This window comes from Aulonocara stuartgranti (assembly GCF_965226115.1).
Source record: "Aulonocara stuartgranti genome assembly, chromosome: 3".
NCBI classification, from domain to species: domain Eukaryota; kingdom Metazoa; phylum Chordata; class Actinopteri; order Cichliformes; family Cichlidae; genus Aulonocara; species Aulonocara stuartgranti.
The window spans coordinates 42,232,620-42,345,904 of record NC_138941.1 but is presented as its reverse complement, the minus strand read 5'-3'; the positions used below and the strand labels follow the sequence as shown (position 1 = coordinate 42,345,904).

The 113,285-nt window shown below is 41.6% G+C and overlaps 2 protein-coding genes across 4 annotated transcripts; one reads left to right on the top strand and one right to left on the bottom strand.

Annotated features, from left to right (window-relative positions):
- Positions 1-284: 284 nt before the first annotated feature.
- ccs (copper chaperone for superoxide dismutase) lies at positions 285-10,577 on the bottom strand. Of its 3 annotated transcripts, none has more exons than XM_082528742.1 (8): positions 10,415-10,577; positions 10,154-10,226; positions 6,262-6,415; positions 5,179-5,355; positions 3,895-3,955; positions 3,452-3,529; positions 3,272-3,375; positions 285-703 (listed from the first exon to the last, which is right to left on the bottom strand). In XM_082528742.1, the coding sequence occupies exons 1-8, from the start codon at positions 10,541-10,543 to the stop codon at positions 544-546; spliced, it is 936 nt and encodes a 311-aa protein (XP_082384868.1). In that variant the 5' UTR covers positions 10,544-10,577; the 3' UTR covers positions 285-543. The 3 variants fall into 3 exon arrangements, with proteins under 3 accessions (XP_082384868.1, XP_082384870.1, XP_082384869.1); XM_082528744.1 differs by having other exon boundaries at positions 5,179-5,353; positions 6,272-6,415; XM_082528743.1 differs by having other exon boundaries at positions 5,179-5,353; positions 6,266-6,415; positions 10,415-10,576.
- A 10,644-nt stretch (positions 10,578-21,221) lies between these two features.
- On the top strand, positions 21,222-67,919 carry gal3st3 (galactose-3-O-sulfotransferase 3). The gene is given in 4 exon segments (XM_082525999.1): positions 21,222-22,212; positions 63,633-63,715; positions 65,837-67,106; positions 67,108-67,919. Coding segments are annotated over 3 exon segments (1,422 nt in total). The 5' UTR covers positions 21,222-22,212; the 3' UTR covers positions 67,177-67,919.
- Positions 67,920-113,285: the final 45,366 nt, after the last annotated feature.

Here is a 113,285-nt window from a genome sequence, read left to right as displayed (position 1 = left end):
ACACATCTCAGCGATCCTGGAATTTCAGGATTTGATTTGGTTTTCCAACAACTTTTTGTATATTCTACTTAAAACAAATATCATTACTCGTGACCCACCTATGAGCAATCATAATAATCTTCCGCATCACATCCTCTTTAATTTTTCTACTTAATAAAACTCAAATATGTGGAGATGACAAGTTTTTTAGAGAGGCTTATATAATTACTCACATGTTCCTGCAAGTGGACGGCAACACAGAGAAATTAAATCTGTAGCTGAGAAAACATTTACAGACATCCTGCTGATGAGTTGACATGTTTAAAATGCTCAGAAAAACATTAAACAGCAACTGCAGAGAGCGTTTGATTTGATCACAAAGAGCATTTTCACGAAATTAAGTCCATTCATTGCTGTTTGGTCATCAGTGCAGTAATCTTCAGGACTCTGTCTTCCTCGCGTCAGCACTCGCGCTCCGCCGAGAAACACAATCTGCATTTCTCTTCGAGACGCTTTTTGTCCCCCTTGTTCAAACTCTCATCAGTGTCCAGAGGTTTGAGAGGTTCACAGGTGTGCCGCCGGTGTCTCCAGGTTGTTCTTGCTCCGACCTTTCCCAGCTATTGGCCGGTCCCTCTCCTCCCACAGCGTGACGCCGTCGCAGGCACAAATCTGTTTGGGATTTTGGAAAAGTCCCGCCGATCGGGCGATGATCCCACAGGCCAGCCTGCACAGGGGAAAAAAACAACAAAACAAAAAAGAACAAAGAAATTTAAAATACCTAAAATACCTACACTTGACCAATTTAAAGTGCCTGAAATAATAATTTTGATACCAGCGTTACGTCACATTGCATTTTTCATTACTTAAGTTTTGAGATTTTAGTTAATTAATCACAAAAACACAGTGCTGTGGTCATGACTGATATCCAGGTGAAAGGATTACTGGCACAGAACTGGGCGATGCCAGCAATCAAACACTAGTCAGTCAGTGAAAACAAACATTTCCTGGTCTTGAACAAAGGTGCAGATGACTTCTGTAACACTGGCAGTCTACAGGAGTTACAGAGGAGTTACCCAGCTATTAAGAGTAGTTCAGAAGCTACAGCAGCCATCGACTAATTAGAAGGCAGGTGATTTGAGCCCAGGCTGCTCCTCTTTACATGCCAAAGTATCCTTGGGCAAAATACTGAAGATACTGACCCCCTAAGTTGCTCTCCGATGCATTCACTGAAGTGTGAATGTTAGATAGAAAGCACTCAGGCGAAAAAAAAGTGCTTGTATGGGTGTGAATGAGCGATGGGGGCACGTTGTATAAAGCTTCGAGTGCTGCAGCAGAGTAGAGCGTTTAACATTAGAGGGCTTTAATAAAACTAGCAGATAGTCTACAGGTGGCCAGGAAATTTACAGCAGTCTGACAAATCTGTTTCTCCTCCTCTCGTTACTAATAACAGAAATAACAGCTCTTATATACACACGTCATTTGGATATGCAAATATTATTTTAGGCACATTGTACGACTCAAAAACTCTATGACCAATGCAGGAGGGACAGGAACCATGTTTGTTGCCTGCCTCGGGTCCTGGAGGGATGCAGGGTCTTGAAGAGAAGGCTGTTTGCAGCGGATCGCCCTCTTGGTGGAACAGATGCCACGCTGCCGTCAGACTCTGTCCTTGAGCACCAGATGGTAATCATGGAGGTGAGGATGGACTCAGCACAGCAGTAATGGTCAAAGCTATGAAGCAGGCTGGCTCATGACGCGTCTCCACTGAGGTGCTGAAGGTGACTCTGGAGACAGGAGGATGTGGTGCTTCGGCGTGGATGGAGACAGGTGGTGTAGTCCAGCTGCTTTGTGGGGTTTCTCTCTCTCTCTCACAGGTATGTAGAGAGGTGTTGCAGTCATAGAGGAGTGGTTTGTGGGGGTGGGTGGAGTCTGAATGTTGATTTGTTGACAAGTGGGCCTGAACAGGGAATGAGGTGACAGTGGAGCTCACCAGGAGTGGGACAAGTGTGGAAAAACCCATCAAAGATACAAAAGTACAGCTTGAGCAGCACAGGGAGTGGCTGTAGTGAACGCTTTTCATTGTTCAGATGAAACAACAACAGACTGGCTGCACCACATATTTTTGATACTGCACCCATATGACAACAGACGCTCTCTGGAGGTAGACGGATAGCCTGGAGCTCTCCACAGACTACCAACGTACTCCTGCTTTGAACCAACACTTCCTCATTAGCTTAGCTTTGATCCAGAGCTTGTCAAAAATCTGTTTTTGTTAGAACGAATATTTGCTAAAAAAAAAAAAAGATTTGTATCATGACTTCATTCACTAATTTGTGTTTCAGCTCTGGCAGGCAGAGGATGGAAAACTATGTGAAGATGCTGGGATGAAAACGCGCAGCTCCCAGTCTGAGGCTGTGGTTCTCAGCCAGTGGAGTTAGGAGGGCCCGCTCTGAGTTGGGATGAGTTACTGTCAGCAGTGGAGAAGTTCCAAGTCACATCTGTAGGAACATGGATGCTCTACTGGTCTGCTGTGAGGAAGAGGGAGCCAAGCGTGAAAGCGAAGCTACTTTATTTACTTATCGCCGGATCTACATTCCTACCCTCACCTGAGGCTATGAGTTGTGATTAATCAACGGATATGAGATTCTTCCAAAGGATGTCAAGGATCTCCTTTAGAGACGGGTAGAGAGGCTGCGAGCCCACATTGAAAGGAGACAGCTGAGGTGGTTTGGTTTGACTAGGATGCCTCCTGGATGCTTCCTAGGTGAGGAGTTTTAGGCAATGTGGGAGAAAGCCCAGATCAAACTGAGAGATTATATCTCTCATTTGGCTTGGCGATGCCTCAGGGTCCTCCTAGTAGAGCTGGAGGGAGTTGCTGGGGAGATGGAGGTCTCGGAGCCATCTCTGCTTAGATAGTTTCCCCGTGACCAGAACACATAGGTGGTGGAAACAGGTTGGATGGATGATTCTGGAGATTTTTTGCTCAAACTGTCGTAAAATGTGAGCAAAGTTAGCACAAATCTTTTTAATGCTAACTGGTTACTTCGTTTTTCAGCAATAATGCTAATGTATTGCTGATGTTCCAACAGTATAGTGAGCACGAAATATTTATTTTCTTCACATTTTACAAAGTAAATAATTTACTTGTTGTCGAAGACAATTGGCTTCAATGGTGGGTGATGAAAACGGCCGATAACTGCTGTTTTGTGATGTAAAGCAAAGTGAATCCATGAATGAACTGGAAACCAGCCTGAAGCTACGCATGTTTAACACAAACCACCTTCACACCCACCTTTCTCCAGAGTTCCCAGTCTGTTTGGAGAGAGGGTGACCTCCTCGACCCAGGTCGTCCTCACCTGCGTCCACAACCAGTGATCGACCAATCACATCCCACACCTGGAGGCAAACAGACCAAGGCACGCTGTTCAGCTCCTGTGGCTAAGTACGAGTGCCAAATATAACTCTGTGTTACCTTAAGCTGACCGTCCTCCAGTCTAAATGAGGCTCTCCCGTCTGGTCCAGCGATGACATTTCCCAGATCGCCGACATGCTGTGTACAAAACAGTACCTGTGAAAACTTAACTGTACGTCAAGTGGTTCAGTGAAGTATAAAACTATTAAAAAATAAGGAGTTAACAGCAAGGCAGAGTTACAACTCTTTCACACACTTCATTTAAAATTTAGCACCTGGAGCAGAAGAGCCCAAAACGGCTCCTCTGGGACGTGTTTGGCAATCTGAGCGGGTTATCGCATCTCGCATTTGGCCTCCGCTGACATTTTAATACAAGCCAGAAGGAGGTACAGTCTGAATTTATGACACAAGGATCCTAGCACTGCTGATCGCTCTACTTATAAAAATGAATGACTTTATGGAGAGGTTATTTTAGAGCGAGCTAAAGAAGTAATTTATCGTACCCTGTCGGAGTCCTCTGGACCGCCGTGTTGTCTCCCAAAGGGGTTATAGTGCTCTCCACAACTGCAGAAAAAGGAGAGCTGTTGATTTCAGAGGTCAGACTGGTTCAAGTTGATAAGACGGCAACAGTTACTAAAATAGTAAAAGTAACAAAGAACGGGGGCCGAGGAGGAAAACAATGGCAACATTTTATTTGTTTCCATCGGTTAGCTTTACATTACACGAACACATGGCAATTAACATGTAACACACCAGCACAAGCATAAATGCCAGCATGTCCGCCACTTGTAACGCAGGTTACATCGTGGGCTCCATAAAGATCCTCTACAGAAGCCTAAATCAGGCCTGAGTCACTATAACTGGACGAGAGAAGATCAGAAGAACGTCGCCTGGTCTGATCGGCTCTGAAGGAAAAAGGGAGTCTAGGTGTACCTAATGAAATGTCTGGTGAGTGTATAAGGCAGAAAGTAATGAAAACAGGTAGAGGTGTGAGGGACTTGATGATGGATGGATCCCTCAGTTTTCTCATTTGTGAGTTTGATGACAAAGACTTCACACGAGCATATTTTACTCCCCCTGATGTCCGATACGTTTTACATCTCTGCAGGACGGCGTCAACAAAGAATAAAAATGCTAAAGCTACACGCCTGTGAGCAACAGTTAACGCCGCCCGTCAATATGCGCTCGGTTAATTGAATTACTGAGCCTAAACTGACAAGTGGAAGCTTAAAATGACACACTGTCCCATTAACACGCTAAATCAGCGGGATTTCAGATGAACTCCGCTAAAGCCCTGTTTTTAATTAAAACCATAATTACATTACACAATAATTTCATCTCTCGCTGCCGTCTTCTCCGAGGCAATAAGAGCTGAGGCTCATGGGTACAACAGTATACAATGTCTCTCAGAGACACAGATGAGATAATTAAAACTGACAGCTGTAACATAAGCCCGTACGTATGCGTGGGAGTTTTGAAGGTCATCGCTTGCCTCGGTACCACAAACCCCGTTTTTTGTTCTTTCACATCACAGGTCAGACCACACAGATTTTTCTTTGCGGGAAAAGAAACCAAACCGCAGAGAAAAGCTAAAAGTTTACAAACTCGTCAACCGATTCGGACCAGAGTAAACGAACTATGGGTGTGAAAAGGCCCGAGACTCATAACCATGACTCTTTCCAGGTTTGAGCTTAGGAAAAGTGTAAATCACCGATGACTCCCCATCTCCTTCACACTCTACACGATGCTGATGAGCTGATAAAACTGGTATGAAACACTGGTCTAACCTGAGGCAGTCCAGTGTGAGGTCTCCCAGCGTGTGAACGTGGAGACCGTGGGGTCCGGGCTCCAACCCGTCAATGGTCCCGTCAATCAGGCAGCGTTCCTCGGACAGCTGCAGGAAACGCACCACCCCCTGAATCGATCCGGCACCGGCTAACATGGCCACCGCTGCACCCAGATCTGCCACGGAAAAACAGAGAGGGTGAAGCACTTACTTGTGTTGGGGTAGGGCTGTGATCAGACTGCTTCACATTAGATTTCATCTGTAGGGAGCTGTGAGCTCAACATAAAATGAACCAGTTTAAAGCTACAGGGAGAGGCAGACTGTGGTAGGCTGTGGGGCTGAGTGCCTATCTTATAGTGCTGTGCTTCACAGATTAAGTAAGGATGGAAGACAAGGCTCGGAGGTCTCCGGTGTAGTCAGGATGATCTTTGTGTTCACACTTTAAAGCAGATCAGCTGATATTTAGTCCATGTTTAAATCATAAACTGCCCTCAGTGCATGCAATCACACGGTTACTGACCTGTGATTGGATCAGCAGACTGTATCTGACTGAGACTTGCTACCACAAACAGAGGTTCAACTAATGAAACTCCATTTTGGCTGTTTTATGAGGCATCTTTGTTTAGCAGGAAGTCCGATAAATCAACTCAAAGTTACCACACTGTACCGCGCTGAATATCTGCAAGGAATGGCCCAAATACGTGGCTAAATATTATCTGCATTCACTCGGTTTTTAATTCATCAAAATAAGTGGGAACTACAATTTTCAAATATTACATTTAATCAGCTGTATTTTGCCTGCACGGTCTACAGTTTGGTACATGGACTCTTGCACTCTTCCCAAGATTAAACAGGACTATAAATCCGACTCAGCTGTGGTACTGGAAAGCTTCTGATACCTCCAGCGCAGGCACGTGCAGCTCCTGCATTTTGGATTTATCTGAATTAGTTAGTATTGTTTCAATTCTTCTATTCTATTGTTTCTATTGTTATTATTGTATTACACTGTAGTTTTTAATTTTATTGTTATTGTTAAGCACTTTGTGCAGCATCGGCTGTTGGAAATGTGCTATATAAATAAATCTGACCTTGACCTTGACCTTGCTCTGATCCGCCGATGCCCTTCAGCACGGCCCTCCGTCCGGTGCTCTCTATCAGGGCCTGCAGTTCTGCACTGGTCAGAGCAGATTCCACCAGCACCTGCTCCTGACCGACATCAATACTGACCGAGTTCACGCCTGCAAACATACCAAAACCATCATCAGACAGACAGACGGAGAATAACACGAATGCAGACAGCTGAGGAGAACGTTCAGCGATGCGAATAATCTAAAAACAGAAACAGTTTGCCTAGGATTTATCTGATTTTCATTTTCTTAGATTTACTGCTTTACACTGATCTATATCAATGAAAATCTACCCTCATTAGGTACACTTATTCACAGTCACCAGCTCTCTGTCTAATCGAGCACCTTTGTGATGTGGTGGAGGAGGAGATTCAAATCGTGGATGTGTTGCTGTCATGTGGACCAAAATCTCTGAGGAATGTTTCTAGTACCTTGTTGTGTCACAAAGAATTAAAGCAGTTCTGGAAATAAATTGGTCCAACCTGGTACTAGCAAGGTTTTATTTTTTTATTGGGTTGTGTCTACATTTTCTTGTTTATATCTGTATAATATGTAGTCTATAGCTGGTTTGTTATTGTGAAAATGTTAAAGCTTTATTGTTTTCTAATAACATCCAACACTTGCTGGAGACAGAACCATGAATGTTATTTCCTGATAAGAGTTTTATTAGTTGTGGTGAGATTAGTGGCTGTTGTTTTTCTCTCTTCAAAGTTATGTTGTTGTTTCAGCGGCTCCCTTAAGGAGTCGCCACAGCAGACCATCTGCTTCCATCGCACCCAGCATTAACATCCACCTCTATCACACCAACACCTGCGTGTATCTTCACTGCATCCATGATCACCTCTGTGATCTTCCTCTTTTCCTTCAACATCCTTTGTCCATTATATCCACTATCCCTCCTCTGCACATAGGGCTGTTCGATATAACGATATATATCGGATGATGATATAAAACGTCTATGTTTCATTTTACGCTATCGTTTGTTTCGTGGTGTCGCAAAATAAACTGTTTACAACAATATTTTTTCATTGTTTTGATGGACACTGTAGTGGCTATATTAATTTCTTAAAGTTCCCTCTTTCTCTTATATTTAATATAACCACACTACAGACGGACAAGCACCTGGTTTTATGCATTGTGTTTAGGAAAAACAAGGTAACAGCATCGCGTGTCCGCTTGTTTATGTTCCACATAAACCTTTCACAATAAAGCTCAAGATCCTGTTGAGACTTTTCAGAATAAACTGAATCACGTGAAAGAGCAGATTATTTACGGATGAGAAGTAAAAAAGAGCCGCCAGGTGCTAAAAAATAAACCTTAGACTCAAACATTAGAACAGGCTTTCCCCCGCAGCACGCTGAGTAATGAATGCTCACAAAGAAAACTGCGGCATTTACAACTTATGTCTAAAAATGTAGAGTTTCATGCATTGGTTAGAACACTCGACTCCAGCTACGTGACGCGCAGCTGGAAACACTTCCCGCAAGTCGAGCTGCCCAGATTCACAGAATTTACAGAAAATGTTACATTTTTGTGATTTATATCGTTATCGGCCGATAGAATTCTTATATCGGGATATGAGAGTTTGGTCATATCGCACAGCCCTATCTGCACATGTCCAAACCATCTCAGCCTCGTCTTCCAGCCTTTGTCACCAAACTGCCAAACCTTCAGCTTTCCCTCTGATGTACTCATTACTAATTCTGTCCATTCTGGTCACTCAGTATGAAATACCATCATCTCCAAATCACAAATGAAATAATTTTTTCTTATAAGGTTGTGGATTGCCCGGTGCTCAATATGGTTTGACTCACTTAACAGGAAACAGGATGCTTCATATGTGTTGCACTACACACTCGCCTGCACTGATGGAAGTGCCTCAGCATTCAGTTAAGATGAAGCAGCTGAAATGACACCGTCTCTACTATATGACTAATGCTCCCTTAGAGTTCAGTGGGCGCTGCAGAAAAATGCAGGATCTTTCTGGAAACATCACTTGTTGCTTAGTGTAATGAGTTTACTTTAATATTGAAATGCAAAATCATGCTAACCAGCGTCTGTACTGCACTTTTAAGTGCGTATGCAGAAAACTTCAGCAGTCCCTGTTTGTAGGAAAGTAAACAATGCAGTGGGGGTAGGGTTGCCAACCGTCCCTTAAAATACGGAATCGTCCCGTATTTCGAAACAAAAGTACACGTCCCGTATTGAGCTAATAAGGGACGCACTTTGTCCCGTAATACAGGGAGAATCAAAAGTAGTCTATAAATGTTTATGGAATTAACGCTTTGTTTGAAAACATAATTCCCAGCCCCTCTCCTGCTTTGTGACCAATGAGCTGACAGCACACTTATGACAATTCGAGTATGACAATTCAGATTACCGCTCATCTCATTGGTCAAGGAAAGGTCGCTTACGGAGAAAATACCGGAAGACAACAGATGACCACAACAAGAAGCATGGCCAACAGGGAAACAAACGCCGACACTGCGGTGCAAGTCTCGGACGACAGTACACCTAAAGCTGGGCAGACACTGTGCGATTTTTTCAGTCACGTTATTCAGCTCCTGCTCAAACTGCACGATTGACTCGCAGGGGTTAGAAGTTGGTAGGTCACGATGCAGGTCTCACACTATACCGCCCGATGCTCTGATGCGACCTGAGTGCTCACACTGTGCGTCCATAAAATGAAGGTTATAACAGAAAATCTGTCGCGCTCTCTCTCTCCGTCTTTCACTCACACAGACACACCACCACCATCAACTTTGCTAAATTGCTAATGAAAAACATTGATCGGGCAGCTGTGATTGAGCAGAAATGTAAATCCAACTATTTTCACGGTTGTGTGCCTCCATTGCTTGTGTCCAGATCACACGCTGCACAGCCGTGCTGCGCCGTCTTTTTCACCAACGTTTACGTGTTTGCGCGCGAGCAGTGTGAGCGGCTGTGGTGACACCCTCACGAGCGATTGATGATCGGGAGCTGGTCGTGAGGTGTTAATCACTTCTCGTTACCCCACGTATACTACACGACGCACGATGAAGGCCAAAATCGGTCCGATCACTCAAAAATCGGCTCAAAATGGGCCTAAAACCGCACAGTGTAAGCCCAGCGTTAGAGCAGCAATGTTTGTTCAGAGAAAGGGAAAAATGGGAAAAGGAAAACACCTGGCTGGAAAAAGTTAATATGGGCATGTGCAGTGAATATCAGCGCTATGTGGCCAGAAGTGTGATAATATAACTTATTTTGTGTAATAAACAACTGCAAGGATAGATGATTACAACAAATTGATGACTAATACATAAAAGTAATACATAGATGAGTAATGATGATGAGTTATGATGCGTAATCATGGGAACAAGCGGGTTTACAAACAGGAGCAGCTGATTAGCATTAAGCCAATTGTACTAAATGCACTAAATGTGCACTGTTACAAGAATGTTTTTCTTTCTATTGTTTTCTATTATTTTAAGTTAAGCAGGACAGAGTTCTTTTAAAGAAAGATTTACTTATATTCTCAAAAGTTAAGCATGACAGGCTTCTGTTTAAGAAGGAGACCTGTTTTATTGTGTTAATGTTGTCATTTTGAGCTAAAAATAAATGGCTAAATGATCATTTGTTTCACATGTGTTCATATCACAAAGAATACACATCTACTTAAATCAAATTCAAGTCAAATGGTTAAAAAAATAATTTCACACACAAAAAAAGAGCTAGAAAATTCACCACACTGGGAAGGGTGAAGACAACTGGGTCGCCCGGCCCTGGCCACGAGGTGTCCCTTATTTATTTTTCAGGGAGTTGGCAACCCTAAGTGGGGGTCAGCAGCTCTTTCTACATGTGCTTGCTCACCTGGTTTGCCCTCCAGAGCTGCTCTGACTTTCTCCCCGCAGCTTTCACACGTCATCTGCACCGCAAACTCCAGCTGTGGAGGACAGAGCGGACATTAAAACAGCTGGAGCCACCTGACAAGTGCACAGCAAACTGCGTAGGACGGCGACGCCGCGGTAAAGCGGCTTCAGCTCGCAAACTCATGTTTAACGCAAAAACGTAAAATAACGTCACCACACAACAAAAAAACGGGTTCACAGAGGGTAAAATGTGCTGACAAACCTTTGTGGGCCTCTGACAGTCCATGTTGTTAGAGCAGTGCGCCGCCTGGGCAATGAACACTGAATTAAACAGAAAACTTCCCACTTTTCGAGAAACGGAAATACAATGTTTGCTAATGGGCGCCGCCATGTTTGTGAGGTCAGAGTGACGTTCCGCCCGTTGCCGCCGTCAAGTGTCCACCAGCTGGTACTGCAGCCTCCTGTTTTATACGAAGAACACTTCACAGGAGAAGTGTTTGGCTTTACTAAGAGAGCGCTAAGTGATGTTATTCTTTAATTAAATCCTCGGAAAATAAAATAAATATTTAGCGTAACAAAAAATGTTTTACTCAAATCTAGTTAAAATACGCTGCTTAAATATAAACAGTAAAAGCTACTTTTCAGAGTCTTACCCAAATTATATACATAGACATATTTTAATGTTGTAGTATATTAATGTAGAGCACATAATCAATCTAATCAAATCTATGTACACTGATAACATGCACATAATCCAATTATTGTCAATTAATTATCTGAAACTATTTAAAAACTGTACTTGTAATTATATCATTATATAACCACTTACTTTACACCAGTTAATTGGTATAATAATGTAATAATAAAACCAGCATCGGAATCTGAAACTTCTTAAAAGATTATATACAGGAAATGTCGGTTATCAAAACCGATTTATTTAGATTTTATAAGAGATGAAGCAGTGATGTCACTGCACGTAATACACAACTTAGCAAAAATATATATCTTTATATTCTATTTTAGCTTTAGACACTGTGTTTTTCACAAAACTTATTATTTGCTCCTAAACACAAAAATTGCTCGTCCCTGGGTGGGCTCGAACCACCAACCTTTCGGTTAACAGCCGAACGCGCTAACCGATTGCGCCACAGAGACTGTTGCAGCCAAAAAGAAGGGGGAAACCACATTTCTTGTCTTCTCATGGTTTCGATTATGTCACTGGTGTGTAGGGCTGGGTATCGTCGCTTATCAGCTGCTGGATGGTTGCTGAAATAGTTTTGTGAGCTGTAACCTGGGATTCTGGCGTTTTTGGCTAAATACATTTATATTGATACATTTATAAATGTATTTTTAAATTTATATATTTAATGAAACGATATCGCTAAGTCTAGCAAAAAAAAAGAAGCTTGTTGTTACTTTTAAGTAAGCAATGATGTCAAGGTTACCGCTGAGTATAAAGCAAAATTGACATTAGGCGTGTGTTCTGTGCTTTATGCTCAAAAGTACAAAAAGCGGTCGTCCCTGGGTGGGCTCGAACCACCAACCTTTCGGTTAACAGCCGAACGCGCTAACCGATTGCGCCACAGAGACTGACGGTGCACGACAGCCGGGGGTTTCTCCACCAGTGTTCTCGCGCTACGTTGCCGGTCAGTGTGCATTTGCAGACAAACGAACACCATGTTCAGGCCTCCAGAACAAAAGGCGGAAGCATATGAAGAAGAGCTTTGAATGTCCTTCAAGAAGCCTGGAGAACTATTCCCAAAGGCTACTTACAGAAATGACTACAAAGCTGCCTAAGAGAGTTCAGACTGAGTTGGAAAATACATGTGGACTTTCAAGGTTGTTAGAAGCTTGGTAAATAAACTGTCAATCAATGGACCTATGGCCAATTTCCCTATTAAAACATAAGGAAATGATGGGCGAACAGTACTGTATGCAAATGCTGTACTGTGCACCCCTGTTTATAGTGTGTTACACTGAAATGTTTACTAATTGTTAATATCAATAGACAGAATGGTGACATAAAAATGTTGAATGCTTGAAATTGATTTGAGCTACAATTACAGTTTAAATAACTACACAGGATTAACAAAGTCAAGATATCCTGTGGTGTTTATGCAAAAATTCAATACTGGCTTAAACTGCCGGCTCTCTGGATTGATCTGGCAGAACAACAGCAAAACGATTTTTAAAGGATGGCTTCTCCTGTGGGATTTGTCACATTTAAACCATTACATCCATCAAATTCATTTAAGCTGATTTTCATTCCTTACTGAACTAATAAAAAAAATCCTATAGCCACAGTGAGTCTGAATTATCAGACAATGTATTAATGTGGTAATGAGAGGAGAGCACACTGAAACAGTCAAGGAACATCATGAAGATATTCAGACTGTGGAAGGACAGGAACAGCTGGCAGCAGAAGATATACGATTAGAGTTACCCTCTGCTTACTGGTCCTCCAGTTCAGTTTTACAGGCTGTATCGATTATTGCGGATTAACCCTTTAAAGCCCGAACCATTAAATAGTTGAGAGTTTATTTAACCTTCTGACAATGAAAATCTATATTCTTTGTATCATATTTGCTCCTTTTTTGGAGCAAATATGTTTAAAATGTACTGTGCAATTTATTTTGGTTTTTAGTGGGGAAATAAAACCCACACGGATGATGTGTTCTCAAAAACTCACAGAAACTGTCAAATACGATACACTATGCATTAAAGCACTACATATGGCACAGGAGAGATCACCTCGAAACTATATGCCCTGTTCCCAGATTTTTGGAGGTTCATGAGGAGGCCATCGCCTGCTGGTGTTTCTGCTGTTTCAACCACTTCAGTGGTCACAGGTGTATAAAACCAAACACCGAGGCATGCAGACAAACATTAGAGAAAGAACAGCACGCTCAGGAGCTCAGTGTACTCCGTGAAATTTCCTTACTACTAAATATTCCACAGTCAGCTGTTTTGTGGTATATAACAAAGTGAAACTGGTGTAGAGCAGCGGAGACGACCAATCACGTTTCTACATCTGGTGATGTGATTGACGAGTCTGACAGTTGCCGGGGGAACAGTCCTTGTCTGACTGCATTGTGCCAAGTGTAATGTTTGGTGAACGGGTAATCGTCTTGCAGGGTTGATCAAAACTGGTCAAAAGTCCCCATAAACACCCCTAAACCTTGTAGAAAGACTTCCCAGAAGAGCTGAAGCTGTTATACCTGCAAACAGTGGGCTGACATTATATTAAACCCTACGGATTAAGAATGACAGGTCACTTTAATTGATATATGTGCGAATGCAGACGAGTGAATACTTTTGGCAATATAGTGCATGGCTCTCTGTAATACTTTTGATAGCATAGGCGAGCCATGGGGACATGGGATGATGTCAGAAAATCTGGGTCACAAGTCTAAAATAAAAGCTATGAAAATGAAACCTTCTCCAACTAAATTTGGGCGTGTAAGTATAGAGAGTGACACACATTCGCCACTGCGGACGTAGGCTCGTGCGCGCGGTGTGTCGATCCCAAAACAGGACGATCATTGTGTCAAAACAACACAGAGAGGCCGATGTCTTACACAGAAGAAAGCCGAGCGGCAGCTCAGCGAGAACACAGCGTCTTCTGTATCGGGTGCCTCGCTGGCTTTGACCTTTGACCCCGTGCCGAGTAATATGACCATATCCTTTAAGAGGGCCGAGCCAGTGTGCGCCAGGCAGAAAACACAACCGCAGCCATTTATGTGTGTGCCGAGCAACCTTTTTTCTCACACACACACACTGCCCACACAGCTAATTTATTCAGTAAATGGGAAACTGGTTACAACCTTTGCCCTCATGTTGAGCCGCAGCACTGAGCTCGCCGGTCAAAGGAGTGCCACCTGAGCCCAGGGGAGTGGGTGGTGGTGGTGGGGATTTCATTAACACACACATACAGAAACAGGCACAAGACAGCGAGGAAGCGGCAGGAAACCTAATAACTACTCGAACATCGTCCAGAGCAGATTTAGCGAGAGAGAACAAAGGAGCGAGGTAAGAGGACAGGAGATGGTGAAATTAGTTGGAGGAAAAAAATGTGTCTGCTGGAAGGAGCAAATGAGAAAAAGACAAGAGAGGAGAGAAGGCAAAGCAAATGTGAGAAGGCAGCAGTGGGAAAAATAAGAAAGATGACAAAGAGGAGTGTGGGAATGTGTGTGTGAGTGTGTTTGGACGGCAGTGCGAAGCAGTGCTGACAGGATGTGTTGACAGGCCCGTTTGGAACAGTAGAGGTTTTATCTGTGCTAATAAATGAGGCCCTATATCCCATCCTACACGGGCCTATTAAAAACTGACCTGGAGTCTGTTGTACTTTCTTATTAAATATTTCAAGTGGGTGAAGCAGCTCCCGTTTCATTGATTACCGCAAAGCAAGCAAATCTTTATTTTTAGAGCCAGGGAGAAACGGAGAGGTAGAGAGGACTCGCACACAGCAACGTTTAAATCTAAATCTAACAATGAGTACAAAGACAGAGGTAATCAAAGGCTGGGGAGAAAAGAAATGCTTCGGCCTCCGTGGCGAGCGGCACAGTTTTTACAGCTCACACCATTCGTCATAATAGGGCGTATTAAGGCACTCACAAGGATGTTGTTATTATGTTTTTTTAAGTACACAAATAAAATTAATGTGTAACGAATTCAGTTTGGTTTATTATAGTTTATATATAACTAATTGAGAACAAGCGTCATTGCAAAGTAATTTACCGACAAAGAACCCACTTTATTAAAGAGCTAGTTCCAATACTCTGGTTAATTGTTATCCAGTAGGGAGGTAGGAACAACTCCTGAAACCTCCAGCAGGAGCAGAAGCAGGGAGGTGCAGCTATCTGCTGGAACTGGATATTCTCATGTAACTCTCAGCTGGTTAAAGCCCATAGCATAGTTGCTCCACAGTGTGGTGGGTTACCCCACACAAGCAAAAATCCCTGCCTCGACTTTTCCCAGGAGGAGACACACGAGCGTGAACGTGCATCCAATTCTAAAAGTGTGCACGAGACACTAAGAGGCTTCACCATCAGTTTTGCTGGTTGGACAGACTTTAGTTCATTGCCACCAGGGCGGCGGGGTCCAGCTGTCACAGAGTGACAACACATACCCTGGACAGGTTGCCAGTTCACCACGGGGTGAGAAGAACTGGCAACGCATACGACACGCTTCCACAAGAGCTTCTTTCCAACAAAAGTCAGACTGTTGGTGAAAAAACCCCTAAAATACAGACAAAATCTACTTCATCCAGGAGTGCAATGCATATCTTTTCATACTTGTCCTTTAAGTGCAGTATGGGAATTAATGTTTCATAATTGAAATTACTTGAAATTGTGTCCCCTTACTTTACCTCACTGTGCACTTTGGTTTGTATTTGTATATAAATATAAATTTATTTGGCTTTGACTCTAAGCTCTGCGCATCAGATTTGCTTTGTATGCAGACCCAGTGCATGTGAACAAATGGCAGATAAGAGGCGTTATCACTATCTTATTTTTATCTTTTGAAACCACCAAAGAAAATCTACACTGCATAACATTTTGACAAGAACATGTCTCCTCAGTGCAGAAAGAATCCTCCAGGAAGCTCAGATATAATAGAATTGTTTATTATCTTAATACAAATAAGAACCAGGGGCTACATGTCTTTGCAGGTTTAGTTTAGACTGTGTACAGCAGGTGAACAGTATGTGAAAGTTACATCCTTAAGAAATAGGAGGAGAAACAAAATAGTCCAGCCAATCCATCGACTGTTCACTGAAGCCTCATCAGACATGGTCTCAGTGGAAGGGTGGCTGTCAAGAAGGTGTTCTTAAGGAAGGGAAACAGCGAGAACAGGCTGAGGTGTGCCAAATTACACAAGAACTGGATTGAAAATCAATGTCAGTAGTCTGGAGAACTATTCCTGAAGAGCACTTAGAGAAAAAGAGTTCACACTGCATTAAAGAATAAAGGTTTGCATTTCAAATATTGACTTTTAAGCTCACCAGAGTTGTACATTCTCCGTTTTCACCTACATATTTCCTGTATGTTTGCTCATGTTTTGTTTTAATAAACCACTTCACGAATTTCTTGGTGAAATATAAAGAAATGAGGGCTTGATACTTTTGCACAGTACTTTAAATATTCAGTTTATTCTTCCAGAGATAAGGTGCTTTCTAATCTTCCGCCAGCAGCTGAGCTTTCTGACCCTCCTGTGGCTGCAGACACAAGTAAACTTAATATATACAGATGCCGCAGAAACACTTGAAGGCCACCAACAGAATCCATTCATCATATTGCACAGTCGAACAGGCTCGACCCACTGGGACCCCTTTAAAAAAGTTCTTTTTTAAACATCCTTATTGGTGTACAGTGAGATTTTAGAGGTTTTGCGGAAAACAGCAGCTTCTGCCAAGGGAAAGAAAGCCGTTACAGTCAGCAACAAGCTGCAAGAGGAAAGCCAGTGAGAGGTCCAGGCCTTCTTTATTGCAGTCAAATAAATAGGATTCATTACCGTGTTGAAAACGATGCTAGGATACTGCCCGACATGCTTCAGTGTGCATGTTTCATGTTATTTGCAAATGTTTACATTTAATTTGTCAACCCTGGCTTCCTGTGTGCATGACATATCTTTAATGGCACAGAGAGCTGGGTTCACAGACACCGATTTCCAGAAGTGTCTGTGAGGCCATGCAGTGATTTGCATGAAAGAATCACGCCTGCTTTTAATATAGTGTGTTCTATGGGCATGAAGGTCACAGACATATAAAACATGTTACTGGAACATATAGCAGCCTCACTGACTGCTTTATGTTTTTACAAGAGTCAAAGAGTTCTTATGGAATAGGGGTTGTATTTGCATACTGGTCAATGTAATCAGTGTAGTAATAACAACAGATCTCACATTTCCAGTTCAGGTGGACTGGAAATTACATACTCATCGCTGTTTCATTTTCACTTAGTGTTGTTTACCAGGTGATATCTGTTTTGAGTGCTATCCAACACCCATATAGTTTTATGTCAGCTGCTTCAGAGCAATCATCTCAAGACTTGTGTTGAACCGCTGTAGGTGTACACTGCAAAAACTCAAACTCTTTACCAAGTATATTTGTCTTATTTCTAGTCAAAACATCTCATTACACTTAAAATAAGACAAAAGCAGCTACAAAGCAACATTTCAAGACAGTGAATCTTGAAACTACAGACAAACTAGATAATTTTCACTTGTTTCATTGGCAGATTTTTTTCACTTAATATTTTGACTTGAAATTAGACAAATACACTTGGTAAGATTTTGAGTTTTTGCAGTGTAGTTTTTATTCTTCTGAATCTAACCAAATCGTTTATTGCTGTAACCTGTCAAAAAGCTGAAATCATGGCTGGTAAGCACACCACAAACACATATTATATACCAGCAACATTGTCCACAACATCACAACCTTGACTTATTTAGCCCGACAGCAGGAGCGTGGTGGGTCTTGTTAGTAGCGTGAGGGACCCTGAACAGGTCAAAGTAACGTCACGCACCATCCAGAGCGCCCTCCATGTCTGCTGATTGCACCCTGACAGCTCGAATGGAAGATGAAGTGAGGCGTGTCCGGGGATCTCTGCAAGCGGGCAGAGATTGTAAATAATTTAAAAATAAAGTACATGGTGCATGACTCTGTCCTGCCTCAGTTCTTTTCAATCTTTTGTGCCATTCATGGTGTGGAACACGATGGACATTTGCTTTGGTTCTGAAGTACTAAATATTGATAAAGTCAGGTTTTTTTAAAGTTTTGTCAGTCCAGGCTGACCTGATTCTTGTCTACACAAATCAATAAAAGTAATTATACGAACAGATAAAATGTTGAATAATACTTTGCTGGTATCTCATTCTTAAGAAGCCTCTTTTGAAGCCTTTTGAATGTAAAAAGTCATTTAACCATTGCAAGTCTTTAATATTTTTAATGCTCAAAAACAACCAGTTGTATCAAAGAAGAAAAAGTCTGTAAAGTTTTAGAAACATCTGTCCCTGCTTCTGAAATCACATCAAGCACAAACCATAAAAAGCTGCAGAGGAACCACAAGAAAGCGTCCAATCAATCAGAAAGCAGCCCATTAAACAATATCCATTCAGCACAGCGGTGTCATGCATTACTGCCGGTCCACAAACAAGCTAAAAACAATGAATTTATAATGCCAGCGGGGTGTTTAACAAGCTTCGGCCAATCTCTGCAGCTCATCACAAACAGGATCAATAGGAAGAAGCGACAGCGTTCCCTAATCAAAGTCTGCACTGTTCCTCACAAGAATAATAACCCGTATGGAGGAGGGAATACGCTGCAAACACAATAACTCATTAATTTATTACACACCCGAGTCCAGATCGTTACTCAGTCTGTCCATCAGGATTCAGGAAGCATCCTTAACCTCGCCCCAAAAAATAGGAACGTAATACTAATAAAATCAAAGAGCGGTGGGATTTATTAGGAGGTAAAAGCCAGAAAGAGCCCAACTGTCCTTTAAATACACTACAGGTGACTCATTAGTGCACAGGAACACTGTAAGAACAGGATGGAAAATATGACGACTACTAAGTCTGAGACGTGTTTTTGAGTAACGGAGATAAAAAAACAAACGTGACTACAAAAGAAGGGAGTGGAAATAAGTTGCAATACACAGTACAGGCAAAATAAATACAAACGAGAATAATAACTCATAAAGAGCCAGTTTAAGGAGACGGTAATGAGCGTGAGAAAAGAGGATCTATGTTTCTTAGTAAAGAGCGTTTAAAAGTTGACTTCAAATGGCAGGGGAGAGAGAGGCAGGGCGATAAAAATCGACGTGGGTCAGATTGTGAGGGTGTTGTAAACCTCCAGGGCCAACCAGGAAAGAGACGATTAACGGGACTCTGGAGCCAATTAGCACTGCAAGACTCACACGCGACACCATTAAAAAATAAATAAATAAAAGATCTGCTATAAGTACGATGACAATTTTATACCCAATGATTGTATTGGGGTTTTTTTAAGAGAAGAGAGAAACAGCACCTCTAACAACAGTGATCCTTGATGCAGCATTAAAGCTTGTTTGGAACAGCACGGCCTGTTTTGTTTTCAAAAATGCTCGTACAGGCAGTTTCTACTATGTCATTTCGAGGTGGAATTAATGGTTCTTTATCTGTTTCTGCAGGTTTTTAGCCACGCACTGTAAAAGATTTTCGATTTGCGTCCAGTTCTCCAAAGCAACGTCTGCGCATAACCCAATCTCAATAAGTATGTAGAATAGAGTAGAATAGTAAAGGGAACCACAGTAGAGTTCACCACAAACAGGAAAAAACATGAAAGAAAACACCTAAGAGACAAGCACAAAGAATGGACTCCTAGCTGAGAGCTGTCATTGTTTCTAACACAACAAAGACGTTCTCTGTGTTACTTCTATGTTCCTGAAAGCAGAGGCTAAGCTGGAGGGCCGACAGCTCCATCCACATACTTTGACACTTCCTCCTGGATCACGGCACGCAGCTCTGTGCCGCTGCCTGTGTGACTGTGTTTTTCTCCCTCCCTGCCTAATGGTCGTGCTGTTAACAGTCTTCTAGCACTGCTTTATCTCAGTACGCTGACTTTCGGATTAGACAAGAACATCACATATTTTTCAAATCGCTCCCTGTTGTACCAAGATTTCTTATTTCATATTTTGGTCTGTTCATTTTATTTCTCTCTTAGGGGTGTGTATTTTTTTTTTGTCCTAGAACAGAAGCAGCATGTATGTTAGACAACCCTGATGAGGATGATTGGAAGAGAACGATTGGATAGATCAAGTTATTCACCCAGCATGGTCACAGAATACAATCAGAACAACGTGTGAAAGTGATAACTCGAGTTTATGTTGCAACTGAGTCATTCTGTAAAAGGACTAGATGTTATTTATTTTATTATTATTATTTTTTATTAACCTTTATTTAACCAGGAAGATCCCATTGAGGTTAAAAACCTCTTTTTCAAGGGAGACCTGGCCAAGATAGGCAGCAGCAGATGTCTCACAGTTACAGAAATTACTCAAACACAGGCAGCAACAACACACATGCAACAATAAGTGAAAGAATACAAATAAAATAAAAATAAAATTCAATAAAATTCAAATAAAATAAAAAGTCAGTTAAAATGACAATCAATCTAATTGAAACAGTTGCATGTTATGGACTTGGCCTCAAGGATTCGTAGTTTAGATTTAAAATCACTTAATGAAATGAATTCAGTCATTTTCCATTCCTTCTGCAGTTTGTTCCCTGATAATGCGCCTGATAAGATCAAGACAAAAACATGATACCATAGAGCACTCCATCCAGACATAGAAACAAAATAGCAAGAAATGTTTAATGTCAAGGGCCTCTTGGATCAGAAATGTTGGAGGACACTTAAACGTGACAGTGGTCCCACTGCAGCAAAGATTAGTGATTTCCATGACAACTTGATTATCAAGGCTGAGATGATTGGCTTGTTACTCATGATACCAGCAGAAAGTTGAGTCATGTAAACCTGTAAAAACACAAACAAACTTGTACCCATACCCATATTTATGGTGTTTTGGAATGTCTCCATTAGACATGCTAAAACAAAATATATGACTCAGCTCATTTTGAGAGGGTTGGATGGGAACGGTAATTCACCGAGGGGTGTGTGTGTGCGTGTGTGTGTGTGTGTGTGTGTGTGGGGGGGGGGATAAGTGTTGAAATAATGAAAAATAAATCTACTAAATGCTTGCATTCATTGCAATTAGTAACCTCAGTCATACTAAACACCCCTTTGTTATGAAAATGCTGTGAATAATAGATGAGGGAGGCCCCGTTCCTGGGGTTGCCTAAGGCCCGTGAATCACTAAATGCACCCCTGTTGACTGTAGATTTACATACGAGCTCTCTGTGAAGCCCCACTTCAAATTTAAATCAGCCTGCGTGGCATCACAAAAGCTTTTCACAGTGAACGGCAAGAAGCAACTTTACAACAGAGAGCGCGGGGTTAACGGAGCGCCCGGAGCTGGAGATACAATATTCGGGGAAACGTAACATAAGTATTACAATAATTTTCTCGTCACGGTCGAACGACTTTCCGTTAGGATTGTCCATGCGCGTTAATGTGCTCGTGGCGTGTGTGAAGACCATATGTGCTTGCTGTGAGCGCGCGAGCCGCCGCACAGCGTTCTCCGCGCGTCACGAACACACGCGCAGAGAGAGAGAGAGAGAGGGGAGAGAGAGAGAGGCAAACGCCTCTCGTTATGTAGCACGAGGAGTCGCTCGCGAGGACCATCCTCTTGACAGACAGCAGATCTGCAGCCTCACTGACTGCTTCACCTGAACAAGCCCCAAACAGTGCCGAAGAGAGCCAAGAGTGAAGGCGAGCAGGAGGAGCGGGAGGTCCTCCAATAAACCGAACAAATAAATTTAAAATAAAATAACGGAAAAAGAAGAAAGAAGGAGGAGAGGGGACAGGAGGCAGCCGGCTGGCCGGGACACGCAGTCCGCCTGAGGGGAGAAATCACCGCTACCACCGTCACATCACATCACAGCTCCGGAGATAACAAAGGTCGGTAACGGTGTAATAGCAGCATCCCTATCCTTACATGGCGGCGTTAATCCCCGTAGTAGCGCAGCAGTGGACGTGTCTGATGTGCTGTTTAAAAGGGAAAAAGGGGGGTCGATGTGTCACAAGCGGACATTTGTAGACGATCATGTTTGTTTCTATTGTGCCAATGTTCCGTTTTTCTCTCTCTGTGATCCTCACCGCTCCTCTGTGGGGACAATTACGCACCGATAGCTGCGCCAAAAGCGGATTTATGGCCACCCCCCCGCGCTGACACGTTTTCCTCAAAAAAAAAAAAAAAAAAAAAAAAAAAGGTGTTCAGAGCCAACATGTGTATCATTTGGAAATGAGCCGCGGAGTGATTTCACTCCGGCACGACCCCTCAAAGCTATCCAGGCGTGCTGGTGCTGTTGTCGATCCAGCGGCGGAGAAGAACGAAGTTCTCACATACAAAGAGCTGAAGTGAAGCTGAGTGTTAAAAGCAATGAAGAGTGGACACGGTAACCACCGTCCGTGCTTTTCATGCCGTTTTTAACCTTTTGAAGTTTTCTTTTCTTTTTTCCCTCCCGGTTATCGCGTTCCCGCTAAACTCAGTCGCTGCTCTAACCCGTTTTTCCAGGTTAACAGATTTTTTTTTTCAACTGGTTAGATTTGCTTACATTTTACTCTCTCCAGATGTTGCAGATTTGTCCATTTTTTGAATAGATTAGATCACAGACCTGGCGGAAAAAAGGAATTAACATCGTCTTAAGTGTATACATGTGCATATAGGTGCTGATAGTATCTTCAAATAGCAACGCGAACTATGTTGATGACAAATATTTTCACATTCAGCTTTTTGTTCGAGCAAATTAATGTGCCAGTTAAGCGGGAAGCTGTGTTAAACTGTGTAATAAACTGGTGACAGGTAGCAGGTGTTGATGTTTCCTGCTCATCTCAAGTCTGATGAGTTTCTTTGTGGTTTTAGGAGGAAAATATCAGCTTGTGATTTCATGTCAGTGGACACACAGGTGCCAGTATTTTGCATCGTCATATGAAGATAACTACAACATGTATTTGCATGAACTGGACATGGAAACCTTCTTTTTCCACAGAGGTCTTTATTTTAGTCAAATCATATGGAATACTTGCAAAAAGGCAAAAACCAAAGCTGTAAATGATTTGTATATATATTTGTATATATATATTTGTATAATACCCCTTTTCTCCTCGGCCGGCTGACAGACCAGGAAAAGCACAAGCACAGTAAAACAGACCTGTTGTACTGCATACTTTGTGCATTGCCTCCATCTGGCAACAGAGCTTACTGCACTCAGCGGTGCGAACAGCGCTAGCTGCGCTGGACCATAAACCCAGCTTTAACCTGGAAAACCGGTCTGCTTGTTGACTGGTCGACATTGGGCAGATGCTTTCGTCATCCGCTGCCAGCGACGTGCAGTCAGGATTTTGGAGAACTGCACGATAGCGCGTCCTGTCCGAGCTCAGACACTGTCGGACACATTAGCCTAAAACCAGCTATACACCGAGATGGAATCGGTGTATTTATCGCGATCTTCTCTGCCAGCGCCTCAAAGCTTGTCGGGATGATTGATTTCTCCTGTTCAGTCAGATTAAGAGAGTGTCAACACCTGTGCCGGGAAATTAATTAAACGTCACGCGGAGATTAACCGCGCGGGATTATCAGTGTGAACTCCTTCGTACACCCGGAGGAGAGGAGGGCAACTGTTAATGACAGACTATTTATACCTTTATTGAATCTAGCATGATGGCAGAATGATTCCAGCTGTTGCTGGAGCCTGTTCAATATTTTCCGTAACACAGATTTGCTTCTGTTCCATTAGTTGATTAGTTTGTTGTTGGCTGAAGTTTTTTCAGTCTGCTGCATCACTTACAGAGGTTTGTATTTGCCTTGTTGGAAGGAAATGCGCATTGTTGTCACTGTTGGTTCTTGAAGTGGCTCTTTACACACACACACACACACACACACACACACACACACAAAATGTACTTTGGTTACATGTTAATGGGGTACTTCATTAATCTGACAGCTGACAGAAAATTATGGGCCACACTCAAAGCAAGTCAGTCCCTGCAGAAATCATTTACTTGGGTGTGGGAATAGAATAAAAAAGATTTAAAATAAACATGAAGAGTATCAGAGGAGGTGTCCCTATTTCAGCTCAGTCACTCAGTGAAATAGCTGTCACATCTAATGAATAATTCAAGTCATTTAGTAAGCTTAAAATGGGAAAAAAAAAACATTTGCAGGCTCCAGCTTGTCAAAATAAGAATTTGCCCCCACACCATTTTTTTTATTTGGTGCTTGTTTCTGACTTTTGGTCAGACAAAACAAGACATTTTAAAGCCATCAAATACTCCAGGAAGCTAGAATGGTGTTTCCCCCCTTTTCCCCATCAAGTAAAGCAAATAACCATGGGACTCCTTTGTAAATGTCTCACAAAACAGAAATAATTCCCACATTTTCTGGGGTTTTGTGTCTTTTTAAGCGGCTTTGACAGCAGGTGGATGGACGGCCCACGTAAAATACTGAGAAATCTCATCAATCCTCATGCCGGTCCACTGCTGCTCCTTTTTGATCCGTGCGTCTACCTGCCTCCCCTCTGTCCGTCTGTCTCTCGCCTCCTCGTCTGTCTTTGGGAAGTAGGTTAGTGAGAAAGGAGGCGAGGTGACTTAATAAACCCCATCTCGCGGCAGGTCATTTACAAGCACGGACCTAAAAAGGTTCCTGACTTTCTTTCTTTCTTTTTTCTTCTCTCTGGTGTGCCCACAAGAAAGGCACAAGACCGAGTGATGAATGTGCACTCTGTTGGGAGAACAGCGATGCAGGGAATAACAATGGAGGTGAGGCGAGGTGGTGTTGATGGAGGGGGCAGGGAGGGATAGAACAGCGACACACTTATGAATAAACGCTCACACACTAACGCGCGGGCCACACCGGCCCTCTACAAAAAAACGCGAAGATAAAGTGCGCTGACTAAGATTCACTGCACGGCTGTGTTAAAGCTCATCACAAAAGTCTTTTTAGATGGAGGGTGCCCTTTAAAGGCTCTGAGAAAGGAGTTTATTTATACTGTAGCAGACTATGATATACTGCTCTGTGTCTGGCTGCTGCACAGTGTCCCTGAAAATGGTCGTTCTTAGGCCCCGAGCCAGAAAAGGAGAAGTCTTTGTTTACTGGTTCCCGGGAGGCGGAAAGAGTCAGACATGCTGGTATGTAGCATAAATTCCTCCATTTGTGTGAGATAGGAATTTCTAAAAGAAAGGGAGGAAAATAACCTGGAGAAGTAGGACGTGGAGTGTCTGCATACAGTATAATGCAGTTATTTTTTATTCAAATTTAACTCTGAGTGACAGAAATGCCTGCATGTACCCCGTCAAGCCAACAAAGATGACATTCTGGTGATGGGGAGAGGTGAAAAGGAGCCAGATGGTGATTTTAGGGTGAGTGGGGTTTTCAGAAAATGCAACAGTATCAGCAAAGCTTTGAAGGAAGGGGACAGTTAAGCATCGCAGAGCTCACACACTTGCACACACAGAGAAAAAAAAGGGGCAGAGAAAATCATACAGGAGGACAGATGGTGAGCGTTGTCTTTTTTTTCTTCTCTGTGCAGTTGGTATTGACAGGGAAGGGCTTTACGGGCACGCAGGTTTCAGGGGTGCAGGAGGATGCGGTGCTCACTCAGGTCTTCTTAATGTGCGTAAGCGGAGGTCATGACTGTGGTTTAAGACCGACTGTGAGCCTGAGTGATTAGAGCGCATGTGATTAAAAATTTACTTGTGGGCATCTCGGCTCACCGCGGAGAACTGAGGGAGTGTGTGTGCTTGCGCTGATTTAGCGATGTGTGGATGTTGGCCTGAGCGAGATTAATGCTCCATGTTAACAAACCTCTTGGTTTGACCCTGGCCAGCTGACACACACACACACACACACACACACACACACACACACACACAGACATGTATTCTCTCACGCAGACAGCATCCACTTGATCCCCTGTTAGGTTGATGCTGGCCTTGAGCAACCCTCCTTGCAGAAGCATGCATGCGCACACAGACACGCACAAACAAACATTGAAAACTGGCCAACTTTCAGCCACTTTGATGCATTAGTGCAAAGGTACATTTTCTCCTCATTGTGGCTCAGGAGCAAATAGATTTTGATGTGCAGGCATGCACCTTATTTCAGATTAGAGGCTTTACTGGATACAAAAATGGAGGGTGTAGAGTTGAAAATGCCCTCTTGTCACCCCCCCGTGGTGCCGCATATCATTGATATCCCTGGTTGTGATTGATTCCTTGGGGGAGCCTGCTAGATGAAGAAGAAGAGACATCAGTAATTTGTTGTATAATTGTTAGAGAGCAAAGACTTCACAATGAAAAATGAATGCTAGAGCGCTCTTTATTGCTTGTCACAAAACGAGACAGGCTTTTATCCCGGTTCCCTGTCATGTGTGGTTCTGGCTGCTGATGCCAGATGAAGACAGATGGGCGAGGGTTTTTGTCGGGGTTTGGGCCCGGCTCCAGGGAGCTGCCCTTGGTACGAACGCTTTCATCTACTTGTAGATGTCCGATAGCCAGATACCAGCAGACCCTGGATTAAAACGGTCTGGGCAGAAAGATTATGGGAGCAAAGTCCTGTATCTCGATGGCCCTGCTGTTCCGCACAACACGAAAATGCATTATTCATTATTAATACAGAGAGCATCTTGGTCTGGGTGCTGTTGTTATTGTCGGGCAAACTTCTACGTAGCAGAGTCCTCCCTTTTCCAAAGTCCTGACCTTGAATTTTTTTTCCATTCAGACACTCTCTGCTCTTTAGACTTTTGGAAAGTGTTTGAGTGAACCAGAGCCTGAGGTTGTTTTTTTCTCAGTACTATGAATAGCACCATGACTAATCTGACTGGGGTAATAACAACATTTAAGCTTTCTTTGTTGCGCTATTCAGTCAGAGCGTATACGGTGCAGGGGACACCATGAGGTTAACTTAGAAATATGCAGATTTTCATCAATTTACCCAAATAACACAAATATTTTAAATTTCAAAATACAGTGATGATCAGGCTTTCTTTCTGATCAAAGAGCCCTGTCCTATATTTTGACTGATATCTAATTGTGTTTATTACAGTTATCATTACAATGATTCTGTGTGAGAATATAAATGAAATCAATGTTATTATAATGACAACCATCCTCGAGTAGGAATAATTTGGGGTGGTTTCCAGTTTAACTACCCTGAGAGGCACAAACCCCTCATCTAGCAGCTGCTGATGCTCTCTCAGCTAATTGCAGTGATCACATGGTGCAACACCAATCAGCCACAACATTAAAACTTCTAATGTTGCATAGCGCTGTGTAGGTCTCCCTCATGCTACTGTAATCTCTGACTTGTCAGTGTGTTCAGTTCCTTTGGTGTCTGTTTTATTATTGTAATGAATAGTGACTGATGGTAATTGAGAGCTATCTGTTGTACGTGTTATTATCTGATAAGATTGATGAGTGCACAATGAAGCAAGAATCAAGGGTTTGTGAGGTAATCTGAGTTTAAAGTTTGTCGGCGTCATGAAGGTGGCTCTCATTTTATTTGGCTAACATCACCATGGTAACTTGTACTGAAAACATAACCTGGTCGGGAGGTTATGTGTCTTAAGATAAGATAGATAAGATAAGATAACTCTTTATTGTCATTGCACAGTCATACATAGTACAGTAGTACAATGAAATTGGAAAAACTGTCCTACGTCGGCACTACATATAACACAACACAACACGATATGACACATCACAACGTAACAAACAACACAACACAGTATATTAACTTAGTATAAAAAAGAAGAATAAGTGTATGTGTATTGCACACTGTTATTATTGCACATTAATTATTATTGCACCTTGTTATAAATATAAATATTATTGTTATTGTTTTAAACATTGTTACCTCCCCCCTAAAAAAGTCCAGGGAGGTATCCAGTCAGGTCAGCTATTTGCATTGATCAGGGCTATTGCCCTGTTGTAAAAGCTGTCCTTGAGTCTATTTGTTCGGGACCTCAGCAGCCTGAACCTCCTGCCAGATGGCAGCAGCTTAAACACCCGGTGTCCTGGGTGTGTGCAGTCCCGTAGGATGCTGCGTGCCCTCTTGAGACAGCGAGTGCTGTACAGGTCCTTCAGGGAGGGAAGAGGATGTCCAATGATTTTTTGGGCCATGTTGATGACCCTCTGGAGTGCCTTTCTGTGTGCTGTGGTGCAGCTGGAGAACCACACACCGATGCAATATGTCAGCACACTTTCAATGGAGCAGCGGTAAAGTGTGCTGACATATTGCATCGGTGTGTGGTTCTCCTGTGTGGTCTTGCTGCAAGACCCAATTTGAGTGAAGTTTAGCTGTAGGACAGATTCTCTAGAGCAGTGGTCTCCAACCTTTTTTGCGCCACGGACCGGTTTATGCCCGACAATTTTCTCGGACCGGCCTTTAAGGTGTCACAGATAAATACAACAAAATAAAACTAGTACCGATACCGAAATAAAGAAGATTTATTCATAACACACGTGAAAAGACCCAGGAAAACCGAGCTAACGATAAAAACGATAACAAAATAACGCTGAAAACCGATAAAAACCCTGAAAACCATACATTTCACACCTGAGCCTCAACTCTCGCGGCCCGGTACCAAACGACTCACGGACCGGTACCGGACCTCGGGGACCGCTGCTCTAGAATACTTTGGTATAGAGAGGAGTTCATGGTTCACTCAATGACTGCCGAAATCATCACCCCTCCACCACCGCACTGATAGTTGTTATGAGGTTTTTGTGCTGATATGCTGTGTTTGGTTTTCTCCAAATGTGGTGCAGTGCATCATGGTCCGACATCTCCACTTTGCGCCCTTGTCCAAAGGACATTGTTCCAGAGTTTTTCTGGTTTTGTTCAAATGCAACTTTGCAAACCTAATCTGAGCTGCTGGGATTTTCTTTGAGAGAAGAGGCTTTCTCCTGCAGTTCTTCCAAACAGCTGAGCCCTGTAGAGTTTGACATGCAGCTCTTGGGCTTTTAGCAGTTTCTTTGAGCATTGCACGAATCTGACCTCGGGGTCAATTTGCTGGGTCGTCCACTCTTGCGAAAAGTCTCCATATCAGCAATCTTTCCAAGAGTGGACTTCTTGCTTTTATAGAGGTGCTCACACTTATTGATGATCAGTCAATCAAGTGCATTTGATTCACAGCACATGGCTTCTACTTACCCTCTTTATTTCTATAGAAGCAGGGCAGCAAAGAGTCCTGAGAAAACGTCCTTTTTCACATCACTGTATTCATGGCTCTCATTCAACATTCATGCCACGTGATCGCAAAGGGCAGAAGCACAACTGTGGATTATGCAGTTATAAGTTCATCCTTAATCTTGGAAACACCATTGCACCTTTAGTAACTCTTCTTGACCTTTCATTTTTTACATTGCATAACCTTAATTAGCAACAAACAAACATGGATGTAACATCTGCTCAGTAAAAATGGATGTTTTAGCATACTTTCCAAAAATAAAGTGAGGTGCTCAGGTGATTGAAAAGCAAACGACGAGCTACTAAATAGTATATTTTTTCCCAACAAACCAACACCAAACATAGCTGTAACTGGTTGAATCTACCAGGTTATGATGAAACTTCTAATTCTAATCAAGATGATCAGATTAGAGGTTTTGCCATAATCAGATTATTTCTGCCAGTGGGATGAATGTGAGCTGCTGGCACAAACTCATAACAGGCTTTACCTTTATTTTGTTTTGAAATTGATTTCTGTGGAACTTCAGCCCACCTGAAGTGAAACAAGGTTAGATACAGTGGGTTTGGGTACTCTGGCCCTTGATGGCAATTCTGATTGAAAAAGCTGGGCGGTGTACTTACATCCTGTCGTTGCCCTCCAAATAGCTCGGTTCCCATGACCTTGGATGAAACGGGAAGCTTAAAGTGCCCATAAAGCCACATAAAACAGAGCATAAGAACAATGATAATGGCCGGTGAGAGCACACTGTGGTGGCTATTAACTCCGGCAGGCCATTCGATATGTTATCTATAGAATCACTGGCTCGACTTCAGCCAGAAAACAGATACTCGAAACTGAATATCGCTTTTCCACACTAGCGAAGAGCTTCATCACAGAGAACTCCCGATGCCACGAACTAAAGAAGTATCGCAGCGTGTGTTGAGGGACTTACAATATATTTCACTTTGGCTCAGTTTGAAAAAAAAAAAGAGAGCTTCTTTTCAATAGACTGGATCCTATTACCTCTTATTCATTAGGCTACAAGGAGCAAGATGAGGCACACGGATCAATAGAGGACACCTCCGAGGGCCGAGCAGTGCTGACAAACACACGGCTATTTATTGCTGAACACTGTAATAGTTTGATGATGATAATCCATTTTCAGCTGATGTCAGTGCAAACAATTATTTTTTTCAGCGGATTTATTTCTCACTGTGTTGTGCTGTTTATTTTACCCGAGGAAACTATTTTATTGTGCAGCTTGAATTATTGAAATTCGAATATTTGTTTAAATTTCTCGTTCTTTTTGATTAAGAACCACAGGGGGAATAAAGACAGTTTTTTTCTGTTTTCTTTAGACTATTCTCGTCTTATTTTTACCACCTGCCTTGCACCTCTTTCATCCTGAAACAATATGTTTGGTCTAATAAAGAGGAGGAACTTAATGAGTGTGCTGAGCTGCCCAGGCAGGCAAGTAAAAGCCTCCGTGAAGTGCTAACGATGTTTCTTCCGGAGGCTGCCGGTGTCAGGTTAGAGGCGGGCTCTTACACACTTTGACTCCTTTTACCTGTGTGTTTGGGTTTTTAATCATGAGGTCTGCTTACCTGTGTGTGTGCATGTGCCTTATTTATTCGCAGCAGCATCTGTGCGCTGGTGTGTGCATTACGTGGAGTTACAATGCACAGGGCTGCCCGCCCCTTGGGGATTCTGGTGTGGACCCTTAATTAATCCGTTTTCTGGCCGGAGGGCCTCTGTTATAATAATAATAATAATAATAATAATAATAATAATAATAATAATAATAATAATAATAATAATGGATACTTTATTGATCCCCATGGGGAAATTACTTGTCTTTCTCTGCATTTGACCCATTCACTCAGTGAAGCAGTGGGCAGCCCACTAAGCAGGCGCCCGGGGAGCAGTGTGTAGGGACGGTACCTTGCTCAGGGGTACCTCAGGGTAGCCGTTAAGTGGATTCGAACCATTATTAGGCTTTTACAGAGAAGCTGGCTGAGTCCTAACAGCACGATCTCCGAGAGCACAACACTCACACAGCTGTGCTTCCAGCAATGTGAGGACAGTTCACATAATGAAATGTTTTCCATAACTTCTAACAAATACCCTTAAAGAGTGATAAATCAGTTCAAGTTTAAACAAAGTGGATTAGCAGCAAAGCGTCAGCTGCCCATCCTTTCATATGATCAGCTTGCATATGTAACAAAACTTATGCTTAAACCTATGGCTGTAAAAATGTATATGGATGGACCTGCGGGCTGTCTTTCAACCTGGTGCCACCACCTTAGGTTATCACTCAACATAACATTTTGAAATCGCTGACTTTCAAGTTAGTTCATAATTAGAGATGGCACGATACCACTTTTTTTATGTCCGATACCGATATCATAAATTTGGATATCGGCCGATACCGATATGAATCCGATATAGTGTGTTTTTTAATTAAAACTGTTTTTTTAATATCTTGCTGCATTTTGTATAAGTTCAAATTCAAGTTTAAAAAAACAAACAAACACTAAAGCTATTCTGTTATACCTGTATGCAAAAATATACTGCACCCAAAATATTTCATAGTTCAGCAATACTGATCAATCTAATGAACTTAAACCTGCTCCATCCTTCTTATTCTGGTATTTTAAAGAGTAAGCAACCTAATTAATAGGGCTGCAAGCTCCCAGCCAAAAAAAAAAAAAAAAATAGGGAACCATCAGCCACCAGCACAGATGGTACCTTCACAAAGGAAAAAGTACTATAGCTTACTAGGGTATATTAGACTTAACAGTTACTATATACAGTAATGGACTTCTATACTTTTTACATCAGATTAAAATTTGGGTGTAAGATTCAGATAATTATTTATTAAAAGCTCGACATTTTAAATGAGAATAAGAAAGAAAAGTATGTCTTTGTGCCCTCTTTCCCTGTTCATGCCCTATCGGCCCCCCTGGCTAAACTTTGCTAGATCCGCCCCTGCACAGTTACCAGCCGTCAGCTACGCAGAAAATGATCCTGGTGTAGAAAGTAATATTAAATACATTCAAACAACAGCTTATCAAGCTTAAACGTGCTGCTGTTGTTCAGCTGCTGGTTTTCTCTTTCTGGCGCGAAGTGGGCCAAAAACAAACAAGAGAGACAGACTCGCGACAGAAAAGCCGATCAGCTGATCATTGATCAGTTTCATGATTGAAGTAGCAGCAGGAGAGGGAGAGAGAGAGAAGAGGCAGTCGCTCCATATATCGGTTGTTAAGCTTAACACGGGAATGCTTTACAAACATTCAGAGATGTACTTACACACCTGCTTTACTTCTCTGGGATAACTTTGTCGGAGATGAAATGACAGTTTGGTAGTGAGGCCACAAATGCTGAACCAGACAGCAGGTCTCACACGCCACAGCCGCTCTATCACGTGATGCATACTGCTCCGACGCGCTAGGGTTATGAGCCGAGTTACGCCATGTCGCAAGTTTTGTGAGGTGCTGTCGTGATATTTAATGGATCGGATTACATTTTTTATTTCTCTCCGATATCCGATCCAGTAATTTAGATCAGTATCTATGAGGCGCCTTGAGGCGCCTTTTATTGTGATTTGGCGCTATATAAATAAAATTGAATTGAATTGAGTATCGGACCGATACTTAATATCGGATCGGTCCATCTCTATTCATAATACCATATTTCAGTTAGCCCGATGACTGTTTACATGCTGAGTGATTTTTTTGATGACAGACTGCATATGTTGTGTTACTGGATCTCATCTTACCCAGTTTGTATAATAAGGAATTAACAAACAAAAATCACACTTGATGTTTGTCTTCTTTGACTTCTAAAACTCAACCTTTCCTCAAAAGTTAAGCTTTAGTCCTGCTTCAACTCTTTCCCCCATAAAGATAAGAAGATAAGAAGATCTGGCGACCTTTACACCTCAGTATATATCAATAATAGACGTCTAACTATTCGATCCGATCACCAACAGAAAAGTTTATTCATTTTTTCTGAGGGTAGCTGCTCAGGCTCTCTAACTTCTGTGGCACACCTGCTCATTTTATTTTGCAAGCAGGTTTCAATATGACCAAAGACAGCTTGAGTGTTTGCAGGCTGTCAGTCTGGGGCCACCCCCTACACCTGTGTTCTCACAAACAGTTCAAGTTAGAAAAACGAAAACTTTCCTTTAAGCGTCGCCATCAGCTGCACACCCCATATTTTACCACCTTGCCCCACTGAAAATATCAGCACTACATTACTGTGACACTATGTGATACACATACACTCAAAAAAATGAAACGTTGGCTTTAATTAAAATTATTTTGTCAACAGGTTCCATGAAATTGCATTATGTTAGTTTAAAGCAAAAATCTTTAGTTCATCTAATTAAAAAAAAACTACTTAAGATTAACAAGACATATTTAAGACTAACTAAATCAAGTTATGTTGTATGAACATAGATTATATATTTACAGGTTAGATAGTTTAGATTAGTTACTTCAACACATTTCTTATTTGTGGCAGTAAAATGTTAAATTTAAGTTAGATTAATTCAAATATTATATTTTCAGCCACCTTGTGCTTTACTAATTAGTTTTACATAAATCTATTTTGTCAACAGGTTTCACACAAATGAATTAAGTACATCCAACTTATTTTTTAAAATTTCTTTTATTGCCAACACATTCAGTGAGCATTTGTGTAAAACCGGTCCGAAACAAAACACGACAGCTCATTAGGGTTAGTAATTAACAGTATGTAGACAGATGCAACATCAAGACTTTAAATTAAATGTCTGTATCTGCCAGAAATAGAAGAAAAAACAAACAAACATTGAAGACCACATAACACATTGATAAGATGACACTTGAGTTATGCACATGTGATGCTAGTAAGGTCTGTGGAGTGTTTTTTCTTTTAGTGTCTAAAATGGATAGCAAAGTTGCTATTTGCAATGATTGCTTAGGGTCAGTCCAGTAACACAATGCCAATGAAGTGCTTTCCTTTAACAATGCAAAGTGAAGTGTCCACCTCAACAGCCACAATTTAAAAAAAAATTAATGTAATAATAATAATAATAATAATAATAATAATAATAAATAGTCCACTGATATTAGCAATCAAAGAAATTATATCACTATCCCAAATAAAACTTTAATAAAACATGCCAACATTATGGTCTAACAATAAAACAGCTTGTCAGTGTTCAGTTTTTTTGCAACAGCACAGCAGTAACCATTTAACACTTGCCACTGTCAACATTTATTTTACCAGTGTTTGGGCAAAAAAACTCGAGTTGTAAACATTTTAACATGGAAACAATTGTTTGCCTTTAAAAGTCCGCAAAATATACATTCATCCTGCATTCCTAACTTACCCTTATTCTTAGTATGTATTGCAATTACCTTTACAATGCACACAATGTAACACAAACTGAATATGAACATATTTCCACCTCATAACAATATGCCTTGAACGCTAATATACACACCACCCTTCAACATTTCTGGTGCAGTATCATCTCTCAATTAAATCTTTTAAATCTCAATACTTTTGATTGTCTCTTACTGACCCCCCACAAGAGTAAAATCTCTCAAATTGTAGTAGTTTACAAACTTTTCAAAATGTTCTAAATTTCTCTTAAATGTAATTTTCCCTTTATCTGTCATTTACAAATTACCATTTTATTCCCATTCAGCCTCCGAAAAACTTCTGTCCATCTGACAGAACATTCATCATCCAAATTAAGGGTTGGCTTATTCATTCAGTTTATTCTTGAGCAACTGTACCTTGGTCAAGAGTCTGCTGACATACAGATGAAGGAAGAGCTTCTGAAGTACTTCAAAGAAAGCTTTCAGTCTCGAGGTTAACTGAGATTCAGTGCATATATCCCACCCATTAAGAGTGCACATGCAGAGGCCAGGTCTTCCAGGTCATGCAGGACACATGGTAGATGGTTATACCCACATCGGCTGGAGGAGTGCTGGAATCAGCTCTTTCGATGGTAAAGATAGCATGGGTAATTTGTTCCAGCTCCCTCTGAACAGCTGTAGCTTAGACACAAAAACATAGAAAAATGGTGTCCAGTTTTTAAAAAAAAAAGAAAAAAGAAAAAAAAAAGGGCCAAAGCTACCCTTTAATGAAGTAAACACAATATTAGGAACATGCACCCCAGTGCGCCACTATTTTAGACTACAGATTCAACAATAAATATACATAGTTTGGGTATACAAGAAGATTCCCCAAAACATTTAAACAGGTTCCATGCAAATTACAACAACAACAACATTAGAACATGCAACAACATTAGTTATTCAAAATTTGGTTTAATACAGATAAAAAACTAAACTAAAATTACCAACCAATTATTCTTTGAAGAGGATGCTTGGGTCTTCATTCAGGTAAAAAGGTAGTGCCCTGAGGACACACTCCCTCCCCTTTTCAATAGTTTCCTTCTGTAGAGAGTGGCAGGGATACAGGAAGAGAAAAGAGAAGTACTTTAGGATGACACAAACTCACATTATACACAAAATGAATGACATATCCACTGCACAGATAGTAAGCATGGCACAGGAAGACTGTAAATAGAGGTGTGAAAGCAGTAAAATGGATATGCACACATGCATGCCTGCGAACACAAACTGTGCGCCTATAAGTAAAACAATGTGTGTTTGAACAGTTACACCTTACTGAGCTATCAGTTTGTATTTGTTTATAGTTATTTCTATAGATTAAAACAAAAACACTTGTCACCAAGTGTTTTTGTTTTAATCTATTAATGTCTACATACATACATAACAGGTCTCATATAGTTAAAAAAGAAGTTGACCAGCTGCAGGCTCAGCAGCACTTTCAGATAAGAAGAATATGAAAAATTGTTTGGTTCTTAAGGTTGACTGATCTTAATACCTTTAACCAGCTGGTTTGCCAACATCCAACTTTATTTTTCATTATTTTTTTTATCCTTCTGTAAATATTGAAGAGTTATCATGTCACTGCATTATGATTAGATTTGAATATATATATTTTTTAAATTCAGATGAATCACAAAAACAGCTGTTTTTTTTTTACAGATGTGTGCTCCTCACAGCGCAGCCACTACAAACGGGATTTATAGAATATGATTCTGGACATAAAACAGAACATAAAGCATTTAAAATGAGCTCAGTCTTTAACATTTGCAGCAGTAAAATTAATCGAGAAAGCATTTTTCTGCAGAATAATAATTTTTACTTTGGTTATTTTATGAACACAATTTTTCAGAAATCCAGTTTTATGTGTACTGAGGTGGGTTTATTGTTTAGTTTCATAAAGGAACAGTTTGAAAAATCCACCACTAATAATAATAACTAGTTTTTGTTAATATAGTTTTTAATTGACTAAAGAAGTAATACCATCTTATTATTCTTCAGCAGGAAGGAGTGCAGACATGCAGCACAAATAGTGTGTTTTATTGTGATTTTGTTTGGTGTATGTGTGTTTTGGGGGCAGTCATGCAATTCGATTAGGAGCATGGTATCAGATACCTGAACCGTTCATATGATCGAGCTTGCAAATACAGCTTAACTTATTTGAAAGCAAACATTAAAAAAATAAATGTATAGGACAGCCTGAGGGTTTACAGGCTGTCAGTCTGGGGCCACCCCTACACCTGTGCTATAGGTTCTCACAAACAGTTCAAGTTAGTTTCAGTCTGCCTGACAAGTTGCTTCGTTTATGCCCTGAGGCTCACGAGACTGCTTTTGTCATGTGAATGGATCTCGTGTGACACAATCTTTATAATAAGGTATAGAAAAACGAAAACCTTCCTTTAAGCAGCTGCACACATGTTTTACCACCTTGCCCCACTGAAAATGTCAGCACCACATTACTGTGACACTTCGTGTTCGTCTTCTCTGACTTCTGAAACTCAAACTCCAGTCAAAAGTCAGACTTTTGTCCTCAGCTTCTGAAAATATCCTCTGCAAGAGCACAGACACACAAATACAGGAAGACTGTAAATACAGGTGTGTAAGCAAAATGGATATGCACACATGCACAAACTGTGCACAGCTAATAACCTCAAAAACGAATGCAAACACACTTTGTCAGCAGCTTTCAGTGGAACGTTTTCTGTCCCTGGTCTGTACAAAAATATTAAAGTAAAAAACCCCAATATGTCATTCTAACAATAACACCTGTGTTACAGTAAAACAGTATCTTATCTGAGCAGTGAGCCCTTTTGCTTCATTTCTGTTCAAGTTTCATGTCTTTTTTGTGTATTTCCTGGTTTATGTGCTTGATCAGATCATTACTTCAGTTTTAAGGTTGAAACCTTTTGGAAGTAAACCTATGGTGGTTAGAGCTGCAGTGTATTTTTAGTTTCCTGTGTTTCAGTTTCGACTGCTTCCCTCGCGTTCCCTTGTATCTTGTCAGCGTTTGTCTCGTTAGGCGTGTTAGGCTCGATGTCATGCTATTTTGGCCACTTCCCTTGGACAAAGACACTTGGAAAAAGTCTCTGTTTGGGATCCCTGTGCTTCTGTTTAAGAGTTTGGATTTTGCCCCCTGTGTTTATGGACTTATTCACTCAACCTAATTCATTTTCCAGTTACTGGTTTGTCTGTGAGTCCTGGGTCCATTTTTTTTCATGACACTTGCTTCATGACAGTTATTGCTGTTAGCTTCCTTATGGCTAAGACCAGAGTCATTACTCAGTTGCTGCTGGTAACACTAGTGACGTTCATTTACAGTTCTTTTACATAAAAACTGAATATTTTACGCAAATCCTCACGTGCATCATTATAAATGGCAGGTACATTTACATTGAGTGCCATATATGTCCCCTGATGGTTCATTGAGTCGCTGGTGTTACCATGTGTTTGTTTTTTTGTTACATCAAATAAAGTGTGTCATTCGATAGTTATTTTACATACATTCAATTTTGTTACACCTAAAGGTGAAGGATTACATCGCTAAACTTCTTTCAATTTTCTTCGAATATTTTCATTGTTAGAGCAAATAAATGGTTGTGGAAATTCAATAAAATATAATATCAGTATTTCTGTAGAATGACTCAACACCCTGCTTTTCTTTTACTTGTCCTGTAACACACATCAGTTCAGCCACCTGACTGCCGCAGAGTCGGGGTGTTTGGTTGAGATGCTCGAGCGATGTGTGAAATCTGATTACGGTCTTACACAGCTTCTCTCAGCGGCGGGAGGGCGATCTCTGTTACTGCCGCCTCGCCTGTCCCGTCTGGCCTCCCTCCTCCTGATATTCCTCTTCCTCTCTGTGGGACTCTGTCTGCATCACTACTCTGTATAATGGCAGTGTCTGGCCCAGCGGTTAGAGCCTCACATGTTTTTTTTTTTTCTTGCAAGAGCTGATGCAATCTGTTCAGGTGCTGTGGAAATAAAACTTCAAAGAAAAAGGTGAAAGTTTTTTTATGTTCGTGTGGATATTGTTTTTTCACTGGAGCAACAATTTGAAGGAAAAGAATCTAATTCAGGTGTCAGTACCTCAAATATTACAGGGGTCTTTTGAGGCTAATACTTATGCACTGATGCTACGCAGTGGCACAGGGAGGACAGAAAGTACACAACAACGAGGACATACATTTTGGTTTTAAATATGAAAGAAGCATATTTTAAGAATTGTCACTTGTGTTTGATGCGCTTTGATCTTATTTGGCAGTTTTAGCAAATTTTGGAAAAAAGCTATGCTAGCTAATTATGGCTTCGATCATAGCAACCGTTTGGCAACCACCGACTGATTGTAAGTGCTTGCTGGAGGTTTGTTGGAAAAATTGGTGTGGCTTTGGTCCAAACAGATGCAAAGCCTTGGTCACCTGAAGCTTATGTGAAAGACGCCAACTTGTCTGCAGAGAAGAGATAATGCAAGTTAGACCCCTTGAATTAAAGCTGAAAGTCCGCTCTTTAATCACATATTGATTGCTTGATTTAAAACCCACTGTGGTGGTGTACAAACAAAATTACAGAATACATTATTGCCCAAATACCAATAACACCAAGTCCAAATCCTACGACACGGCTCGCCTTATCAAGGTGGAATCACACAGAGCTTGTCCTCAATTTTTAAAGTTGCAATCCTACCAATTCTTGTAAACGCTGTCTCCCAGTGCAAATTTGTGACGATTCACATTTGCGTTTGAATTTTGGCCGTAACTGTGCTCCCCTGAAACTTAAATTTGCATTTGGTGTGAACAGACCATTGCAGCTACTGTACATGTGAGCTACTTCAACAGGAAAGGAAAACCCAAAGCACAACCCTGAGAATAATGGAACAGGAAAGTACTGACATTTTTTATGTAATCATTCATGACCTGAACACCATGAGTTTATTAGGCCCTGACTGTACTGCTATTGTTTCCCTCTTCCTTCGTTTCGCTGAAAGTGGGAAGACAGACCAAGCGTTCATCTCACGAGAAAGCTCCTCTGCTTTCCCGTGAAACTGGGAGGACAAAGTCAAACCACAAGGACTTTGTTCGACTCGTACTTTTATCCTCCTCCATCAGCCCTGCAACTTGCCTTTGTCTTTTCAATGACTTTGTGTTTGCATATTTTCTCTCCGCTCAACACTTTTTCTCCATTTGGATCTCATCTGTGTGATCATCTGCGTGCTGAATATCTCGGCTTTTTCTCCTGTTTTGTTTCTGCCATCGTTGCCTTTATGTTCGCCTGTGGCGATGCACTAATAAAAAGACTCACCTCGGCACGGTATGACAAAGGACACTTGCATCTCTATATCAGTATTAGCTAAGAAGCCTGGGTCAGTTGTTCTTCCCCCTCTGTTCAAAAAAAAATAAGAAGGGTTTTTTTTTTTTATTATGTTGCCTCGCTTGTTTCCCCCCCTCTACGGTACATTCTTGCTTCTCTCCACACCAAAGTTTTGCCGCAGGCGGCGTGCCATCTGCTTTTGACATTTTCAGAGTAAGGAAAGCTTGTGGGAACAGCCTGTTTATTGTTCCATTGTGGTTAATTATTCAAACAGCAGCTCTCGGTTCAGAGCGGCCGGTTATCTGCAGGCACTGCCCCGTGCGAAGCTGGACTGACACTCTGTGCAGAATTCAAAATTTGGAATTCATCATTCCGATGCTGCTTTACTCCAGTCTGGAGGTGACAGTTGGAGCTGAGAGTAGAATAAGACTCCCTATTGTTGGTCCGGCAATTAGTCAGAAGTGCAGAAATAAGAGTGTAAATGACAACAATAGGTCATCAGTCAAAATCACAGCAGAGCACCTCCGTGGCACGCTGCCCATTATGGGCACATGTTATGATCCAGCAGCAAGTGATCTGAAATGAGTTATTGCACTTTTTGCAATTTTTCACATCAAAGTTTGTTTGTTTATCATTGTCGGGCAGGGTTTGCTTCATATGCAAAAACTGTGATGTGAAAGTCTTACGAGGCTCCAGAAGGAACTATTAAATTGGGTGGGTTAATTTGTATAACCAAATGCAGGACGCAGGGCACAGGAATGAAACATTAATGACTTTTTTAATGGCGATAACTTATAAACTACAAAGTCGAGCGATAAACAGAGGGAAAAATCAACGAATACAAAAACTTCAGCACAAGGAATCCAGAGTAAGAAAAAACAAAGAGTACTAATATAGGGTATACTCCTCTATGAGGACACCATGCAGATTACAACATAAAGGAAGACGGAGACAATATATATGTGACCTATAAGGGTGAGAGTTAACAGGTGGGGAGTTAACACAGCTAAAGACAATAAAAAGAAGTCTGCAAAAGTTAAAATTCAATTTAAGAAGATAAAGGAGCTTATACAAAGCATCAGAAGAATATTAAAGAATTTTAAAAAACAATACTTAACAAAGACAAATGCTACATTTCAAAGGATATAATAGTAAATCATATTTTAATGTAAATCTATCCATCGATCCATTTTCTTCATTTCTGTTTCTGGTTGAGGGGTTGGGTTGGTGGAGCCTATCCCAGCTGTCATAGGGCAAGAGGCAATGCACAGGATGTCTCAGTGCTAACCACAGAGCTCCTTTGACACAGAGTGACACACAACCATTCGCACTCACATTAACACCCATGAGCATTTTAGATTCCCCTGTTAGTCGAACCATACTAGGCGCATGTACTTGGACTGCTGGAGTAAGCTGGAGTTTCTGTAGAGGACCCACGCAGATCAAATGTAAGTAATTTCTCAAAACCAAAAAAGGATTAGATTTCCAGAACGTAAAAATCCTGGGTCTGAGAACACTCAGTTTGAAAGTAAGCAGGTGAAGTGGTTTACCTGTGTAACCTGCTCCTTATCTCTGCTTCAGGGTAGTGGCTCCAAGCAGAAGTAGCTTGTATCACACAGACAGGGCGGTGTTGAGTTAACTTGTGTGTCAGGCAGATGTCAGACTTCGACGACAGAATGTGTGGTATAAAAATTTTTCTGCTCTGCTAATTTTGATCCTTTACGATAATGTTGAATGTGAACCACCTTTAGTCATTTGGAAAAAAGGAATTAAATATATTTATACTTTCCTAAGCAATATGATGCCTCATAGAGTTGGAAGAACTCCATAGAAGACTTTCTATCCTGTTTACATCTATCCTGTTTACATCTATCCTGTCAGTGCGCCCCAGGGTGGCTGAGGCTACAATGTAGCTCGCCATCACCAGTGTGTGAATGTGTGTGTGAATGGGTGGATGACTGCATGTGTAAAGCGCTTTGGGGTCCTTAGGGACTAGTAAACCACTATACAAATAAAGGCCGTTTACCATTTAGACCTCTATTACATTATTATGCACACATCAGTTATCTCTACTGTACTCCTAGTTTGAATCAAGTTTCTAAAAATGTGTTAAATATAAAATGCGACTCAATGTATTTTCATCAGTAAAACATCAGTAAAGTGTAAATAAAAACAGAATGCACTGATGTGCAAATCTCACAGCAGAACACAGAAAACACGTCAAATGTTTGAACTTAGACATTTTTCCATTTCACACAAAATATGAGCTGATTTCTGACGGCAGCAACAGGTCAAGAAAGTTCAAAGAAACTTAAACAGCTGGAGGAACGTTTTGCAACTAATCAGCAACAGTTCAGTAACATGACTTCCTTTTTAAGACGCTCTGTTCATACTCTCTTTTTTTGCAATTTGCACACACCCCCCCCCCCCCCCCACACACACACACACACACACAAAAAGAAGAAAAACGAGCAAACAAAAAAAACGCTATCTACAGATTGTGGAACAATTTGAAATCACTGTCTGCAGGTTAAAGCTCTATCATGTAGAGAGACGTCATACGGGCAGACGATCCAGAGACACTTGTGTCTTTTCTGAGCAAAAAATCCTTTAAAATGTATGGAAACAAAGTGCAAAACTGCTCAGTGGTCAGACCAATCAAAATTTTAAATGCGTTTGGGAAAAAATGGATTCAGTGTCATCCAGACTCTTTTTTACAAAAAGAGGAGGGGGATGCTACGCAGTGGTAAATGTGTTGCTGCCATCACATTCAAAATTAGCTAAAGGTTTTCCTTAGGTGGTGCGTTTTCTCAGTTTATTGTGTTTCATATGTTCGGTGGTGAACAAAAGAGATTTGCAAATCATTGTTTTCTGTTTTTTTAATTTACACTTTTACACAGCGTCCAAACTATTATAGAAAATGGGTTGTAAACGACTGTGTAGCACATGCAATGAAGCATTATAATTCCAGTGCTGATGGCAGTTTTTTTCTTTAAGTACTTTTTTTTAAAAACAGAGCTGTCTGTACTAGACTCATTGTTAGCTTCGTAACCATAGTAATCATTATATTTGCTACAGTTACTGTGATGATTTGACATTTAGTCCAGATCTGTCAGGATACCTGCTGCCTCTCATTCTAGCATGCATGTCAAAAAATGTGCATTAGGCGGGGTTTCGCATAAGTGCCAGATTACATATGAGCCACAGATGTAGTTTTTACCACTTTTATATGAAAAATAACATGTTGTTGAATGTCTCTCATTCTGTCTTTGCCTTGGATTAACCTTCCTCATCAGTCCTTGGTGATGAGCTTCTGTTTGCCAGGTTTTATCAGAACTGGACATCCTTTCTGTCCGTTCCTCTCACTAATTATTCCACAAGTAATCCCGCAACACTGACGGTAATATCATGGTTTATTTGCTTTTTAATTTCTCAATTATCACCGCAGACACAACCAAAATTAACCAGAGACCTCTTTTCTATCAGTATGATAAACTGTGCGATCCGCCTTCTTCACAAATAATCAACAAGCTAGACACCCAATTAAGGCCGTTTGACCTGGTTATAATTGGGTATGAATAAGGATGGCGCCTTCTCCGACGTCTTTTAATTGCATGCAGGGATTTTCACTACAATAACAACGTAATGTAGATCTAGTATGCATTGATCTTTCCTTTTGCTGCTTGAATGTTGGATTATTGGCTCATTAGCCTGTGTTATGCAGGGGTGAGGGTTCAGCTTATGGGGTAATGGTATCCAATTACAAGACCGGAGCTGGTCTGTGTAATGTTGCTCTTGTTTTTAATCGTTCTGCTGTGCAGTTAGTACAGTTTTGTAGACAAAGCACCTCAACAAACAGTGAGCTCATTATTTGTTCAGCACTACTTAAACTTTTTTTTTTTTTCTGATTTTATTTTCTTACAAGAGAAAGATATGCGAGGTCCGACACAAGTAACCTAAACACTGGATTTATTTAAAAGTATGAAACTGAAGCTCAGATGTTTTTTGTGATTACATGTGAAAACAATGTCGCTCACAACTCATAAAGATGTTAATCTACAGAGAAGTAACATCAGTGGCTGATCGTCAGTAGCATAGATGCGGGAGGTGTTACACACAGTTTGTGTTGCTACGCTTTAAACAGGAAACATCAAAACTTTTTTTGTTTCATCAGCAGTGTGTTTACAGAGAGATCATTTTCCTTGAAGTAAACAAGAAAAAAAATTAAATTAAAAGACGTTCAACTTCATGGCGTGCACATACGTGAAGAGACCACTGTGAACACCACACTGTGAGTTTCAGTCATTGCCGGTAAGCTCTCTCTGCTTCACATGAACACGTGACACCAGGAAAACCACAGTGGTGCTGGCCAAAGAGACACTGCAGCAGCTACACAGTTTCAGGTTCTTAATAAAGACCCCCCTCATGATAATATTAGTCCATCTTATTTCTGATTATAGTACAAAAATTGTAAAATGTCTTAAAACTATGTTTATTGTATTGATATATACATACGGTTTAGCAAAAGCCTTCATACAGAATCATAAAGAGTAACTTTCTATACACGTATAATAATGTATGTGGCTTTCTGTTGGGTGTCGATATTTATTTTGTTCCGTTCTTCTGTTTCCACAACTTTTTCTTTACTTTTTTTGGCTTCTTGTTTTATTTTGGTAATTACCTTTCCTTGTGCATTTCCTGTCATTTAACTTCCTATCTTTGTCTTTACACTTATTTACATTTTTCTGTAGTTGTGTAACCACAGTTATGGTGGCAAGTTTCCACACATTAGTCAAGTAACAACATAAACTAATGTCAGACTGAATCAAATATAGGGGGGAAATTTACTGAAAGGCTTCTGGAAACTTTTAAGGTGGATTGCTCTGTTTCATGAACTGCCATTATGTCAAACAAACAGCTTAATGACAGATTTTGTTGCAATCATTGCATTAGCTGTGATCGCTTCTGGGCTTTTTTTTTTTATCACACTCAGACAGGCTCTTTCTTTGAGTGCTTATGTTTTACCACAAAGCTGACACTAAAGTAGAAAATTGTCCAAAGGCAGCAATTCTTATCTATGGGTTGTGATACAAGCGCTACTTAAACTTTTAAAATCTGGCACTGTGGGTTACACGCTTGCAATTTTTCACTGACCGCATGAAGTATTGGGTGGGACGTGCTAAATACATGTACAATTCCCCAAACCAACAGATCTGCTAAGTTACCAGCAGCACGCTTAATGATAATAATGATTGATGGCATTATAGCTCGCCTAATTCCATTGCTGCTTATTTTATAAACTATAGTACTTTGTCAGGAATAGTCACTCATTAACTCAGCAGTAGAAAAAAAGTGCTCCTGTATGATGAGATTTCAGACTGTGAAGACTGAAATTAGTCTCGCAAACTTACTGACATTCATTCATTTGTGGACATGAGGGCAGCAAAAAGTCTGATTCAGCTGGGAGCCAGTGCCAATAACAATTTTTTTTTCTTGTTTGCTGCAACTTTTTAGGGTTTCTTCATTATGAAAACAACAAGTACATATTTCAGGCGTTTTCACTGCATCTTGAAGCTGGATTCAGTCAGAGCTAACTGATGTGACAGTAAATAAACATTGTCAACTTCTAACTCTACATGATTTCTTATATCTAGGTACACAGTTAATGTATGTCTGGGTCAAAAGAGGCATTTAAAAAAAAAAGACCATGTTGATGATACAGTATCTCACCACGATTGCTTATAAAATCATTAATTTGACCTTTGCCTTGAGACAAATTTGACTTAAGACCAAGTAGGTGATCGAGGTTTGATTAAAGATTAACCAATACTGTAAGATAAGCAGTGATTTTTAGTGGTATAAACGTGATAAGATAATAACGTGGAAAACTGATTATAAATCTTGTAAAGAAATTAAAATCCATACAAACTTAGTGAATGACTGAAAGTCATCTAAACACCTGCATAAAGTTTCACGAATGTCCGGCAGTTAAGATTCTCCTTGCATGGCTAAAAAGCACTCTTTCTACTTTGATGTAGAAATGGTGAAAACACTCTTTTTTCTGTAAAAGAAAATCCATTTCATGCGAAAGTACCTTTGAGTCACCTAACAAACAACAGAGAAGACCGGGCCTTGGGCGGGAATGAACAATAAAGACATTTCTACTGATTTTAGCAGCCCTCCTCACTACAGTCTGCTTCCTACTGAAAAATAAAAAAGCAATTTGGAGCACGAGAGCTCAAAAGGTTGCTGTTTTTTTTTGTCTGGGTGAGCAAAAAGTGTTTGCGTACATGCCTGCAGTTCACTCTGATGGGGCGTGATGCATTTTTGTGTGTGTGTGTGTCAGGGGAAAACACTCAAAGTATCGCTCCCTCGTCTCTCTGCATTCATATTCTGCTCAAGGAATTCAATGCGCCTTTTTCAACTCAGCTGTTCATTTACATAAGACACAGCCTTCTACTTTGCCAAATTAATTTGATGTTCTGAGGCGAAAGCCAGAAAGCATCTTCACAGGATGAGGCCGCAGCTTCCTGTTGGCTAGGCTGGCCCTACCTGAGGAGTTCACGTGTGCTTTGCTAGCGCACGTTGTTTTGCTGCTGCTACAAAACTGCAGTTGTTGGATTTACATAAAGCCCTCTGTGCCGCTGCTCTGTGCTTAAGCCCGGCACCAATTACTAGTGAGGGAGCAGAGTGATCCAGCAGGTTTGTTTGGACATGAGCCCTATTTTATATTCTTGGTTTACTGGATGACAGCGTGCCGCTTTGTTTCCGTTTCTCCACTTGGCAAAGATGAAAGAGAAAGCCCCACTTCATTAGTGTGACAAACAAGTAAGATTTGTGAATCTAAAACACACCAGTTTCTCTCATAATTACGATATATTTCCAGCAGAAAAACCTTTACCAGATCCAAACTGAAGAGCTTTGACGGTGCCAGCACCAGAGCGGAAAACCAAAAGCGCTGCCTGCACGCTGCAATTAAGTTGAGACGCTGTCACAATAGGAGACAGAAGGAACATTAAAGACTCCTCTGCGCCGCAGAGGAATATGTACACACTTGTTCAAAAAGCTCGTCGGCTTTTATCAGTGAGTTGCAAATGCTCCTGAAGTGGACAGACAGATGGGGTGGCCTTTAGGTAATTAGTAAAAAGGCCAGCATGTGGATCAAATCCAGAGCCGCATAGACAGCAGCGGGCAATCAGTCTGTCGGTGACACAGAACAATTACAGAGGGAGTGTCAAGTCCTGTTAAGATGCTAACATGAACAGCATAACTGATGCTTGACTTCTTCACATACCTGGCCTATTTGCCAACAAGGAATTCGATAAGGAGAGACCATTAGAAGGAACTGAACATAATTTATTGATATACAGAATTCTATTATGCTATTAGACTCTGATGGCTCATCACTGGGATTTCACCAGCAGAATGAAAATTCCAGCAGTGATAGGAATTACGGCAAAACTTCCCGGAGTCTAGATGCAGGTGGTGAAGATAAGATGCAGGGTTGGATGAAGTGACTTGGTTCGGGTGGAGATGGGGTGGAAGTGGGTTGCATGAAGGAGTTTGCAATGGACAGTGACAGCTAGAGCAGGGCGATATGACCAAAAATATTTATCACGATATATAATTTGTGATAACGATATAACTGACGATATAATTGACACTAGACAAAATACTTTACAACTCCACAACTTTATTAGTGCACAAAAACCCCATCAATGTATTTTCACTTAAACAAGCAGCTGTTTTTTATGTGCATTAAAGCTACATAAAAACGCAGCAGTGCGAATTCCTTGCTGACAGCTTAACCAAAGGCATTTCCAGTGGAAATTGGCCGACATGTCCTCAGCATAACCATGTATAATATCCACAAAACTTAAAAAGAGGTTATACACACACAATATGGTATATTATTAGTGACAGCAGAGCGGAGTGATTTAAAGTACGCAGAGTGCCCGCTGATTGGTTTAAGGAGGAAAGATGATTGGAGTACAGCAGTGATGTCAGCATTGAGTCTTACAGCGTGGGAAAGTGGAAGTGAGGAGCAGACCAGCAGTCAGACACCTGGGAAAGCAAACAGAGCGTCCTCATCGAGCTTATGCACAAACTTCATGCATATTAATGCATTTTTTTCCATAGGTGTGATGCAGTAGAAACAAGAAAAACTCTTCTATTTTTCTCATTTAAAACATCATGGCTTGATTTTAATTTTAATTTTCTTTTTTCACGCTGCGATTATGTTTTTTAGGACAGAGTTTTTCGGTGCGCTTATACGTTACTCGACAACAACCTGAAAGAAAAGCAGATGTGAAATGTAAAAGTGAGGTTGCAGGGCAAATGTGACATTTGCATTTGGATGCAAACTAGAATGCGATATTCCCAATCCCCATATACCAGTATCGTTTCCTAAATGTTGCCAATACAGACAAAAGAAGTCGAATTTGAAGCACATTTTTAAAGATAAAATACATTTTATGAAAGTTTGAATTTATTTGAGCTTGAAGAAGAGGTCAGAGTGTTACACCATGCTGTGATGTGTCGTGTGATACAAGTGGAAGCTGCTCCCTCAGATGCAGAGGGAAAAAGCTGGCCATCGTGCAGAAAGCTGCAAAATCTCCCATTATTGGTTTTTCAACATCCCGGCGTGTTTGATGTGTTAAAGGTGTGGATGGAGGAGAAAGGTGGAGAAAGGTTTCTCAGCCTTCTGAAAGCACCTCTGATAAAACGTACTCGACGCTTCAGTGGTGTTAAAAAAAACGCACCACTCACCGCTCCTGTTCTTTCGCAGCATTGACGAGCTTTCTTCAACCTTTGACGCTGTAATTCAGACGTTATCACAAAACTGCTGTTGAGCCAAAAGACACCACATTTCAGTGTATGGATTAGCCCGTAGACAGGCTGTACCTGCTGCGGAGACTCAGGTCGTTTGGGGTGGAGGGCCCACTCCTGAAGACCTTCTATGACTCTGTGGTGGCTTCTGCTATCTTTTATGGTGTGGTCTGCTGGGGCGGCAGCATCTCTGCTGGGGACAGGAAGAGACTGAACAGGGTGATCCGAAGGGCCAGCTCTGTTCTAGGATGCCCTCTGGACCCAGTGGAGGTGGTGAGTGACAGGAGAATGGCGGCTAAGCTGTCATCCCTGTTGGACAACGTCTCCCACCCCATGCAGCAGACTGTGACAGCACTGAGCAGCTCCTTCAGTGGGAGACTGCGGCACCCACGGTGTGGGACGGAGAGATTTCGCAGGTCTTTCCTCCCCACTGCTGTCAGACTCCACAACAAAGACTTTAACTGAACAAACACACACATCCACACATGTGCAATAACACTAAGTGCAATAATCTTTTCTGGCATCGTTGTATTTTTACTCAGTTGTATATAGCATTCGTATTCTATTTTTATCTTATTGTATATTTTTATTCTATTTTATTCTACTGTATATAGTATATTATTTTATTCTATTCTGTACAGCTGTGTACTGTATTTATTCTTATTGTATTCTAATTTTTGCATCATAACTTTTGCACTGTCCACTTCCTGCTGTGACAAAACAAATTTCCCACGTGTGGGACTAATAAAGGTTATCTTATCTTATCTTATCTTATCTTATCTTATCTTATCTTATCTTATCTTATCTTATCTTATCTTATCTATTCAAGCAGATGAAAAACCAGAAGATGTGCCTGTCATTTGACTTTGCTGAAGGGAACATTGTGTTGCTGATGTTCTGTTTCTCTCGTGTTCGTTCCCTGGATTTGGCTTAAGGCTTTTGTTAGCAACAAATGATCTAAAAGGCTTTTCATCGATAAGCACACAAGTACAAGGCCCGATGTTGATTCTACCCGCTCATTTGGTCTCAGGCCTCTTTCATTTTCTCCTGACATGTTCTCTGGTTGTCTTTTATCAAATCTCATCTCTCTCCCTTGCTGCCTCTGTTCTGCCTCTCCTCCCCATTTTCACCCCACATCCCCTCTCTCCCTCACTAACCCCATATCCCCCCCTCGCTCCCTGTTTTCCCCTTTTTTCCCTGCTGCTCTCTCATCACTCTCTCTGGGGGGTCATTTGGGGTAAGATAAAGCCTGAATGTGTGGGTCCACGGGGAGTCTACCCTGCAGACAAGTAATGATCCGCACACGCTCTTAGGCGCAGTCATGCACAAGCACTCACACACAGACGGGCAGGCACAAACACAGCTGCGTGCTCTCACACCCACCCAAACACACACACACGTATTAACATACATGTTAAAGTATAGACATCCACTCTGTTTCCAGCCATCTCTAGCAGTTCCAGAAACAGGGTGGGGCGCGTGGCGATAAAGCACTGTAGGGATACGGGGAAGAGATAAAGGGTTGGGAGATGGAGAGATGGGGAGAGGAAAAGCCCAGAGGAGAGGTGGAGGAGGAGGCGTGGGTCAGTGAGGTGCAGTGGAGATTAAAGTAATGAGAATGGGAGGGAAGAGACTGTGGGGAGAGAGCGATGAGAGAAATAGTCTTTGCACGGGCGCAGGCAGAAGCTGTGATCCTCTTCGGGTCGTCGTCCACACCCCCACCCCCAACACACCCCAACAAAATAAGAAGTGTTTGATTCAGCGCCGTGTTTATTGACTGCTCGCGCTGAGCCCCGCCCTCCAAGCAGGCTTAATACCGCTTATCTCGTAAATAACAACAAATCTGACCTTTTTTACCAGAATTCATATCAGGCGGCAGCTACTGTGAACTTTTCCATCAATGGAGGCAAAGCTTGCAAAAGCACATGACGTGAGTCTACTGGTTTGACTGGTTCACCTCTGCAGTGATGAATCAAAACACACTAATGTATGATATTGGTCAAAAGACAAAGGACTAAAAAGTAGTAAGACCTGAAGACATGGAGAGTTGCCCGGAGGCTTGATTTTTGCATCTTTTTTAATTTCCTCTAATTTCCCTCTAATTTGACTATTAATCTGCAGCATGCATGTTAAAATATGCATGGAAATGCACGTACTTTAAAGACCAGAGCAGGTTTGGAAGGCTCACCATGATGTGTGTTGTTTTTGCAGTGATGACAGTGATGTGGATCCACTGTAAAAATCTGAACCTTTCCCTTCATTTAATGATTGATTTATTACTTATTTATACTGACACAGTGTGAATGCCCATGGAAGTGGTCGTTATTAGTAAGAAAAGCTGTAAAACTTGTGAAAATGCAGTTAAAAGTCCAAAATTTTAGCCCTCCTTTACATTTCCCACAGACGTCCTGTGGGCCAGATTGGAGTCTTTGCTTGGCCGATTCTGGCCCCCAGGCCTTATGTTTGACAGCCATGCCTTAAACCCATCTGCGTAACACAAAGCAAAACAGCATCCTCTGAGGACGTGCACACATTCTGATATAAATTATAATGGAGCAGCTGTGACTGAGGAGGTGTGGGGGGTTCATCCCTGTGGCAAGACACTGAACCCAGGTACAATCAGTGTTTGTGTAAAGAAGTGTAATGAATACTTGACAGTGTGATTATTATACTTTTGTATTTTCTAATTGTTTTTATTTCCTTTGAACGTTTTCTCTTTTCTGTTTCAGTTTGTTTCCAGAGTGGATTTTCTTGTTTCAGCTGAGTTTTTATTGTTTGAAAATGGTCAGTTCTGCTTTGGTTTTATCCGCTTCATTGTTAGTTTTAGTCTTTTTAATTATTACTGTGTGCAGGGAATGTGTCAGATGCTTTTTTTAGAATAATTAGAGCAGTGATTACGATAAAAACAGCTCTTTGAAAGCAGTTGACTGACTCATAGTGTATCATGGTATTGTAGATGTCCACAGTCTCAGTAAACATGTCTTTGAATGCCTCATCAGGCAAGTTGTAATAAAACTAAAGAAACGAACAGATTATAAAGCTAAGGATATTTCCCTACATTTTTATTCCTCAGCTGTAAAAGGCTAATGAGATATTGTCGTCACCCCGCTGGGCGTGTGGGCGGAGTGCGAATGCAGCAACTCCCGAACAAGGTGACGTAGGTTTTTAAAATTCATACCATACCAAAGAAATGAGCTTTTTCCATGGCCCTACACAGATAGATGATAGATCGATGTCAGTGCTGGTAAGACAGAAATTAAAAAAGTTGCAGGAAAATGGCGTAATCGACACAAGTGTGAATGCACTGTGAGGTGAAATTTACAGAAATGATGAAACTATTACACGCATATATCTCATTTATTTTCATTTCTACAAGAGAAAAAATAACTATAAATGACTGAGCTCAAGACTCACACTCCCGTCACTGGTTGTACACCAATAGATCAAAAAGGCACCTTTATCTTGCTGCTGCTGGAGTGCATGACTTCCCAATATTGCCTTAAAGCAGCCGTCTAGCCTAAGTATGAAATGGGTTTAAAAATATCTCTGCTCTTGGAGGATCTTTACTTCACTCAGAGGCATTAAGTGAAAGGGTGGAGCAGCGGAGACGCGGGCGAGGAGGTACATCTGTAGAAAATAACTTCCAAGCGTCATATCCCAGATTGATTTTTTAGAGGATTCCAGAGATAAGGGATCAGACATTAGAAAACAGCCTTCCTGGAAAATGAGTGATTTCTTAGACTGTCCCGAAGCCCCCTGAGGATTTCTCAGAACTTGATTAATACAGTAGCTTCGAATGGCACGCTTAAACAACTTTAAACAACAGTCTTAGCATTTAGCTGCCTTGCTCTTGAGTAAATCCCTTCAGTCGCGAACAAAATAAAGTCTTTGCCCTTAAGCAGCTACAGATATTAAGACACATGCCGGCATCAGGATGCAGCTGTTACCAGCACATCTTCGACTCCACCGCCGCTCGTCCAGCTATTGATTCTCTCTTTTCCAACAAGGGCATCCCACGGCGTCTCACAATTTGCAAAGTCAAACCTAAGTCACTGCACCTTGTAAACAAAAACAATAATCAGATGAGATATTTATTGATCCCTGCAGGGCAGAAAAATGCTGGACTGTGTTGGGAGGTCAGATCGAAGGGCCGGGTGCCCTCGACCTGGAAAGGATCCAGTATCCAGATTTTACAGCTCGATTGCCACCGCAGGAGGTTTAAGACATACTCTGTTGGTATGCAGTCATGTGTATATTACAGAGGTTCTGATTGAAAAGCATGTTTTTCTAGGCTGTGCAATTAATCTAATTTGATATTTAAGCCCTGATCTCAGCCTTTCTATGTGGAGTTTGAATGTTTTCCCTCAAACTTGCGCATAGATTAATTCGACTCAAGCCCGGATGACAAAAAGAGAGCCGCTGGTCCACAGCTGCCTGAGAGTTTTGTTTCTTTTTTTTGCTTTTCTCCATTCGTTACCCACAAATCAGGTGGAAGTGGGTGGGCAAAAACACCACCCTGCTCTGAGCTTAAGTCCGAACCAGACAAATCTCTGTCTTCTCCCACTAACTCCACCTCATTTTTCTTTTATTTATTCCCTGTTTAAGTTCAATAAATGTGTGATGTGATGATTTTCTTGACCTTCGTGAGCACACACTGTGATAAAAGTTCCCAGACTGCCTTACTGTCCCAGAGCGTTATTCAGCAGCTGGCACTTTATCACTTTATTTTAATAAAGTGACCCTTTCACCCGGGCTTGCCGTTATGGCCACTGCAGCTCTCGTTACTAATGTGAATGAAGCTTGAGGAACACATGGATCTTGCACCAGCATCACTGGCTTGCTTGCACCTCAGAATTTTTCACATAGCTGATGAAGGGCACGAGTGATGCAAACGTAACCTCAGGTCTGCTCATGTATTTACAGTGTCATATGGGAAACTGGTGCTTTGCACTTGGTTTCCCAATGCCAACGTCATTGCCTGGTGGCTGGGGTCAGAGCAGCTGTGCATGCGGTGTGTGTTTCAGAAAGAACTGGGATGGCATGTTGATACATAGTCACTGACATACGGACAGACCACTTCTTTATGGGGCCGTTAAATTCCCACAAAAAGCAGCGTCACACCCACCGGTGCAAGCTGTGCTTTGTTGTCCTTTGTTATGGTATGTTTTAGATCAAACTGATCATCAAAGTGAGGAAGAAAGGTGATATATTGCATGTATACGTGGCGTGTCGACGTGAGTGTTTCAAAACCTGCTGGTATTTTTCCACACAGTCATCTCTATAGTGCACAGTGAATGGTATGAAAAGGAGAAAAAAATGCCTTGTTAATGTCAGAGGTCAGAGGGGAATGCTCAGATTGCTTTGAGCTAAGGCTGCAGCTGTCTCAAACCGGTTTCTTCGTGTCACCGCGTATTTTACTAGGTAAAATCTGTGTGTGTCTGCATGTTCACGCTGAGGAAGGTATTTTTGAAACATTCAAAGGTTCTCATAGCAACCTTCGAGCTGAGATGTGGCCTTCGATTTGTTTTCTACAGCAAGAGAAGTTGCTTCAAAGGTCCTGATTGTGTTGATGTTAATACAGTAATTAATCTTAATAGTTATTCAATGTTTACTTTAATAACCCCAGGTCAGTGGCAGAGTCACAGTTTTATGGTCCTGTAAAAAAGTGTATTTATTTATTTTTAAATTTTAATACCATTTAATTAACATAATATTTATTTATACTGATCTAAATGTGCAAAAATAATGTTAGTAAAAGCCTTGAAGTAAACACGGCCCAGCACACCCCATGCCCCCCTTTATACTCACCCCTGCTTGCTGCAGGTATTGCTGCCATATAAAGTGGGACGGCTGCCGTCAGGATTTTAACATTGTAATAAACGAAGTTAGCAGTTCATATTTTGTTTGAACTGCAGCAGATTTTCTCTGTGTGAAACAGACGGTGGTGGATGGAGCAGCTACAGAGCCGGCTGTATCTCAGTAACGGCTTTAATGGTGATCAATGTAAGAAGCGCTGCTGGTTTGGACGTTTTCTTTCGCTCCACCTGAGCTCCGTGTCTCGGTAACAGCTCTGCCTCTCCTACTGCAGGTCTACTTTTAGTCACAAATGTGGGTGAAATGCACGTGTTTGCACTGTGACACCTGAGTGCTACAAAGTTACGGATTAAACAAAGCAAAGAAGAGAAAACATTTCATGTTCAAGATAATTTGAGTTAACAGATCAGAATAAATATCGAACAGAACTTGTTCGATATTTAGAAGAGCATCTCTGAACAACAGCCACAGACGACCACATTAGATATGAGCTTTCCAGCTAGTATGTCTTTTACTGCCAGTGTCATTAGTTCAGAAGCTCAGAGACTCACAGATTATACACAGGGACACATTACAACTGTTTAAAAAGATGAGGCTTTCTAGAAAAAAAATTAAAATCCTGCAATTTCTTTGCTTCCACTTTTGACTTCTTCCCCGCCCGTACCAGCACTGATGTGGAGGTTTGTCTGAGTATTGATGGATCTGTGGCCACATGACTGGCTGTGGGTGTGTGTTTGACTCATGTAGATTCCTAGGAAATATAGTGTGTAGCATCTCATCTTATGCTGTTGACGGACTGAAAGGGTGCCTATGGACGTCTCTTCGTGTCGTTGCGTACTTTACTAGTTACACCTGTCCAACTGCTTTTTGGTGCGAATATCCAAACTGTCAATCTCATGACAGAAAGTCATTGTATGTAAGAACAGAAATATGTCCTAAATTATACTCCAACGTCCAACCTGAGCATATGAATGAGGAAGAACTGTATGTGAACGTGTCATGGTTGTTGTCACACAGGCTGTCTGTTTCACAACCTGCTGATCTGCTGGGATTTTTCTACACAACCATCTCTACAGTTTACAGGGAATGATGTGAAAAAGGGAAAAAATCCAGTGAGTTTCCCCCGCATTTATAAAATAGAGAAATACTTTTATCTGATGAGCAAAAACAAAAACCCCAAAAACCCATAGAAGTGTAAAAACACAGTTTTTCCAAAGTAAAATACTCATCAGTTTCCATTTGAGAAACTGCAATAGTGTTGATAGTTTAGTGACAGTAAACCCTGTCATAGTTTTTACCTGCCTTATTGAAATCACGTTCAAAGAGTGAAAACCTGAATAAATAATCACAGGTACAGTAATGTCTGATTAAATAAGGTATGCATACAATCTAAACTAAACCTGGGCTAAAATCAAATAGCCTTTACTCTGTCTTCTGCATTTCTGTGTCTTCATGTTTAGGCTAGTTAATGATTAGGTCCAGTTGTGAGCCTTTAAATGCTGTGATAGCTGCACTGAAGAAAATCAAGCATTTCAGTGAATCTCAGTTTCAGACAGACTGTGTATATAATAAGGGAGCTTTCTACCAACATATTAAGCTGGTGTTGGTGTAATGGTGTATATTTGTCTTTGCATATTTTGGACCTCTTATTAAAGATATTCTTATTCAAGAAATCAAGCTGGTTTCTTGAACATAACATGACGAGTTCACTGTCCTCAGATGGCCTCCACAGCCACCAGATCACCAATCAATATGGACCAAAATTGTTTCCAGGACCTTGTTGAAGGTGAGACAATAAATTAAAGCAGCTTTGAAGGAAGAAGCTCGTCCAACCCAGTACGAGCAAAGTGTACCTAATGAAGTCCTGGTGACTGGTTAAGACTGTGTTACACTGTCCTGTCTGACAACAATTATGCCAGGTTGAACTCTGGCATGTTACCTTTGATGTGTTTGTGTACTTACATGTAATGGCTTTCTTTAATGAGATAGACTGTTTGGAGTTAATCGATCAGCAGGAAGCCACAGGCAAACACAGTGTGATAAAAATACAAGAAATACATGCGGTGGAGTCAAAGTCTGGAATGATGCGTGTGACTTTTATTTCTTTGAAGCATTAAAGAGCATCTAAGTGTTGTAAAAGTCCCTTTATGGTCAGAGATCATAATGTGGCATCAGTATAGATGACACGATTATAGAGTGGAGCAGCTGCTGTTGCCCTGCAGCGAGGAAGCTACTTATACACGCTCATTAGGTAGAAGTCAGCTTTGCATTTGTGTGTGTGGCAAAGGTCTGCAGTGAACAGCTGTTCAAATGCGCGTGTTAGTTTGATAGTTTTTTCCTCTGCTTCTGTATCAAGCAGTGGCTGTTGAGTGTTACTGTGTGCGTTAGGTTCTCTCTCTCACCGCATGTATTATGTGTCTTCTAATCGTAATTCTCTTGTGTCGCTGCTGGATTTCTGCAGAGCCGGGCTACTCCAACGCTCACCCCTGGTTTGCACAGAGCCAAAGGAAATATAACTTTTTAAGAGTGTTTCGCTTTTTTTTTTCACTGATTCATGAAGTATTGATATTTTGGAGATATTGTGTTTTCACATAGCAGCAGCGGAGATGTAAAAAGAAGACCTCTGGGAGAACAGAGGTACACTCTCCGAAAGATAGTAGAGACTGGAGGACAGAATTTGAAAAATCTGCTGGGAAAATTTAAAAGAGATGCTGTTTTCTGACTTTTCTCCATCTCAGATTAAATTGTGTTTGCAAACACAAAACGCAGCCGGAAAGAAAAACATATCCAGTGCCGGTTAGCCTGGTTTGGGTTGGCATCACTTTGAACACGGAAGTATTTCGTTGCTAGCTTTGTGTTAGCATGCTCGTTTGCTCGGAAAGTGGTGCCGTTGTGTTTGCAGCGGGAGGTAGTTGTTTCTGGCACTTTGCATATTTACACATGCTATTTCATCCTTTCTGCAGCACACACTGAGGTGAGGCAGTTGACGCAACATGTATTACGCTACAGTCATAAAAGCGGAAACAGTTTAGGGGGTAAAAGGCCATTAATCCACTGTACTCCGACTTTTTAGTTACCTCTGCCTGTCTGTGGGTCAAGCTTAGAGCAGACAACAAAAGCAGTAATGCAGAAACGTAGCATAGATTCACAATAAAATGAGTACTGCACTGATGGAAGAGACTTGGCACAAAGTTTGGGAGCAGATAAATTAAAAAAGATACGAATAAGCACAGTTGTCGCCTCATCGCTTGCTGGATGATTTAAAACTATTGTTCTTAGAGCTTCATTACAAACTAATATGTGTATGTATTTAACAGGCCAAATGTGAGAACCCTACTACATCTAATGTTTTAGTAAAGAGCGAACGAGAACAAAGCGTTATTGTGATTTACAAGCACGTTACATAAACTGTGTCTGCAGAGAAATATGAGTCTCTAACAAATATGTGCTTTTTACAAAGACAAAAGCACTCTATTGTAGGTATGTGAGGTGTGGTGATATGTTTCAGTAAAATTCCACCTTAGCGTCATCCTCAACACACACATGCACACATGCATGCAGCGGCTTTCTTTGACTTTTAAATGAACAGTCAAATTTCCCCCAGGGATCAATAAAGTATTCTGATTCTGATTCGGATTCTGAAAACAGAATCCAGCCATGTGTATCACAGATATGATCCATGTGTCTGTGGTAGATGCATTTACTGAGAACAAGTGTTATCAGTTCATCAGTAGCTAAGTTAGTTTCAGCTTTTTTTTTTTGGACTAAATTAAATTAGAGATACCAGAATGAAACTTAAAAACACTGAACAACAAAGGACATGAGGTTTTAGGAACGAGCAAAGCCGCCAAGTCCGGGGTAATGAGCAACAAGCTGATGCCTTCATTTTATTCACAAAACAAGCCGTACTACTACCACTGACAGGATTGGGTGTCCTCTCACTCGCTGCTTTTGTATCTGCAGCGATCGTTAGAGAAACCTAATCAGACATTTTTAATTAAAGAGGCCAGAGTGTTTGTGCCGAAGGAGGATAAAGAGGAGGAAGATGATTACGAGGTGAAGGGAGGAGGGGGTGGCAGCGGCTGAGGGTGGATGAGGGGGAAGAGGTCGAGTCTGCCTGCTGAAAGCCACTTAAATCCCTTTCTTATTAACTCACTGTGACACATGATCTTCCTCCATCCCCCTCACACACACACACACACACACACACACGCATCTACACTCACAGGGCTATAAACCTGCTCTTCTTACTTCTTACTGCTTCCTTGTGTCTTATCACGGCCTTGCATCAGCTTTGGCCTTGATGTCATTGCTCACCGAACCACGACGGATCGGTCTGTGTTTACGTGCTTCGTTCAAAACAGGTATTACGCTGACATTTTCTTATACAAATGAGATCTACCCTTTAGGTGAAGAACCCGGGGTAACTAAATGTAATTAATCAGCCTGGAAAAGGTAACATTTCTTAGGATGGTGATGAAAAGTCTGTCTCGCTCTGCTTCATGCAGATGTAGCTGTTGTTGTTTGACTGCATGAAATGGAGCCATATAAACCATCCAGAAATCAAACCATGGAATAATCATGCTGCATTTTCTTTACGTTGGATTAGCTCAGTAGCAGCAGTAGCAACCAAAGGCATGTAGAGGCACTGTCCCAATCCATCAACTGAATCTTTATCTTTTACACCTATTACACTGAAGTGCAGACATGTCTACACACTGCGGTTCCTAGCATGGGAAAGAGTGAGCTGATTGGCTGCTCACCATGTTGTGCATTCAAAGATGCTCTTCTGCATACATGGTTGTAACTCTGTCGCCTTTCTATCAGCTTCAAGCAGCCATTCTCCCATGAAGGTACCCGTTAAAACCACGGTATGTTGAGGCCTGATGGACGTGGGTTTACAGCAGCAAGTTCTGAGTACCTGTCTACATGTTTATACATAAATGCATTGGTTTTTACTATGTATCTGGCTGATTATATATTTGTATTAAAGAGAAGTTGAACAGATGTACCTAATGAAGTGAGTTGAAGCAGCTTTTGCCGTGCTTAAAATTCCCATTGAAGCCATATTTAAACATTTACCCTCGTTCCCACTTTAGCTTTTTTAGCAGACATCACTCGGGTTCATCTGCAAATGCTGAATGCAGCCATTTTTATTCTCTGTTTCAGTAGCAATGCAGTTCATGGAGTCCCACAGCTTTTCCACTCATACTGGAAAACCTCATTAAAAACAAAAAGACTGTGTTTTTTGTGCATTCACCCCAACTCTAATATTTGTGTGCCTGAACACAGGTTTAGGAGCTTCTTTGTTTGTTGAGAAAAATGCAAAGGGATCTGAGAAATCAGTTGCTAAAGTGAAACATTTTCCACAGAGGCATGTGTCATCTTCTGTGGGTCCAAGAGTGAGTGACAGTTAGTCCCAAAGTACCGAAGGAAAACATGAGTATCTCCATCCACAGAGACTGTGTTTTATTTATTAAAGAGAAGAAAAGAACCCACTTCCACACTAAGTGCGATGAGTAGTTTTCAGACAGTCTGTGCTCAGGTGAAGTCTTGACAGTTCTTCTTTCCAGTGGAGCAGAGAACAACTTTTGCTGTAAATCAAAGAACACATAGTGTCATGGTCCTGGGCCGTGTTGGCCCAGTATTCTTAGTTTCCATGTATTTTTGTATTTCGTTCCTTATTTAGACCATGTTTTCTGAGTTGCCCTGTTGTGGTGTTCCCTTAGTGTTTTCCCTTCATGGCTTTTACCCCCTGTGTGCCCCTCTGTGTATCTGTGAGCCCTCGTCTCTCCTTATGTTTTATTCCATGTTTCCCCTGCCCTTTATGTCTAAGTTCTCCCCGTGCTCTCTCTTCCCCCTGTGTGCCCTCTATGTATTTATGAGCCCCCGTCTCCCTTTGTGGTTGTTTCATGTTTCCCCAGCCTGTTATGTCTGTGTTTTCCCCGTGCTCTCTCTCCTCCTGTCTGAACCTCTGTGCCTGTACCCGTCAGTGTTATGTTCACCCCGCCCTGTCTCGTTATGGTTATCTGTGTCACCTGTGTTCCCCGTGTGTTCCCACTTTCCTCGTTAACCCTCTGTGTATTTCTGTCTGCGTCTTCCTCTGTTCGGCGTCGCGTTCTCCCTCATGCCGTGTGTGGTTCTCCCCGTGTCTTCCAGTATATGTTACTTTAGCTTTTCCCAGTTTAGTGTAGTTTTGTATTGCTTTTTGTATCATCGTTATTGTTTATCACTTATCAGCAATAAAGCTGCATTTTGAGTTTATCCCCCGTGTGTGTGTGAGTTTGCAATTTGGGTCCTCATCCTGCCTGCCACACGGCCGAAACATGACACATAGCTGGGGAATGATAAGCGCTGCACAGAGAAACCACTTGTGGATCTAAGAAATTCATTCATTGTTCTCATACCTCTTGGATAACGTGCTATCACCTTCGGATTTTACACTGCAGCATCTAGGCACATTAAAGTGCTTAGAACCCATTCTAATAAACACGGGGAACCTCGGGATGATGATGATTGGTCGAATAGATTCTTTCCACTAGAAAATTAAGATGTCAGCATCATTTGTTGATGAGGTCTGATTAAAACGGAGAAATAGACTGAAAGCAAAGTCTTTATTGAATTCAAATCCAGTGGAGGAAACGAAATATCGACCGATGAAAGGAAGACTTTTGCTCACATTTGAACTCAACTAGCATAAGCTTGACCATGGAGAAACATTTTTGGGCTAAACCCTGGTTTTCATCATGAAATCTGCAACACTTAACAAACACACAGGTAAATGATGCTCAGATGATACTAAATGTGGAAGGAAAGCATCCCACACACCACCACCACTAACCTAAATCTTTGATTCAAAGCAGGATGAATCCATGGTCTCCTATTATTTACATCAAATTCTTAGCATCTGATTGTTGCAGCAGAAATTGAGACTCATCATTTTCTTATATTGTCCAATTCTGGTGAGTGTGGGCAAACTGAAGCCTCCATTTCCTGTTCCTAGCTGAGAGGAGTTGCCCCGGGCCAGTCTTATCTGCACGCCTTTGTTTTAACAAGTGGTTATTAGCATTACTGCGGGATTCATATCAGCGCAAAGCCGTCTTTCTCTGATGTCTAACATCAACGGGACACCCAGAGAGAACTGCCGTGTGATTGGCTGATTAGATATTTGCATTAACAAGCAGTTTACAGTTTATATTAACTAATTACCCTTTTAAACGATGTAAAATAACTGTATTGTTTGATTCTACTTACCAAGTTTTGATATCTGTGGATCTGGAAGTTTACCGTCTTAATGTCACGTTGCTGAGACGGAGTCTACCGTGTACAGAAAGTCTGTAATAATATTGTTTCGTCATATGAACCTATCAGCACTGTAAATATGGAAGTGTAGCGAGTGAGTCTCTCTGCTTTTGCACCACAGAGTCTTTGTAGCAAATGTGATACAAATTAATATGTAATTTCTTTATTTCAGTGAACACTGGCAACTACTTCATGGTTAAGACTTTAAATGGTTAATATCTTTGCTAAGAAAAAAAGAGGCAAAAAAGCAGATTAATTGATTCAAATATAAAGATAAACATTAGCAGCATGCCTTGTGCTCTGCCACATAAGAAATGCAGGAGATGGGACTGAAATTTGGGGTTATGAATGAGCAATTCAGTACAAAAACATAAATGAATAAGAATAGATCTAGTTGTGGTCAGATGGTTGTGTCATCAGGAGAGCAGAGGGCACAAATCAACAAATCAAACTGTGCGTCTGCACAATCTGTGTCAATTAGTGTGAGAGCACGGCTGCCTGTTTGGTATCAGAGCAGGCTTACGGCTTTGTGCATTTGTGTGCCCACACACGTGTGTTTACGCACATTCCTGCAGCCAACAGCTGTTCAAGGCTTTTAAAGCTGGGAGGAAAAAAACAACAGGAGCGAATGTCGGTATACACTCGGCTCATTCTCTCTTAATCTTCTACAAATCAACATGAGGTCAGCTGTTCTTCACTGAAAGCTTAATTACTTATTGGGTACATTTGGAGATTTGACTTTGGATTCGTGACTTACTGTTCTCCAACAATTGTGCTTCCTCTGCACAAAGCTCCCCCCAAATCTTGTTTTTATTCATGAGCTGTGGGTTTTGAACAAAAGCCTGACTCTGTGCTCTATAGCTGTGTTTTTTTTCTTGTCTTTTTCCTGAAATGCGTTATTTGACAGCTTTATTGAGTATGTGCTTGCTTCTGAATTTAAAACGTGAGTTCTTGTTTAGTGAAAAAAAAGCTTTTTTAGGGGGCAGTACATTTTATTGAGATAATCTTGAACTGATCTATTTAAAAAAAGACATTAAGCCACCATTTAAATCAAATAAAACAATGTTTGTCGAAATGTATTGATTATTTCACTCCTGCATACAACATCTGCATCTGTACAGCAAACGATTAACGATCATGTTTGTTTGAGTGGGTGGCAGCAGCTCTGCCACGGTCAGTAGTTTCCCCCACTGGGACCACGGGTGCTTCAAACTGATGCACTTGTGCTCCTTCACAAACGGCATATGCAGCGTAAAATCCAGCTGCTGGGAGTAACGCGAGCTCGCGTCTCCTCTGCTGGCATCCATGCAGATCGTAACATCACAGTGTAATCAAGGAGAGAGACGTCAGCTATTGTTATGCAAGTGAGACGCTGTCGAGAGAGGCTTGGACCTCCTCCCGGGTTCCACTGCCCGTCGTAGCTTTTCAGCAGCACGGGTCGAGTGTCACGAGGAGTTTCTGCTATAGAGCGATCTCAGCGTGATGTGCTGCTTTTGTTTTTTTGCTTTCCACACGTGCGTATGTCATTTCTAACAAGACCTAATGTACGAGGCCATTTGCCCAGGGTGTCAGTAAATGTGACTGTTACAGCTGTGGAAGGTAATGAAGGTATCGTTCACTGTGTTATTAGTGAGTGACAAAAGCCAAGACGCATCCCCCTCTCCTGCTAATGGATCCCAGCAGTTATTGAATAAATCATCCTGCGTCGTGTCCGTCTCTTGCTCTTATTCGCTTTCTCGATTCCCTTTCCTTTCTCTCCTTTCGCTTTTCATTACTGCTTCCTTTCATCATTTCAGTCTCTTAACCTTCTCTTCTTTTCTTGTCCCCCAAATTCGCGTTGCCCATTTTCTGCGTCGCTCTCCCTCGAACCTGATGCTCATATTTGCTTTCTCCTTACACCTCCATCTGCTCTCGTTCCCGCCACCCTCCTGCTCTCTGTTTTTGCTTAAGTTCTCACTCGCCGTCTCTTTTTCCCTCTGCTTCCCACAGATGTGGAAGAAGAAGATATTCCTGGTCATCATTGCCATCAGTACCATCAGTCTTCTGCTGCACCATGGGGGTCACTTGACCTGGTGAGTGACCCACGATATGAAAACACATTAAATATCCGTTATTCTTCTATAAATCCATATGGTCCTTGTTACAGTGAAAAATCCTGACAGTCGTTGTGCCACACTTTTGCCTCATAGGCAAATTAATAGAGAGGGGCTTATTATTAAAGTCAAGCATAGAAACCTTGAGCACCTAAGCACCGCCATGCTGGTCGAGGGACCAATTATAAAAGTAGAGTGCTGTAGACTTTTGACAGCCCAGCATTTTGCTCTCTTCAACTTCCTATTCTCAACGTCTTTATCGTCTCACTTCACTGAACGCTCTTGTTTCCACATCCCACCTCTTATCATTGACTCTGCAGTGAGCACTGCATTCTTTATGTTACTTTATTCAGTGATATGTACCAAACACCTCAGATTTTAGGAGAATTTAGAACTGGTATCCTGCAGTGCTTACAGCAAATGCATTAACTGCACATGTCAGCTGTTTTCCACCACATCCCAGAAGTTGAAGTGCATAATTTCAACTTTAATTTAGTGGGTTGAACAATTGCATAAAAATGTGAGGATCTAAAGCATTTCTTTTAACATAATCTCTTCATATCAGTGGGTCAAAAGTAATTGGACAAATTAAATAACTGAAAATAAGATGTTCATTTCTAATACCTGGTTGAAAACCCTTTGATGGCAAGGACAGTCTGAAGGTTTGAACTCATGGACATCACCAGGTTTCCTCCTTTTTAATGCTTTAATCCTTTTTAATGCCCGGCCTTTACTGCAGAGCAGTCTTTCAGTTGCTGTTTGCTTGTGGACCCTTCTGACCGAAGTTTAGTCTTCAACAGTGAAATGCATGCTCAGCTGGGTTAAGATCAGGTAATTGACTTGGCCATTCAAGACTATTCCACTTCATCCACATCATCAATAAATACTAGTGCCTAGTGCCACTGGCCCAAGCCAGCATACTCCCTCTGCCATGTTTTGCAGATGATGTGCTATGCTTTGGATCATGAGCCGTTCCACGCCTTCTCCATACTTTTTTCTTGGCATCATTCTGATAGATGTTGATCTTGGTTTCATCTGTCCAAAGAATATTTTTGTGCTGGCTTTCTTAGATAAAGTCCAATCTAGCCTTTCTATTCTTGGGGCTTATGAGTGACTTGCACCTTGCATTGCAGTCTTTCACGCAGTGTTGTTCACTTGGTTGGCTGTTGTGAAGCTGTTTCTCTTCACCATGCAAATGATTCTACGATCATCCACCAAAGCTGTCTTCATGGACGTCCAGGTCTTTTTGCATCGCTGAGTTCACCAGTGCTTTCTTTCTTTCTTTCTTTCTTTCTTTGGATGGACCAAACTGTAGACTTTGCCACTCCTAATATCGTAGCACTTCTTCGGAAAGGCTTTTTTCTGCTTTAACAGTTTAAGGATAGCTTGTTTCACCTGCATGGAGAGCTCCTTTGACTGCATGTTGTCTGTTCACAGCAAAATCTTCCAAATGCAAGAACCGCACCTTAAATAAAGTCCAGGTCTTTTATCTGCTAAAATTGATTATGACATAACAAAGGAACTGCCCACAGCTACTGATGAAACAGCCTTTGAGTTAATTGTCCAATTATTTTTGGTCCCTTTAAAAAGAGTTTGACCGCAAAAAAAAAACTAAACTTGTGTCCTTGTCCAAATATATATGGACCTAACTGTATGTATATAGTATGAACGTCTTCATTAAAAAATGATAAACATTTGCCACCAAGATCTTTTGATAAAGTTCATGAATAATTCTGCCAATAAAAACTTAATGTACATGACACTTTGAAAAGTAATAATTCGTACTATCATCTGTGTGTTCCCTGAATGTCAGTCCACTATACAATAAAAACAGACACACTGTATATTATATCATATATTGCATTTCTGGCCTCCTCTCCTCTCGCGGCTATATCTTTCTACCTTTCCCTTCAGTCCCATTTATGGTTACTATTTTTGCCTTCCCGTTGTGTTGCTTCTGTTCTGTACAACACATTAGTTTCTTCCATTATCTGTGTGCAGCTTTGTCTCTAATGTCACCATTTTATCCAGAACAGCTGCTCTTTGTGCTGTTTAAGCTAATGCAGCTTTAAGTAAACTGTTGTTGTTTTTTGCCACCAGGACCATGGATGCCTTCCACCTCGGTTGTCCAGCCCTGCACTCTCACCCTTACTCCGGCCTGAAGCCTAAGCACAGTAACGTGGTTTTCCTAAAAACCCACAAAACAGCAAGCAGCACCATGCAGAATCTGCTCTTCCGCTTTGCAGAGCGCAACAACCTGACGGTGGCGTTACCCATACAGGCCTGCGGTCACCAGTTCTGCTACCCGCGATCCTTCACAACTCACTCTGTGCATCAGCACACGCTACCGCCAAACATCGTCACCAACCACATGCGCTTCAATAAGGCTGAGCTGAAACGACTGATGCCAAATGATACGATATACGTCACGATCCTGAGAGAGCCTGGCTCCATGTTTGAGTCCTTGTTCAGTTACTATAACCAGTACTGTCAGAGTTTCAAGAGGGTCCCTAATGGTTCACTGGAAGCTTTCTTAGATGAACCCTGGCGCTACTACAAACCAGAGGAGAACTACTCCATGTATGCACGTAACACCTTGACCTACGACTTGGGCGGAGACAAAGATCGCCCAGCGAAAGATGTCTCTTATGCAAAAGCTTTTGTAGCACAGGTGGAGCGAGTGTTCTCGCTGGTGATGATCTCTGAGTACTTTGATGAATCTCTGGTTCTACTTCGACACCTCCTTTCCTGGGATCTGGATGACATTTTGTATGTTAAGCTCAACATGCGGACGCCAAGTTCCAAGCAGGGCCTGACTGATGATCTTCGCAAAAAGATCCGTGCCTGGAATTCCTTAGATGCCCAGCTCTATGATCACTTTAACGCCTCACTGTGGCGTCAAATCTCTGCTGTGGGTCCAGCCTGTGTGGCGAGGGAGGTGCGCCTCCTTCGTGAGGCCCAGGAGAAGCTGATGAAAAGGTGTTTCGGTGAAGGCATGCCGCTTGTTCGTTCAGCTGCTGAAATCAAAAACAAGGAGCTCCGCCCCTGGCAGCCTAGCGGCAAAGTTGACATAGTCGGTTATGACCTCCCTGTAAATATTACCCAAAGCTTCTCGAGCCAGGACCAGGAGCTCTGCCTGAGGCTCATCATGCCGGAAGTCCAGTACACAAAGATGCTCCTACGTTCCCAGTTACTGCGGTACCGTCTGACCTCTCAGGCTCGGCCTCAGCAGCAGTCACACTCCTTCCAGCAGCCTGTACGCACAACCCTGCTTAGACATCCAGCCCACCGCAGCCAGCCACCAGTGCCTGCTGCTGCAACCCCTGCCTCAGGAACTGGAATCAACTCAAAGACTGCTGCAGGAACTCGAGGTCGGACAAATAAGCAAGGGACAAAACCCTCACAAACTCAGTCCTCATAGACTGGAAAACTCCTCATAGACTTGAAAATTATCCGAGTGCCCAACAAACTGCATTGTTTAACTCATCGTGACCCATGAGACTACGATTGTTGGCTGGTCTGGGGTTTTTGGGGGAATAAGGCTATCCTTGAGAAATGTCTGGGTTTATCTTGAATTAGAGTATCCCCTCTTCCTTCTATGTGTGTTTGGTTTGACATGAAAATAAATTAGGAAAAAGGGGATTGGACATACTTGGACTTGAATTTTAATCTTTCTCCTTTCCGATCCATCAGACCTTATCAGGGTGGGAAGGCACAAAAGCTGGAGGAACACTGGGAGGGAAGTTTAACCCAGCTGTACGCCTCTGTAGCCCTGACTGCAGTGGATATGAGAGGGTTTCGGATGAAAGTGGTTCTTTGAAGGAAATCTGTTTCATGCGACTGGGAGTCAATAGAGAAGTGGCGATATCGGGTCTATTGTGCAGCACAGAGTGTGCTTTGTGTGTATCACACTGGGATAGTATCATGTTACTTGTGTTTGTTCTCCGTTTCTCAAGCTCTCATTCGCTCTCTCTCTTTCCTAACATATGCCACTTAAAGTCCTTGAGGAGACATAATGACATAAAGGGATCGGCTGTCAGGCCTCCGAAGAGCCTCCTAAGAGGCCAGACAGACACTGAGATCAACTCACAACCATTAACGTGACAGCACAAAACAACTCTTCCTTCTTTGGCCTTTTTTTTCTTACTGACTCTAGAGTTGAAATCAGTGAAGGGACGGGGGGGATAAAAAGGCCAGTGAGATGGAGACCTTATCCTGAGGGTAAGCCTAAAAACTGCTGGATACTCAATTTGGCCATACAAGTCCCACAGAGACTGAGCACATGTATGAAGCCTGTGTCTCGTCAGCTTTTTGACCTCCCTTTCTTCCTTCTAAGGTCCTTCTCTGCCTTCACCACCCTGTCAATACTGCTGTTGCCCTCTGGGCAGGCTCTCCATCCACCAAGAAGCACTAACATCTTTTTTTCTCCAACCCCTGGTACTTCATCGAACAGCCAGACAAGATCACACCTCACCTTGTGGAGACTCTGTTAAGGTGATGCTTCTGGATGTGGGGATTTACTGTACAGCTTGGGCGTTATTGCAATAAGATCTCCAGGCCCTTCGCCCTGAATATGAAAGGCATGGATTTAATAACCTACCAGCAACTCTGTGCCGCATATACAATAATTAAACACACTGGCACAAATAAAAACATCAAACTCCTTGATGGGACAAAGACTTGAAGCCTGTGGATCGTGGCGCTTGAATATTTAATCATCTCCTCTCACAGGCCGCCTATGGCCCGGGTTCTAGGGTTACACGGCTGTACGTTGTCATTAAGGACATGTTCAACCAGGTGAAAGCTGCTCAATCCGAACCCTGAAGCACAGAAAGACAAAGGGAGAGCGTTAATGCACGATCCTTAAAGCCTCTTAAGGCAGCTGGGCCGACTGGGGTCTTAAAGAGTCTTCATTTATCTCGGCTGTGATCCATTTTTAATGCTTTCTGCTCATATTTAATGTGTCATTTATGTTCTTTTATTACTCTGGTGATCAGTAGGGTGCTGCTGAGGAAGTGAAGGAACAATATAGTTGTGTGAGAGTATGTGTTTGAGCCAAGAAATGTCTCCCGGCTCATGTCGGGGTTTTTTTGGGGTTTTTTTTTCTTTGGCCTGCAAGATTTATTAAACTATGTATTATTTATGATCGGGACTTAAAGAGCCCCATTACTGTATTTTAACTGGTATTTTTCATGAATCACTGGATGAAAACTGCTTTTCCATCGATTTGGTGGTTCGTGGTGTGCACGGCTTACCACTTCAGGCAGCAGAGATGGAACAAGGCATGTGGAAACGGTTTAAAATATTAATTCTGTACATGTTATACATAATGCAAAACTACAACAAACTGCACATCGAACCTACTTTAGTGGCTTCAGAATTAATCTCCCATTCAGCAGAGCTAAGTACTTAACCACACTACGTGTTTGTGGTTTGAGTGTGTCAAACCACAGGTAACAATAATAATAAAATAGACACACACAGCTGCTGCTCAGAAATAAAAAGCAATGAAGCCATCAGGCAACAGACGCGAGGAGAGGATGCACGGTTCTATGAAGTAGCTGTGAGAATCTGAATGTGTGCAATGCATGATAGTTTTTATTTATTAGACATGTGAAATGTCTTCAGATATGTGTAAAAACCTTTTCAGGTTACATGCACTGTAAAACATGGGCAAACATGAAGAAGGCTGTGGTTTTGTATTTTCTTGCTCCCATGAAAAGACCAAAACCAGCAATATGTAAATTGGTCTGCCAACTTCCTGCTGTGAAAGCACACCACAACTCCCTAAAGAAGGCTCAGTACTGAGCAAAAGTCTAGAGTCACCCTTTATTTCTTTATATGTTGTTAGAAAAATGGGAAATAGGTACGACGATTTATTGAAACATATGTATACAAACATGGTAATGCAGTGCGTACAATTGTAATGAGCTTGAAAGTCGACGTTGGTAGGACCACCTTTATTCTTCAGCACAGTCTGAACTCTCTTAGGCAGCTTTCTTGTTATTGTTTTAAGTAGTCTTCAGGAATAGTTTTCCAGGCTTCTTGGAGGACATTCAAAACATTCGCTGCTGTAATGCAGCTCCCAACCATGAAAGAGCCTTCACTGTGTTTTACAGACACCAGAACTGCTGCCACTGATTTTCAGTCTTGTGTAGTTTGGCACACCTCAACCATCTTTCCACTGAGACCATTTCTGATGAAGCTTCAGTGAACATCAGATGCATGAGCTGAAGGTCCAGATCCATCTCTCAGGTCCTGTGTCAGGTCTTTGCTGGATTCTTTCCTGTTTCTTAAGGACATGATCTTCAGATACTGTTAATCTGTTGTAGATAGCTGTTTTTGGCCTGACACGCCTTTGGTTCTCAATTTGTTCAGACACAATCCATTAAAACTGACCAGCTACAAGCACAGGACTGAAAAGCAGCAATTGTCCAAAGAAAAGCTTTGAAAGAACCTCAGAAAGCCTGGAGAACTATTGCTCTTGTATCATTTTAAAGCTATAGGAAGGAAAAGAGATGTGGATTGGCTCCAAACATTTGCACAGTACTGTACAGTAGTACAGTTTGACTCAGTGAGTGTGTTTCAGATATTTTTGGACAACAAAGGCACTGGAGACATCAAACTTGATTGATTATATGTCGTAAGAGCGATGTGTTGTTGGCTTTTTCAGTAACATACGGAGTATCAGCAGCCTTATCCTTTACCAAAGCATGGCTTCTCAAAATCTTTGGGTCCTGGGACTCCTTACAGAGGAGAATATTTTCCAAACATCCACCTCCAATCCTAACACCGGGTTAGCTAATTTGGATTAAGCATTAGATGAAAAGCTGACTGACTCACGCATGTGTTCACTAACTCAATAGTTGGCTAATAAATCCAGCTTTGCATTAGCAAGACCACTTTGACTCTTGGAGTTTCTACTGGTCCAAAATAAAGGACAATATATAGCTAATAGCATAAATTTATCTACTTAGCAATTCCTTACTTGCTAAGATGTTATTACTCCGGACCTCTGAGACGTCCTCAGATCCCACTCTGAGATCCACGGCTGTAAAGGAGCTGGCAGCTGATGCTGACTTTCATCATTTTCCCCCAAACAAACAAAAACCATGACTGTGAATGCAACTCCGAAATTGCTTAAAGCACCTGTGAATCTGCTAATATTAAACAAATGATACATTATCAAAAGTATTTGCATTAATTTTAAATATAGACCAAAAAAAATGAATGAAAATTGTTTTATGTATTTATTTATTTATTGAACTGAACCATGTTTGTTTTTCATGCTTTGCAAAAAAGGACGAAAAACCTGGTGTTAGATTTGATCTAACCGATAAAGACCGACTGACAGTTTGGAATAAAAAAAAGTAATTATCCTCATTTTTTTTCAGTGAAACTATACATTTATACATATTTCTGCAATTTTGGACACTTTGGGTCTCTACAGAGGTTTCTGATAGTCGAATGTAGTTTTTTTCCTTTTATGTGAACTTTCAACGTATGTTTGCATCCGTTAAATAAAAAATTAAACGCGGGCATCTGCAAACGCTCTTCTTCAGATTTCTATATCTGACTGTGATTCAGATGAAGAACGTGTTTCCTGTCGACCGTTCATTTGAGAGCCTGCTCCGAGTGGCTGTAAGCGCTCTTTTGATTGTACAAGACGTTTGCTCGGCTGTTCTGCTTCGTGTCAGAGTGTTTCACTAATAGTCCTGCTGTCATGTCTAAAGTGTCGGCTATTCTTTCTTGGGTTATGCCAGAGGGGCTGTGAAAATGGTACGCTAAAAAACAAAACAAAAAAACCCTCATCATCTCCACATTAGCTGGCCCCTCTTTTCTTGTGAGGGAGAAAAGTGAAGCTGCTTTAAAAAAAAACAAAAAAACTTGAACATGAAAGCCTTGTGGGATCAGAGCAATTTTTTTGTGTGTACCTGCTGAGCTTTTATGTGTCACAGGGAAGTAAACATGAACTGCATTGTTGCCCACTGTCCTCTTTGATGTGCACATTATGTTTTGGGAGGGGGTTATCTGTGAACTGAGAAGAATGAGCAAGTTTTTTTTTTTTTTTTGTAATTCTGTGAATATTTGGAAAATGTTGGGTGGGTGATACAGCTCAGAAGACAATCAGAGCTAGGGGCCCCAAAGCTTTGTAATGATGGTTGATGAGCAGGATGAATAAAGTTTGAATGATTTCAATTCACCTGCGAGTTAGTGTCTTTTGACTCTGCCGCTTTTTCGGTGAGATTTATTCAGATATGCGGACACTTGAATTATTCTGGATATCACAGCAACACACACACACACTCTTCATCAGCGGTGAAACAACACACGGTGACAGTCGCTCAATTAAGATTCAGATACTAAACGGTTTCTTTTTCCCTGAAGACTGAAACCAGACTTTTCAGGCTGCAATCAGTCTTTGGAAATTACCTCCATTTAGCACGCCCACCTAAATGAATGAACAAATTGCTTCTCAGAAGGACAAAAACAAAATGCAGAGCGGCGTGTGTTTGATATGACTGCGATTGAAGCAATCACCATGCTGTGTCCCACTCCGCCGGCCTGTCATTATGGCCTGCTGTTGCCATGGCTTTGGCTGCTAAGAGGTGGCCCTCCGGAGTCTCGTCGCTTCTCTCGTTTTTTTCTCTAACACGGCGGCAGCCCTTCTGTTTGTTTCTCTATCATAACCTGCCATAACCTGGCCTCCAACCATGCGCATAATTACAGTAATTATGCTAACTGTAATAATAATAACATAGAATGAAATGACCACAGGAGAAATATATTTCCTTCACCACTCCATCTACTCTTTTCTAAAGCAAACTTATTGTCAGAGGATGTGCAGCGAGGGCCTATAACAGCTGTAAACAGCTGTTTAACAAATGCTCCGCTCTCTTTATGTGTCAGATGTATTTGTGCCTGAGCAGCTGGGGTCTCTGATGCGTGAAATTCACTTCAGCTTATATAAATGACTCTATTAATTGAGAATGTACCCTAATGTATTTGGCGGATTGTTTCATTACCTCTGCCAAGGAGGTCGTGTTTTTGGTAGCGTGTCAGCCTGTAAACATGGTAGCTCGAAACGTTTTGAAGTAATTCTGATAAAACTTTGTAGGGGTGTAGACTCGGGTCAGGTTAGTCATCCATTAAAATGTCAACTTAATGATTTATTGATTGAAAATTACAAAAATCCTTATAATTAAGAAATTATATTTCTTAAGTAAGTAAGTAAGTAAGTAAAATTTTATTTATATAGCACATTTCTAGATAGAGATCACAAAGTGCTTTACAAGATATAACAGATTAAAAAGACAAAATACAAACAAAGTTAGCAAAAGGCAGTTTTAAAAGTTTTAAATGTGTAAGTGTATTGTCAACATTTAGAAAGGACTTGTAAAATATTCAATTCAATTCAGTTTTATTTATACAGAACACAACAACAGTCGCCCCAAGATGCTTTATATTTTAAGGTAGACCCTACAATAATACATACAGAGAAAAATCCAACAATTATATGACCCCCTATGAACAAGCACTTTGGCGACAGTGGGAAGGAAAAAGTCCATTTTAACAGGAAAAAACCTCCAGCACAACCAGGTTCGGTGAGGACTAGCCATCTGTTGGGCGTGTGAGTACAGTATACAGGACAAAGACACACTGTGGAAGAGAACCAGAGATGAATAATGATTAAATGCAGGCAAGTGTATAAACAGAGTGATACTGTACTATGAGGTCTTTAAGATAAGATGGGCTATGATTCAGGAGCTTGTATGTGAGGAGCAGGATTTTAAATTCAATTCTGGATTTAACAGGGAGCCACCCCCCCTCCCCCAATTCCTTTGTCTAACAAATTATGGACCAGTGTCCATAGTGTCAGGCATTTTAAATTTGGGTGGCACAAGATACCTGCTCAGAGCCACAGGAGAATGTGACAGCAGTGCACGACATAAATGGACTAGAGTGGGGGCACAATCAAATGCACCTGCCTGTAATTAGCCCAGCCTTAGTACAGCCACTGCCTTCACAGCATATGTGAAATGCACCTGCACCTGCACACACACACACACACACTTTCAAATCAGTGCCAACTGCTCACTGCAAATGTGGAGGTGAATTAGTGTGCCGAATAATAGAAGCCCACCAAATTACACCCCCACCGATTACTGCTTAAGGCTATGAATGTCAATTCAGGAAACTGACAAAGACTCAGCCTTTGCTCTCTTCTACATTATGAAAGATCAGCCTCACAGAGTGACTGGCAGGATTTTTGTTTCACATTTTCTCAATAGTAATGAATAAACCCGTGTTAGTGCACCTTCATATCATACATTATGTAAAGGAAATGCTTGTATAGACAGGATTGTCAACATGTCAGTGTGCGTGTTGACCTCAATGAGATCAGTGAGTTACCACAGAGGTACTAAGTTACTACACAAATTAAGACAATTCAATAAAGTTAAACACCAAACAACACAAATAAGGTTTATATTTACAAGTCTATTCAAGTGTATTCAAGCTATATAGGTATATAGCTGTATTATTAATTAACCAGCTATGTTGGTATTGTCATGGAGACCAGCAATGTATCTTCCAACTACTAGCTTAAAGTTACTGCTAGCTGACCACTGTGTAGCCAAGATGGTAACTACTGGAGGTTAAGAGTAAACCGACCCACACTGGGCTTTTCAACCAACATCCGCATGTCCTTCATCGTGCGCTTGATGTCATTACTTGTCAGCTTGAATGCACCCATATACTCAACACTGTATGGATGAAAGCCCAGAGCATATGACCGGTTCAAAGGCTGGAACATCGAGTAGTTACCCCATTAACCAAGAAAGGATTAACAAGATTTATTAAACCCAACAATAAACCAGATATATTGTATCCAGATACACAAATTGCTTTCATCTGGAATTAAGCAGCTGAATACCAAAAGAAGCAGTCTGCATGCCTAGGTGTTTAATTCTGTCCACCTGAGACCATGGACGCGATCTGAACACCTGAATTCAGTGATTTGGATGGGTGAGTGAATAATGGTGTGTGTAATATATGTGTGTAAGTCTATATCGGTGGTGTGAAACAGTGCGTGGATGGGTAGTCAAGTTTATGGTGTGTGCAAATAAAAACAACCAAATGTGGTGCCAAGGCATGGCTGTCACAGGAGGAAAGTAGGACAGCAGTAGGGCTCCAATCATGGAAGGCAGGATTTAAATAGTCCTGCTGAACACTGGCCAAGATTTCTGCCTTTCCTGCAATCTCCACATGGAAAACTCCTGCAACTCAACACACAGAGCACTACTCAAGAAACCTTAGGGCCATAACATGTAGCAGGACTAATAAGATGTGCACCGTAAACTAATTAAACCATGCTAAGCACAGCTACAAAATATGAGTTAACACACCTGTATACATGTATGCAATATGCATGTAAAACAGCCTACTCTGTTCTTCAACATGACAAATACGAGATGGATACATAGAGAGAACGACATTTGAAATGCCTACAGAGTGTTACATTCATTAATAATTGACCAGAGCTGTACTGTGGGGTGGATGGTTGATGTGTCTGTCCATCCTGCTCTATATGAACGCGAGCAAAGAGCCAGCGTACACCCTTGATGCATCTACAAACAGTAAATAGGAGTGTCAGAGAGAGTAATAGAGCGGGAGATAAAAAGTGCCGTCATTAGAGCGACCAGGCTTCATATACTCACAAGATCACATTTAACCCCACAGTAACAAATACAGCTGTGTGCTGTGCATCATGCACTCAAGCCCATTAAATGTTGTTGTTAATGTCTAAATGGGCTTTTACAAGTGCACACAAGAGCCTATCAAACACACACACACACAAAAAAAACAATTTCCCTCGTGACACAAAACCAAAATTAGACCTCAAACGCCAGCAGAGCAACAAACATGAAGACAAACTGAGGAAAATTCAAGCATTGAATTCAAATCCACCACTGAGCTGGATTTCCTTGATGGGACGAACACGTATTTATGAGCTGCGCACATGCTGTTCAGTGGAGCAGTTTATGGAATTATTCATCTGAAAGTGCACAAGTGGAATTCTGGGTAAATTGCAGGCACTGAATTGTCATAGCTTAGCTCAAGTGCTTTGCCTTGATTGCCCTGTGATTGGGTCTAAAATGTCAGGCACCTAATCATCATCAAGTTTGAAGTGCATTTTCAGCTCTCAAGTATTGCAACTGTGTAACTCAAGTCGTATCCAAAGAGCAAAGCAAGAGAGGAACAAACTCTGGTAGTAGCCACAGGGTGGATGTAGTCATTGTATGAAAAAGTAAAAGCTTTGAAAGAAACAGAATTAAAATGTTTACGATACAAATGCTCGTTGACGCGTTGCGTCATAAGAAGGCTTCGCCTGGCTGTGTTTCCATCTTTATGTCTGCTGCTTATCGGTGGTAAGTATATCAAGAAGGAGAGCGGTGGAGTGGAGAATTCAGCTTCACTCACAGCAACTAGATTTACAAAGGATTTTACACTCTGAGGACTGTGTTTACATTGGCAGCGGAGCCTCAGTCAGAGAGCCAGAAGACTAGATTTCGACTTGCTGAGATTGTCTCTCAAGACGTGTGATAAACATCAACAAAGCAGAACTGCAAACTTTAAAACTGGACTTGATACAAATTCAAAAGTCAAAAATTAAACATGAAAACAACTCCTCCTGGACTTGAGGCAAATTAACAGCATTGTAAACTGATTCTGAAACGCTGATCGGGACTGGGGACACGACTTGAATCTACAAAAACAACTTTTCTCAAAGGATTAGAGGGTCATATCTAGAGTCCCACATAAACATATACAAATTTATGTGAATATGGTTCAATAAGCTACTGAATCATGGGTAGTACTTATACTTTCTGCACAGAATCCTGAGTACTTTGTACATGTTCAAAACTCAAGAGGTTGTCAAGAAATGTTGAACTGGAACCCGAGAATGTAGTTTCATAGTCCCCAGTAACTTCAGTGTTTTAAAGGTGGTGTTAAACTGTTCTGTAGCATTGTGTTTAAATGTAACAGGGCAGCAGAGGTAACTGTCAGGTTTACAGGGAGTGCAGAATTATTAGGCAAGTTGTATTTTTGAGGAATAATTTTATTATTGAACAACAACCATGTTCTCAATGAACCCAAAAAACTCATTAATATCAAAGCTGAATGTTTTTGGAAGTAGTTTTTAGTTTGTTTTTAGTTTGAGCTATTTTAGGGGGATATCTGTGTGTGCAGGTGACTATTACTGTGCATAATTATTAGGCAACTTAACAAAAAACAAATATATACCCATTTCAATTATTTATTTTTACCAGTGAAACCAATATAACATCTCCACATTCACAAATATACATTTCTGACATTCAAAAACAAAACAAAAACAAATCAGCGACCAATATAGCCACCTTTCTTTGCAAGGACACTCAAAAGCCTGCCATCCATGGATTCTGTCAGTGTTTTGATCTGTTCACCATCAACATTGCGTGCAGCAGCAACCACAGCCTCCCAGACACTGTTCAGAGAGGTGTACTGTTTTCCCTCCTTGTAAATCTCGCATTTGATGATGGACCACAGGTTCTCAATGGGGTTCAGATCAGGTGAACAAGGTGGCCATGTCATTAGTTTTTCTTCATTTATACCCTTTCTTGCCAGCCACGCTGTGGAGTACTTGGACGTGTGTGATGAAGCATTGTCCTGCATGGAAATCATGTTTTTCTTGAAGGATGCAGACTTCTTCCTGTACCACTGCTTGAAGAAGGTGTCTTCCAGAAACTGGCAGTAGGACTGGGAGTTGAGCTTGACTCCATCCTCAACCCGAAAAGGCCCCACAAGCTCACCTTTGATGATACCAGCCCAAACCAGTACTCCACCTCCACCTTGCTGGCGTCTGAGTCGGACTGGAGCTCTCTGCCCTTTACCAATCCAGCCACGGGCCCATCCATCTGGCCCATCAAGACTCACTCTCATTTCATCAGTCCATAAAACCTTAGAAAAACCAGTCTTGAGATATTTCTTGGCCCAGTCTTGACGTTTCAGCTTGTGTGTCTTGTTCAGTGGTGGTCGTCTTTCAGCCTTTCTTACCTTGGCCATGTCTCTGAGTATTGCACACCTTGTGCTTTTGGGCACTCCAGTGATGTTGCAACTCTGAAATATGGCCAAACTGGTGGCAAGTGGCATCTTGGCAGCTGCACGCTTGACTTTTCTCAGTTCATGGGCAGTTATTTTGCGCCTTGGTTTTTCCACACGCTTCTTGCGACCCTGTTGACTATTTTGAATGAAACGCTTGATTGTTCGATGATCACGCTTCAGAAGCTTTGCAATTTTGAGACTGCTGCATCCCTCTGCAAGATATCTCACTATTTTTGACTTTTCTGAGCCTGTCAAGTCCTTCTTTTGACCCATTTTGCCAAAGGAAAGGACGTTGCCTAATAATTATGCACACCTGATATAGGGTGTTGATGTCATTAGACCACACCCCTTCTCATTACAGAGATGCACATCACCTAATATGCTTAATTGGTAGTAGGCTTTCGAGCCTATACAGCTTGGAGTAAGACAACATGCATGAAGAGGATGATGTGGACAAAATACTCATTTGCCTAATAATTCTGCACTCCCTGTAAAATAGAGCCTTATAAACATCATGCAGAGCTGCTCTGCTACGTTTGCTGAGGACAGCCATGCCAAAGACCAGCAATGATGATTCATTCTTTTGTCATCAGCACCGTCATACTGTAAACAATTTCACCAAGCTTAAGCACAGATAAAACTGTATATTATGTGATGATCTTATGACTAGCAAAGGCAAAACTCAAAATTTTATCTTCATTAATTTGAGCCTCCACCCCTGTGACAGTATGAGAGAAAAATAGGTGCTATAATTTTGCTATTCTGTGATTTTAAAGGCGTCTTTTCATAATCACACTGCTTTTCTTGAAGTCTGAATTTCTGCCCCAGTTGTCAGCCCCTCCTATTAGCACTGCCTTAACATTTCGGCTTTGCATCACTCCAGCTCACCAAGGCTGCGAAGGCGGCAGATGTTGCGGGCTAAATGTAGTCCGGCTTTGTGAGTCACAGGGAGCAAGGAGGCACCGCAGCAGAGAGGTTTCTATGTATTTTTGCCTTTTGTGAGTCAGAGCGTGCTGGAACAATGCAGGAGTGCAGGAGGCTGGCTGGGTGGGCTGTTAGAGCAGCTTATCCGTGATAATGTGAGCTCATCCCTGCTCTGAATAAGCGCTCTTCTGGGCTCAGAGGTACCACTGACATCAAATCTACCATTTGTTCTCGCTTTTACTCTCTCCTCTGCAGAGGAAGAATTTATAGTTGAACATGTGTTTCTCTCAGGCTGATATTATGTAACTGAGCAAGTTAAAGCTCACCTGATGAAGCCAACAAAATGGGATTTTTCAGAGTTTTGAAACTGTAGACGGTAAGAGGAAGAGCACTGAGGCCTCAGTTGGCGTTCAGCAGTGTTGGGTGTAACATGTTACACCTAACATTACATGCAATGCCATCTTTCCACAACACTAAATGTCAGACTCTTAAAAGGAGCAAGATCTGTGCTGCCATGCAACCTTCTTACAGTCGAGGAAAAAGAGAGCCACACAATTTATACCCATAAAATGACATCTGTCACGCAAATCTGGGCCAAAACATTGGATCAGTTTCCCCTACTGGAAAATTTAGTATTCATCCTCTATGATAATAGTTTCACCAGCACACCCTCATTTTCCTCTCCCTCTGTCTGGATGGTCTGCGGTGTTTCACAGAGACGGCGAGTTTGGACAGGAGGTGGACAGATGATAGGCAGAAGGGATGCAGAGACAAGAGGCTCGGGGATCAGAGGAAAGCCTGACTCTCCATGCAGCGGACTGTTGTCGGCTCTCATCACCCGCAGCAGATGGCCGGAGCTGTGATCAAGACTTTTGCCAGAGGCACAGACGGACAGACAAGCAGCTCTTGTTATTTTTTGCTGTTGTTTATGTTCGCATGAGCCAGGATGGGCAGTGGGTCGTGTTTTCTGTGACTTAATTCCTCCCCGTTCCTCAGTGTGTGTGTGTGTGTGTGTGTGTGTGTGTGTGTGTGTGTGTGTGTGTGTGTGTGTGTAGACATTGGTGATTAAGTGAGGGAAAGTCGCCACAAAGATAGTTAGGCACGATAGCTGCGTGCTTCAGATGTGTGGGCGTGCCAGAGGAATTAGGAAGGAAAAGAGAAATCAGCTATGCATAAACATAACACGAAGAAATACTTCAGGACTTTGCACACTTGTAAATGCATGGGAGAAGAATAGCTGCTTCCCAAACACATTAATATAAAGTGACACAGATATTCATATTCACAAATGCAACATAAACAGCATCACTGGGGGGTGTGAGGATCAGCTGGCTGCTTTTTATCATCTCGCTACAGAGAAGCAGAGTCACTGTGAAACATGTTTGCTGGGCTTAGACTCAGTTTAAAACAGACACAGCCACCACAGTGTCACTAATTTGTTTGTGGAGTCTTGTTTTCAGACATTTTTGCTTTTTCATTTTTACTTCTACTTTTTTTTTTAAACTGGACAGACAAACTGGCACACGTACCATACTTTGGTTGCTATATTGTTCCAGCAGAGACCGTAATGTGCCAAATGAACATTGTTGAAATTAAGACTTGGAATTAGCAGTGGACGGTCTAAATCAGAGATGTCAAACTCAATTTTACATCGTGGGCGATGTGCAGTCCACTTTGATCTCAAGCAAACAGAGGAACTTCCCTTTCAGTCAGTGTAAAGAAATGTAACTACAATCCCAATTAATATAAGAAAGAGAAGTGCAACTGCAATTTCAACAGCATACCTCAGTTTTTCAACATGATAGAAAAATGCTGCTGATAAAGATGATAAAATGAAAAATCTGCCAGAATGTAAAATTACAGAAAAGGTTCTTATAGCTTATTGCCCACACTCTCCTGTTATTACAACCTTAAAGTTTTCATTAATTAGTTAAAAAATTGATGTATTAATTTTAGTTTTGCTGTTGTTGTTTTTTGTTTTTAAACAAGAACAACAATTTCTATAGTTAAAAGTCAAGCAACAGGAACTTTTCTATCATTTAGCTGTTTAATTACTTTGATGTAGTAATCAAAGGGTGGTCTTATAAAAATACAGTTAAAAGTCCAAAATCTATACCCATTATGTTCCAAAGCCATCCAGTGGGCTGGTTTGGAGTCTTTGGAAGACCGATCCCAGCTCCCCGGCTTTATGGTTTACATCTTGGTTTTAACTCATCAAGGGAATGTTTACTGAGGCCATGAATCAATTGAGAAGTAGGGTCCTTTTTCTAAATTATTTCTGCATGCTCTGACTTCTTTCTGTAGCCATAGGAGTTGCCTCCTAGTATAGCGTATGTAGTACTTCTGCCTTTCCACAACTAATCTTTTTTGCTGTGAAAACAAAACATCCACAAGAGCAGATTTACCAGATACCGTTCCCGACCCCAACTTTCTCATTTATAATAATAACCTATGTGTATAGCATGTTTTACAGAAAAGTGCTACGACTTGAAGGCACAGTCTCCATGAGTCTTTATGTGAGTATGAGGAAGAACCAGACCTGAAGACCAGAGAGAGCGAGAAGTGGAATATGTCTGCAATACACAGCTCTAAAAGGCTAAAATGTTAAAATTTATTCTAAATTTACTCTGGAGCCAATGAGGGGCAAATAGAATGGGAGTAATGGGAGATCTCCTCAGTTAAGAAGCCTCGAAGGAGGATTTTTAGCAGTCTGAAGCCGATTAAAAGATGAAATAAAAGAATGAATAACCATCTCCAGCGCCGTTTTAGTGACAACACCTCTCAGTTTAGCAATTTTCCTCAAAAAGATGAACGAGTGAACTGCTTAATGTGACTATCCAGAGATGTTAGATTGTGACCTTATGAGGGTGGATTTGTGTCTGAGTGCAGAAATTTATGAAGTAGAAAGTTCGGGCAGAGATCTTTCTCCTGCTGTGGTCTCCATTTATCTATGGACGTGCCTTTCTTCAGTTTCATGTTTAGCCAGTGAATATCTAGAATTTTTTGGGAAATTCACAAAAGGCCAAGAACTATGCAAGATTAAATTCTTCAAATATTAAATAAGCCACATGGCATGCAGCTCAGGATTTTAAGTTAATAGTTGGAAATGTCAGTGAGCTTTTGAATGAATGAAGTTTTCTTACTTGTGGAAAAAAGAAACCTGAAAGTTGTATTTCTGCTTTCAGCTCTCTCTGGCTTTGAGGAAATGTGCAAAGTTTATTGATGGAAGTTTATTAGCTGTCATGAAGAGAAGTACACTATATTGCCAAATGAATTGCCTCGTCTGCCTTCACACAGAAATGAGCTTGTGTGACATCCCATTCTTAATCCATAATGATGTCGGTCCACACTTTGGAGCTATAACAGCTTCAGCTCTTCTGGAAAAGCTTTCTACAAGGTTTAGGAGTGTTTATGGGAGTTTTTTATGATTGCTCCAGAAACACATTTGTGAGGTCAGACACTGATATTTGACAAGAAGACCTGGCTTGCAGTCTCCACTTTACTTCATCCCAAAGGTGTTCTGTCAGGTTGAGATCAGGACTCTGTGCAGGCAAGTCCGGTTCTTCTACACCAAACCTGCTCATCCATGTCTTTACGGACCTTGCTTTGTGCAGTGGTGTGCAGTCATACTGGAACACGAAGGGGACATCCCCAAACTATTCACACAAAGATGGGATCATGAAATTGTCCAAAATATCTTGGTGTGCTGAAACATTAAGAGTTCCTTTGGAACTGGAACTAAGTGACTGAGCCCAACTTCTGAAAAACACCTCCACACCATAATACCCCCTCCACAATGCACTGGCACAATGCAGTCAGAGAAGCACTGCCAAACCAAGACTCATCCATCAGATTGCCAGATAGAGAAGCACGATGAGTCCAGAGAACACATCTACACTGCTTTAGAGACCAGTGGTGGTGTGCTTTACACCACTGTATCCGACACTACTATGTAATGTAAAGCGTTGACGCAGCTGCTCGGCCGTGGAAACCCATTCATGAAGCTCTCTGCTATGTGAATCAGCATCCGCATATCCTGCTCTGTGATTTTATATGGGCCTACTATTTTGTGGCTGAGTTGCAGTTGTTCCCAGTCGCTTCCACTTTCCACTTCCTACATATTATAGTATAGTGTATGTGACAAGACTGGTGCAGGTGTAATGTCTGTGCGCTAACTGCTGGTTCATTATCTCAGTGACTACAGGTGCTTTATGAGTTGAGCTTTTGGAGAGCTGTTAAAGCTTTACAAATGAATAAAAGGGTTGAAAGTGCTGAAAATGATAAAGACTGATTATTTCAGTTGATGACGTGCAGGAAACAGAGATCCGAAATGGCAGGAAACTCATTGAGAAATCATGTTGATTGCTGTGCCGGATGCTTGTTTGTGGTGATTGCTGATCGCACGCCCCTACCAACAAGTCCTTTTCATCCCTGCTTGTACTGTATGCACTTTTTACCCAGACTACAACTGCACAATATCAAACGCACACACATTTTCGTGTTTGCCAGCCAGGGGCGATTCCAGTGCCTGAATCCACTGCAGACCTAAAGCCTCCAGCTACAGCCTCCACCTTCTTCCCAGTTGTTTACAAAGACTCATAAAGACTCATTCTTATACCCTCTGAAGATACCGCTCTCTGACCCCCCGTGCCCACACAGGATCTGTAATAAAAAAATAAAACAAACACTTTGTTTTCTGCAGAGTGAAGCGGGTTAGGAGAGCAGAAACCTCCCAGGGAAAACGAGTGTTTCTTTACAACTGGGCAAACCTGGGTGTACAAGGTGTGCAGCAGTGAACACAGGTATATGTCAATGCTGCACTGGCTTTAAAGCAGCTAACGGAAATGTGTGTATGTACTCATGCATATGTGAATATGTACAGGTTACACACTCTGCATTCATGTAGTATGTTTCTCTGCTTTGTTTGGCATGCAAATAGGGTTGTGTGTGCGTGTGCACGTCTTGTCTGTAGTGCTGATCTCTGAGGCAAACTTTGTGTATATATGAATGCCTGCATGAATTCTGTGTCACTATTATTGGTTTGTTTATGGAAACTCCTCCATAAACATTCATTAGCTCCAAACATCAAGCAAGGAAGAGCAAGACCACAGCAGCAAACAGAGTGAGTAGGTGTGCAGCGCAACAAAGAGCATAAGAAATGCCACAGACTAAAGTTTGGAGGTTTCTTTTGAAGTTTCTTTTCTTTCCATCTAAAGTTTAGGCAGATGTAATTCCATAGTGCTCCTTACTCTTGGTAGAGATTGCAGATATGCATTGTGTCAAGTTTAATACATGCCTGAACATCCGTGGGCATGTTTAGTTTGAGGTTTGTCTATTTCAGCCACAGACACAGAAAATGTTCTGTTCTCAAAACAGGACATAGATGTGTTTTTGGTTTGGTCTTTATGAATGCTAGAGATCTAGAGATTCGATTTTAATGAAGGATTTTTTTTTCAACCAACGCTTGGCTGACTGAGCTACACACTTAAGCTGCTCTCCTCTTTACTTTCTAGCAGCAAAATTCAATAATGAGAGAGCAGACATCCACCAGAAGAAGCCCAGTTTCCTGGGTATTTCTGCTGTGTCTAAAAAGTTTTCTTTCTCGACAACTTACTAAACAATTCATAAAGGCAGCTTCAAACAGAGTCATGTTTGTTCCATCGTGTACAGTTGTCAGCAGATGGCATAATAGCAAGTCAGCTCTCAGCTCAGAGATAGCCTGGAGGCGCGCTGGCCTCCCACTCAGGTGTCTTCACTTATCTCACTTGACTGGACCCCCTCTGTGGGTGTGAACAGAAAGAACTTACATCTACTTAATTTTCCTGTTCATGGGCGTGCGACAAATTATACCTTCATCAGTCTTAATTAGTGCTGTCAGTTTAAGAAAATCACATCATTCATGCCCAAGTCTGAGATGATTTTCGTCTTTGTGCAAGGAAATCTAAACTTTAATACAACAGCTAAATGTGGGTGTTTTCCTTGTTTCCTCATTTTCCATTTTTAGCAACTCTGCTGGCTATATAGATATGCCGGTCTGCTTTACTTCTCAAATATCTTCCTAATTAAAAATAAATAAATTAAATGACACTTCATGTACAGTTTCCAGAGAATTATTCCCATTTACTTCAAATATCTATTGTCTTTTCCGCAACAGGCTCTTTTAATGCTTGGTTAGTGTTAGTCAAAAAATTACTTGGTTAAAAACTAAGGAAAAGACCAGTTTGTATGGGCAGCCAGACTTCACCAGGCAAACTCTTGTTTGAATAGATGTTAAAACAGCCACTGTTTACAAAGGTTACCTCCTAAAATCTGCCAGCACAACTTGTTACACATCTGTCAGTAGATGAGAAAACTTGTTGATTTCCATAGTAGGAGTAATCTTCCATCAGTATTGGAAATTCGCCCTTGGCAGATCGTGTGGGGTTTGCATCAGAAGTATTAACAAAAGGTAAAGAATGTCCCTGTACAGCCACAGTGGACAGCTTGGTTGGAATTGCTGGTAGCCAGTGAGATCTATTATGGGTGGGTGTTACACTCTTCCTTTCGTCATCCATTGTATTCAGAACCTTGATGAAAAACTTTCCAGGTGCAGCCAAGTGCCAGATTTCGGCTACACCTCATCCTGTTTTGTGGATGATGAGGTGCTGTTGGCTTTATGAGGCAGTGACTTCCAGTTTGAAGACAAGTATAAGTCTGTGACCAAGACACAGGCTGAAATGGGTGGAGTGTTTGCTCCGGGACTTGCTGTCCAAAGTGGAGGAGAAAATGAGCTTCCCTCCAAAGGGTGTTTGGACTTAGAGATAAAATATTTAGTAGGGACTCAGAGCAACTCCTGCACATCAAAAGGAGCCAGGTGAGGTGGTTCAGGCATCTCTCCAGGATGCCTTTCAGGTATCTCCTGCATGAGACGTTTTTCTAGCATAACATTCCATTTTTTATGACTTTATCTATTTTTTGTTGTTTTTTTATTTCTGCTTTGATTTGTGCTTTTTGAAAATACAATGTTTTGGGGTCCCAAGGGAACCCAGTCAAAGGCACCAATGCAGTTTTAATAAATGGAAGATTTTATTCAGTTATTGTTTGTTCAGTTATTATCACTGTATCAAGAGCATCAGTCATTTTAAACACTTCATCATCTGGGCGGAGAATTTTCCACAGTGAAAGAATGAGTGTTGGAGACAGATCTTCCTGACACAGTTGGGACATGTCCTGGTCATGCTACACATGAAGATGAGAGCTGGTGAGCAATCCACCATTTGCTCTTAGAACCGAAGAAGCTTCTTGGACGAGAGTTGAAACATCTTCAAGAAACCTAAAGAACTCCAAACGCTTTTCTTTTCAAGCTCTTTATCTTAACTGATGTAGTAACTTCCACAACATTGAAGTTGTTGTGGTATGTGTCAATGCAATGTGTTGTTTAATTTCTTGGCAGGTGCATGTAAAAGGTCATGTAAATGTAAATGAGGTTCCTGTTATGGCATAAGTTATGACATAACTCTGATGCAGCGGGGTGTGCAGCTTGACACACAGATTTGTGATCTACATTCCTAACACTCATCTATGGCCACTGGCTGTGGTCTAGTGACAGAATGAGACCTGCAAACAAGAAGTGGAAATGGTCTTTCTCCAAATTGTGCCTGGACACTTCTTTAGATGTAAGATGAGCTTGGTTACACAGGAGGAAGTCAGTCAAGGTAGTTCAGACATCAGAGCCATAATCTCTCCACCATATCCTCAGTTTGCTCTGGGTGAAGTGTTTCGGGCATGTCCTACCCCCAGGGAGAGGGAGCCCCAGAACAAACCAAGGATATGTCCAAAGTTTTTTCTCTCCATCATATCCTTGGTGGAGAGACATAATCTCTTCACCATATCCTTGGGATGGTGATTATGTCTCTTCACCATATCCTTGGTTTGCTCCTTCCTGGTAGGACATGTCCGAAATACCTCACCCAGTGCAAACTGAGGATATGATGAAGAAATTATGGCTCTTGGGTGGTTTGGGAAAGCCTCAGCATCCTGGAGAAGTTGGCAGCATAGAGGTGGTTTCTAGGTGAGCTGCTTTGGACAAGTTCTATGGAGATGAGCCCCTGGGACAGAACCCTGCAACTTGGACCCAGAGAAGTAGCTGAAAATGGATGGATGATCCATTATTTTTGCCTGATTTGCCTAACCAGATAAGTAAAAACCCTTGTGCATGTTTGAAGGCCCTTTAAACTGAGACAGTATTTATGAGAAACCTTTTATAAGACTAATAATTCGTCGCATTTTGCAAAATGTTTTTGTTTTCATATTTGTTGATGAAAAAAGAAATGAATTAAAATAATATATATTTTAAAAAATGAAGCACTGTTCTCATTAGATGGGTGCTTATTGGTCCAGATAAGGAAATCCCCAAAAGTGAGCAGAATCAACTTTTTGGGACTGTTCTCACCCACTAAAGTATTGTTATTACGTAAAATAAAACGTCACCTTTACATTTTGTCTCTGGTATAATTATTCAGTGCTTGGAAATGTTTCCTCATATGGACAAAGTCTGCATGTTGTGGATTTAGCCTGTTTGCAGTTTATATGCAAATTGTACTTTTATCGATTGTGCGCTGTTTTTACTCCTCTGGCCTCACGCCTAAGATCTTTGTTTTTCACCCTTTTTTTCCCTCTAATATTGTAATGAGAAAAAAGACAGCGTTCAGTGCGAGGAAGATGACAGGGCCTGTTTCATTAAACCTCACACGGACTTGTCTTCACCCACGAATAAAAGAGCAGAAGAGGAAGACAGGAGGATAATTAGAACAGCAGTATATGCAAATATTTAGCCATTTAGAGGATTTAGGATCTGTGTGTGTGTGTGTGTGTGTGTGTGTGTGTGTGTGTGTGTGTGTGTGTGTGTGTGTGTGTGCGTGCTTCTGCAGGATGTTTCAATGTGTGTGTCTTCTCCCTAAGCGGCTGATGTCACTCAGTAACTGGGTGGAGGAGCATCTCTGGTTTCCTGGGCTCACAAAGAAAATAAGGGCCACTCTGTTGCAACGCTCCATTCTTTGAGAGGTCTGCAGAGACCCGGTGGGCCTTACGAGGGAGGCCCCTCATTATCAGCCCCTCTTCTGCCCACTCTGTCTTTTAAATCAGTGATTTTCCCAGCTATCTCTGTGTCTCATTCTCCACCTCACCCGTTTTCTCTTCACTCCTCAGGTCTTCACTCACACTTCACTCCCCCCCCCCCCCCATGTTTTGGGGATTTATAGATTTTAAATGTAAAATACAGATTTTTGTTTTTGAGAACAGCATAATTTAACTAGACTTTGGCTTTGATTTTCTTTTCCAGGGTTTTAAACAGTCTTCTGAGTTAGCGAGTGGACACTTTGTTAGAAAGAAATCAAAGATGCACCGATCGACTGGCACACGGTAGCACACACACTCAAAGCTGCATGCTAATATGTCATTAGCTCCTTGCTGTGAGCTTCCACAGAGTTAATCAAAATAAGCTGCAGGCGTCACCATGAAAAAGTTTGTTGCAACAAACCTAATATCAGAATCTTTAACCACCCTCACCCAGCTGCACAGGAACGGCAAAGTAGCTAAAGCTAAAGTCGGCCACAAGCAAGCAACCTCAGTGTGAGCAAAGAATAACTGACATGAGAAAGAACAAAAAGGGTGGATGTCCTGTTACTTGGTGATTGTTTTAACATACTGGAAACTAAAGCATCTGAAGTTTGTTGTGTTGTATAAATCTATTGCACCTGTAAGGCACAATATATCTGGTAAAGGCAGCTGCTCAGCTACACATTTATAATAATTTAATAGAATTATTTGCACCTCTTTTCCAGGAGCTCCTTATTTTAAAATCTTTATGTGTTGATGACTTCTTCACAGCAGCACGGTGGCAGGTACGACAGACAGAACAGCATTTATGCACTGTGGAAACATCTGCATGGTTTTCTGGGCGACTGTAAGAGAACTTGACTTCGCATTGTGAATAAACATAATACAAAATAAAGAATGAGCTTACTGTTTTTGACTGAAGTCTCCAAATGTTTCCCTCCCTTTTTTTTCCTCGTTTCAATCTGTCTCCTGTCATGTTAAAGATCCTCAAAGAGGGAGGGGAGGAAACTTGAGCTTCTTATAAAAGGACTTAGTTGCTGAGTTATCAGGCAGAAGGACATAGAGCTCCTAATGGGTGGGGTGAAGGTTGAGGGGTCATAACTGTCCACAGTGGTCCTTCTGAGGGAGGAGTCATGGGTTTAAAAAACAAATGAACACTTACAGGAGGAGAGAGAGGAGGAGTAATCTGACCTCTCCCCTGCGTTTAATTCACATTAAAGAACTACTCTCTGCTACTACTACTACCACCCCTCAGCTCCCCACACCCAGTCTAGCCCAAACACACACACACACACACACACACACACACACACACACACACACACACACACACACACACACAGCTCCTCCTCTGAAAGACAGCTTTCAGAATTGGATTACCAGCTCTGAATGGGGTCGGTTCCCCTCCGCTGGGCTCCGTCTCCATCCCCTGCCGGGACTAGTGGTCTGCACACACACACACACACACACACACACACACACACACACACACACACACACACACACACACACACCAGTCCTCCTTAATTGGTGGGCTGTGCCCTCATTACAAGTCCAAATATATTCATGTGCTGCTGTTGCCTCTCCCTGAAGACTCCCTCCAAAGTGTGTACTATACTCTGTGTGTGTGTGTGATCACAGCTGTGCATGTGTCCTTGATGGTGGTGAACTTGAATCTCATTGTGACCCTATTCTTCTCTCGGGGGGGCTCGGTGACAAAGCTTCACAATGTCTACAGAGATGTGTTGAGCAGTCTTTTATAAAACAACCTTCATACACACACACACACACACACACACACACACACACACACACACACACACACACACACACACACACACACACAAACGTGCAGGTGCAGGTGAGCTCGGCAGGAGGACAGGAGATCGGCTCCAGGCTATTGCACTTGCTGTTTCTTTCGGATAAATACCTCAGCATAATTACCATAGAAGTAACAAGACAGTAAATTGGGAGAATGTCTTTAGCAAGCCCTGTAAAGACGCACACACTCACAATTGACTCACAAACTGCACACTGCTGAATATGGTAAAATCTATATACCCACAGATAAGAATCTCTTCCTTCCTCAGTTAAACTATTTGTCTTTCTCTTTTTACAGTACACAGCTGTCAAGCTAAGTCAACAATCTAAGTCCTGAGTTAACAAACTGTAAAATAATATATAAATATAAGTACAACTAAATGTCAGTCTCCTTCATATAAAAACCTTGTCATCTGTTTCTTCTTCCACTTTGTTTCTCTCAGCACATCAATCACAATGTTTATTCAAGTCCTCCATATTATTAGGAAGAAGCAATATTTCCAAACAAGATGAAAGGCAGTACAGGTCTGCTTTCCTTCCATGAGCTAACACTGTATTTGTGCATGAATTATGGCTCACAAAAAGACATTAAAGTGACATCAAAGTGATTAAAGTGAATCTGCTCAGAATGCCACTTGAGGCTGGTTTGAAAAGTTAGTTTTTTCTCCACACTTTCCCATGTTAAAATACCCAACGCTATACCAGAGAAACACGGGTGAAGTGCCTGGAACACAAAATGTTGATCTATATACCGAAATTCCTACTTCACGACAGCTGTAGTGGTGGTACATTTTTGTATATGTCACCAGTTTAAATGTATTAATGCTTAAAATGCTGTATTTCAGATACTGCTGCAACAAGGAATTGCTAGCTTGCTAGCTGCTTGCCAGGCTTCATCTTAGCTAATTTGGTTCAACAAACTAGACCTCTCAACCATGTTTGTGGTATTGGTACATAGCCTGTTTTCCAGTTTTGGTAAGAAAATGTCTTTTACTTAAGTAGTATGTTACAATGCACCAATATGCTAACTGATAACCTTATCAATAATCTTTGCTAACTGATATCTGATAACCGTTACAGTAGCTTATCATTTATCACAGACTTTAAAAGGAACTATTATGATAAGTTACTCTAAATATGTTACAAATGATCTCCACTACATAAAAACATACTTGAGAATAAATACGATTTTTTTGTTATTTATTAAATCTTGATTGTTTAAAACTATTTTGGAGCCGTGGGAGCGGCCATGTTTTTTTGCACACAATGCATATTAATTCTTCTAATTTCAAATCATTTTGCAGATTGCAAAGACAGTATCCTTGCTGACTAATGACACTTCAGTTACGATGTATGATATGTTAAATGTGCTCTAATCACTGCGAGGATGGATCAAATAATGTGACCAGGGCAACTTGTAATGAGGCTCTCGCTGAGAATTTAGTCCTTAAATCAACTTTATAATTGTGTATAACACAATATGTTAGTGTTGTGTTCACAGCTGCCCGGAAGAGGCCAAAAAAATAAATAAAAAAGCTTTAATGCTGAAAATTAATACAAGTTGCAGCACTCGCTGACATTTAATTTCTCATGCAATGAGATCCACAACCTGACTTCATCTGAGCAGAGAGCAAATACCAATTATGAATGCACTGCAGATTAGATTTTGATGTGTTTACAACCGGCTGATGAATAAAAGATAAGAATTACCGTTTAAGGGATTTCTAAAAGCTAATGATTTGCACTTAAAATGTCATTTCACAATTTCACAGTATGTATGTGTTCATAGTATAGATACACATACAGATTTGTACAGTTTTTTCTTATCGTTCATCTTCCTTTTGCAGCACGCAGCATCCACCTGTCAATCATCCAGGCCTCTCATCGTTTCACAGATTAATTTGCTCGTGGCAGAGGAGGGGTAAGTCAGCCAGAGGTGTGATCGTCACGCCTGTCATCGCTCACTTTACACATCCCTCGCTTCACATCGCCCCCTCAATAAAAAAGAATTCTCTCCCTTCCTTCTCTCGCCTCCACACATACACACACGTGTATCTGATGTCTCCATCACTCCCCCTGTCTGCTTCTCTGTCTGGAAGGCTTTCTGTAAGATGACCCGATGGTGCCAGCAACGACGTGCTTATGCAATGCATGTCAGAGCTTCTGGTGACACAGACAATGAGGAGAGGACTGGAGGTGGAGTGCGTTTATGTGCATGTACTGACGGGCTTTTTTCACTGTGTGTGGGGTGTTAGTGTGTGAGTGGATAACTGTGGATCATTTTTATATCCTGTCTCTGCTTTGGACTAAAATGTGACCTACTGACAACAACAGGCTGTATGAGTCAGGGGGAAAAAATGCTTTTATTTCAGCACTGTGTGTCTGAGCAGAACAATTTAGAAGACACTTTCTTATCGTTACATAACACGTGGTTACCCGTAAATGGAAATCATTACCAGTCACTTGAAAATACATTTATGTAACCTCACTTTCCTCCAACAAATGTAAAATCTGTTTTTAGTCAGTGTCTTCCCATTTCACTACTATTTAACACCTAAAAAGACCAAAAAAAATCTCAAAAACTAACAGTTTTTATACTGGGATATTTACAGTATCGCTTATTGATTCGAGTCCTTTTCGATTCTCTTATTGATTGTCATTGGCTCCGTTTTTAGAGTCACCACCATCTCTAAGCAGAAATAAATAAATAATATTCACGCTAATGAATTGCTATGGTCATGCTATGTTTGTGCATGCTTGTTGAGGTATTTCCTCTCTTTCTTGTGATTGGTGTTGGAGTCGTTACTCAAAAAAGTCATTATTACATATTACACAGAACTTATCTTAAAAGTAACGTTTTCGTTATACTACTCATTACATTACTTTCATGTTACTCTGTAAAACAGCTGAAACACACTGTCTCATAATCACCATTCAACAATATAAAACTGAGGCTCCAGCCTCGCACACAAACACGAATCCCGAACGATTAAACACATCTCTAAGATTTTTCTCTAAAGCTGACCGCGGAAAGCAAAGATGAAAACCAGCAGAGAAAAGCGATCGCCACAGTGAAACATGAACAGGCAGAACGGGAGGCTGCAGCCTGACTGCTTATCTGCTTGTTACCTGTTAAAACTAAGGGTCTGAGTTCTTAGCTAGCTTAGCGTTAGCATGCAGATCCTTGCAAAGAACTGAAGTTGTGTTAGCAGCATAATGTGGTTGTTTCTGTCCTGGATGTCCTTTTCTGCCTCTGGATTCAGTTTTCCGCTTCACCGTTTATCTCATTGTGTTGTGCAATAAAAATAAATGTCCATATCCATTCTCTAGACTACATCGCTATTTTCGTCCTCTGACACGCAAGCATCAGTCAGCTGATTGTAGTGCGAGTGCAAGAACCGATAAGTAGCATCGACAGGCAGGCAGACTAACGATTCCAAGGAATTGGACTACTGGGAATCGGTTTTCTGCAAGAACTGGTTCTTGATCCCCGTCCCTACATCTGACTATTGTTTGTTATGGAGCCTTAAGCGTGTTATGGAGCCTTAAGCGTGTTCTGGCTTTTTAGCCTGCGACTGCTGCTTTAGTTCATTGTTACTGTTATCATCAACACATCCTTATCAGCTTCTCACACTCTGATTCAGTCAGGACCTGTAGGCATGTCACTTTAAGGAATTTTAGGAAAAATAATATCTGACAGATGCCCACATATACAGTCAGGAGGCAGGCGGGGTAACAGGTGGCACAATTTGGAAACAGAAGGCTGGGGTTTGGAGTCCTATCTGGGACCGCTATTTTTACACACTCGATTGTGACTTTTCTTTACTTTTCTTTTCGAGGGGCCTACTTGATGATAAAGTCGTTATCTTTATTTGAACCCAAAGACATTTATATGTATTTAACGCTTAATTGGGAAAACTACAAAAACAGTAAATTAGCAATAATAGTTGAAGAAGCAATAATAATAATAGCAGCACAGACAGTAGTCGTCATGCTATGATGACTGTAGCGCATGTATGTCTTTGCATGTTCCCTGTCTAGACGACTGGACCAATCATGATGAAGCTTTGGATGAATATTACCAAGGGCACCGTTAGTGCCGACATCTATGTGGTGCTGTGAGGTTATTACACTGTCTTATGTTACATTATACCTCCAATCAAAGAATTGTTGAATCATTTTATGGCTATGGGCCACATTGATTAAAGATTGTGAAATCATTATATTGTTTTAGGTTGCATTACACTCCTGAGTTAGAAGAAGGTGAAATTATTAGATTTATTAGACTGATTTGTATTGCATTATTCTGCTGATTTATAAAGAGAATACTGTTTGCAGAGAATCATGGCCTTGTTTTTCTGATTGTAGAAAGAACAAAACATACTGCACAAGAAGCCAAGGTCGTACCTTAGGCTCACTGAGAGAGAAAGAACGTGAATGCTTAGTTTAAGATAAGATAGAACTTTATTAATCCCTCGGGTGGGTTCCTCTGGGAAATTCGATTTCCAAAAAAGCACAGCACCGACAGAAGTTACAGAGTTATACACACACACATATATATAAATACAGAGACAATATAAATAAAATATACGAAGGGGATAAATAGAATAAATAGGAATAAAAATAAAAATACAAGTGAATTGCACATTTCAAGTATTGAGTCTATTGCACCGTTGACTATTTACAAAAGTATTGCACAAAAGGTATTGCACAGTGAGGTGAAGAGGCACTACAGCTTAGTTGTTCCCTCCTTTGTCCTCCTGTTTCCCCTCCCTCTCCCCTCCAGAGAGGAGTTAAACAGTCTGATGGCGTGTGGGACAAAGGAGTTTTTAAGTCTGTTAGTTCTTGTCTTTGGGAGAAGCAACCTGTCACTGAACAGACTCTTCTGGTTGTTAATGGCCGTGTGCAGAGGATGCCCAGCATTGTCCATAATGTCCAGCAGTTTTTTTAGTGTCCTTTTCTCTGCCACTGTCACCAGAGTGTCCAGCTTCATGCCGACCACAGAGCTAGCCCTCCTGATCAGTTTCTCCAGCCTGGATGAGTCCTTCTTTGCTGTGCTGCTCCCCCAGCACACCACAGCATAGAAAAGTACTCCAGCAACCACCGACTGGTAAAACATCCTCAGGAGCTTCCTGCAGATGTTAAAAGACCTCAGCCTCCTGAGGAAGTACAGTCGGCTTTGGGCTTTTTTATACAGGTACTCTGTGTTGCATGACCAGTCCAGTTTATTGTCCACCCACAGCCCGAGGTACTTGTACTTGTTGACCACCTCCACCTCCTCCCCCTCTATCTGAACCGGCAGTGGACCTGCTCTAGACCTCCCGAAGTCCACAACCAGTTCCTTAGTCTTTGAGGTGTTGAGTTGCAGGTGGTTTGTGTGACTCCATGCGACAAAGTTCCTCACCAGACTTCTGTACTCCTCTTCCTGATCATCCCAGATACACCCCATGATGGCTGTGTCGTCTGCAAACTTCTGAATGTGGCATAATTCAGAGTTGTAGCAGAAGTCAGAGGTGTACAGGGTGAAGAGAAGAGGGGACAGCACAGTTCCCTGTGGTGCTCCTGTGCTGCTGACCACTGTGTTAGTTTGGAGGGGGGCCGAAGCTATAAGAATGTGAGAAACGCTCAGACACTTCAAGATTTTGCCGGACACCCTCCCGTGCACATCTCCCGTCCGGACGTAATGCTCAAAGTGTTGTATGGAATAAAGAGATTGTGGACTGATCATTAAACACAGAGTGTTGTTCTTCCTTCACCCCAAAGAATTGGGATATACAAATACACCAACCTTACGACTGTGTTCAATGTGTGCACGTTTGCTGATGTTGTGTGCGCATGCTAAGTTTGTGTAGTTTTTGTGCATGTTCTGTGTTTGTTATGCTGCATATTTTAACAGTCAGTGCAAAGTTTTCATCTATATATTTACTTTATCTTTAGTGTTACTCTATAACACTTGAATATAGTCGTTAATTTACATAATTACATTGTTTAAAATATGACATCTAACAAATTATTGCTACAATCGGTATTGTTCTGGTAATATGTAGATCTTGACCTAACACAGCCATTCATCTTTATTTATAAAAAACACTTACGAACAACCACAGCTGACACAAAGTGCTGCACACTGGAACTAAATTATAAAAATACATAAGATATCAATAAAATCACATTTTAAAAAAGTCAAATAATTAAAAGAAAAACTGAAAAACTAAAAGAAAAATGTCTCATTGGGGCAGAAAGGGAAAAAATAAAAACGAATTTCAAGACATGTTTTAAAACTGGATAGCAAAGGGGCCTTTCTAATGTACTGGGCAAGTTATTCCATAATTAAGGAGTAACAGAAGAAAAAGCCATGTCCCCTCTGAGTTTCCTCCCGGATCTTGGTACTTGCAGGAGCAGCTGGCCGGGTGACCTGACGGGGTGTGGGGGAAGGAAGAAGGTTATAGAGGTAAGGCGGGGCAAGATTGTGAAAGCAAACATAAGAATTTCAAAACATGCAGGCAGCCAGACACTTGGGCAAAACACATTAACGTAGCTTAAGCATTTCTAAGCATTTTTTTTTAACCTTCCTTGAATAAAGTTAATACGTCACACATACGTCTTAATATGTGTCATGGTCTGGGTGGCTACCTGCAGGTCTCCAACAGCGGCTCCTCCTCCTTTAGGCGGAGTTCGGTTGCTCCTCCCTGGCTGACCACCTGTGGGCAATTATTCCGGCAGTTTATCAGACCTGCGCACTCAACCGTTCATCGCCTGAGTATCTGCTATCCCCATGTTAGTCAAGTGGAGTGTGATTGCTCTGTCCAGAACCCGTGTGACGACTTACCTGTTCTTCTTGTTCTCAGAGGTAGCTCCTGGAGTGGAGGTCTTGTCTTCCTCCTCCCCGCTTTCCTGGACCTGGGCCGCCTGCTGCTGATACGACGTTGCCTGCCTCCCCACGTCTCGACCGCATCCGGGCCTTCCGCCCTACCTGTCCCCTCCACCTGAAACCAAGTAAGGCAACTCAGTTTAACTGTGGAGGATCGTTGATTGTCTGCTGGATCCCACTGACTGTGATCTCCTCTCATTACAGTGCCCCGGCCCCTTCATAGTCCAGTTTCCACCTCCCCGCTGCCTCTGCTGTTCAGCTGCCTCCTAGAGTTGTCTAGGTCACACTTAGTTACCTTAGGTTATCCTACGAGCCACTAGTGTGGTGGCGTCGTTTTGCTTTCGCTTGTGTTTACTTGTGGGGAGGAATAAATCCTTTGTTCTCTTACCGTCTCGCTTCCGGGTTGGTTTCTGCACCTGTGTCCATCTCTGTTACCTCGTCTCCAGTTCAAGCACTGTTACAAGCGGCTTTATTGCTTTATTGAAAATGTAACTCAAATAAAGAAACAAGGGGACAGACGGAGGTGTCATCACAGTGTGGAACATTGTTAAAATGACCATCACCTCGCCAGGTTCCACCATAAACTTGACTGCTCCAAGTGAACACACTGGCTTCTGCCAGGAAACCATAACGATGACAGCAGGTCCAGGATTACAATTACTAACGTTTTATCTAAAATGATGTGAAGAAAACAAAAAGTAAAAAATAGAAACAGTTTAAAAACTCCAGCAGATAATAATCACTGTTTGACAAACACATAAATCCACACAGTTCAGAAAGCTGTAGGTTAAGATTCTTGAGGCGGTGCTTTAACATCTGTCTAAAAGATCTAAAGGAAACCCAGCTCCCAACTTATGGTAAATGGTAAATGGCCTGCATTTCTATAGCGCTTTCCTAGTCCCTAAGGACCCCAAAGTGCTTCACACTACATTCAGTCATTCACCCATTCACACACACACACTTATCAGTTAATCAGCTGAAGTGACTCATCTAGCCGAAAGTACAGTCGCTGGTTGTGGCTTAGAGGACTGTGTTGAATCCACCCTGTTCACTGAGCAGGGCTACAACACCTGGTGCATGGCCTTTTGTTACCTAAGCACCTCCCAGTAAAATGCCCACTACCCTCAGTACTGCTGAGCCACCTGGAAATTCCCATACGGTACGTGCCATCACTCACCAAAGTAAACATTATCTAGCCAATCAGTACAATTACAACACTGCACTGTACACTGTACAACACGGTTCTTCAGTTACCTGAAACACCTAACGTGACTTTTTCAAACAAAACTGTATCCAGGTCAGAATCCAAAAACTTTATTAATCCCAGAGGAAAGTATGTGTTCACAGTTACTCCAGGACAGTAAGACAGTAGCAAACAAGTTAAAGTACTAATATTAAATGATAAAATATATTACAAATAACTCTAACATAAAAATTTTCTCCAATATATTACAGAAACGAAATATTATGTTGATACTGAGATGATGTCTTATCACACTGACAGTTATTTTCACTGTAAGGGATGTGCAGATGTTAAGGATGTGCAAGTACTGCAGTGCATACTTGTACTTTTAGGCTACGTCCACACGTACACGAGTATTTTTGAAAACAGGGATTTTCCGTTTTCTTTTCCAAAAGAAAAAAAAAAGTTTTCCAAAATCTCAAGTTTTTTTTTTTTAATCTCAGTTTCCAGTGACCCAAAACGCTGTTTACATGTGGACGAAAGGCCCGAACGCATAGACAAATCTGCGTTTTCAAAAATACCCGTGTACTGTGGATGTAGCCTTAGATGGAAACAACTGCATCACACAACTTTGTGCGTGATGAGCAGTGAGGCTTGCAGCACTGGAGGCTTCGTTCATATTTGTACAGCAGAATCACTGTGATTACATTTTTGCGCTGGTTTTCAACTTTGTGTTCAAACTTAAACACTAAAAAGAAAACTCGTATGTGTATCCTCATTAGGAGAGGGATTTGTGTTGGTGTGTGAATAATGTAGTGCATTAGTGTGATTTTCTCCACTGAGTAATTAAGTAACATGATGAATTACCTTTAGGAGTAATGTGATTACTTTATTCTTGGAGAAATGACTTCAACTGCTTGTGATACTGCTCATATCAAGGAAAACAAAATATTACAAGATAAATGAAGCAGAACTGATTTTTTAAAAGTGTTAAAATGATCAAATTAAAGAGCAGATGATGTTCTGCCAGATAGACTGTATTATAGAAGGAGATAGAGTGTGGGTATAAAGGTTTTCTTGTATCTGTCCTTGTGGCAGTAAATCACAGTAACTGGATAACAGCTTGTTCAGCGACCTCCTCTCCACTGCAGCTTCAGAAGTATCCAATTTGCAGCCAATCACAGAGCCAGCCTTCCTGGTCGGTTTATTCAGCCTGTTGGTGTCACAGGCTCTGATGCTTCTCCTCCAGCAGACCACAGCGAAGTTCACAGCACTCACCACAACTGACTGGTACAAAGTCTCCATCATTTGGCTGCACATGTTGAAGGATCGGGTGAACATCCAGGTACTTACACTCCTACTCCACAGAATATACATGGGTCATGAACCCTTCCTCTTCTCCGGTAAATTTTCTCATTCACATTCAGGATTAGACGATTCTGTCCAGACCACTTCAAACAATCATCCACTCGTGCTCTGTCCTCCTCCTGCCCATCACTAATACATCCAACCACTGCTGAACAGAGTATTTCTATAGGTGGCATGACCTGGACTTGTACTGAAAGTCTGAGGTGCACGAGGTGAACAGGAATGGAAACAGCACACTCCCCTGTGGAGCTCCTGGACTACACATCACCAAATACTACAGCCGGTCTGTCAAGCTGTCAGTACTCTGTGAGATGGGGAAAGTGTTTACTGATGTTTCCTAAAACGTCTCTCTCAGTGCGAATCAAAGATGGTTGTCACTGTGTGAAATGCACCTTGTGACAACATTTAATTACAAGGGTATAGCAGCCTTAATGGTAACCCTTATTATAAACCCCAAATTCTGGCCATTTGAAATCACTCAGACTGCGCTGCATGTTGAACAAGCTAAAGGGGGACTGAAGGTTGTAGTTACATCACCTGAGCGGCATCAAACAGCACACAGATACAGTTAGCAGCTAGCTTGTGAAGTACTGCTCGTTCAGACGTCATAAAGAGAAAAAAGCCTGAGTGACTTTCCTTTTAATTGTGGACAGTGCATTCATTCTTTGCACACACATACTCAGATTGATGAGCAGTGGTTCTGACACCATCGCAGATTTCTCTGGTACAGGGAGAGGTTTTTTTATTATTGTGTGATTTCACCTCAAACGCAGTGAAACTCTGTGATGACGGTAGCGGGAGAAAGAACAGCTGCAGGAGATCAGGCGATGTCAGCTGACGTGAGGCATCTCTAACAGATGTTGGTGTCAAAACATTTTTATGAAGTGTCCGTTCCAGTGGATGGGCTCTGATCTGGGACTTTTCTCAGTCCCTTTCTACTCCTTTTCATTCTCTCTTTCTTTAAGACACACTCAACAGCACACAGCACAAACACTCGTCCAGCCCCTACTGGTATTGAATTAAACTAAGTGTCTATACTTTTCATTGCAGCAATTTCTTTGCTACTCTGCAACACCCAACAAGGTCCTCTGAGCAAGAGATACTCAATAGTGTGGGCTTATTGAGGCTGGCATTGGACATTTGAATGAAATGAATGAGTGAAATGTGACAAAAATGTGGCCTGGCTGCAAGTTCTTTATGTGCTGGTTATGCACGAAAATGTTATACATGCTTACAGCACAGAAGCAAGCGAATGCATCTCATCAACGCTGGGTGTTGGGTGACTGCAAATCATTTTCCAGGCTCTCAGTTTGGTTTAGAGTGACAGCATCATTCAACAGCCAGTCAATTCAAACTGCTTTAGGACATATAATGGTGAGGATGAAATTATTACAGAGTACAACAAAACAAACACACACACAAAGAATACAATGCCAGCTCTGATTCAGAACTTCAACCTCTACCCTTTTTCTTTATGATACTCTTTTGTAAAACGTTCTTGGCACTATACAAATCTAATTTATTACATTCATTATTAAGAAATATTCATGTTCATTTATGTTCATTGAAGGGAAGTACTTCATTTAGACCATAGCAGCGTTAGTTATATGTAAAACAAACAGTGCGACAGCGATGGCGTGTCAGGGCCACTCTTCAAGGTTCATTTATAAAGACATTTGCACGTTTGAGCTCCTGGGATCAATAACTTACATGGAGTGTTATTAGAAGACCAGCAGCACCTCTTTCTTACATCATTAGTGCAGGAAATAAACTACAAGCTTGTTTTCATGAAACTAGTCATCATTCAACCTTGGCTGAGTGAAAACGCTGTCCATGTGCAGCTGGTTGTAACAGGAGTGTGTAGGCCCCGTATACAAAGTGCAACACTTGACACACCTGAGGTGTAATCCTGTCGATTATACTGCCATGCTACACAGAAATAAAACTTACTTTCAGCTCCTCCCTTATCACGAGGGGTTGCCACAGCAGGCAGCTCCACATGCTTGGATGCCCTTCGTGGCACAATCCACAAGCGATTCATGTTTCCTCCAGGAATCAAACCAAGGATGGAAACGCTCCAGCTACACTAGAGAAAAATATGCGTCTCAGTAGTAGGGCTATTTTTCATTGCAATTATTAAAATGATAAAAAAAAAAAACTTCTGCTTGTAATATAATAATAATAATAATAATAATAATACATTTTATTTAAAAATAGCGCCTTTCAAAGCACCCAAGGACACTGTACAACAGATAAAAACACAAAAACTGGAAATATACACAATAATAAGAATAACAGATAAAAGTTAAGAGCATACAGAGGTTTACACATAAGCAATTTTAAACAGATGAGTTTTGAGGGTGGACTTAAAAAGAGGGAATGAACTAATATTTCTGAGGTCAGGGGGTAAGGAATTCCAAAGCCGAGGGGCAGAGCAACTAAAAGCCCTGAGAGAGAAAGAGAAGATGAAGATCTGAGGCACCGGGATGGGAAGTTCATCTGTACTAAATCAGAGAGGTATGGTGGAGAGAGAGAATGAATAGCCTTAAATGTACAGTGAACACTGATTAACATTTCCTTGAAACCTGCATTTGTCTATTATTTTTCTAACATTTCAGTTTGTGGTCATGGACTACACTGAATTTAATTATAGTAGGTCTCTATCTGAAAGTGCAACAACCTGTCATGGTCCTGGCTCGGTGACCCAGCGCTTTTAGTTTGTTATCATTTTCTAGATGATGATTGTTTAAGTTCTGTGTTATTTTCGATCTGCCTCTGAGTCTGCGTCTGTATCTGTCTGTCTATGGTGTTCCCCCATCTGTTTGTGAATCTGTCTGTTTAGTTCAATGTCTTGTCTGGTTCCATGTATCTGAGTTTCCTGTTTTATTGTGAAGGTCCGTGTCATATGTGAGTGTGATCAGTTTACGTTTCCCCTGTCCCGTCAGCCCAGATTCCTCCCAGCTGTGTTGCCCTCCTGTCTCTCATCCCCTGATTACTGGTGTGTGTATTTAAGCCCTGTGTGTTCTCCTGCCTGTTGCCGGTTTGTCTGTGTTCCTCCGTGTCAGTCTGTTACCCTGTGTTCCACGGTGTCCTGTTCCTCGTCTGCGTCTCTCTGCTATTCATCATCCGTTGTCATATGCTCCCAGGTCTGTTATTTTTAGTTCTCCCAGTTTAGGTGTCTTTAGTTGTTTGTTATGCCCCACTGTTTGTTTGCCACTACACCTCTGTAAATAAAACCACCGGTATCTCATCCACTGCCTGCATCTTGGGTCCTCCTTCTAAATCCACACGGCTCGCCTCGGCAGCCGTGACACAACCAAACGTAAGGAAGTGATTCCATTAAATCAATTTTCTCTATTTTCTTCAATGCCATGAAGCACACAGAGAACAAAGTCATTGCTGAACTTTGTAGACTCATCTTAAAACTTCACTAGCTGGGCCCACGTCCTCATTTTAGGGTTTGCGGTATTTTAGTAGGTAAAGGTGAATGCTTGGACATGAATTGAGCTGCGGTTTGGGGAAGGCCTCGAAGCTGGCGACGGCTCCCGGGCCTGGCAGATCCCCGTGTACTAAACAGGAGTGAAGAAGTTAAAGAATTGAGAACAAGGAGGGAGGGACGGTGTGGCATGTTAACGAGACTGAAAAGTTTGCAGAACTGGGGGGAACCTATATAGATGACAACCAGAAGGAGCGTGTTTGGAGGCGTGGTCCCGCTCCTGAAATTCCGATACATAATCTCCAATAAAAAAGCTTGGAGTTTGTCTTCTGCCTGGATAATATAATTGGAACGAGGTGCTGTTGGTCTTTGACATTTCACACACGTACATAGACTTCATAGAAAAATGTGAGCTACACACTAAGACTGTCGTGGTTTAGCCAGATAAGTTAGCATTTCCTTTTTGACTGTATTCTAGTCTTCATGGTGTATTTTATAATTGTATATGTATATATTGTATATTTTAAAACAAGAAAAAATCATGTTATATTTTAATCTTCCAGAACTTTCACATCCAACTAGTCCTGCAACATCTGTCATAGAAGCACCGCTCAAATCTCAGAACGATACATATCTTTTGGTGGCCGTTGTACTATCCGGTTGTTCAGTGATGACGCGACGAATCCTACTTCCGGGTCTAAAGTAGTCTGCGTGTCTAGTCTGGCTTTTGTGTTGTTAACATGTTTAATGTTTTGTATTTTCTTCTATTTGATCTCAAAAAGCTCCTAAAACAGTCAGTGATCACTGTTGACCTCCCTCGGCTTTTATTACCACTAATCATTTATTTAAGCTCAGCTTTTAAAACCTTAGGATGTAACTACAGCCCAGCCCATGCAGCAGTATATGAATGACTAACCTCATATGTGGATGGATTATCTCAGTTGTTCTCCTGGCTGAAGTTTGGTCCTTTTACAGCATCCTGCCATGCAATTACATTTGTTCCTGACCACCGAGAACACTCACGTTAACTTTTATCGAGTGGAAAAAAAAGTTAGCTTGTTTATATTATGCTAACATAGCTGTGTCGCTAGCGGTCACGTAGCACATCATTATATACCAGCTAGCCCAACTTCAGTAACCCTACAAACGTCACTGCTGTTTAGTTTTCTGTCTTCATTTATGCTGGAAGTGATAGCAGAGCTGTACGTTTTAATTTGTTTCCAAAACCCCACAGTCAGGACATGCTATATTGTATTTAGATAGAAGCTAGCGAGCTAACTTCCTGCTAACTTCTAACTCCGTTAAATGTCATAAATTCCGTTTTCATGGATGCCTGGATGTTAAACTCAATTGTTACACCTGGTAGAGCAGAACGCTGATCATTTTATTAAAGATGAAAGACTTTAGACAGTTTTTCAACTCTCAGGAATGCCATAGTGATCGTTTGATATATGGACCTGCAGCGGAGTTTAGACCCAGACACGGCTAGTGACGTCAGACTGAACAATCGGATAGGAGTTAGAGAGGAGAGCTAGGCTCCGCCCGCATTCCTGTTGCATAGCAACAGATGCATAATAACAGTAAACAATCTTTCCTTCAAACTACGTCAGGTCTTGTCTATGTGCATGTTGTTGCAAACTGCCTCGATGGTCACCCCGTGTCAATGGTTTACACGCTGCATGATGAAAAAACACTTTCACCTTCTGGCTGCACAAGCTGGAGTTTGATGACTTAATTTGTGCTGGAAGTGAAGAGGATCATCAAACCAGAGGGCAGGATCCTCATCCGCTTCTACAGACCACAACCACAAAAGCACCTCTGAGTCTAGCGGTAGCTCTGCCTGCTGAGAGTTTTGTCTACGATGATTAAATATCTCTATAATTTAAAAATATATCCCTACATATGTATATATTTAGATCCTTTCTTTGTATCGCAGCAACAATCCAACTGCAGTTTGTCCAGAAATTACAGTCTCTCGTTGTTATTAAACCTTCATCTTATTTTGAAGGTGGAGGTGACTGTGTGTGGGCCAGAGGGTACTCTTCAGCTAACACCAACCAGCTCGCTTAGCTATGAAGATACTGCAGCAAGTGTCTGACATACTTAGTTGGACACATGCTAAGAAACTAAACGAAGAACTTCTTTAGAGTATCTGTTGGTGCACACTCAACACTAAACATGAACAAAAAGCAGCCACCTCTTACTCAAAGCAGCCCATCGCCTTCTAAAGCATAACTCTAATCCGTAATGTGATTTAAATTGCTGGGTTATTTCTGTAGCTAAGCTGGACTCACTTTTGGAGACAGCCTTAGGAAACTACTTCAGGTTGGCTTCGTTTTCAGCTCTGAAGGTTGCAACTTGGCTTAAACCTTATGAAACAGTGGCAACACGCATCAATCAGGAAACGCTGCTTTGCTGTTCTGAGCAGAGAGTACAGACTAATGTCACTTTTTTTTAGTGCAGGTTTACCAAGTGAAAGCTGCAGAGCTTGAAGGTTTATCTTCATGACAACTGAGGAAAATACATCTGCTCCACATTCTTTACAGTCCACCAATTTAGGTCACAGTCTTCGTGCGTCCTGTCCAACTGGCCCTCCCTGTGAAAAGCAGATGCATGCTGGTTTCACTGAGTAATACCCATGCAATACAGACCATCCCTCTGCCTTGTTTCTTGGCCTCTGCAGTCATTATCAGGCCACAGGATCCCGAGTCGTTAACTCACTTGTCAGATTCTGGAGTCCAGGAGATGTGAACAAGGTGTCACTGAGCTGTGTGGTGGAGCACTGATCCGTGATGAAGGCAGGGAAACAGACAGGATACAGGGGACGTATAAAACCAAGTCAACTCTTCTGCCTGCTGTCGTATGCTGCAAGGCCCGGAGGCAGTGTGAGCCCAGCAGCACACGGGTGCATGTGAGTGCACTGGCACGTGCGTTTTTGCACGTCTCTGTGTGGATACGGTCTCGTATTAGTACTTTTTAAAACTGATTGATGTAAATTTAATTCATTGAAATTTTAATTGGAGCATCTTTCATATATAAAACTTATAAAATCTTAACTGTGCTGCCAGTTTATAAAAGCTCAGTAAAAATTAGAAAGCATTTTATTTTGAAAGTATGAAACAACACTTTCACCTTCTGACTGTAGAAGGTAATGTATACTCACAGGACACTTGATTAGGTACACCTTGCTAGTACCAGATTGGACCCTTTTTTTCTTCAGAGCTGCTTTAACTCTTCATGGCACAGATTCAAGAAGATCCTGAAAACATTCTCATCACATCATGATGACAGCATCACACGGTCGCTGCACATCCATGATGTGAATCTCCTGTTTCACCACATCCCAAAGGTGCTTTATTGGATTGAGATCTGGTGACTGCAGAGGTCATTTGAGTTCAGTCAAATCACCGTCATGGTCAAGAAACCAGTTTGAGATAATCTGAGCTGTGACATGGTGTGTTATCCTGCTGGAAGCAGCCATAAGAAGATGGTGCACTGTGGTTATAAACGGATGGACATGGTCAGCAACAATACTCAGGTAGTCTGTGGTGTTTAAATTATCCTCACTTGGTACCGAGGGGCCCAGAATGTGCAAAGAAAATATTTCCCACACAATTACACATTACATTACAACATCGCCCTTACAATGCTATCTGAATTTTGCAGCAGAAATCAAGACTGTTCAGGCAGCATTGTGATCACTTTTGGTGAGCCTGTGTGAACTGTAGCCTCAGCTTCCTGTTCTTAGCTGACAGGAACGGCACCTTATGTGGTCCCCTGCAGCTGTGGCACATCTGCTTCAGGGTTGGATGTGTGTGGCTGTTTTGCAGAACTTGGTTGTAATGAATGGTTTTTAAAGTATTGTTGCCTTCCTATCGGCTCAAAGCAGTCTTGCCATTCTTCTGACATCAACAAGCATTTTCATAGAGAGAGCTGCCGCTCTGTGGATATTTTCAGTTTTTCAGAGCATTAGTAGTAGAGCATCGAGATGGCTGTGTGGGAAAATCCCAGCCTGGCCTGGCAACAACAACCATGACACGTTCAAATTTAACCTTTCTTCCTCATTCTGACGCTCAGTTTGAATTTCAGCAGGTCGTCTGCATGACTAAATGCATTGAGCTGCTGTCATGTGATCAGATGATGTGTCAGATGTTTGAGGAACTGAACAGCTGAACGGGTGTAACTACATTTCACCACATAAGCCTTAGTGTGGAAATTACATATAAATTGAACACACACTTGCTTTCAGTGTTTCTAATGACAGAATGAAAAAACACAACTTTCCTGAGCTGTATAAACTGCTACTTATTACAATGCAGCTACTTGTCTTCTGTCTATCATGTTATTTTCCCTGAAGAGCTCTCGAACTGACACGAAGAGGCCCGAACAGCATCGCATCTGTCTGCCAGCATGATCACCCAACAGCATTGGATATGAGGCTACACACAATATTTGCCATGACTCTAACATGTAACGCACACACACACACACTGACAGTATCTCATATGACCAGTGCCCGTGTCCCTGCTCATTTATCTCTTGGTGAGTCAGAGATGCTTTTTTGCAGCGTTGAGACCACAACACATCACTTCCATTTTAGTTCACACTCTGAAGGGCTGTGGGCGGCATGAGTGTGTGTTTGTGCAGGGAGAGAGAGCAAGAGGGCAGAAAGGAAAGGGAGAGGACTTATGTGCACGTGCATGTGCACGTGTGTTGCAATTAATTAGCATTAGCGGGGCGCTGTTGGTTTCCGAGCGGCTGCAGATTGCCACACTGGAGAGTTTTCCACTCAGTGGATGGAGGAACTGGCCCACAGTGATCTGGCGTGTGAAAGCTGCTGGAAAGACGAGGATGTCCGAACAAGGCAAACACCAAGCAGTGAAACACCGAGAGCTACACAACATCGGAAGCATAGATTCCCCCCTGAAGGCGTTCAGCAGACCGCAGCTTGATAAAATGCGGCATTAAAAACATGCACACACACACACACACACACACACACACACACACACACACACACACACCCTGACCTTGGAATAATACAGTTTCATGTGCCAGTTTGGTTGGATTAAGTTATTCACAAGAAGTCTGCACAGAAAATGTAACTAGCTATGTATCAACATGAGTGGTTAAAGACTTGATATATCAGTTAAGCCACATTTCTATAATAGCAGATGTTGCTGTGTTCTTAAACTGGCAGCTGTATAATTTATCTCTCAGCTTCCCAAATAAAAACCTACAAGACTGACAACAAAGCAAAACCGACAGAGGTGCCCAAAATGAAGCAACTCAAATGGGCACTAGAAATCTCTTCGACCTTCATGTTAACGTCACATTTATAAAATGTAAAAATCCTTTCTGAACACCCGTTTTTTAAAGCCTTGAGATTTAGTTTTCTTACTGTTGCATCGTTTGGTTTTTAAAATGAGCAGGAGGTGAATGAAGCTATTTATAATTTCCATCCATCTGTCCATCATCCATCCATCTTCGTATCTACGTAGGACAAGCCCACGGGAAGACCTCACCTAGGAAGTGCCCAGAGGCATCCGAGTCAGATGCTACCTCAGCTGCCTCCTTTCGATGTGGAGGACGAGCAGCTTGACCGTCCATCCCGAACAGTGTTGGTCAAGTTACTTGAAAAATGTAATCAGTAACTAATTACTGATTACTTCCCCAAAAAAGTAATCCTGTTACTTTACTGATTACTTATTTTCAAAAGTAATTAATTCCTTAGTTACTTAGTTACTTTTTAAAAACACGATTTACAACCTGAAGAGGTGATAAAGCGATAGATCTTTCAGCCCAATTCTACTTTTTCTGCATAATCCATCATACAAAATGTAATCAAATGGAAAAGTCTCTTTTTTTAACTTGTTTTATCAGTTTTAATCTTTTAACTTTATGCATCAAGCAAAAATTAAATTATATGCAACATTCTCTGACTGGAAGAAATTTGTTTAACATTTAAACCTATTTTCTGCACATTCCAGCACATAAAATAAAATATTTTTTTGTTTACACTCACTCTTTCAAATAGATGCAAGTAAAACACAGCAGAAAATAAATAAAGTCAAAGACTCAACGGTCCTGTTGCTCTATTTTCACCTGTGTTGCAGGAGTGGTGGAGGCGTTCCCTGGTGCAGGTGTGCCGCGGCGGTCAGTGGAAGAATCCGCGAGTTTCTCTGTGAGTTTCCCATTACGTCGTTGCGCACTCGGTGCTTGCTTGGAAGTTTAGGGGTTTTTTTCGCTGTAAAAAGAAGTTTTCTGATGGACGCTAATGTTTTTGTCACTTTTTATGGAATCAAACTCAAAGTAAGGTCAGTACTTCCACGCTTTAAACGCTGCACGCTCATACTCTCTCCCACAATCGATATGTGATCCATTGTTGATCTGCACACAGCTGTTGTCACGAACGTCGCACTCGCTTACGTCACTGTCATGAGACATTCTCGCAAAAAAATCACGGTTTTAGTAACGCAGTAAGACAGCGTTCCTACGGGAAAGTAACGGTAATCTAATTACTGTTTTTGCAATAGTAATCCCTTACTCATTACCTGAAAAAAGTATTGGATTACAGTAACGCATTACTGCCCATCTCTGATCCCGAATGACTGAACTTCTCATCCGATCTCTAAGGGAGAGTCCAGCCACCCTTTGGTCGAAGCTCATATGTGCCACTTATATCCACAATCTCAGTCTTTCTGTCATGAGCCAAAGCTTGTGGCCATAGGGGAGAGTAGGAACACAGATCTCACCAGTGCCTTTACACTCAGCTCTCTGTTCACCACACTGGTCCACGCTACTGAAGATGCAGCTCTAATCCATCTGTCAAGCTCTTGCTCCCCTCTTACCTCACAAGACCCCAAGATAACTTAAGCTCCTCCACTTGGGGCAGCAACTCATCCCTGGCCCAGAGCGGGCACTCCACCATTTTTGGGTTGAGAACCACAGTCTTTAACTTGGAGGTGCAAATTCTCTTTCCTGGTTCTTATTTTCGCTTACCTGTAAACTGCTTCAGTGTAAGCTGGAGGCCAGTGCCTGATGAAACCAACAGAACCACATCATCCACAAACAGTAGAGAGGTCTCTGAGTGGCCCTGAGAAATGCTGTCCATAAAATGATGAACAGAATCAGAGACAAAGGGCAGCCCTGGCAAAGTCCAGCATCCACCGGGAAAGAGTCCAACTTATTGCCGGCGATGCAGACAAAGCTCTCGCTGCAGTTTCTACAGAGACCAAATGAGAAAATATAGAATTCAGTATTTCTCCACCGGGGCTTTATTCCTGGCAGCACAGCTGAGCCTTTGAAGGGAAGTACTGCTCCAGTAATTCTGCATGTGTGAGGAAATAACTCAAACACATGGTCCACTCAGTAGCTTCTGCTTGATCTCTGAACTGCATCTCACAGCCCATTTTATCAGCGTCTCACACTTCATTTCATGGGTCAGTCACTTCTTGGAAAGTTTTCCGGCCACATTTATGTAACACTGGTGCTATTTCGAGGAAAACCGACAATGATGCAGTTATTCAGAGTTAAGTTTGGCACATGGAGCTGACAGAATATGCATCGGCTGATATCAGCAGAAATCTTCCCAAGAGAACTGCTTCCACTTGCATAAAATCAATTGTGAATAAATAAATGCATTAAATAAAAAGGTAAGCAATTAAAAAAAAATAAAGCCAGTATTGCTAAAATCTTTCCAACAGCCCTGAATGACAGTATTAAAATGCACCTATACTAAAACAATGTTCTTTTTAGGCCAAATAAAGAGTAGCAGAAGAAGAAGAAAGTCCCACATGCCAGACATCATTTTGTAAATGTCATTGTCATCATTTTAAAAATGGCTGAGCTTCACAGTTACACTCGTCAAGGACGGGTCCAGGGAGGCATGAAAATGACAAGAAAACAAGTCCGACTGCAAGAAACAAGAAAACAATCCTAAATAGACTAAAGAGTGTGCAGAGGAATGAATGTGAACACAGGACGCATGGCAGAGGCCCAGAGAATAATGATGTGATGCCAGACTTCAAATAACATCTGGAGCTGGCAGAGCACCAGCAAACCAAGCATTCAGAAGGATAAATAATGAGGAGTGTGGGCAGGCAGGCACATTATCATGTTAGAGCTGATCTGAGAAACAATATAGAGAGAGGCATGAGGTTAGGGTAAAAACACCTAGAGCTGACCTGCTCCTGAAGCACCGCAGAGAAATACGTGGACAGACAAACATCTCAGCGACATGACCATTGAATCTCGACTCCCTATTCTAATAAATCAGCCTCTCATTAACCACATGAGCAAAACTGAGGTCCAGTTCTATTTCATATAAGCAGCGTGTTCTGCACCCACAGGAAGTTTGTTCACAGCAGCTTATTATGTCTGCAAATCTGGCAGTGAAAGCAAAGATATAAGTCATAACATTAATCATGGCTTAGTTCCATAACAACGTGAGAGTTTACGTGGATAACAGAAGGGACTGAAGCAACTACAGACATGTGAAAAAATGAGTACACCTTGTGATTTAGTAGCTTGTAGAACCTCATTTAGCAGCAATAACCTGACATAATCATTTCCTGCATGCCTTTATGAGTCTCTCACATTGTTGTGCTGGGATTTTGGCCCAGTCTTTTTTACAGTGTGCTTTCGTTGTATTGACGTTTGCAGTGATTCATTCATGCACAGCTCTCTTAAGGTCCCACCACAGCAGTCTGGACCTCGACTGTGTTTGGGGTCATCGTCCTGTTGCATGACCCAGTTTCAGCCAAGCGTAGCAGTAGCAGCTCTTTAGCTGTCAGACTGATGACCTCACATTTGACTCTAGAATATTTTGGTATACAGAGGAGTTCATGGCTGACTCTGTTAGTGGGTGATGTCCAGGTCCTGTGGCTGCAAAACAAGCCCAAAACATCACCTCTCCAACATTGTGCCTACAGCTGATATGAGGTGTTTGGTTTCCTCTAAATTTAGTGGTGTGAAACAAACATCTGTACTGTCATGACTTTTATAGATAACTGAGGCCTGTTGACTCTGTGATGGAGAGTTTTTTTTACACGGTCTGACGTTGGGGTGAATTTGCTGTGACATCTAGTCTCCTGGGAGGATTGTAGCATTGTGTGTTAATATGCCAATGCTACATTAACACAATGTCAGTTAGTGCAGGTAGTTTCATTAGTGATTCTAAATTACCCATAGGTGTGAGTGGTTGTTTTGTCTGTGTTAGCCCTGCCTTAGACTGACAAACTGTCAGGGGTGTACCCCGCCTCTTGCACTATGGTAGCTGCTTCCCCTCTCCTGGGACCCTGATAAGGATAAGTTAAAGATAATGAATGGATGGATGGATGGATGGATGGTACAGCATATGTAAACAAAATAAAAATTGGGCTTAAAAAAAGCGTATATGACCAACAGTATCAAAGCATATATAATTAAAATTCAGGACAAGAGTTTTGTGGCACAATGGTGCAATGGTTAGCCACCTTGCCTCGCCACAGGACGGTATGTGGTTGAAACCTTCTGTTCGACCCAGGTCTGCCTGTGTGGACTTTGCTTGTTATCCCTGTCCCTGTGTGGGCTTCCTCTGGGCACCCCTGCTTCCTCCCACAGTCCACTTTGCTTGTTAGGTTAATAGGTGATTCTAAAGTGGTCGTAGGTGTAGACGTGATCCTGTGTGGTTGCCTGACATGTCTCTTTCCATTAACCCTGTGTCAGACTGGTGACTTACTAAAATTTTATTAGCATTTAATCAAGCTCTTTCCATTTTTTTTTTTTGCCTGGTTTATTATCAATGTCAAAATAATGTAGGCTAATACTTTATTGTATTACAACAGGGAAAATCTGGCAACATGCCAGATGCTTTGTCACCCCCCCAATCCACATACTGAGCATATCAAGTAATAGTTCTTATAGTTAGGTAGTTATAGGTATCCAGATAGTTAGTTAGTTTCCTATGGCCACATAAAGACACAGTTATAGTTAGTTAGTGATGTGATATAAGTTCTACATTCAGTTTAAACACAGTTCAAGTTGTCAAATGTCAGTTTAGTAAGTTAAACATGTTTATTATTATTATTATTTTATTGCTTCACATATGTAAAATATTACATCATTCATTAGATACAGAGGAAGGTAAATGTTGTTCAAAGTCACACATAAAGAACCAGAACCAAATGTTCACCTGTTTCAGAAAACTTCTGGAGCTTTTTGGCCATGTCGGCGACATAAAGCGCGGACTCTGGCGTCACCTGGCGGCCATTAGCAGAACCACACACCTTCACCTGTAAGAAGAAAAAAAAGAAAAAAAGATTGATGCAGCAGTCCAGAAATAGCTCTCACAAAAAAGCGCACAGTGCGTAAAAGTCCAGTTCCGGTTATGTGACGCTTCTCACAGCTTCTCCCATGGTCACACACACGCAGTTTTATAAAGAGCGGTGTTATTTCTGATCGTTTAGTCTCTGTGGGAAAATGCAAATTGTTTCAATTAGCATTTTCAGGACCTTTGTGCGCTTTCTCTTCCACCTGAACAGCGCGTTATATACTCAGGGGCTTCATTAGGGGAACAGAAGTGGGACGATTCGCTGCCTTTCTGCAGTAAAAAGTCTGTTTATAATATTTCTACGTTATTTTCTTGGTTATATCACAGATTTAAAAACGTGCCTTGTGTCCCCTAAAAGACAAATGATTTCGTCTTTTATAGTTTGCACTG

Excerpts from the sequence above, each read along its gene's own strand:
- ccs (XM_082528742.1), bottom strand. The coding sequence starts at position 10,543 with ATGGCGGCGCCCATTAGCAAACATTGTATTTCCGTTTCTCGAAAAGTG. Across the intron at positions 5,356-6,261 it reads CAAGGTCAAGGTCAAGGTCA|AGATCTGGGTGCAGCGGTGG; the intron begins GATTTATTTATA and ends TTTTTCCGTGGC. Across the intron at positions 3,956-5,178 it reads CTCACACTGGACTGCCTCAG|TTGTGGAGAGCACTATAACC; the intron begins GTTAGACCAGTG and ends CTTTTTCTGCAG.